Below are 144179 nucleotides of genomic sequence, written 5' to 3' on the forward strand. Positions count from 1 at the left end.
TATGACTGCCGTTACTCTTCTATTTACGAAGCTGTAGACACGAATATTTCGTCTCCACTTACCATTAACTAAAATTACTACAGCAGCACTAGCTCTTTTACTTTGAAGGCCACCACTACAAGCCACCCAGTAGTCTTCCAAATCGTAAGTTCCTTTCAGTTTCTTCTTAGTTTCTGTTACTATTGCAACTTCTACTTTACATTTTTTGAGTACTTTATTGAACTCTGTTTGTTGATCTGTCCTCGAATATTCCACTTTCCGACCACACAAAAGCGGAGAGATGCGAAACTGTTTTATCCTTTAAGACTTTCCGGTTGTTAACGGTTAAACCTGTCCCGCATCCGAGACTGTGGGTTTGCCAGTAATTTCACAGCAGCGTCATCAGTACTGTGCAGATTACGTCTCAGGATCTCTACGTATCGCGGACAGCCTGATTTTCCCGTCCAAGTTGTCTCCCTTAGGGAAGCTGCTTTTGCGCGCCTCTACAGCCCTCCCTGCCCTGTGTTGTGGGACACACATTGTCTGGCTCCTCCGTCGAGACCACGCCAACTTGAGTGAGTCTGCAGGTAGTTAAGCTGCCGCGGGCACACCGCTCGACTTCATCGAAGCACGCACACCACACCACCTAGCACTGAGCTACCATCGATAAGGCTGTTTCATTTGGGAGGGAATACACTACTGGCCATTACAATTGGTACACCAAGAAGAAATGCAGATGATAAACGGGTATATTGGACAAATATATTACACTAGAACTGACATGTGATTACATTCTCACGCAATTTGCGTGCATAGATCCTGAGAAATCAGTAGCCAGAACAACCACCTCTGGCCGTAATAACGGCCTTGATACGCCTGGGCAGTGAGTCAAGCAGAGAATGGATGGCGTGTACAGGTACAGCTGCCCATGCAGATTCAACACGATACCACAGTTCAAGAGTAGCGACTGGAGTATTGCGACGATCCAGTTGCTCGGCCACCACTGACCAGATGTTTTCAGTTGGTGAGAGATTTGGAGAATGTACTGGCCAGGGCAGCAGTCCAACATTTACTGTATCCAGAAAGACCCGTACAGGACCTGCAACATGCGATCGTGCATTATCCTGTTGAAATGTAGGGTTTCGCAGAGATCGAATGAAGGCTAGAGCCACGGGTCGTAACACATCTGAAATGTAACGTCCACCGTTGAAAGTGCCATCAGTGCGAACTAGGTGACCGAGACGTGTAACCAATGGCACCCCATACCATCACACCGGGTGATACGGCAGTATGGCGATGACGAATACACACTTCCAATGTGCGTTCACCGCGATGTCGCCAAACACGGATGCGACCATCGTGATGCTGTAAACAGAACTTGGATTCATACGAAAAAATAACGTTTTGCCATTCGTGCACCCAGGTTCGTCGTTGAGTACACCATAGCAGGCGCTCCTGTCTGTGATGCAGCGTCAAGTGTAACCGCAGCCATGGTCTCCGAGCTGATATTCCATGCTGCTGCAAACGTCGTAAAACTGTTCGTGCAGATGGTTGTTGTCTTGCAAACGTCCCCATCTCTTGACTCAGGGATCGAGACGTGGCTGCACGATCCGTTGCAGCCATGCGGATAAGATGCCTGTCATCTCGACTGCTAGTGATACGAGGCCGTTGGGATCCAGCACGGCGTTCCGTATTACCCTCCTGAACCCACCGATTCCATATTCTGCTACCATTGGATCTTGACCAACGCGAGCAGCAATGTAGCGATACGACAAACCGCAGTCGCGATAGGCTACAATCCGACCTTTATCAAAGTCGGAAACGTGATGGTACGCATTTCTCCTCCTTAGACGAGGCAACGTTTCACCAGGCAACGCCGGTCAACTGCTGTTTGTGTATGAGAAATCGGTTGGAAATTTTCCTCATGTCAGCACGTTGTAGGTGTCGCCACCGGCGCCAACCTTGTGTGAATGCATATCACAGCATCTTCTTCCTGTCGGTTAAATTTAGCGCCTGTAGCACGTCATCTTCGTGGTGTAGCATTTTAAATGGCTAGTAGTGTATCTGCATTTGTGACATCCCATGTTCAGTATTTCCAAACTGTTTTTTCCTGTTACCATTTCATGCTATAGCATCTTCGTTAATTTCTTTTTCAGCGATTGGCTCTCTTATTTCAATAAATGAATCCGAATTCCTTCATTTTTATGTTTTCGATACTTGCTTCATTTTACCACTTATTTAACGCGGCCTACAGTAGTAAACTCAGCATTAAAGGGTAAAGTAAGAGTGCACATTTATTTGACCATTGTATGGCAATCCATTCTGTAGGTTAGACTGATGGCAACAGTCGGAGGACATTATGTGACGCAGGGGAGGGGTGGGTAGCTTTGCTGCTTTGTGTTCAGCCACGCATGTGTGCTACATCCCCTTTGTGGAGTTGAGTGACGCATTTATCGCTCACGTCTCCGAAGAAGACACACACCGCTTAATTTCCTCTGAAGAATAACTCTGTAACATACGAGCGGCTCCCACTGTGGGGCTAAATGTTAAGAGCGACCTTTGCCACAAGAATAATCCGTTCTGCTCGGTGGGCACATCTAACACAGCGTAATTATTAAAGAGATACATAGCGTGACAAGAAACGTGAATGAACGAGAAGGCACGGTCAAGTGTCAATGTAACTTCCTACACGTACAGACCATCGGCAGGTACGTAAGTTAGTTACAATTATCTGCAACGCTTAGGACAGCCACCAGATTACGTTAGTCTTATTCGTATTTTGCGTTGTTACCACGTCTGGTAGAGTATACAGAGTGAGTCACCAACTATTACCACTTAGAATAACTGCGAAAGTATGATAGTAGCTGAAACGTTTGTGGGAAAATATTGCGTGGGACGGCAATATGGTCGAATCAAGCGAATGTGAATGATGTATTCCTTCGAAGAACAACTCGATATGCTTCTCGTTTACGGAGAATGCCAACGACATTCAGTGCGAGCAAGAGACTTATATCCTGAAAGATATCCTCAACGTGCTCGCACTACACGTCGTACATTGAAATATGTGTATGACAAATTGAGAGCAACTGGATTTTTAACTCATCGGAAACATATCAGTCAAAGGGAAGTTACTAACGAGGAAACGGGAATTGGTACTCTTGCCACAGTAGTTAGAGATCCTTGTGTTAGTTCGCGTCAGATCTCAAAGGAATTTGGAATCAGCCAGAGCAGTGTTCTTCGTGTACTGCATCGCCCTGAAGATCATCCTTACCACATCAGTCTCCACCAAGAATTAACGGGTACGGATTGCATGCGTCGCATTGAATTTTGCCGTTGGGCTCATCTTCAGATTCAGAGGGATACACATTTATTAATTTGATTTTATTTACTGACGAGGTTACATTCACGAGCCACAGAAAAATTAATTTGCATACCATGCATTACTGGGCAACTGAAAATCCAATGTTGGCTGCGGCAAGTTGCACACCACAAACCGTGGTCGGTGAATGTGTGGTGTGGGATTCTCGAAGACAGAATTATAGGCCCCTATTTCATCGAAGGAAATCTTAATGGTACGAAGTACACCACATTCCTGTAACAGACATTAGGTCTGTTATTGGAAGAAATCCTTTTGGAACAAGGAACGCCCGCATCTCGTGGTCGTGCGGTAGCGTTCTCGCTTCCCACGCCCGGGTTCCCGGGTTCGATTCCCGGCGGGGTCAGGGATTTTCTCTGCCTCGTGATGGCTGGGTGTTGTGTGCTGTCCTTAGGTTAGTTAGGTTTCAGTAGTTCTAAGTTCTAGGGGACTGATGACCATAGATGTTAAGTCCCATAGTGCTCAGAGCCATTTGAACCATTTTTTGAACAAGGAACGGAATGTGGTATCAACACGATAGGTGTCGGGCACATGTTGCGCTGATGGCTAGAAATGAGTTGCAGAGGCAGTTCCCAAATCGTTGGATTGGACGTGGAGAAGATGCGTCGTGGTCGGCTCGTTCACCAGACTTGACGCCTCTAGATTATTTCTCGTGAGGATTCGTAAAAGACAAAAAAAAAAAAAAGCATTCCAACTACACCTGAAGATACGCGAGAGAGAATTGTCAGAACATGTGCTTCGACAAGTACCGATGGAATAAGGAATATCACTCAGTCCGTGATAAGAAGATTGCAGCACTGCATTGATACCAATGGTCAGACATCGAACACCTTTTGTAAGTGGACTTCATGCCACATCCACATCACTGGATTTGTCTCGATAGCCGCTATCCGCAAATAAGTATCAAACTATATCATCCTATTTTTTTTAAAAAAAAGTTTACCTTCATATCTCCGACGCGACCCCACCTAGCAACAAAAAAACCAAGCCATATTATGGCCCCCGCTGTTCCATGCAACTTTTGTCCCACAAACTTTTCAGCTCAGCCTCCGACATATTTTGATATGGATCTCACTGTATTTTTCCACTTGACCGTCTGGTCGAATCGCACAGTATTCAGATTTTTGCGGCATTCAGATGTGACAGTGCCCCTACAGAGGACTACATGGGAACGCGAGGGTAGTTATATTCAAGTTTGTCGTCGACCACGACTGACCACCACATAGGAGGATCACTATACTCCGCACCAAACTCATCGTAACGCCTTCACACAGGGTGTTTCAAAAATGACCGGTATATTTGAAACGGCAATAAAAACTAAACGAGCAGCGATAGAAATACACCGTTTGTTGCAATATGCTTGGGACAACAGTACATAAAAATAGCTTCGGTGTCATAACATATTAACGATTTAAGAAAAGCAATAAAAATTATCATGGTGAAAATAATCACAAAAAACACAATAATTTGCCAAAAAGCAATAAAAACTGTCATAGTGAAAATAATCACAAAAAAACAATAATTTGCCAAAGAACTATTTAATTTGTGATTATATTATAAAGCTAAATTAAATATGAAAACGGAAATCATAAAGTATCTATAATTAACTAAAAACGGATGCGTATTTCAACCAATCGAGTTGAACAAAAAATAAAATGTGTGGAGTGTATGGATATGCGTAAAGTGAATTACGATCCGCACACTTTTCTGATCACTTCGTAAATGGTGCATGATAAGAGAGACTTTAATTTCGAACTTTCCTTCCATTTTTCAAACAAATTTAGTTTTTTCTGATTCTAGCGCTTTGACACCAATTTCCTTTTTAAAAGTGCAGAAAAATAAAATTCTCAGCACGTCCTCTGCATATCTGATTCTACAGCGTTTGTCTGCTCCTGATACCAAGGGTGCTGCAGTTCGTCAAAGAACATCATTTTTCCAAGTTTTCTGCAAAATACCAAAATACCTACTTCCTGAGCACTTTGCGATATTCGGTTCCTCCGTGTGCAGTTGGGTGATTCCTGGGCATCCGTCATCCGTCTGCTGTGATCCATTCATCAGTTCTCGAAGTTTAGCTCGAGGGTATTTCAACCTTGACTCGCGCACATTTATAAAACCACATCATTTATTAATATTTATTCATTACGTTACGCTACTCGATGTTATCAGTAATGCCTTGAGCAGTAGAATCAGGTTAAGTAGATCGACTGGGTCCCAGATAGCCCTGTTCTTCCGACAGCGTGTCAGCCTCTTCCAGTTCATTGATTTCAGCTAGTGTATATATATATATTACTAGCTGAAATAGTCAAACCGAAATAGGTAGCTAATTATACTCGTATAAAGGGACCATGTAATAGGCGGCAGGAAGGGCATCCGGCCACACCTTCAAATTAAAATGCCATATCCGGCTAACCAGCAGACCTCGCAAGTTGGGATTCATGCTTGAAAAGAGAGGAAGGTACCATGTAATACAAATGAAACATAAGTAAATTTATCGTAACTAAGAAGGCTTTAAAATTTACTGACGCTTATTATTATCACTTCGGGTTGCATAAATACAGTGTTTTTCGAACTTAATCGCACTTAACTTGGACAGCTGAGCCATTTCAGACGTTTTGATCGGCCAAGCTACTCGATGTTATCAGTAATGCCTTGAGCAGTAGAATCAGGTGAAGTAGATTGACTGGGTCCCAGATAGCCCTGTTCTTCCGACAGCGTGTCAGCCTCTTCCAGTTCGTTGATATGATCATCTGCTTCTCGGAATAATTCCAAAATCCTGCTTCTTGTTCACCTTCTTCGTGTAAAGATTCTAGCACGTTTCACAGTTGACACCACTGCTGTTCTTGAAAATGGAACATTTCAAGCCACCGCTTAACTTAACATGAATACGAAACAACGTCAAGAATTTATTCAGGTTTTGGATTAGGCTCGTTACAAATGGCATCCGATCGCCGTTACTATGTGTCCAGCACCATTTTTCAGGAGGTTTCCTGTTTTCCAATATAACTTTGGACTTACTGCCAACTCCGAACAAATGACGTTGCGCAGCATCTTTTCTGGATACCAGCCTTCCTGGACTGTTCTCCAGCTGTTATTATTTCCTGATTACTTGAGCATGGAAAGTGCTGCGTTTAGGTGCTACGCACATGTTTTATAGCTGAATGACTTTAATGATCATTTGCACCGGATGTTGCAAAACTTCCTTTTTCCTTGGTCTAAAAAGCAGATGTTGTATCGCATCCACTAACGGCGTGAGTGGAAGGAATACATGCACAGTCGAACTTAATGAAGCAGCACAAAACCACGTGTCTTCTGCACTTCCTGTACCTGGTTTAAGAAAAACAGAATAAGTTTTAGGTGCCTTCTCCTAAACCAGTCATGAGCAGAAAGTAGTGAACATCTTCTCTCACCATAACCTCACTTCCAAAATCGTCCGTTATTGAAATGGCAGATATTACAAACATGTCAGCATCTTCTTGTGCCTCGTTCACGTCAATAACACACTCCTGAAATTCTTCACAAAGAAGCGTGATCAAGCTAATTTTGTTTCGTCCATCGTATAAAAACATGTCTGAGTCAACTATAATTTCAATCGAAGACTGCCAATTGTCTAGGTATTCTCTTTGCTACATCGCTTTCCCTCTCATGAGTACCCATCGAATACAGTAGGAAATAGAGATCAAAAATCACGCCACAATTAAGAAACATAAACCGAAGGTGGTGGCGCAGTGGTAGCACACTGGACTCGCATTCGGGAGAACGGCGGATGAAACCCGCGTCCGGCCATCCTGATTTACGTTTTCCGTGATTTTCCTAAATCGCTTCAGGCAAATGTCGGGTTGGTTCCTTTGAAAGTTCCTTCCTCCATCCTTCCCTATTCCGATTGGACCGATAACCTTGTTGTTTGATCCCGAATCAGCCAACCAACTAAGACACACGACTTTGGGCTATTGATTTGAGTAAATCATTTCGATGTCAAATGTCTTTGTATATAAGGTACCCTCCACTAACGAAGTAAAAATCATCCGGTGCAAATGATCATTAAAGTCATTCAGCTATAAAACATGTGCGTAGCAACTGAACGCTATTATCTAGTCTTACATGCCACAAAAAATGTCACGCAGTGTGATCTGATTGTATTAGTAGATACTGAATGTAATGTCATCGATGCCTGTCATATCACAAAGTGAGGTGTCAGATTCCAATGTATAACATTGTATAATGTATAACATTGGAACTGTAGCATCATTGATATTGGATACAGAGGCAAAATCTTGTAACTACATTTGTGAAGGAAATAGACGTCAAAGTGCTAGGAACACAAGAAACTGAGTTTTTTAAAAAAAAAACGTTAAAAATTCCCAAATTTTCGATGTGTTTTGACCAAAGAAAGTGTGAAAAATATAAATTTTGTAGACAAAACTTGCTTTTTCCAAGCTTTCCAACCAAAACGAGTTAAAAAATAAATCTTCTATCACACCTTTTGTAAGGTACAGGCTTTCTCCGACAATTTGACTGGACTGTTGTGTTCCACTACAAAATTTAATGTTTTGCTGAAATTTTCTACGAACAGTCAACGTGATTAACGGAATATTCGGTGAAACTCTGCAAACGATTAGGGAAATGTAATGAAGTGATCAAATGGTATTGACGGCCGGTAATCTCCATCCAGGGAAATTCGGCGGCTGTGTTGCAAGTCCTTTTAGTTAAAACCGCAGTGGGTGACTTGCGTGTCGATGATGATGACAGGATGATGATGACAACACATTACCAACTGCCCGAGCGGAAGGAATCTCCAGGCCTGTCGGGTATTGAATCCGGGCCCACTCCACGGCAGTCGGACCCGCTGACTACTTAGCTAAGGAGGCGGAGAGACGATTAATGAAACTGTTCAAAGCAACTCCCAAGAGGAAGATCTGAATTTCTTTAGCTGAAGTCTTACTGAAACATCGATCATCAGAAACCCGGAGGAAAATAAACTGGAAGCATTTGAAAAGTAATAGTAATGAAAAGTTGTTAAAAATGTGGATACTAATTCAAGAATTATCAAAGAGAATTGGCCAAGATAAACGTCCCAGAAAGACTCAAAAAGAAGGGACATGTTAGCGTTAATAACATCTGGGAATAGTTGACGTGGCGCTGAAAATACGAGCAGTTGAGGGGGTGGTACCTCATATATTACGCAAATCAGATGTAGGAGATGTGGGGTGTGAAGGGTGAAAAGTAGCAGAAGAAGAAGAGAGGGGAGCGTAGCTAATACAATATGAAAAACAGATTGGGGACGTATTACTTACGTGGAGATTGAAAGTGTAGGACAGGAAAAAGAGCTATTGATGTTAGCATCGAAATAGGAGAGAAGCTGATGTAAAAATAAATAACTAAATAACAAAAAAATAACTAAACTGAATATGAACGTCAGAACAGTCCATCTGTTATTTAGGGAGCTCCAGAGACAAATGAGTTTGTGTGTGTGTGTGTGTGTGTGTGTGTGTGTGTGTGTGTGTGTGTGTGCGTGCGTGTGTGTGTGTGTATGTGTGGACTTCAAAAAATGGACGGCGCAACTTTGTGCTATGGTAAACTGGACTGGCTGCGAAAAGTGAGATTGTGTAGTCCTGGCAGGGTGACACTGCGAGTGAGACAGGTGGGGGAAGTGGGTTTTTCGATAGGAAGCACACAACTGTACGCTAGGGACCGCCGACGAAATGGTAGCAGCGCTACAGCAGGACTGTCCTAGAATATCGTACACAGTTGCGACTTCTGTAACCACTTTCCTAGCGCCCCGCTGTATCGGAGAGAAATTTTGCCGCTGAGACTAGCTACCAGTTTGCATATACAGGTTGTTAAAAAGAAGCATTCCATATTTTGAGAAGTGATAGGATGGACCGAACAAGAAAACAATGTCCAGTGGACGTGTGTTCTAAAATACACATTTTAAGAGCTGTGAGCACATGTACATCTTCGCTACTGTGAAACACATCTATCTCTTCTAATGCAAACTCTTTGCTGTTGCGAATGATCTACAGAATACAGTAAACAAATGGGGACACAATTGTGTTTTTTTTTCAATGGATATAGCATGCAGTAAATTATCCGTTACCGTTGTTACTGTAAACCATATTCACAGTTATGGTTAACTGCGCCGCAAAATTAGTTCTAAAGGAACCAGTTTGTGTTTTGATAAGTTTGTGAAATGCTTTCACTTTCTCGTTTCACCTTTGCAGATACCAGATGATATCCTACGCTCTGGATATTTTTTCACATGAGCTTGACAGTTGCTTCCATTCCCCAAACAATAACAAAATATCATGTCTGCCGTTTCTTCTGTGGAATAGTAGGCTTCCATTATGCTGGTAAGTGCAGGGATAAAACTACAATGTAAAGCCATTCAACAAACTTATCAGAACACATATTGGCTCCTTTAGAAACACTTGATGCCTTACACTTACACGTAACTCTGAGTGTAGTTTACAGTAACAACACTAACAGACATTTGCTACTTGTGTGATCCATGAGCAACAACAAAGGAATGTGTCCTCATTTATTTACTGCAGTCTGTTGGTCGTTCGTAATAACAAAGGGGTTTTTAGTAGAAGTGTGTTTCACAGAGGCATGGATGAAGATGTGGTTATTGCTCTTAAGCAGTGCAATTTGGAGTTCACGTCACCTGGACACTTCATTCTTGTTTTGACCCATCTTATCAGCACTGAATATATTGAATATTTTTTAAGGTCCTGTATGTCGGTTTTATAAACGATGCAGTACATAGACACAACAGGTACTAACGCCTCAGCTACAGAGGCCAGATGTTCTAATAAACCGTCATGATATATATATATATATATATATATATATATATATATATATATATATATATATATATATATTACAGAGATTAACAACACTGTAATTACACAATGACACGACGTAGGAAACTGAAATGCCAGAGTTAAAACACAGGTTTGCTACAAACCTATAATGCGCATTGATAATCATGTTGATGATAACGGTGACGGTGACGGTGATGATGATAACGTTGATGACAACGATGACAATAGGGTTCATGATGATCAACATTGGATTTTCAGTAGCTGGGTTGGTGGAGATGGTATGGGCTTCTCTTCCACCTATAATAATGGAACTAGCATTCTTTAGTCACCTAAGAGAAGTTCCACTTGAAGTGAAATCAGCCGTAGGACCAACGAATCGGGGTTTTCATAGTAACTAACATTAAGGCAGTTTCATCTCTGTGAAATACACTCCTGGAAATGGAAAAAAGAACACATTGACACCGGTGTGTCAGACCCACCATACTTGCTCCGGACACTGCGAGAGGGCTGTAAAAGCAATGATCACACGCACGGCACAGCGGACACACCAGGAACCGCGGTGTTGGCCGTCGAATGACGCTAGCTGCGCAGCATTTGTGCACCGCCGCCGTCAGTGTCAGCCAGTTTGCCGTGGCATACGGAGCTCCATCGCAGTCTTTAACAGTGGTAGCACGCCGCGACAGCGTGGACGTGAACCGTATGTGCAGTTGACGGACTTTGAGCGAGGGCGTATAGTGGGCATGCGGGAGGCCGGGTGGACGTACCGCCGAATTGCTCAACACGTGGGGCGTGAGGTCTCCACAGTACATCGATGTTGTCGCCAGTGGTCGGCGGAAGGTGCACGTGCCCGTCAATTTGGGACCGGACCGCAGCGACGCACGGATGCACGCCAAGACCGTAGGACCCTACGCAGTGCCGTAGGGGACCGCACCGCCACTTCCCAGCAAATTAGGGACACTGTTGCTCCTGGGGTATCGGCGAGGACCATTCGCAACCGTCTCCATGAAGCTGGGCTACGGTCCCGCACACCGTTAGGCCGTCTTCCGCTCACGCCCCAACATCGTGCAGCCCGCCTCCAGTGGTGTCGCGACAGGCGTGAATGGAGGGACGAATGGAGACGTGTCGTCTTCAGTGATGAGAGTCGCTTCTGCGTTGGTGCCAATGATGGTCGTATGCGTGTTTGGCGCCGTGCAGGTGAGCGCCACAATCAGGACAGCATACGACCGAGGCACACAGGGTCAACACCCGGCATCATGGTGTGGGGAGCGATCTCCTACACTGTTCGTACACCACTGGTGATCGTCGAGGGGACACTGAATAGTGCACGGTACATCCAAACCGTCATCGAACCCATCGTTCTACCATTCCTAGACCGGCAAGGGAACTTGCTGTTCCAACAGGACAATGCACGTCCGCATGTATCCCGTGCCACCCAACGTGCTCTAGAAGGTGTAAGTCAACTACCCTGGCCAGCAAGATCTCCGGATCTGTCCCCCATTGAGCATGTTTGGGACTGGATGAAGCGTCGTCTCACGCGGTCTGCACGTCCAGCACGAACGCTGGTCCAACTGAGGTGCCAGGTGGAAATGGCATGGCAAGCCGTTCCACAGGACTACATCCAGTATCTCGACGATCGTCTCCATGGGAGAATAGCAGCCTGCATTGCTGCGAAAGGTGGATATACACTGTACTAGTGCCGACATTGTGCATGCTCTGTTGCCTGTGTCTATGTGCCTGTGGTTCTGTCAGTGTGATCATGTGATGTATCTGACCCCAGGAATGTGTCAATAAAGTTACCCCTTCCTAGGGCAATGAATTCACGGTGTTCTTATTTCAATTTCCAGGAGTGTACATAGTTAGAAACTTAACGGTTTTGCACCTTACTTAAGAAACAATAGAACGTAGTATTATTTTATTCAGTTCATTTGCAGAGAAAAGCCTCATGAAAATCTTGGAGAAAAATTACAAGTTGCGTTGCCCAAGATAGAGTTATGAATTGATTATTGTGTGGTACTAATAGTCTACAAATATATCCCACAATGTTTATTGATGAAAGTTGTAAAGTATTCCTATTTCTCTATTTCCCAAAATTTATCGAAGTAAATTTATTTGTTAACCTTCATTACCGAGTAACAGGTGAAATGAGCAAATATGGATTCAGAAACAGTTACAGTTTCCTGCATTGGATTCAGCAGCTTTTCGCTACATTTAGAAAGAATATCGCTAACAATTCATGTAGCACATGTACAGTATCGGGAAAAGGATCGTAATGTGGCAAATTTTCGGGTATACACATGGAGGAGAGCATGAACCGGACGAATCATATAGCTGAACTGCTCAAAGAATTAATTTCTTGTCCAGTGTGTGGAACAGCTGTGAGAGATTCCGCAACTGTGGTAATGGTTTTGAGGAAACCGTCCGTACCCCCTTTGCCCTTTTCATTTAAAACCACGATGGCCCCCAGAGCCATTATCTAGTAGTATTTAAATAATATCTAGCGGAGAAGTACAACAGAATTAGTCTAATAATAATAATCATCATCAACAACAGTTAAAATACAGAAATATTCAAAACGATGCATTCAAACACTTCATAAGACCAGTAAACTAACGTAACGTAGTGTGAACTGTTCTCTAATTAAGTATATATATATATATATATATATATATATATATATATATATATATATATGTTATGCAAATTGAATAATTTTGAAACACCGCTTGTTTCACAAACATCATAAAACCTCTGTAATAACATAAATATCGTAATAAGTCGGTTGCCATCTGCTGTGTCTAGACAAGACAGCCTAGACACAAAGAGAGGAAGCCGAAAGGCACGCGCTTAAACTCACGCAGGCTGGCGTGAGGTCTGAAACAGGATACGTAATGAATGCTATAAAGAAAAGTACGTAGCTTCTGGAATACTTAGCTTTAATCCACATTTGTAGAACATCGCTCTTGATGATACATTAATAGAATATCAATATCAATTGAATACGGCGCCTTGCTAGGTCGTAGCAAATGTAGCTAAAGGCTATGCTAACTATCGTCTCGGCAAATGAGAGCGTAATTCTCAGTGAACCATGGCTAGCAACGTCGGCTGTACAACTGGGGCGAGTGCTAGAACGTCTCTCTAGACCTGCCGTGTGGTGGCGCTCGGTCTGCAATTACTGACAGTGGCGACACGCGGGTCCGTCGTATACTAGCGGACCGCGGTCGATTTAAAGCTACCACCTAGCAAGTGTGGTGTCTGGCGGTGACACCACACCATCTATGAAATTAACACATGTATTTTGAATTTACACGTCTGACGTCTTGAGAGGGCACAGAAAACATATCCAGGTAGATAACTTTTTCCATTTTATAGACAATTGTGAGGTTGTTGACAATATAAGTTACAGTGTACGTAACAGGCATTGCTATCAGTGCAACAAATTTTATAAATGCCTGTACTTGAAAATTTATAGTTTTTAGTTTTGATGTTCTGAACAGCACTACAATTACTTTTCCTTCAGTAATAAAATTTTTATGCAGAAAGAACGACTAGCTATGGCCTCTCTCCACTTGCTGGCATCATTCCCCACATACGTATCAATCATTTGCAAAACCATTTCTTCAAGAAGCAATCTGACGGGCTTTTGAGTTTCAAAGAAACCGCGACCATCCCTTGGGAATGTGAAATCGGTTGGCAACCTGTCCGCTGATTAACTGATCAAGTTCCGGTACGAGGCGCGCCATACCTGTGGCCTGGCGGCTGCGAGATTTGGGGGAAGTTTCGGTGATGCGGGGAGCTGGCGTCGAACCAGTGACTCTGGGCGACGGACTCCAAGCTGTCTATAATACGGCTGGGGGGGGGGGGGGGGGCGCCCTCGAGGCCGCCTAGACAGCCAGACGTCTTCGGCCACCGTCCTGATCTACTCCTTGGGGGGGGGGGGCGGGGAGGGCCGGGGAGGGGGGCGGGGGACTAGGACACCGCTTGTAACGCCGGAAATGCATATCCTTCTATTTCCATCTATTGTACTATAATTTTTTTTTCCTTATTTTTGTTACCTGAATATATGACGTTTCTGTGTCTTTACATATTGTAATTGTTTTATTATTTGTATATATATATATATATATATATATATATATATATATATATTTATGCATTTATGTCGATGTATAATTGGTTTGTTTCGTAAATATTATTTGTATTTTTACGCTGGGTCTTGCCTAGGGAAAACTGCTATCGAACGATTACATCGATAGGTCGTGTGAAGAATCAAAGTGTGTGGGATCTTTGGTAGTGTTACCTCTGTCGCGTGGAGCGCGGGCTGAGTCTGGCGGTAGTAGCGAGTGGAGCAGGTGTGTTGTGTGAAGCTCCCGCGAGTTGCCGCGCTTTCGGGGTTTGGCAGCATGTAATTGCGCTAGACTTCCAATGATAGTTTCTGACAATGTGTCGCGGACGGGAAGCAATAGCTGGCGCGCATCAAGAGCCCGTTTCGCCTGGTGACCGTGTCGAGAAGAAGGCGTGCCAACAGCTTCTGCAACAGCGACGGTCGACAATGAGTGACTGGTGCCACCTCCTCGATCGACGGCTTCAAACCTTCAATCAACCGACAAGGAAGACTGGAAGCACGTAAAGTTTTAGAACTGTATGGCAGACCTCAGCTTTTAAAATTGTTCCCTTTGCCTCGCAAAATTACAGCAACTTAGCATGAACCTTTGTTGCTCATTGTCCCAATTGCATTGCCAAGCAGGGTCCCTTCCTTTTCCGGAATGAACCCGAGTGTCGTTGAAATTCAATCGCCAGCATTAAAATAATAATATAGCATTTCACTGCTTTAATTTCAAAGTTCAGTTAAGTAATCATAGCTGGCCACAATATTTAGATTACACGAGCACAAATTAAGAGGGCGAGTTTTGTTACCGTATTTTAGCTTACCTGTGACTGAAGCTCACCTTAGTACGTACTAAATTTTACTATTGTTCAGAATCATTTAATTCAAGTTCAAAGTTAAATCCCTTATTTCTAAATTGCGTAGATTCAAGTAGCTTTTGAAATGATTGTTGAGGTAGTCCAAGACTAACCGTATTTTACTGAATTTCGATGTGCTTCAGAAAGAAAGCTCACTATTAACCTCAGTCACTAAATTAACTTTCGATTTTCCGGTTTTATTAATTCTTTTGCTAAAGTAAGTCAGAGTGTAGCGAAATTTATTACTTCTGACAAACTTTCAGTTTTCACACTACACGTGTCAACCTTCAGTTGCCACGCTTCTAGTGCTAATTATATGTGTAATAACCTTTCTTTTTAAGTTACTATAGATTTGTCCTTAGGACTGGCGACCGTAATTTTCCCCAAATCTCAAATATCTAATTAACGCTAGTTAATTGTTAACGTAACGGCCGCACATTTACTTTCTTTATTAACTCTACCCCTTTTCAAAATTAATTTCCACCAGTTTCATTAGCATTTTTCCTTTCATTCAGATGTAACCCTTTCCTCCCTCTTTACCGACAGGTTAACTTCGGTGACGATTGCTTTTCCAAAATTCCCATTAGGTACACGCGGTTTAATTTTTCACTGTCATTAAGGTCGATACGTGAGGGGGAGGTTACCGCTGCTCGGGATCAGGACATCTAGTACTGACTAAATCATTTCATGGGGACAACGCGGTGGTGGACAGTCGGCATGACTCCAGGCGGCCTGGGGCGCCCACGCTCACCTCTGCGGATGGCGGCCCACAGGCGCCGCGTCAGCAGCCACCACGACTCAGGACAATGGCCGTCACACAGCGCGATAGGGGCGCAGGCGCATTCTGCAGCTGACCGCGTTGGCACGCACACAGAGCGGCGCTGAGGTGGCCTGTAGTGCTGTATAAGGGGAGATTGTATAAAGATCTGTCAATAATACCACTGTTTCACTACACGCCCTAGTGCCAATCTAGACACTCCCTCAATGTTTGCAATGCGAATTTTGTCAGACATAGGGGATATAAAAATGAAAAAGCTGGCATACTATGCTTACTTTCATTCCATAATGTCATATGGGATTATTTTTTGGGGTAGTTCATCAAGCCAAGCTAAAGTTTTCTGGGCACAAAAACGAACAGTAAGAATTATATGTGGTGTGAACTCAAGAACATCCTGCAGAAGCCTGTTTAGGGAACTAGGAATACTAACTACGGCTTCCCAATATATTTATTCCTTAATGAAATTTGTCATTAAAAATATTACTTTTTCAAACCAACAGCTCAATTCATGGAATCAATACTAGAAATAAGAATAATCTTCACAAGGATTTAAAGTTACTTAGTCTTGTACAAAAAGGTGTGCATTATTCAGGAAGACACATTTTCAATAACTTGCCAGCAGCCATAAAAAGCTTAACAACCAATGAAATTCAGTTTAAGAGAAGCCTAAAGGATTTATTGGTGGCCAACTCCTTCTACTCCATTGATGAATTTCTTAGTAAAACCAACTGATTTGTATATAAGTACAGCATAAGTTCTGCACAATTTCAGTGCACTAATGTGTTCACTGAAAATTTGTGTGTATGTGTGTGTGTGTGTGTGTGTGTGTGTGTGTGTGTGTGTGTTTGTGTGTATAATCTAACTTCTGCACCATTTCAGTGCAGTAATGTGTTCATTGTAAATATGTGTGTGTGTGTGTGTGTGTGTGTGTGTGTGTGTGTGTGTGTAATCTAACTTCTGCACCATTTCAGTGCAGTAATGTGTTCATTGTAAATAAGTATTACAGTAGTTGTATTACATGTTTACTACGTTATAAATAAATAAAAAACTTTTTTATTTTAAATTCAGTGCATTAGTATTTGTAAAATGATTCTTAGTGTTCATTAAAAAATGACGATCATTCCACTTGGGACCTGTGGAATGGTACATTAGCTTATTTGTTTTAGTTGTAAATATTTGTCATGTATTGTTGTTTTTCTGACATGTTCCACATCCTGGAGGACCTCCTCACTACGGATCAATTGGAATGAAAGTAAATCTAATCTAATCTAATCTAATCAACATTTCTGTTACCCATTCTGACGCATAGCAACGCAGAATAGGCCGGGCCATTACAATGACTTAATGCAGTGATTCCACACACGTGACTGGCACAAACGTACAATTTCACTACCATGGCTTACATTCCAGGTGGATTATCACAAATCCACTAGTTATCAGCTGTATACCTCCCAAAGCGACCTCCTTGCTCTTTTTAGCAGGTGACTATTGTTTTGTGCATTGAGCATAACAGGATACATCAAATCTTTGGTAGAGAAGGTGTAGATTTGTGGTGAGAATTGTGGAAATGTGCAGAAGAAAACCAAACGGCTTTTATTGGGAAATATATGACTACGGTATATAAAACCAACTGAAATTGCTGAAAAGAGTGAAGGCTGAAGGACCTGATGATACCAATATGATCCTACCCAGAGTATGGGAGTACTTGGCTCCACTTCTAACAGCAGTATTTAAGTATTCTTATTGATGGGGAAAATGTAAAAGTCATTCTCGTTTCCAGTTTGAGTCGTCGAACATAAGCTCACAACTAAATGCAAATTTTCAGAACGAAATTTTCACATTGGAGCATAGTGTGGCCCGATATTAAACTTCTTGGCAGATTAAAACAGTGTGCCAAAACGAGACTCGAGACCTTTGCCTTTCGTGGGCAAATGTTTTACCAACTGAGGTATCCAAGCACGACTCATGACCTCTCCTCACAGACTTGTCTCCTACCTTCCAAATTTCCCTAGTTCTGGTCTCGGTTCGGCACACAGTTTTAATCTTCCAGAAAGTTTCAAATGCTAATTTTGCTGACGCAAGTACTTTAGAACGCATTTTCTGGTCGCATATTATATAAGACCTGTCTCATCTAACTTTTCCACCTAATATACACTGCTGACCACCGTAAATGCAACACCAAGAAAGACAAGAGGTAGCACAACAAAATTTATTTTGTAGATAACATGTTGACCAAGTATCAAATGATTACGTTTACAGACGTCTGTGACATGTGGTTCCTGCCAGAATCAGTTGCCAGAGTAGCCGCCATTGTTGGAGATCACCGCTGCCACACGTCTCGGCATTGAGTCAAAGAGACGTTGGATGTGTTCCTGGGGTACAGCAGCCCAAGCAGCTTCCACACGTTGCCAAAGATCATCTGGTGTGGCAGCTGGGGATGTAATCCGGGTCACTCTTGAGCAACCATGGACCACATGTTTTCTATCGGCGAAAGATCCGGAGAGCGAGCCGGCCAGGGAAGCAATTCAATCTGGTTATTGAGAAGAACTTTTGGACAATGCGTGCCACGTGTGGTCGCGCATTATCCTGTGGAAATATGGCTGTGGCCGAGCCCTGAAGGTAAGGAAGGACAACTGGCTCCAGCACCTCGGATATGTAGCGCCGGCTATTTAAAGTACCGACAATGCGTACTAGAGGCGTGCGAGAGTAATATCCAATACCGCCTCATACCATAATACCCGGTGCAAGACCGGTGTGGCGGTGCATAATGCAGCTGTCCAGCATCCTCTCTCCACGGTGTCTCCACACTCGAATCCGACCATCGTGGTGCTGCAGACAGAAGCGTGCCTCGTCAGTAAAGACAACGTCATTCCATTCTGCCGTCCACATCCGTCTGTCATCACACCATTGGCGACGGAGACGTCTGTGGTTCTGCATCAATGGTAGACGAAGCCATGGACGTCTTGCGGACAGACCACTCTGCTGTAAACGGCGTCGAATGGTACGCGCAGACACTGGATGATGCGTTACAGACGCAATGTGCTGTGTTATGGTTCGGGATGTCACTGAGCGATCCGTCACTGCCATGCGCACAATTTGCCTATCAGCACGTGCAGTGGTGCACCGAGGTGAATGCGATCGACCACGTCGGTCCGTCGTACCCTCCTGCATCCAACGGTCACATATCCGCATTACAGTTGTCTGGTTTCGTCCAACACGACTAGCGATTTCTCTGTATGATAATCAACAATCTCGGTAAGCCACTATCCTTCCTCTGTCGAACTCGGATACTTGATCAAAATAAGTTGGCTGCTTTCTACGAGGCATTACTGATCGTCTTGTGAAACAACCTCAAGGTAAACACACGTGCCGAACGTACACTCGTCGAAATCGCCAAGCCTTAAATGGCGCTGTGAGGTGGCGCCACAGGCGCGCGTGATGTGCGTCTGCGCTGAAATTCTAATCAGTTGCATATCTCATCGCTGCAAACTCATGGTGTAAATTTCACTTGATTCGGATGCTTCCTTCAGGGTGTTGCATTTACGGTGGCCAGCAGTGTATTTCAGAATGGATTTGGCCAGGGATGCATCTAGGTCATGGTCTCACACAATAGGCTGGATTGCGCAATCAAAACACACAATGTCATTCTCAGAAGATACGTCTTCGGGTGTAAAAGTAACTTCGCACATGTCCCATGGAAGTGTTATTGGACAACTACTTTTGTCAGTATACGAGTATAAACGGATGACCTTGTGCTTAATGTTGGAGGTTACCTGAGGTTGTTCACAGTTGGTGCTTTTGCTTACGGAGACGTCGCACCGCAAGAAAATTGTGGCGAAGTGACTTGCAGAGAATCGACTCTCGATACAACCATCAACATAAACAAATGTAACGTATTTCTCATAAAAGATGGAAATGTCCACTGTTGTATGAGTACACGAATGCAGAACAGTAGGAGAGCAAAGTACTTTCGGGGACAAATTCGACATTGAACCTTGACCTTGAATACATGACACTGTCAGTCTCCCATCTCCATCCTGAGCCACATCCAGCTTCCGCTACCCTCTCCCACCCCCGTCTCCACTGCCTATTCCCTCTCCTACAGTCACAGACCAACATTTTACCAGCCATAAAATGAAACAACCAATCACTTCCTAGTAATTTATCATGCATTAAAATGAAACAGTCATCACTATGTAGTTGTCATCATGGTCATATTCGAAAGTGTGTACAAGATCTCTGTTACTTACAAAAATACAAAAGATGTTGAGAACACTGGTGCTATCTAGAGTATTTAGTCTTTTTATATGTTAAAACCTATTCTTAAAAACAAAACAGTCCATCAGAGAGCTTCTTATAGATTCTATTTGTGGTACTGATTGTCAGTTGAAATGATAATTACCATTACCCCAATCGTAAAGTACACTCCTGGAAATTGAAATAAGAACACCGTGAATTCATTGTCCCAGGAAGGGGAAACTTTATTGACACATTCCTGGGGTCAGATACATCACATGATCACACTGACAGAACCACAGGCACATAGACACAAGCAACAGAGCATGCACAATGTCGGCACTAGTACAGTGTATATCCACCTTTCGCAGCAATGCAGGCTGCTATTCTCCCATGGAGACGATCGTAGAGATACTGGATGTAGTCCTGTGGAACGGCTTGCCATGCCATTTCCACCTGGCACCTCAGTTGGACCAGCGTTCGTGCTGGACGTGCAGACCGCGTGAGACGACGCTTCATCCAGTCCCAAACATGCTCAATGGGGGACAGATCCGGAGATCTTGCTGGCCAGGGTAGTTGACTTACACCTTCTAGAGCACGTTGGGTGGCACGGGATACATGCAGACGTGCATTGTCCTGTTGGAACAGCAAGTTCCCTTGCCGGTCTAGGAATGGTAGAACGATGGGTTCGATGACGGTTTGGATGTACCGTGCACTATTTAGTGTCCCCTCGACGATCACCAGTGGAATAGGGCCAGTGTAGGAGATCGCTCCCCATACCATGATGCCGGGTGTTGGCCCTGTGTGCCTCGGTCGTATGCAGTCCTGATTGTGGCGCTCACCTGCACGGCGCCGAACACGCATACGACCATCATTGGCACCAAGGCAGAAGCGACTCTCATCGCTGAAGACGACACGTCTCCATTCGTCCCTCCATTCATGCCTGTCGCGACACCACTGGAGGCGGGCTGCACGATGTTGAGGCGTGAGCGGAAGACGGCCTAACGGTGTGCGGGACCGTAGCCCAGCTTCATGGAGACGGTTGCGAATGGTCCTCGCCGATACCCCAGGAGCAACAGTGTCCCTAATTTGCTGGGAAGTGGCGGTGCGGTCCCCTACGGCACTGCGTAGGATCCTACGGTCTTGGCGTGCATCCGTGCGTCGCTGCGGTCCGGTCCCAGGTCGACGGGCACGTGCACCTTCCGCCGACCACTGGCGACAACATCGATGTACTGTGGAGACCTCACGCCCCACTTGTTGAGCAATTCGGCGGTACGTCCACCCGGCCTCCCGCATGCCCACTATACGCCCTCGCTCAAAGTCCGTCAACTGCACATACGGTTCACGTCCACGCTGTCGCGGCATGCTACCAGTGTTAAAGACTGCGATGGAGCTGCGTATGCCACGGCAAACTGGCTGACACTGACGGCGGCGGTGCACAAATGCTGCGCAGCTAGCGCAATTCGACGGCCAACACCGCGGTTCCTGGTGTGTCCGCTGTGCCGTGCGTGTGATCATTGCTTGTACAGCCCTCTCGCAGTGTCCGGAGCAAGTATGGTGGGTCTGACACACCGGTGTCAATGTGTTCTTTTTTCCATTTCCAGGAGTGTATATAAAGACCTTGAAACTCTGGTGTAGCTTACAGAATTTCACATCTCTGTTTTATACTTAACTAAATACTGTGTTTGTCACATCCACACTTCTATTATATTCCTTCGAAATATCCTAATCAGGGAGCACCCTAAACCAGCGACGATAAAGAGTCATGATATCATTCACGTACAGTGGAGATGGTAGTTGCTTAAAGCATTGCATATGCTTTGATTCTGTGCTTGTAGCCCGGTCCTTACTGTGAAAGCTATAAAATGGTAAGATCCATACAATGCAAGAAGGAGGTATAATGTTCTGTCTGATGTAGAAATTGAAGGAGGCACATAGGTTTCATGATAACTAACCTAGTTGTTGTGTAGCCTCTGCATTTCACTACCTGTTTGTGGTAGCAGCTAACCTCTGTAAAAAGTGATTGGCATTGTTAGCTTTGTCCTAGTCCTAATCCTGTATGTGAATCTGAATGCATGATAAATTGAATTGAACATGTGTTCTTGTGGATAGTGGAATTCGTATTCTGCTATCTACGATTTACCAATCTTTGGATTACCAGCACATCTACAGAGAGATTAACTGTACCACCGCGTGTCTTGGTCATGGTGGTCTCGCCGAGGTGGCGAGGGTGCAGTGATCCTCTTTGAGGTACTACTCCCCCCACCCACCCCACCCAATCCATCACAGCTTTAACGAGGCTATCCAATGGTAGACGTTTTTGAGCGGCACTCTTCCGGTCAACGTTAGATAAGGCAGATTTACAATAAGCTCTGCAATGGGTATGAAGATGGTAATAGAATGTTACAAACCTGAGTTAACATTCAGATTAATACTCTCTCTTCCAGCGATAGGTCCTAGTAGTAGATATGAGTATCATATTGCGTTTACACAAATTCTTGTGATTTTTGTGGGAATTCTTTGTGTTCTGGCCAAGTGGCCTTTTTTTTTCTATCACACAAAGGAATTGTGCTTTTGTTGAACGTTTTTAAAAGGAAATTTACTGCCATTGTCCAGAGGAATGTTATAAAAAGTGAATGCTTAATGTGGGATGGAAATTCATAATGTTTTCATGATTTAGCGAGCGTAGAACGTTGTGCTTCTGTGTCGATCTCATGTCAACACGGGTAGTGATAGAGACCATATTGAGTAAGTTTAAATCGTTAGTAAGTAGTTCAGTTATTTAATGTTAGCGTAAAATTCGATTCTTATTTGTGACCTTGATCTAAAATGATTAGCTTTTTCTTGTTTTTCGTTTCATGCATGTTTAGTCATGTCAATCAGACACTGCATAGTATCATGTAATGTTGATAAATGAAATGAACTCAGTTTTGTGAGTCTATCTAATACTTACAGATAAAGCCAATTTGCGTTCATTTATGAAATCTGTTGATCAGTCAGATGCAGTCAGATAAGACAGTGGGAAGGCCCCTGTAGTGTTGTTAACTGAAAGGAACACAATATTATCAGTGTGTCCACTACCAACACATACCTCTAATTCTGGTTACTTTCTTGGCTCCAAAATTAATCAATTCCTTTGCCACCACTCCTGGCAACACATTTCTGCTTCTCCGTTATGTATTTTATGATGATGATTAACCGCAGAAGAAAAACATATTATGTGGAGTCTGTCAAATCTGTACATATCTGAGTGTTATCATTTTATGTTACACCACTGTGTGGTACCATCCTCAATCCCTTGATGCTTATGGCACTCTTAATGATCATGTGCACATAGGAGAGTGCAAACCCTGTACATAAATTCTAAATCGATTATTATCCCAACTGTGTGAACCAGTTTCATTTATAAATTTGTGTTTAGCTTATGTTTAAGGGGATCTGCTCATTTATCGTTCAATAAATCCCATGTGGAAATTCTTATCTACCCACAATTACTATTTTACGAAGCCCTAACAAATCTCCACTCAAAACTATTAATTCCCATCATTATTTGTTATCTGAATTAGACATTCTCTCAGTAAATGCCAGTTGATCATGATCATATTTAAAGAGGATATTATTGTTAGGCTATTGGCTGCTATGAGATGTTAATGAAGTCATTATTTGTTGCCAGCCAACAATGTAATTCAGTAAAAATTTATTACTGAGCTAAGTGTGTCCTCTGCATATTCCTCTTTTTGTATCTTTGATTTTGTACTCATACCACAAAATAGCAATACTAAATAGTTATGTTATTTTTATATAGCTTCTCATTTCCAGGATTTGATTCTTATTAGTGGAGGGTAACTCTTATATCAGCTCACTTGCCAGCATTCTATAGTAACGTTAATAGGTACCTTTTAAGGTAGAGATTACAAGAAAGACTGTGTGATGTGTTGGTCAATATATTATAGAACATTACATTGTCATAATACATATACAACCAGTAAGTTACAGTCACAGTTTCATTGTATGTCTACAATATTGAAATAAGAATTAAAGCTCGCTATACATAATTACTAGGTAGGTTTGCAACAGGGTAGTCAAGGTGGAGGATCCTTACATCAGATTGGCTGATGTAATTGGCCGACTATTCTACCTCTCTGACCTGGTACGAGCTTCATTCACATGTTTGTGAGTGTTAGAGCACCATGGTTGCGTACACGTTTGCAGAATACACTGACACGACTATTCTGTATGACTAAGCTGATGATAATGGAGGAGCTGCTTGTCGCCACCATCAAGATTGTTATGCACAACATCCAACTACATCGCATACCCTTTTTGCCACAAATGTGCAATGGCTGCGAGAAATGGGTACCTCCACTGTAAGGAAGTGTGACTGTGATGTTCCACTGCACGCCAGAAATGGAAGAGACTACTGCACCATGTTGAAGAGGACCTTTCAAAGAGTACACGACCAATTGCGCGCGAAATGGATGTCGCTCCCAGCACCGTCTGGCATGTTGTGGGTGACCAAGAACTACATCCATACCACTTCCAACACCCCATACCATCTATAACACTCATAGACACGTGAATGAGGCTCGAAACAGGTGAGACAGGTTGAATATATGTCAAATGATATCAGCTAGTCCGATTAATCATCCCACATCGTGACAAAACTGTTGAAAAGTTACTTAGAAAACATGTTTTCAAACAGCTGTAGCACAGGAATGGTATATTTCTAGACGTGTGTTCCTCTCCAAAATGTTATGTACTTTCTCCCCTCTACAAGCCCAAGAATGTGCTGAGAGAGGAAGAAAGAGAGTGAGAAAGATTATAGTCACAATTCCTTGCGGCTTACCTTGTGTTATACACTACACAGTCGATTTACCTACGTCCTTTAATACACATTCCGACAATCATCATTGCTTAGTTCCTTTGCTGATGAGTGCAACACACCTTTCGCTCTACCCATTACACATTGTGCCTCAGATCCGAGTGTTCAATTTTGTTCTCAGTCCTGTTGTTGTTGTGGTCTTCAGTCCTGAAACTGGTTTGATGCAGCTCTCCATGCTACTCTATCCTGTGCAAGCTTCTTCATCTCCCAGTATCTACTGCAACCTACATCCTTCTGAATCTGCTTAGTGTATTCATCTCTTGGTCTCCCTCTACGATTTTTACCCTCCACACTGCCCTCCAATGCTAAATTTGTGATCCCTTGATGCCTCAAAACATGTCCTACCAACCGATCCCTTCTTCTAGTCAAGTTGTGCCACAAACTTCTCTTCTCCCCAATCCTATTCAATACCTCCTCATTAGTTACGTGATCTACCCACCTTATCTTCAGCATTCTTCTGTAGCACCACATTTCGAAAGCTTCTATTCTCTTCTTGTCCAAACTAGTTATCGTCCATGTTTCACTTCCATACATGGCTACACTCCATACAAATACTTTCAGAAACGACTTCCTGACACTTAAATCTATACTCGATGTTAACAAATTCCTCTTCTTGAGAAACGCTTTCCTTGCCATTGCCAGTCTACATTTTATATCCTCTCTACTTCGACCATCATCGGTTATTTTACTCCCTAAATAGCAAAACTCCTTTACTACTTTAAGTGTCTCATTTCCTAATCTAATTCCCTCAGCATCACCTGACTTAATTTGACTACATTCCATTATCCTCGTTTTGCTTTTGTTGATGTTCATCTTATATCCTCCTTTCAAGACACTGTCCATTCCGTTCAACTGCTCTTCCAAGTCCTTTGCTGTCTCTGACAGAATTACAATGTCATCGGCGAACCTCAAAGTTTTTACTTCTTCTCCATGAATTTTAATACCTACTCCGAACTTTTCTTTTGTTTCCTTTACTGCTTGCTCAATATACAGATTGAATAACATCGGGGAGAGGCTACAACCCTGTCTTACTCCTTTCCCAACCACTGCTTCCCTTTCATGCCCCTCGACTCTTATAACTGCCATCTGGTTTCTGTACAAACTGTAAATAGCCTTTCGCTCCCTGTATTTTAACCCTGCCACCTTCAGAATTTGAAAGAGAGTATTCCAGTTAACATTGTCAAAAGCTTTCTCTAAGTCTACAAATGCTAGAAACGTAGGTTTGCCTTTTCTTAATCTTTCTTCCAAGATAAGTCGTAAGGTCAGTATTGCCTCACGTGTTCCATCATTTCTACGGAATCCAAACTGATCTTCCCCGAGGTCGGCTTCTACCAGTTTTTCCATTCGTCTGTAAAGAATTCGCGTTAGTATTTTGCAGCTGTGACTTATTAAACTGATAGTTCGGTAATTTTCACATCTGTCAACACCTGCTTTCTTTGGGATTGGAATTATTATATTCTTCTTGAAGTCTGAGGGTATTTCGCCTGTCTCATACATCGTGCTCACCAGATGGTAGAGTTTTGTCATGACTGGCTCTCCCGAGGCCATCAGTAATTCAAATGGAATGTTGTCTACTCCCGGGGCCTTGTTTCGACTCAGGTCTTTCAGTGCTCTGTCAAACTCTTCACGCAGTATCTTATCTCCCATTTCGTCTTCATCTACATCCTCTTCCATTTCCATAATATTGTCCTCAAGTACATCGCCCTTGTATAAACCCTCTATATACTCCTTCCACCTTTCTGCCTTCCCTTCTTTGCTTAGAACTGGGTTGCCATCTGAGCTCTTGATATTCATACAAGTGGTTCTCTTCTCTCCAAAGGTCTCTTTAATTTTCCTGTACGCAGTATCTATCTTACCCCTAGTGAGACAAGCCTCTACATCCTTACATTTGTCCTCTAGCCATCCCTGCTTAGCCATTTTGCACTTCCTGTCGATATCATTTTTGAGACGTCTGTATTCCTTTTTGCCTGCTTCATTTACTGCATTTTTATATTTTCTCCTTTCATCAATTAAATTCAATATTTCTTCTGTTACCCAAGGATTTCTATTAGCCCTCGTCTTTTTACCTACTTGATCCTCTGCTGCCTTCACTACTTCATCCCTCAGAGCTACCCATTCTTCTTCTACTGTATTCCTTTCCCCCATTCCTGTCAATTGTTCCCTTATGCTCTCTCTGAAACTCTGTACAACCTCTGGTTCTTTCAGTTTATCCAGGTCCCATCTCCTTAAATTCCCACCTTTTTGCAGTTTCTTCAGTTTCAATCTGCTGTTCATAACCAATAAATTGTGGTCAGAATCCACATCTGCCCCAGGAAATGTCTTACAATTTAAAACCTGGTTCCTAAATCTCTGTCTTACCATTATATAATCTATCTGATACCTACTAGTATCTCCAGGATTCTTCCAGGTATACAACCTTCTTTTATGATTCTTGAACCAAGTGTTGGCTATGATTAAGTTATGCTCTGTGCAAAATTCTACAAGGCGGCTTCCTCTTTCATTCCTTCCCCCCAATCCATATTCACCTACTATGTTTCCTTCTCTCCCTTTTCCTACTGACGAATTCCAGTCACCCATGACTATGAAATTTTCGTCTCCTTTCACTACCTGAATAATTTCTTTTATCTCGTCATACATTTCATCTATTTCTTCATCATCTGCAGAGGTAGTTGGCATATAAACTTGTACTACTGTAGTAGGCATGGGCTTTGTGTCTATCTTGGCCACAATAATGCGTTCACTATGCTGTTTGTAGTAGCTAACCCGCACTCCTATTTTTTTATTCATTATTAAACCTACTCCTGCATTACCCCTATTTGATTTTGTATTTATAACCCTGTAATCACCTGACCAAAAGTCTTGTTCCTCCTGCCACCGAACTTCACTAATTCCCACTATATCTAATTTTAACCTATCCATTTCCCTTTTTAAATTTTCTAACCTACCTGCCCGATTAAGGGATCTGACATTCCACGCTCCGATCCGTAGGACGCCAGTTTTCTTTCTCCTGATAACGACGTCCTCCTGAGTAGTCCCCGCCCGGAGATCCGAATGGGGGACTATTTTACCTCCGGAATATTTTACCCAAGAGGACGTCATCATCATTTAATCATACAGTAGAGCTGCATGTCCTCGGGAAAAATTACGGCTGTAGTTTCCCCTTGCTTTCAGCCGTTCGCAGTACCAGCACAGCAAGGCCGTTTTGGGTAATGTTACAAGGCCAGATCAGTCAATCATCCAGACTGTTGTCCTTGCAACTACTGAAAAGGCTGCTGCCCCTCTTCAGGAACCACATGTTTGTCTGGCCTCTCAACAGATACCCCTCCGTTGTGGTTGCACCTACTGTACGGCCATCTGTATCGCTGAGGCACTCAAGCCTCCCCACCAGCGGCAAGGTCCATGGTTCATGGGGGGTTCTCAGTCCTATGAATTCTGAAATACTCTGTCATGACAATACAGTTTACACTAAACCCACTTTCTTTTTATTGATGCATGGGATATTATAACCGTTCGGAATAAGCTGAAATATCATACCTCCAACGCACATCACTTGTAACCTCCTCCTCACTTATCGACCTAAATGACAGTGAAAATTAAACCGCGTGTACCTAATGGAAATTTGGGAAAAGGAATCGTCACCGAAGTTAATCTGTCGCTAAAGAGGGAGGAAAGGGTTACATCTAAATGAAAGGAAAAATGCAAATGAAATTGGTGGAAATTAATTTTTAGAAAAGGGTGAAATTAATAAAGAAAGTAAATGTGCGGTCGTTAGGTTCACAATTATTTGGCGTTAATTTGATATTTGAGATTTGGTGAAAATTATGGTCGCCAGTCCTATGGACAACTACTATAATAACTGAAAAAGAAAGGTTATTCCACATATAATTAGCACTAAAAGCGTGGCAACTGAAGGTTGACATGTGTTGTGTGAAAACTGAAAGTTTGTCAGACGTAATAAATTTCGCTACACTCTGACTTAACTTAGCAAAAGAATTAATAAAACTGCAAAATTGAAAGTTAATTTAGTGACTGAAATTAATAGTGAGATTTGCTTCTGGAGCACTGCAAAATTCAGTAAAATAAGGTTAGTCTTGGGCTACCTCAACAATCATTTCAAAAGCTACTTGAATCTACGCAATTTAGAAATAAGAGATTTAACTTTGAACTTCAATTAAATGATTCTGGAGAATTAACAATAGCAACATTTAGTACATACCAAGCTGAGCTGCAGTCACAGGTAAGCTAAAATATGCTAACAAAACTTGCACTCTTAATTTGTGCTTGTGAAATCTAAATATTGTAGCCAGCTATGAATACCTTAACTGAACTTTGAAATTAAAGCAGTGAAATGGAATAATATTATTTTAATGCTGGCATCTGAATTTCAACGACACTCGGGTTCATTTCGGAAAAGGAAGGGACCCTGCTTGGTAATGCAATTAGGACAACGAGCAACAAAGGTTCATGCTAAGTTGATGTAATTTTGTGATGCAACAATTTTAAAAGCTGAGGTCTGCCATACAGTTCTAAAACTTTACATGCTTGTTTGATTGAAGGTTTGAAGTCGTCGGTCGAGGAGGTGGCGACCGTCACCCATTGTCGGCCGTCGCTGTTGCAGAAGCTGGATGTTGGCGCGCCTTCTTCTCGACACTGTCACCAGGCGAAAGAGGCTCTTGATGTGCGCCAGCTAATGCTTCCCGTCCGCGACACCGTGTCAGAAACTATCATTGCAAACCGAGCGCAATTACATGCTGCCAAACCTCGAAAGCGCGGCAACTCGCGGGAGCGTCACACAACACACCTGCTCCACTGCAGCACCCCAGCCAGACTCTCCTCTGCCCGCACTCCATGCGACGGAGTTAACACTACCAAAGATCCTAAACACTTTGGTTTTCCACACGACCTATCGAAGTAGTCGTTCGATAGCATAGTTTTCCCTAGGCCAGACCCAGCGTAAAAATACAAATAATATTTACAAAACAAACCAATTATACATCGACATAAATGCATATTTATACAAATAGTAAAACAATTACAATATACAAAGACACAGAAACGTCATATCTTCAGGTAACAAAATAAGAAAAAAAAATTATTGTACAATAGATGGAAATAGGAGGATATGCATTTCCGGCGTTACACACTTTTAGTAATATCCAATATATTTGAGGCAGTTAAATGATACATCAAACTGTCTTTATCTGTGTTACATGTTTAAACATTTTTTGGCTCAAATTTCTTGAACATTGAGCCATAATAGAAGCCACACTTGTGGTTTCGTATGGATGACTAGCATTTAAGATCATTAATGGCATGCTAAAGATATTTTCAACTTAATTAATAAGGAATTCCTCAATTTGTCACCGTTTCTTTACATTAACCCCTGCAATACCAACGGAGAGCGGCACTTTATGTCCATATTTTGAAAATATTGTAATCTAAGCAGTTACTTTAATTTTAAAATTTTTAAAGAATTTATTGTTTTTAATAAATTCTTCCAGATGATTCCACAAATGTTTTAAATTTTGCAGTTATACTTAACTCAAAAATTTATATCTTAGTAGATGATGTTACTCTCCCAATGAGTGTCATTATCAATATTTCCAGGTTCAGGACCTGACTCACACATCAATATATATATTTAAAAAGTGTGCTCTCAGTAAAAGTAAACAACAACTACCGAAATAGGCCTCTCCCCCTTAGTAATAACACGTTATTGAAGGCGCACTGTTGTTATTAAGATTGTGTCAAAAGATATTTCCATGTTATGTACCCTGTTAACACATCAGCACGTCTTTAAAAATCATGTTGTTCACATAAGTCAACCACAATAAACGAATTTTCTTTTTACCTTTTTTTGGGATGGACAAAAAGTACCTCCCTCCATTCCTGGTAATACGCGTTATGTATGACAGAGTTGATTCGTTACAATGTGACAAACCGGAAAAGTCTGAAGATGGTCATAAACTAATATAACTGGTAATCTTGCACATTAAGTCTGCCCTTAAAATTTGTGATTTAAAATATTCTTTTCTACCTGCCAGACACCGTGTTCTATAGACATATGATCAAACATTTTTGTGAGTGCACACTGAAATCATTTCTGATCTACTGAGATTTTTAGCTATGTCTAAGGCCTTCCATTTTTCTCTAGCACCGTAGTGGTTGGCATTTTTCTTTCCTTCAGTTGCTATATATCATTTTTGACAAATTTCCTTAGGGAATGTATGTACGACATGAGGGTGAAGTAAGACTGCTCAGCACATATTAAAGAGATTCCCACAAAATGAATTCAGATGTACACTACGTATTAATATCTCTTCTCGCATTTGCGAAATCAGACGTTCCTACACCCCTAAAATTGAGTCTTTAAACGAATGAAAAATAATTTCATATGCATTAGATATGTAATTTCTGTAGGATAATCAGCTGTAATATGAGATCGTTTATTCTGGTTATGACCTTTTATTCTACAGACATTTATCAAAAATGCAAAACTTAGGAGCATGTCTAGTACAGAAGATAAATTTGCATGTTATGAAATAATTGTCACTTTGTAATATGACGAGTCTAAGAAATAAAATTCGCACAGTTTCTGATAAATTTGAAGCCACTGAGCAATTTCGTAGTCTGAAAGCGAAAATGCAAATCGTTTAGTCTTACACATAGATAAGACAACAAATATAGCAGCTGAAAGAATGGACCTGGACGAGGTGGCATTCCCTTGGAATAATTGATAAATTTGTTAGAATATACCATTGCAAGAGTAATCCACCTTGTTATGGAAGACAGGTGGGATTAACAATCCAGGCTCTAAGCCTTGTAATTTCTTGGAATACAGTTTGGCAGCTGGAACGGACTACACCCCAGAGAGGGAGAAAAGGGTTGCCCACGTACTTGTACACAGAGTGTGGGCCAGTGGGAGACCGGCAGAAACTGAGGGAGTTGCGTATGCCAGATAAACAGCGGGTTGCCGCGCTTAAGGCAAAATATTTTTAGCATGATTCACTATCACACTGGGACAAGAGAGTCGTTATTCTGTAGCTGGCTGCAGGTGATTCAGCATGTTGAGCCACATTCGAACAAGTGATATATTAAAACTCATTTTGGAGTCATCCACTTGTCTACGTCATTTGGTATCTGTGAGAAACTGTATTTGTTTGACCAATATTCTATTACAGACAGTAGGATATAGGTAATGAAGTTACGGGACTTCGTGCAGCGCATTTGTGGCCTGAATGGCGGAACTCCACCTGGACTGAAAAGCTTAAACAGTGGAAGTCCAACGGAAAAGTGTCTGTTCAGAAATTGTTCTTGAACATGGGAATCTACTTCAGGTAACCCTTACGTGTTTCGATGTTGGCCAACAACATCATAACAGGCAGGTAAGCGTGTCTGGATGAGACTGTAACCGAACACACCAATTCCAAGTGTGACCAACTCGCCTTTTATTTTTAAAGTGTATGATTCGTGTACAGTCGAACTTTTTAATGTTTTCGTAACAGAGAAAGTATTTCTTTTTAACTACTATCTATCTATCTATCTATATCCGAATCCCGCTCCAGCTACTGCCGGGTATGGGTGCTGACGAGTCCTCTCCATTTGGCTCGGTCCTCCCACCACTTTTCTTCCTCCACTTGCTGCCAGGTCACACCTCTCCTTTCAACAGATATTCTCACTCCCATTTTCCACCGTGTTCTTGGGCGCACTCTAGGTCTTTTCCCATCCATATTCAGTTCTTCCATAATTTTGGGGAGTCTCTGCCCATGCATCCTCTTAACATGCCCATACCATCTTAATCTCTTTCTTTCAATTTCCTCTCTCATACTTTCTTGTTTGAGGTCCTTTTTAATCTCTACATTCCTTACTCTGTCCATTCTTGTTTCTCCCTTAACTGCTCTGAGAAATTTCATTTCCCCTGCTTGCAGTCTGCTCCAGTCCCTTTCTGTCATTGTCCATGTTTCTCCACCATAGGTGACAATAGGGATGTAATAATTCTTATACATAAGGAGTTTTGCTCTTTCTGAAACTTCATTGTTCCAAATCAGATGTTTTATTGTTTGGTAGAAATTGCCTCCCTTCTGTAACCTCCTATTAATTTCATTAGTTATTCTTCCATCCCTAGATATTTCACTCCCTAAATAAGGAAACTTTCTACCACTTTGAGGGGTTCTCCATTCGAGTTAATATTTCCGATGATTCCTTTCTCCCTCCCAAATGCCATTATTTATTTTTAATCCATACCTTTTCATTATTTCCTTCCTCGCATCAAGCTGTAACTGTACATCTACCTCTTTATCACCCCATATTACCATATCATCTGCAAAAATCACCTTTTTTGTCTTTTTATTTTACTATATCTTTAACTGCCCTATTCATTCCCTCCATCACAACATTAAAAAGCGCAGGAGATAGAATACTTCCTTGCTTAAGTCCTTGTCTTATTTCGAAGTATTCAGAGTTCCCCAATGGTGTTCTAATTCTACAATTGTGGCCTCTGTACATTGTCTTTATAACATTAATGTATCCATCTTCTATATTATTTTAAACATAGCTGTGCAACAGCAACGGTTCCACGGAATTAGATTAAAACCAGCCGACCAGTTGCAAAGGATAAAGCAATCTTTACCTAGGTTTCTATAGATATAAATCTATCTTCTTCAGAAGGCGGCAGTATTACATTAACACGGAGTGATATGTCATTGCCATTTTTACAAACATCTCCATATGTCCATTATAATTATCCGGGCTGTTATGCCGTGGTCGGTTGATGAATGCTGTGGTGATTCCCAACGTTTCGTCTCCGACTGCGGGAGACATCTTCAAGGGGGTCCGTAGCTTGATGGAAGGTCCAACACACACACTGGCTCGCTACTGGGAATCACCACAGCATTCATCAACCGACCACGGCATAACAGCCCGGATAATTATAATGGACATGATATTTCCGGCCGTGAAAGTTTACATTTTAGTATCAAACATCTCCATAGCTCCATTAGTCCAAATAAAATATAGCCCTGAGAATAGGGTTTGTCAGATAAATAAAATTAAGTACATGGAAGTTGGAGTACTTAATTTTATTTATCTGACAAACCCTATTCTCGGGGCTATATTTTATTTGGACTAATGGAGCTATGGAGATGTTTGTAAAAATGGCAATGACATATCACTCCATGTTAATGTAATACTGCCGCCTTCTGAAGAAGATAGATTTATATCCATCGAAACCTAGGTAAAGATTACTTCATCTTCTATATCTATCTTCTTCAGTTCTTCCCAAAGTCTTTCCTTGTCAACTGAGTCATATGCCTTTTCTATTTCTATAAAAACCAATATCACCCTTTTGTTATACTCCCAACTTTTTTCCATCAGTTGACGGATAGAAAATATCAGGTCGATCGTGCTCCTTCCTTTCCTAAACCCATGCTGTTCTTCACTCAGCTACTTTTCTATCTTTTCACTTATTCGATTTAATAAAATTTTTTAACTACTAAACTATCAGTTTGTAACTATTGTAATAGCTGTGTTTTCAATCTATGACGTTTTATATGGTACATACCAATGTGTTTTTAATTTACTGAAAAAAAAACTCCGATGTCTACAGAGCTACAAGAAAACAGGCTGCTGTATCGTTCTGTTTCAGGGGCGGGCACTGCGAGACCCAACCGCCGACTCGCATATCTTTACAATGAAACCGTCTTATTCGCCACCCTCTCTTCCCAGAGAACGAAAGCCGTATGTTCGCTCAGCTCTGCATTGGCAATTAACTGTTGCTATTTTGTTGACCCTGACACTATTCAATTACTGAACTGACTATATGTAACATAAAGGAATATTGTTAATTTTAGTTTCTCTTGGACTTCTCTCCAAAGCATTATGAGGGTAACGAACTCGGTTCGCAATAATTTCGGCACACAAAAAAGAATATTACACTGAATAAGCATTTCACTGCCTACCTCGAAGTTTTACACTCATCACAGTAAGAAAAGGACTGTGGAATGGTATAATCTCGCCGTAAGGCAGGCCCTCTGAGAAAACATATTAAATCTGCGAAGATTTGCAGTCGCCAGCTCTCAAGTAGCAATTTACCTTTATTCTGTCAAAAGTTATTTAACTGTTGGGATGAAATGAATTCACGTTTCTACAATTAATTTTCAACATTGCACTTGGAGTCAAAATGGAAGCGAGCTGTGACATTGACGTATATCAATGGGTACGATCATTTAAGTTTCAGCTACATCTTAATGAAAACTGAATAACTGAAGGTTACTGAAAGTAATCTCATAATCTGGAGTATTAAGTGAATTATCAATGCAACCAGAGAGTTGTATACGTACACAAATGAATTTAAAGTTGCCTTTTCCGACTTTATACACTTGTGACACTCTTTCATTGTCATGATTCTGAAATGTTTTGTATAATCTTTTGACTGTTTAGATTTACTCAAAATTATTTAAACACACAGTGATAAGGAATTTAGGGTACAGTTGATAATTTAGGGATATAGACTTTCACAAACACTTTTAACTAACAGAATCTACTTAATAATGAGGCATGACGTTTGTGACTGTAATATTCAATACAATTTTGATTACTTAATTTAATAAAAATTCTAGTCTTGTCAGCTATTAAGCTGTTATACTTGAAGATAGCAGAATGATAACTGGGTAGGCTTTTCAAGTCTTCAGTAAGGTGGAATTCATTTATTACTACCAAACTGTTTGCGGTGACCATTTTCCTTGAAGTTTCTTCGGCTTCTAAACCCATCTTAGATTAATGTTGGACATTTTTGCTTTCCATAAACTATAGTTTCTGGAGAGGACTTTACGATAAAAATATAGCTGCCACACCAACTTTCACTTCATTATGCACACTTCACGTGGCCACAGACACGTGTGCAAACATGGGACTGCTTTGTACACACACCAGGCTATCCTCCCTGTGACTGCTGTCTTTCCATTTCATCCGTCCTTTCTGCGCCACTTAGCGCCAACATTATCCCTAGAACAGCAGGCTGAAAGCGCAGGGTAGATTCCTGACTTTCTTATTTGCTTCGTCAAAAGTAATATTCATTTTCAAGTAATCAATTAATGTAACAGTAGCTATAATTACTGAAAATATTCGTGATTATGCTTTTACTTTCTTCAAACAATATCTGTACTCCAATTTGTTTTAACAGATTGTCAACGATATTTAACATCTTTAGAAAAGGTCAATTCATTTAACGAGATTCGAGAACTTGGACACTTTTATGTATCGATTTTTACTGTCAAAGTTTAATCGAAATTGTGTTTATAAATCTGTGGTCTAATATAAGCTGTTATGTTAAAAACTTTCAACCAGGCATTTGGCTGCACGAAACGTTCACTGCGTCACAGTCGCGGTCTGATGTGAGCTCTATTATGCTTTGGGAGTTATTCACATGGGCTTCAATGAGACCCGTGAAGTAACTGAAGTATCAATAACAGCTGTGGACTATGGGAACATTATTGTGGACCACCTACTTCATAGGGAAACAGACTATTTAAGTCTGCAATCATCAGAGACACAACATCGCTGTTACAATTGTCTGTGGAAACCACCTCATAGCTGTTAGCCACTGATGAGATAGGGTATACAATTGTAGCCCACGCCCTCAGTGTCAGTTAAGGCTTGAAGATGGTGTACTGCATCAATGAAACTGGTAGCTACGTAATATATGACATCGAAAGGACAGCTTCAGCTGTTCCATTTTATTACATAGACCATTTAGGCCACTGCAAGTATATTTTTCAACCATGGTCTTAGGGAGTTGCTACCATTACCTCCAAGTTCTCAGGAAGACCGACCACAAACTGCATTTTCTTGGCCTTGGGGACATTATCAATTCATTTGGATGGTTTCTGGACTGAAGAATGCACCTGAGCCGCTTCAGAGGCTGTTGGATGGAATTCTGAAACAAATGAAACTACATCGATGCATGGTGTATCTCGATGACATAATAGTGTTTGCCAGTGATACGGAGCCTGAGACAAGTATTCCTGAGACTGTGAGCTGCAAATGAAGTATGGAGTACAGAGAAGTGTAAATGTTTGTTGGATGAGGTGGCATAACTTGAGCACGTAATTAGTAAGGATGGAGTTACGACATACTTGATATTGATTGAAGATGGAAGTGAACGTTCTGCACCTGAATTGGTGAAGGAACAACAGTCAACTTTTTGTGTCGTGAACTATACTCATGCTCATAAATTAAGGATAATGCTGACACATGATAAAACAACGCTCTGGTGGGCGGTTTGCGGGTTTAAATCGCCTCGGGGTATGACCATGTAGTGCATTTAACCTGCGGTTGTCGCAGAGTGGCGCTGGCAGCAGTCCACATACGCAGAGGTGTGTTGTCAGAGTACGGCGCAGAGAGTAAGTGTGCAGACGTTATCAGACGTGCTAATGGTGACTGTGTGTTGAAAATGGCTCAAAAAACACATATTGATGACGTTATGTGGGGGTAGAATACTAGGGCGACTGGAGGATGGTCAAACACAGCAGGTCGTAGCACGGGCCCTCCGTGTGCCACAAAGTGTGATCTCAATATTTTGGCAACGATTCCAGCAGACAGGAAATGTGTCCAGGCGCTACAGTACGGGACGTCCACAGTGTACAACACCACAAGAAGACCGATATCTCACCATCAGTGCCCACAGACTGCTACGGAATACTGCAGGTAGCCGTGCTCAGGACCTTACCGCAGCCACTGGAACAGTTCTCTCCAGACACAGAGTGTACAGACGACTTAACAGACATGGTGTATTCGCCCAGAGACCTGCAAGGTGCATTCCACTGACCACTGGTCACAGGAGAGCCCGTAAAGCTTGGTGTCAAGAACACAGTATATGATCATTGGAACAGTGGTCCCAGGTGATGTTCGCAGACGAAAAAACAAATGGTTCAAATGGCTCTAAGGACTATGAGACTTAACATCTGAGATCATCAGTCCCCTAGACGTAGAACTACGCAAAACTAACGAACCTAAGGACATCACACACAACCATGCCCGAGGCAGGATTCGAACCTGCGAACGTAGCAGCCGCGTGCTTCTGGACTGAAGCGCCCAGAAACGCTTGGTCACAGCGGTCGGCTGTTCACGGACGAGTCCAGGTGTAGTCCGAACAGTAATTCTCGCCGTGTTTTCATCTGGCGTGAACCAGGAACCAGATACCAATCCCTTAATGTCCTTGAAAGGGACCTGTATGAAGGTCGTGGTTTGATGGTGTGGGGTGGGATTATGACTGATGCACGTACACCGATGCATGTCTTTGACAAAGAAACTGTAACAGGTCAGGTGTATCGGGATGTCATTTTGCACCAGTATGTCCGCCTTTTCAGGGGTGCAGTGGGTCCCACCTTCCTCCTGATGGATGATAACGCACGGCCCCACCGAGCTGCCGTCGTGGAGGAGTACCTTGAAACAGAATGTATCAGGCGAATGGAGTGGCCTACCTGTTCTCCAGACCTAAACCCCATCGAGCACGTCTGGGATGCTCTCGGTCGACGTATCACTGCACGTCTTCAAACCCCTAGGACACTTCAGGAGCTCCGACAGGCACTGGTACAAGAATGGTAGGCTATACCCCAGCAGCTGCTCGGCCACCTCATCCAGAGAATGCCAACCCGTTGTGCAGCCTGTGTACGTGTGCATGGTGATCATATCCCATGTCGGATTACATGCGCAGGAAACAGTGGCGTTTTGTAGCACATGTGTTCCGGGACGGTTTTCTCAGCTTATCACCAATACCGTCGACTTACACATTTGTTTCGAGTGTGTGCCCCATGTGCCTATGCTATTAGCTCCAGTTTTGTGTAGAGGCACGTTGTGTGGCACCGTATCCTGCAATTATCCTTACTTTATGAGCATTAGTGTATTATAGAACATTCATATATTTGCAGTTGTTGTCAGATCATTGATGCAATTACTAAAGAAAGTTTCAAAACTTGTTTGGTCTGAGCATTGTCAATGGGTTTATGAGGAACAGAAAGAAGTTTTTATATCATGCCCGATCATGTGATGTATCCAGTCATGCACTTGATTCTGTGTTGCCTCAAGAAATAGTGGCCTGTGTATCAAGGAAATATAAGCAGAGAGGAATCATTACTTCATGACAGAAATAGAAATGTTGAGCCTTTTCTGTAGGATCATCTACTTCAAGTGCTACGTCTATGGGAAAAAATTTCGAGTGTTGATGGCTCATGCACCGTTGAAATGGTTGCTTGGTTTCAAGGATCCATCTAGTAGATGACAAGATGAGCAGCTATATTAAGTGAGTTTGAACTTAAATCTGTGCATAAACCTGGAAAAAGTGAGAAGTCAGGGAGATTAAGTAGGAAAGTACCAGTGTTACAAATAGGAGGTAATGAGCTTAATGAATCGCAGACAGCACAGAAGATGAATGGCGAATGTAAGCAGTGTAGCCCGCATCTCGTGGTCGTGCGGTAGCGTTCTCGCTTCCCACGCCCGGGTTCCCGGGTTCGATTCCCGGCGGGGTCAGGGATTTTCTCTGCCTCGTGATGGCTGGGTGTTGTGTGCTGTCCTTAGGTTAGTTAGGTTTAAGTAGTTCTAAGTTCTAGGAGACTGATGACCATAGATGTTAAGTCCCATAGTGCTCAGAGCCATTTGAACCATTTTTTTAAGCAGTGTAGTAAACAGTCGCAATTTTGTATTCAAGATGGGCTGCTGTGCAGAATTTTGGACCAATAGATGTGGTGGGTAGTGGACTGCAACCGCGTGGTGAATCCGCGTGAAATCTCTTGTCTATGTCACTCGCTATGCATGCACACATGAAGCACGTGGCTGGCCGTTGACTTACTCAGTATCACGCATAGCTTACTCATGGAGTGATGAGCACCAGCCGTAAGGCCTTAATGCGCAGGTAAGGAAATACAGACTCTACTTAAAGAGCTTCGACAAAATGTAACGGCAGTAATGGGAGCTGCAAGAGTTCAGATACATTTACAACTATAATTTCTTTTTAGTTGTTGATTTTCCATGTTTTCTATGGACAATGTGTGCTTTGTGTACCGAGTTTCACCAACTCTTGGCGCAGTATAACGAAAATTAAAGTGACCCTTACTGAAGGTCTTTGTTTCAGTTGTGGAACTATACACTTCTGTCAAATAATAGCCGATGAGTCAATACTCACATTCAGTTAGCCGCTAAAATCACGCTCACATTTAGACTTATTTAGAGCGGAACAAATTAATAAGATTTCCATTCAGAGTGTGACAACAGACTATAATTTTCAACTTTGTTCATAATTAACTAAGAAACTGCATTCCAGGTGCATCGTAACCTTCCGTGAGTAAATCGAGGCAAGTAAATGAATATAACACGTTACACTTAGTAACATCAGCAGAAAGAGAAAGGAAGCATTAGGTGATGTGGTGAAAAGAGATGGGTATTATTGGAATAGATTTTTAACTGGTTAATTATTCGAATAAGGAAATCATTCAAAGTAATATTTTCACTAACAAATTATCTGTCAATTAAATAACGAATAACAAATAATGCCGCTGTATTTTCTTTGCTTGAATTAGTATTTGTTCCCTTGGCTCAGTCCAGTTTCTGATTCATAAATACCTTATTAGTGGAGACTCCAGAGATGTGTGTTTGCGAGTCAGTGGCTTAAGATCCAGACTACAAAACTTCGACTTAGGATTCTGTCCCCACGATTTTCTCTATTCTTGTCGCTTCTTTCACCTACAACAATGACAATAATGTCAAGTTGCACCGTATTTCGGAGTATGTATTAAAAAGCTGATACCCCTCTAACTAGCTGTATCTGTTTAGAGGTGGAAGGAAGTGAAGGGCACAGCACCGTGCGTAGTAAAGCACTACAGCACTGAAACCATACCTCAGTTTGAGCACAGCTTTACTTGATATACAGCGTAATAGCGAAACATAAAAATACTTGTAGGTGGATGGCACCGTCAGTGTGGGATATAACGCACTAGGCTGCCGCAATGTTAAGCAGCCAATTTAGTCAGCCAACTGACGGTCAGTCTTGACCTCTCAGCTGGGCGAGAAGGACGTGGAATATGTAATACCGTTTACCTCATAACAAACGTACTTCATGTTTCACTTGCTTTATGTGCTGTGCATTACAAGTTCACTTACATAGATGTGGATTTTATGTTAAATATAGTGAGCCATCTATTTTTATGCAGTCAGCTTTGCATGAAAATATCGTTGGTAAATTTTGGAGAAAACCCCTATAGCAAAGGAAGAGGCACCGTTGACGTGTGTCATTGTCGAAGACGAGCTATTCGGTAAATCTGAAATTTTTTCCGTCCTTATGAAGGAAGGAGTTTAACATACAGTAAAAGGGCCTTTAAAAACAGATTGTTTCGGTCTAAGCAGTTTATGGAATACACTCTGGCAAATAAATGGATAACGGAGAAGTTTTCATCGCCCAAACGATGTTCGAGATGAATTTGCCATTGCCGTAATGAATACTTGCTGTGTTTTACAAAATAACGAGCCAGAAGGAGATGAATATGAATTTGAAGACATATTGTACGTCCGTCCAAAACTGGAAAGTCTATTAAGTTCTACAAGCTGACAAAAGTCAATATGACATTTACTTCAGGATGTAAGGGGGGTCTGGCTGCTTCGGCAAGTGCACAGCCACCGAAAACAGCCATGTGAGTTCTCCGCAAGACAGCCTGCTCACAACTGGCAGCGTGGAGTCAGCTGGCTATCGCAGCGACCCTGTAAGCGGACTACAGTGCACGTCGCTTGTCACTTGTTTATTGGCCGCAGCAGGCGGCCTGCCTAAAGCGTTACAGCCCTGCCACTACTACTACTGACTCAGCCCTCTTCATCTGTCTCCGCGCCTGCAATGCGTCTCCCCCTCCCACTGCTAACATGCATTTCTCACAACTTTCATATTTCATTGCATAAGGAACATTTTCTGATGAACTATTGCAGATGCAAAAGGTGAAATGTGCTACACACTTTGCTGGCCGTTGTTGCCGAGTGGTTCTAGGTGCTTCAGTCGGGAGCCGCGGGACTGCTACGGTCGCAGGTTCGAATCCTGCCTCGGGCATGGATGTGTGTGCTGTCCTTAGGTTAGTTAGGTTTAAGTAGTTCTAAGTTCTAGGGGACTGATGACCTCAGATGTTAAGTCCCATAGTGCTCAGAGCCATTTTTTTTTTTTTGCTATACACTTTGTAAATACTATAATACAGCTTCCTGTGGAACAAAATTTCTCCAAGTGCGTTACTGTCATCTTTATTCAAATTTATATGAAATAAAAATTTGTCTATCATACGCATAAATGTACAGAATTGTTGGTATAGTTTGTAACGTGCGCGTGTGGGGCACACGATACTCTTTAAAGCCTGTAATATGGTAAATGAGTGGGGTTTACCTTACGAGACAGGATTTTTGTATAGATATTGACCGCGTGTACCTGAATGGTGGCAAATCAGACTTACACCCACTCTGTAATAACAATGATACGTCAAATAAGTCCGAGATACAACTACACGTCAGGACGGACAAAAAGCAACACAGCAGATGCTACCAACTTGTTAATAATACGGTCGCCAGCCTAATTAGGCATTAACTGAGTTTCTTCTCTGTACAAGTTGATGTACATTCATGCAAAACAACACGTAGTAACACTGCATAATATAGTAAATTTTAGAACTAGAAAATCTATTGAACTGATAGTTTCACTTTCTGTACTGATATGGAAAAACCATGAATACATAACACTACTACCAGAAGAAGGGATCGGTTGGTAGGACATGTTCTGAGGCATCAAGGGATCACCAATTTAGTATTGGAAGGCAGCGTGGAGGGTAAAAATCGTAGGGGGAGACCAAGAGATGAATACACGAAAGGTGGCAGGGGAAAAATACAGGGAGCGAAAGGCTATTTACAATTTGTACAGAAACCAGATGACAGTTATAAGAGTCGAGGGGCATGAGAGGGAAGCAGCGGTTGGGAAGGGAGTGAGACAGGGTTGTAGCCGCTCCCCAATGTTATTCATTCTGTATATTGAGCAAGCAGTAAAGGAAACAAAAGAAAAATTTGGAGTAGGTATTAAGATCCATGGAGAAGAAATAAAAACTTTCAGGTAAAAATCGTAGGGGGAGACCAAGAAATGAATACACTAAGCAGATTCAGAAGGATGTAGGTTGCAGTAGGTACTGGGAGATGAAGAAGCTTGCACAGGATAGAGTAGCATGGAGAGCTGCATCAAACCAGTCTCAGGACTGAAAACAACAACAACAACAACAACAACACTATAATGTATACTACCAAACTTCGTACTGTCTATGGATCCGATTAAAATCGGGCATAGGTTACCCTAGAAATAGTAATTTCGGGCCAAAAACCAATTGTCAATTTTCATAAAGATAAAATACTGATTAATTTTGACTTTTGTATTGACTTTAACTTTTGCTGGTCAAATCAATTTAGAACACTTCAGAATTCAAATGAATAAACAAAAAGGGGGGGGGAACCCTGAAACTGTTATGATTACTGTATTAAAAAAATTAATTACTGACACCATTATGCGATCAAGATTTACAATATATGAGTTACTACTCTCTTTATCTTATTTCCTACTCATTTAAATACCTTTAGATCTGTCTCGAAATAATTAAACTTCATTACTAAATCAATATTAAAGTTATCTTCCAACTTTGTCAGACCTTCATTATTCATTTACTGGTTCATTAACAAAACAGTTCTTTAAACACCATTCTTACATAGTTAGGTCTGCAAGTAATTATTATTAACACAAAATTTAATTTTTCATTTCGGGACACTCGGATTGCACAACATTTGAAAAGGACCCTGTATAGGTTAGTTATGAGGATAATATGATAGGAAAGTTCTGGTAAAATTTAATTTGTTATTAAGTTGTTATTGAACAGTATGGAACAAAAGTAACACTGGTCCATACGAATACAGTACTAAAAGTTTCAACCTGTTTGTATCCATGCGGCGGTTGGCAAGCGGCGAGATGGCGAGGTACAGAGCACACATACAACCACAGCTATGGCTCTTGACGTATCGGCACTTTAATTCTTCTTAGCGTCGCCATACTTTTCCATTTAGTGCTTATGGAATTTTGCCATGCTGTATGGGCGTTGGAACGGCATACCCGAGGCTCAATGAAACTACGTCTTCCAGCAGAGCCTCCTCGTTCCAGAAGGTGTTGCTGAGACCAGTGCCAAACTCCAACTACTACTGCTGAGCCCGTTATGCCGTGCAGTGCCCGTGCGCATTTTCCCTCGCTCGCCTGCCATCCACCTTTTACCTCTCCCTGACAGACAGGGTATTCACCCGAGATTTTGCATTCTACATATCCTAACACATTGCCTACGTATGGACCAGACGCACAGTTACAATTTTAAACATGTTGCAACAGTTTCAACATTTGTTACCTTTCAATTCTATTACAATATTGCTTGACATTTGACATAAACATTAATATTCACATTGAAATTTGTTCACAGTTTTTTAGCACAGTGACATGAAACAAAAGAAGAAATGAAATCAGAACATCGATTACACTAATTTATCGAAAAATCAGAAGAAAAAAAATATTATTTATATGTACAATAGTGCAGCGTTGTTGTTGTTACAAGTTCTTGTTTCTCTGGCCCTGTACTGTTCTTAGGAACATGTAGGTATTTGTCACATAAAAAATTTATGGCCCGTCTTTCATTCCGTGTATGACGAGTGATGTTTGCATTTGGTCCACATTTCTTCCCATGAGTGGGGCTCATCAGTGTACAGCAAGGGGTTAATTCTGTGCTTTTATTTATAAATTTTCTAATCAGCATTCTGTAAATCACTAACTGACTCGTTACATGTCCAAGTAGCTTCGGCGAGCATGGAACCACGGAGATTGACAAATAAAATTAATGAAATTGCTGTTAGAAGAATAATAGTACAAAAAATAAAAAATAAACTATACTCTAAGACAAATCTTACAAGTATGCCCAGATGCAATGAACAAGTTGTAGGGAAGCAGCCTACTCACGCCATATAAAATTCATATGCTTTCTACTGTGTGCCAGCCTGGTCCGCTGTAACTAGCTCTGACATCACGAATGTTGCACAATACCTTAAAAATAAAGGAAATAATCCGAAAAGTTAATAGCATGTCAGGACTGATGCTAAAATAATAATGTGTTAAGTTTCAGTTTGGTAACTTAAACAGTTTTTGAAATTTGGAAATTTTACGTAAAAATCATCCGTGCAGCAGGTAGGAACTAGAAACTCCAAAATTTATATTCGGATTCCTTTTTCATTGTAATTTAATGGAAACAGTATGCTGGCTCTCACAAAGTAAAATTTTGGTTGAAATTCATGATTTTCTGTTTTATGTCCTAAGAATGCGGAAGCAAGACAGATTAAGTAAGTGATTAGATAAAGCTAGGATGTTTAGATTTAGGTAGAATGGAGATACGCTATAGTAACAAAGATGTCAGAAATTTCAAAAAGGTAGCTATAGAACTATAGCTGTAGCGTATCTCGAAAGGGCAAGTTCGGAGCTCATCTATTGCCTACTGTACAACTAAAATAATTCTCTCGCCAAAAGTATTTAACCTACCCACACTGGAATTTTATTATAGATACTTTACCTGTGTGCTGATTGCACAAATAAATCGAGAGCTTCATTGGCCTCCAGCGAATGAAGCAATTAATTATTTAGGAACTTGAAGTGGTGTTCTGCTAGGCCTGGCGGCTAGCCAGGAAGGCAAATGTAGTCGGCTGCGCCTTCGGCGGTCCGGACCGCGGCTATATAAATAAGTGCATGCGAGCTACAGTAAGGTCAGGCAATCATCATAGGCCGCACCACTCGCTCCTTTCGCCTCCATGATTTCTACCTCACCCTTTATGGTCGTCCCATCCAGCTCACCCCCACCCTGAAATACCTCGGCCTCACCCTCGACCGACACCTCACCTGGACCCCTCATCTCCAGACAGAAAGCCCATTCCCGCCTCCACCTTCTGAAACTCCTGTCTGGCCGGACATGGGGATTGCATCCTTCTACCATCCTCCACACCTACAAATCCCTCATCCGTCCTATCCTCTGTTATGCCAGCACTGCCTGGATCTCCGCCCCCACCCGCTTTTACAAGGCCCTCCATGTCCTTGAACGCCATGCGCTCCGCCTTGCCTTCCGTATCCACCTTCCTTCCCCCACATGGCTCCTGTATGAACTGATCCCCTTCCCCCACCTTCTCCTGTTCCTCCAACATCTCTGCATCATTTATATTGTCCGCAGGGTTGATCCCCCCCACCCTCTGGTTTCCTCCTTCCTCTCCACCCCCCGCCCGTTGCCGCGCCACTATCGCTGTATCCCTCCCTCTCTCCACCTCCACACCCTCCATCTCCTTCATCAGGGCAATTTCCAACGCCTCCCCCTCCCGGATGACGAACTTCGCCGTGACATGTACCCTTCTTTCCAGCTGTAACCTGGCCTTGTCCCCCCCCCCCCCCAGGGCCCCATTTTTTCCTCTTCCCTCCTTCTCCCAGAGCGGATTTTCCTCCTTCCCCCCCCCTCCCCTGAGACCCTGAACCCTATACTTGCCTCTTTCCTTCCCACGTCCCTCCCTACCTGGCGCTCTTCAGCGCGCCCCCCGCTCATCTCCCCCATCTCTTCCCCTCCCTCCCTTCTTCCAGTCTCCCTCATCTCCTTCAGCCTGGCAGATCCACTGCCATGATCATCGTCAGTGTGCCACGTCAGTCTTATGTTTAGTGCTGTTTCTCCTGCGCGTCAAGAGGAGTGATTTTAATTGTGTGCTGCCTTGAGGCTCACCGTCAGTGCTCGTTATGTGCTACACCATACGTCGATACCTTTTATGCTCCAGTCATACTGTGCCTTGTGTTCTTTTAATTGTCGCAGTGTGTGGCTTTTTGTGGGTGCTACTTTTAAACAGTTTTCACAGTTTTTTATCTCCATTTTACGGTCACCCCGTTTTTTGTCTATTGCCTTCCATGATGTTCCCTCTTTTTTATATCTATGTTCACCATATTCTCTCCTTTGTTATTTTTAAATGTCTTCTAATGTTTGTTCTATGTCTTTCGACTGAAGAGCAGCGCATATGCTGCTACCAGCCCGCCCCGATGGGGAATTGAAATACAATAAAGAAAAAAAAAACTAGAGTAAGGTTCCAGTTCTCTCCTAGATTCATATCAGTGCGCACTCCGTGTTGGAAGCAACGTCGCGTTTGTGCAGTTGCAGGAACAGCCTTGGATGCCATATTACGTAACTCGATATGCACTTAACAATGAGTTTGAAATGGGGTAAAGTGTTAATTACGGAACGACTCGAATGATGTAGTCTCAGTTTGCGTATGTCGTATTTTGTATTTTCACGTGTCGCCGCAGGACAGACTTTCTACCATTACTAGCGTGGTGTTTGATAAGTATTTACATGAAATTTTTTGCGAGCATTCACTTTGAGCATTTACTTCGATAACGATTATTGAATAGTTTCGTTATCTAGGGATAGTAGGACCCATGCAATAGACTCTGAAGAGCTCTGATAGTACAATGGCTGATATGGATAATCATTCGTATGCAATTTTAGGCTTTATCGTTTTCAGAATATGCTGAAAATTATTATAGTAAACTGCATTTTCAATGAATCCCAGATATCATCCTAAATCCTAAGAGTAATGAACTTCAATAATCAGTAACTTTTATTCTCCATCAGAGTGGGCACAGTGAACTTTAATTGCAGGCATCACATTTTTGCTAATCACTTTCTGGTTTAAATAGAGATGGGGCCCCTCCACGCCCGCACCAACGTGGTGACCAAACCAAAAGTTCTACTGTCACCTCCGTAAACATGTTAGTTATCTAGTGGGTGGATCACAGGATGCTGGGCTGTGATGTTGTCCGTGCGTCTGGGTAAGGCTACGCATTAACACGGTCCATCAGGTGATAGATAGTGGACGAAACGCGAGTGAGGGTAGCAATTTGAAGAGCAGAGGGAAAAAAGTGCCATGGCTCGTGCCGTGGGAAAAAAACCTCTGCGACAGTGGGATGGGTAGTAAGAGCAGTAGTGGCTTACTAGCTGCGATAGTTCATGCAAGGTTGGATTTGTTAGTATAGGTATCATGCATCATTACCGTGACAGGCGATGGCGATGTGTCCCAGTTGCTGCGGCTGCTACTTTCCTGGAACAATCAATATCGTTATACAGTAGTGGGAGATCGGCCATAGATCATCTCACTGTGTGGGGGATGTGTGGAGCTTGTTTGCATGCAGTGTACGGTACGGCTTCCCTGTATGGTGCCAGTTATTCGGCAGTGTATTTCAGCTGGATATCCAGTAAATGCGTCTGATTAACAGGGGCTCGCCTGTGCCGTTATGTTTGCGTAAGCTTGGCCATAGATGTTATGTCCTTGCAAGTATGTCTTTTGGTCTTTTATGTTTCCATCTATGGTTGTGGTCGTAGTTCCCCAGATTCAGAATAAACGGGTTCTGCGAATGTCTGGAGTTTCTGTATAGTCTTGTGGTGAGTTTGTGGATTACCTCCGTGAGAGTCTCAAGTCGGTATTCCCGGTGAAGGTCCGCGATGCGTGTGTATCGTGGAGCATTGCTTATGATTTTGAGTACCTTGTTTTGTATGAGCTGCAGACGGCGCAGGCGTGTAGGCGCAGCGTATCCCCAGACGGGAGCTGCGTACGTCATCAGGGGTCGGATAAGTGTCATGTACATGGACCTCGACACCCTTCTGTTCAGTGTGCTACGCCTGTTGAGCATAGGATAAAGCTGTTTGAGCCTCGCGCTAGCTCGGTTGGTCATGTGTTGTATGTGGTCCCCCCAGAGTAATTTCCGGTCCAGCCAGACACCGAGGTATTTTACTTTCTCGCGGAAACGTATTGGGCGTGCATGTAGAGTTATTGGTCTGCAGTAGCGGTGTTTGCACAGTTGCTTCGGTCTTCTCGTGAACAGAACGGCTTCGCACTTGTCGACGTTTACTCTAACACGCCATTTCTCCAACCAAGGCTCAGCCACTCTGAGTGCAGTCTGTAGGCGTGACGTAATATTTGATGGTTTCCAATCTTGCGCAAGGATGGCTGTGTCATCCGCGTAGATTGCCATCATTGTGTTGTGTGTGGTTGGGAGATCGTTTATGTAGAGGTTAAACAGTAGGGGCCCTAGGATGCTTCCCTGGGGTACTCCCGCGTGTATACCATGTCGTGTTGACTGTTTTCCCTGCACGTCAGTGTTGAAACTCCTGTCTGTGAGGTATGAGTGTATTAGACGCAGCAGCCCGTCGGGGAATCCCGCGTCGCTGAGTTTGCGGATGAGGCCGTTGTGCCATAGACGGTCGAAAGCCTTTTCGATGTCCAGGAACACTGCCCCTGTAGCTTTGTTTATGTTGAAGCCATGTGTTATATGTTCAACGACCCGTAGGAGTTGTTGTGTTGTGGAGAGGTGATTTCTGAAGCCGAATTGCTCCGGTCTCAGGATGTCATTTGTTATGCAGTGCCTAGTGATGCGTTTGAGAATCACCTTCTCAACAATCTTACTGAGCGAGCTCAGAAGGCTGATGGGTCGGTAATTTTGTGGGAGGCTGTGGTCTTTCCCCGGCTTCCTGAACATCAGGACCTTGGCCGTCTTCCAAAAGGCGGGGAAGTGTTGGTGTTTTAGTATGGCATTCGTTATGTGTGTTAGGTATTCAGTTGCTTTATCCGTGAACTCCTGGAGGACACGGTTTTGAATGCCATCATGACCAGGAGCTTTCCTAGCAGCGGAATGCATTATGGCCCAGGAGACTTCGGCTGTGCTAGCATGTCGAATGTCGTCGCGCGATGGTTGGGCTAGAATGCGTGTAACCTCTTGGTCAGTAGCAAGTGTGAACGCTGGATCTGATGGTACCAGGTTCGGTGTGAATGACGCTGCGAGTGTTCAGGCCGTTAGTTCTGCTTTCTCTTCCGCTGAGTATGCAGGTCCGTCAGGCCCTTGAAGTGTTGGCGTGTATATTTTCTCCCTGGTGAAGTGTCGGGCTAGTTGCCACACGCCAGGTCGTGTGGTGTCCAGCCCTTCGAGTGTGTGGTTCCACTGTTGTGTTATATGTGTTTGTATTTTATCGTGTATGATGCCCTGTAGTCTGTTAATGTGCCGTTTGAAGTACGGACGCCTGGTGCGCTGCCATTGTCTCCTGAGGCGATTCCTCATCGAGATTAGGCCCAGGATTTCCTGGGGCAGGGCCGCACTATGTTGTTGTGAGGTGCGATCAGGTATGGTGCCTGCAATTGCGTCCTGGACGGCGTTAGTGAGGGTTTCTACTGCCTCGTCGATTTGTGCTGTTTCATTAATTTCGTGTATAGGTGGGATGTGGCTATCGAGCGTTTGCTTGAATCTTGTCCAATCCGCACGCCCGTAGTCCAACATCTTACGTTGTTCCATGTGCTGCAGTGTTTCCTCAATGTATAGTATTACAGGTTGGTGGTTTGAGGGCAGATCGTTTTCAACGGAAACGTTGAGTGTCGATGTAATGCCCTTGATGAGGGCCATGTCTATCACGTCTGGCCTGTGTCCCCTCTGATAGGGAATGTGCGTCGGTTCAGTCGGCGCTAGTATGATGTAGTTTCTGCCAAGTGAATGTTCGTACAGTTTTTTGTCGTTGGGATTTCGTATGCGTGAATTCCATTCTGGGTGTTTTGCGTTCAGATCTCCAGCGACTATTACTCGCGGTGAAATGTTGAGTAGGGTGCTGATATCGCGTGTTGAAATGCCTACAGGGCTGTTGTATACCGATATCAGTGTGGTGTAGGCTCCGTTGAACTTGACTCTGACGGCCGTAGCCTCGATTTTTTCCAGTTCAGGGAGCTCTATGTTTGTGTGCTCAATGTCTTTGTGTATGACGATTGCAGTTCCACCTGCCACGGCGCCGCCCGGTCGGTCGGTACGATAGACACAGTAGCCAGGAAAGTTTAATTGTTTGTGCGGTTTGAGTTTAGTCTCGCTCAGTAGCGCGACAAGGATTCCCTTGCGCTCCATGAACGCGGCAAATTCTGCCCTTTTGTTGTGGATCGAGTCTGCATTCCAGAACAGGATCCGTGATAGTGTGTGCGGGTCTGCGTTATGGGCCGGGTGTGGCGTATTATTCATGTAAGAGTGTGGAAGAGTGTTGTGATGGCAGTGTGTATGACAGCCCAGTATTGCCCGGGTTCGGCGCTCATGAGCTGGGTGATAAGTGTAGTGACGGCCATCAGCACCTTGGTAAGGATTTCAATGGTCGTGTGTCGGGGGAATAGTGTTTCCAGTATTCCCCCAGATGATGTGTTGGTGTTAGGTGTGGCAGCCTGAGGTGCTGTTGTGGTGTTAGCGGCCGCTTGTGCGGGTATTGGTGTGTTGTTTGGGGCGGCATTTGTGTTTCGTGGTAGAGGTTGTGGCGCCTGAGTTACTTCTGTGGTGAGGGGGATGGTAGTGTGAGTTACAGTCTCGGTGTCTTGTTGACTGTTTTCCTGTGTGTTGCTGTTCTGTTGTTGCTGCGTGGCCTGTTGTGGTGGTTTCGTGTTCCCCGCCCTGTGTTTGCGTGTGCGTCTATTCCTCCTCTGGGCTTGGGGTTCGGGGGGTTCTTGTGTGGATGTGTTTTCTTGTATATGGTGCGTTTCTTCGCAGCTCGTGATTTCCGGGAGTGGGGTCGTGTTGTTTGGGGGCATAGGTGTTGCTACCGATGCTTGTTGGGTTTCGGGTGTTGTCTGTGGCTGTTGTGTGGCTGTTGCAGCGGTTGTTAGCCGACACGGCTGATTCCCGCGCCATCCTGCAGATAAAGAGCTTTCTGCGGATGGACGTGCGTGTAGAACTCTACGAACCACCCAACGTCCCCCAACAATGCAACAACTGCCAGCGGTTCGGCCACTCGGCCCTCCGCTGCGGCCTGGCAACTCGCTGCCGCGGATGCGCTGGCAACCACAGATCCAACACTTGCACACAAACACAGCCAAACCAGCGACGTTGCGCCAACTGCGGTGGGCCCCATGCGGCAAACTTCAGACAGTGCAACTCATACAAACACTTTCTGGTTGCCAACATTGTAGCTAACCTGCGTAGAGAATACAAAACAATTATAAATAATAATAAAATTTTCCACCCGCCGACCCACAAAGTGATCCCTCACGAGTTCAAAAATTAATTCTAAACTAAAATTCCACTGGCGTCTAATTCTCGGTAAACTTGGAAAAGCAAGTGTACTTCTTTTTTCTATTTCTTTGTCCTTAATCAAGCCGAAATGTTTTAGAGAACTTCTTAGAACTAGAGTTGCCATGCCCCACAAGGCTCAGTTGTTTACTTTTACGAAACACAGTAACGCAAAGTGATGAACCGCCTCAACACCTTTGGAAATGTAATAGCGCAGCTTCCTGTGGCGCTTTTTGAATCGGCTCACATGAGGATCTGGGGTATTTTGTGTCACAGATATAGGGCAGTAGTCGATGAGGGGGCTGGCGGAGGGCGGGGAGCGATCGCAGCAAACGGCGGGACTCTGGGGACAGCAGCTCTTCCGCTGTCGCCTTTGCGAGCGGCGCAGCTGCCTTCGCAGAATCCCAAATAAGCGACGCCCACAGCTGGCGCCTATGCATGCAAATAGCGGACGGACGCCGGGCGGCAATACTGGGTAGGCAGCCGCGGAGAGTGTACAAGCCGGGGCGCCTGCGACGCCACTCCCGTTGCCAACGGCCGAGACTTTACTGTGGCCTTCAGTAGGCGATACGCTGTGGGTGCCTGCGACCGCGGCGTGCCTCTGCTCTACAGGCCGACTGGGTGACGCAACAGAAATACTAGGGGTAGCCACAAAGCAGTAATCATCACTCAGATAAAGTTACTTAAGGGGCTCCGGAACGCCCTATACTATCTTTCCTCACAAAGTATTTGAGGTAGGAAGTTGAACTTTTTACAGATTATTTATTGGAATATGGGCAACAACTTAGCACAGGGATTTTACAAAATTTTAGGTAAGTTATTAAAGATGATTTTTTTTTCAATTGTAATGAAAATTCACAACATTTTTTTGCAATTTTTTATTTATATATTCAAAAATATACAGTTTTTTGGAAAAAGGCTGTGTTAAATTATGCAGAAGGTACTGTGTAACATTTACTGAAAGTTTGAAACAAATATGTTTGGAAGATCCTTAGAAAACATGTAATTAGTATGAGAAAATAAAAGTTTTGGGAATCGAGCGACAAAGATTGGATTAACTTTTTAGTGCATTCCAGGTCCATAGGATGGATTATCTTGATCCTCTGCAAACTCCTCCTATAGCTTCCTCTTGTTCCTCCTCCTGCTTACTCTTGCTTGTATTTCTAGACTCTTTACAGCCCTGTCTGCAGCCCGAAGGCGTTCCTTGTCTAAAGCAAGCATCGCTCGTACCATGTTAGAACCTATCTTCATTCCCATATTTCTAAATACCTTGCACCTTACAATGTTGCCATCATTGAAAGTCGCAACAGCAACTTTACTTTTACTGATTATTATACTTCAACAAAACAGAGACCCAAGAAACAGAATTAATTACGAATATTTTCGAGATAACGACAGAGTAAATAAACATGAAACAATCGACAATCACACCAGCGATATATATTGAACCATCACAGGTTAGCCACAACACATACTTTATCTCACATCACTAAAATGTACCTGATGAACACGGACGTTAATAATAACACCATTTGACAGCAGTTTAACGGCGCCACAGTGGGTCACGCCCATGTAGAACACATTTCAAAAAAAATTTAAAAATAGTTGTAGTCTTCGGAACTGAATAAATTATATATCTATTAAAAGGTAATAGTCTGCAGATTCAGAAAACGCAAAAAAGTAAAAATTGAACTTTTCATGATTTTGAGCCTTTCCGGAGCCCCTTAATTCATTTTAGAATTCAGGACCTCGAATGGAAAAAGGGAACCACTGTTCGTTTTCTCGCCCGTCCGTCTGTCTGTCTGTCCCATTGTTAAAAACCCTATACCTCAGTAACAAATAGGTGTATCAAGTTGACATGTATCTCACATACTAAGATCAACTGTCCCTAGGCGGCGTAAAAGTCTGAAGCTTCTAAATCAATGCAGTCAAAAGATGCGGCTGTTTATGTCATATATTTTGGTACAAGCAAACTCATCCATCATAACCTATAGGTGCAGCGTACTTTCCGTTGGCCTAGAATCTTGGTCTGCAAGAAGCATCGTTTGACAGTACAATCGAATGGAAAAAAATCCGAAAACTGTAAGTTTATATTTATTTCGCACGAAAAGCATATTTCTTTTGTAATATGTTATCCGACCCCGAAATTGAAATCAAAACAGTTGACAATTCCCCAGCCGTGGTGTCCGAGCGGTTCTAGCCGCTCAGTCCGCAGCTGCTACGGTCGCAGGTTCGAATCCCGCCTCGGGCATGGATGTGTGTGATGTCCTTATGTTAGTGAGGTTTAAGTAGTTCTAAGTTATAGGGGACTGATGACCTCAGAAGTTAAGTTCCATAGTGCTCAGAGCCATTTGAAGTCGGCAATTCTGGCATTCATGTTTACTAGATGAGAAACGTAAAAGTAAACATCAGGTACGGACTTCAGTGCTTACACGACACTTTTCGGAATTTATCCTGCATCAGATATACCCAGGAGCGACTACTGCAGTAGATATGGCTTTTCACATTATATGTGAAACATGCGTTCGCTGATTAGTATGTTTGTTTCACATCCAATTTGAAACGCCATATCTACGTCCAGCAGTCGGTCCTGGATCTCTGAGGATGGATAAATTCCGAAATGCGTCATTTGAGCAATGAAGTAATTCTTTGCCTGCTGTTTGACTTTTACCGATGCCACCCAGCCAGTCTGAATCCTGAAGTACTGATATTATAATAACGATTGCTTCCCCCTTGCATGACTTTGTGTCACACCAGACTATTGTCCGCCTGCTTAGCTGAGTGGTAACGTGCTTGCCTCCCACGTAGGGGGCCCGGGTTGGATTGCCGGCAGGGTTGGAGATTTTCTCCACACGTGGATTGAGTGTTGTGTTGTCATCCTCGTCACCGGCACGCAAGTCGTCCAGTGTGGCGTCGACTGGAGTAAGGCTTGCACTTGGCAGCCGAACCCGAATGGGGCCTAGCAGCCAACAATACCATACGATCATTTCATTTTCACCTATATTTGTTGTTGTTGTGGTCTTCAGTCCTGAGACTGGTTTCATGCAGCTCTCCATGCTACTCTATCCTGTGCAAGCTTCTTCATCTCCCAGCACCTACTGCAACCTACATCCTTCAGAATCTGCTTAGTGTATTCATCTCTAGGTCTCCCCCTACGATTTTTAACGCTGCCCCCCAATACTAAATTGGTGATCCCTTGATGCCTCAGAACATGTCCTACGAACCGATCCCTTCTTCTGGTCAAGTTGTGCCACAAACTTCTCTTCTCCCCAATCCTATTCAATACTTCCTCATTAGTTATGTGATCTACCCATCTACTCTTCAGCATTCTTCTGTAGCACCACATTTCAAAAGCTTCTATTCCCTTCTTGTCTAAACTATTTACCGTCCATGTTTCACTTCCATACATGACTACACTCCATACAAATACTTTCAGAAATGACTTCCTGACACTTAAATCTATAGTCGATGTTAACAAATTTCTCTTCTTCAGAAACGCTTTCCTTGCCATTGCCAGTCTATATTTTATATCCTCTCTACTTCGACCATCATCAGTTATTTTGCTCCCCAAATAGCAAAACTCCTTTACTACTTTAAGTGTCTCATTTCCTAATCTAATTCCCTCAGCATCACCCGACTTAATTCGAGTACATTCCATTATCCTCGTTTTGCTTTTGTTGATGTTCATCTTATATCCTCCCTTCAAGATACCATCCATTCCGTTCAACTGCTCTTCCAAGTCCTTTGCTGTGTCTGACAGAATTACAATGTCATCGGCGAACCTCAAAGTTTTTATTTCTTCTCCATGGATTTTAATATCTACTCCGAATTTTTCTTTTGTTTCCTTTACTGCTTGCTCAATATACAGATTGAATAACAACGGGGAGAGGCTACAACCCTGTCTTACTCCCTTCCCAACCGGTGCTTCCCTTTCATGTCCCTCGACTCTTAGAACTGCCATCAGGTTTCTGTACAAATTGTAAATAGCCTTTCGCTCCCTGTATTTTACCCCTGCCACCTTTAGAATTTGAAAGAGAGTATTCCAGTCAACATTGTCAAAAGCTTTCTCTAAGTCTACAAATGCTAGAAATGTAGGTTTGCCTTTCCTTAATCTTTCTTCTAAGATAAGTCGTAAGGTCAGTATTGCCTCACGTGTTCCTTTATTTCTACGGAATCCAAACTGATCTTCCCCGAGGTTGGCTTCTACTAGTTTTTCCATTCGTCTGTAAAGAATTCGTGTTAGTATTTTGCAGCTGCGGCTTATTAAACTGATTGTTCGGTAATTTTCACATCTGTCAACACCTGCTTTCTTTGGGATTGGAATTATTATATTCTTCTTGAAGTCTGGGGGTATTTCACCTGTTTCATACATCTTGCTCACCAGATGGTAGAGTTTTGTCAGGACTGGCTCTCCCAAGGCCGTCAGTAGTTCCAATGGAATATTCTCTACTCCGGGGGCCTTGTTTCGACTCAGGTGCCCTGTCAAACTCTTCACGCAGTATCGTATCTCCCATTTCATCTTCATCTACATCGTCTTCCATTTCCATAATACTGTCCTCAAGTACATCGCCCTTGTATAGACCCTCTATATACTCCCTATACCTTTCTGCTTTCCCTTCTTTGCTTAGAACTGCGTTTCCATCTGAGCTCTTGATGTTCATACAAGTGGTTCTCTTATCTCCAAAGGTCTCTTTAATTTTCCTGTAGGCAGTATCTATCTTACCCCTAGTGAGATAAGCCTCTACATCCTTACATTTGTCCTCTAGCCATCCCTGCTTAGCCATTTTGCACTTCCTGTCGATCTCATTTTTGACACGTTTGTATTCCTTTTTGCCTGCTTCATTTACTGCATTTTTATATTTTTTCCTTCATAAATTAAATTCAATATTTCTTCTGTTACCCAAGGATTTCTACTAGCCCTCGTCTTTTTACCTACTTGATCCTCTGCTGCCTTCACTACTTCATCCCTCAAAGCTACCCATTCCTCTTCTACTGTATTTCTTTCCCCCATTCCTGTCAATTGTTCCCTTATGCTCTCCCTGAAACTCTGTACAACCTCTGGTTCTTTCATTTTATCCAGGTCCCATCTTCTTAACTTCCCACCTTTTTGCAGTTTCTTCAGTTTTAGTCTACAGGTCATAACCAATAGATTGTGGTCAGAGTCCACATCTGCCCCTGTAAATGTCTTACAATTTAAAACCTGGTTCCTAAATCTCTGTCTTACCATTATATAATCTATCTGATACCTTTTAGTATCTCCTATATTATATTTATTATCACCTATATTATTGAAGTTAAAACTTTTTCGAAAATCTGTGAATCTCTGGTACCGATATCTTCGCAGTATCGATGTCGATAACAGACCAAACTTATCGAGTTCCTCGATTCCCAGGACGGCTGCACTGTCTGAATACATAATTATGTTTGTACGGATATTGGAGAATGAAAGCATGGCCCAAGCAGGCTTTATTCTTTTTATTGTCAGTGCGATTGGCCAGTTTCAACCTTGGGTCATTTTCAAGCACGTATGTACGTATACCAGTCATGTATTACACTGTTAAATGAAGCTCTAAGCTTAACAATATGTGCTTGAAAATGACTCAAGGTTGAAATTGGCTGACCGCATAGATAATAAAAAGAGTACAGCCTGCTTGGCCATGTTTTCGTTCTCAAAACACATTGAGGCTACGAACCCCCTCAAAAACAATAAAAAAATATAACTTTTACGAAACCCTAAGCGCGCGAGTCCTACTCGCCAATGGTTTTTCTTTCTTTCTTTTTGTTTCCAGGTGACCTTAGAGACACATATTGAATGGCTGGCGAAGAGTTCTCGGGCTTCCAGCCTGGTGGCGGTGTCTTCAAACTGCGACGTTTCCACGAGTGACATACTCGTTATCTTCTGGCGAAGTGCCGAGACTTTCACTCACTATAGCGACGGGCCTGCCTTGGCCCGAGGTAGCGGAGTTTAAGCTGTTTTGAGCTGTTCCTCCTGAAGTCCTCTCGGTTTGGAATGGTTTTTCTTCGCGTGTTGGTCTGTCCTCTGGTTTCTGTGGATGCAGCAGCTTATCTGCCGGCTGATTCCGGCGGCTTCTTGTTCTTCTTCTTCTTCTTACTGCTTCCTGGCTGCCCGAATTCAATTTTCGTCAGGCGGGACCAGTCCACTCGCGGCGTCTGTGTCCGGATATACAGGGCTACTACAAATGATTGAAGCGATTTCATAAATTCACTGTAGCTCCATTCATTGACATATGGTCACGACACACTACGGATACGTAGAAAAACTCATAAGGTTTTGTTAGGCTGAAGCCGCACTTCAGGTTTCTGCCGTCAGAGCGCTCGAGAGCGCAGTGAGACAAAATGGCGACATTAGCCGAGAAAGCGTATGTCGTGCTTGAAATTCACTCACATCAGTCAGTCATAACAGTGCAACGACACTTCAGGACGAAGTTCAACATAGATCCACCAACTGCTAACTCCATTCGGCGATGGTATGCGCAGTCTAAGGCTTCTGGATGCCTCTGTAAGGGGAAATCAACAGGTCTGCCTGCAGTGAGCGAAGAAACGGTTGAAAGCGTGCGGGCAAGTTTCACGCGTAGCCCGCGGAAAATTGGCTCATGCCACAACTGGATACCGACAGCGGCGACTTCATCTTTCAACAGGCTGGTGCTCCATCGCACTTCCATCATGATGTTCGGCATTTCTTAAACAGGAGATTGGAAAACCGATGGATCGGTCGTGGTGGATATCATGATCAGCAATTCATGTCATGGCCTCCACGCTCTCCCGACTTAACCCTATGCGATTTCTTTCTGTGGGGTTATGTGAAAGATTCAGTGTTTAAACCTCCTCTACCAGGAAATGTGCCAGAACTGCGAGCTCGCATCAACGATGCTTTCGAACTCATTGATGGGGACATGCTGCGCCGAGTGTGGGAGGAACTTGATTATCGGCTTGATGTCTGCCGAATCACTAAAGGGGCACATATCGAACATTTGTGAATGCCTAAAAAAACATTTTGAGTTTTTGTATGTGTGTGCAAAGCATTGTGAAAATATCTCAAATAATAAAGTTATTGTAGAGTTAAGAAATCGCTTCAATCATTTGTAATAACCCTGTACTTGACTGCTTCCTCAGTCATCTATTTCCAGTCCTCGTCTGTGAAGATCGGGTGCTTGTTTATGAGCTCCAGATCTTCACGGCTGACGATTGCCCTCCCACGCAGCTTCTGGTTTAAGGGTTCGCACCCCCAGTGGAAATCGTAAGGTTTGTGAGGAAGGGGAGGGATGTTGTCTACCGTGAAAGGGTAAGGATGGTCATGATGGTGGTAGCTTCCGTCACGCAGGGAATCTGCGATCTCGGTGAGCACCTCCCTCACACAGTTCTTGTTTTGGAGGGGAGGCACTCGAACGGCTCTTCTTCTTCTTCTCCCTCGGTCTCCATCGGCACTTCCTGTGTCGTCTGCGTTTCCGCAGAGACAGGAGTGACGACTGCTCCCGAGGGGACCGTCTCCTTGTTGTCGGTGGTCTTCCCCGACTGTATGACCACCCCCCCTAGCAAACTGCGTTGCCGCGTCGGCCAGGGAGGCGGTCGTTTGTGTTGCCGCGTCTACCCCCGTACAGGTGGGGGTCGGTGCCATGCCCGTCTTCGTGCAGGACGCGAGGTGCACGGTGGACCTTAGTTGAGACAGCTCCTCGCGAATCTCTTCGAGTTCCGCTCTCAGGGCCGCTCTCTCCTCCGCCGTGGCGGATTTGAGCGCGGTGATTGCGTCCTCGTTGGCTTCCCGCAGTGCTTGGCGGAAGGCGTCCACGTCGTCATGGTGAGCAAACGTTAAAACCTGCGAAGATCCCAGCGGGGATCCCCCCCCCCCCCCACTCTACCTCCCTGCGACACTCACGCCGCACTCAGCTCGCCCGCGACGGGTCCTCACCCCACCCCCATATCCTCGCTCACGAACGGGACCTCACCCCACCCCCTATAGTTCCCTCACAACGGAAGACCGGAAACAGTACCTGCATTTGGGTATGGAAAATACGACTTTCTTCATAACGTGTTTGTTATCAGTATGATTTTTATATTCTTCAATTCTTTAGGTCTAATGAGTCAAACTACATTCTATAAACATAAAAATATTGAGTCAAGTGAGGATATTGTAAACAAGTAGGCCTGTCTATTCTTATTAGATTATTGCTTCTATTCCGTAGGAGAATATTTTGGATGTTTGAGATACAGAGACTAGAAACAACATAGTGAAGCTAATGCAAATAGTGCAAGCTGTTTGGTGGATAAAGCTTACGTTTATGTCTCTACTGACATAACACAGCATTTTTACTGTGAAGTTTTGGTTTGTGTTTGTTCTGTGTCTTATAATCTGGAAAGATTTTTTTTGGATGAATGAAAGAAATAAACTCTGTTGCCATCTGCGGCATTATAAGCTTTTATTACCAACATACGTAACATTTCCAACCACATTATTTGCGAAGTGTAGTTTTCCCGAAAGATCACGTTATATTAAGCGATTAATTTGATGATAATTGGCTCACATTATAATTAACAGACAGCACGTTTATACTTCGCTTTCATTTATTATTTTAAATCATTCGTGATTTTTTGTTACGCTTGTTGTAAATACCATTAGGTACCGGAAATCCATTTTAAGTTATAGACACTTCTACTTCATCAATAACACACAGTTATAATCGTAGTCGTGTCTGTAAACGTTTACATTAGTACCTGAAACTTAAAGTCTTTGCATTATACGTTGGAAATTGTTCATTTTCTAGTTCTCGTTCTAGGAGTAACATATCTGCGACGATGTGTATCGTTTTGCTCCGGTTGGGCGGAGTGGGGTGGGCGGGGACTACGTGTTGGGATCTTCGCAGGTTTTAAGCTCATGTGTCTTGGTGGCGCAGCCCACTTCCCCTACTAAGGCTCTGAGCACTATGGGACTTAACATCTATGGTCATCAGTCCCCTAGAACTTAGAACTATTTAAACCTAACTAACCTAAGGATAGCACACAACACCCAGCCATCACGAGGCAGAGAAAATCCCTGACCCCGCCGGGAATCGAACCCGGGATCCCCTACTAAGGCAGGGGGGCGGGGTGACCACCATTTCTTCCTCTTGGGCCACCTCTCCGTGCGTGGTGGCCGACTTCCGCTGCTTCCACGTCTTCAGGTAACTGCAGCTGCGCCTGTTTGCGGCGTGCGAGTCGCCGCAGTTTACGCACAGCGCTGCAGTACCTCTCGGTTTTGTGCAGTTCCGTGTGTCGTGCGGTTTCCCGCACTTGACACACGCAACCACACCGTCGCATTCTTTGGCTATGTGTCCAAGCTTTTGACACTTGTTGCACTGTAATTGTGCCACAGGCTTCCGCTTCTTCTTCTTGTTGCCGCAACCGTTACTCCCGACTGCGTTTAGCAGGAGCTCCGCAGCAGCAGCAATCTTGCCTCTTCCTCCATTCCTACTTCTCGGCACGGCGATGGGCTAGTGGCGAGCGAGCGACGGTGTCAACGGTGCGGGCCGCAGCGAGTCCAGCAGCGGAGTGCCGCGGCGCGTGCGTGTGCCGAGACTTTGCTGCTGCTGCTTTGCACTTGAATTCCTCTTCTTGAGGATGTTAAGGGGGACTTTGTTGTCGTTAACCATTTACTCCACTTAGATGGGTTGAAGTTTACTGGGACGTTTGGGAATAACAGGGACGGTTGTGCGTGTTTGGGTACATATGATTGCCGGTCAGAGACAGGCGGTAGGTCACGTGAATTGACAGGTATGCATCGGCTAGGGGCCTTTACTTGACTGGCCCTGTCGACGCCTGGGACTGTCAGTCAGCGACTGACAGAGCGGATATTTGATGATGATGATGATGGGTGTCGGGCGCAGTGAGCAGGAGAGTCTTCTAAGTCCTCCTGGCGTCAGGGTACCTCTTCTTGTCCTTCTTCTTCTTGTTGTTGAAGTATGTGTCTGCTTGTGACACTTCAGGATGTGTCGCATCCTCCCAGTTGGCAGCTACGGCGTCTTCGGCGGCCCTCGCCCCTTGTTGTTGGCTTGCGTTCTCTTCTTCTTGTTCTGGTTGTTCTATTGAGACGAGGAGAGCTTCCCACTGGACAGGCGTGAGAGGAGGGCGGGCGTTGTAGGACCTGAGAGTATCCAAGTGGATGGACACTACCTTCTGCAACTGCGTCTTGGAGAGGGGGCAAGGAGCCTCCTCCATGACGACTTGGGTTGCCGTGTTCTTCGCCGCGATGATTGTCTGTGCGGCTGCGTCTTGTGTTTCCATCCTCGTGGCTTCCTTTATCACTACAGGTTCCACGGGGGCGACAGTCTGCGTGTCGGCATCCTTCTTCTGTGCTGTGTGGGGCTGGCTGGCCAATGAATCACGGAGACTGTGCACCAGCAGCCGAGCGTCGGGTAGTTCGGCTTGGAGCGTTGCCCTCTCTTCCGCCATTGCGGCTTTGAGGGTACCAATTTCTTCATCTGGCGCACGCCTCGCTGACTGCGTCCGGTGGTACAGCCACGTCATCGGCCACCACGGATCCGCCAGAGGCGGGGGGAGGCGAGGACGCAACGGCCTCGGCTGTATCCAAGTTCTCGGTGGACTTGTGTCTCCGTCTAGCTTTGTCGCCGCGACTCCAGTTCTTGATGTAGCTGCACCCGCGGTAATTCGCCGCATGAGGGCCGCCACAATTGGCGCAGCAGCGTGTGGCGTCTTTCTTGGCGCAGTGGCGCGAATCGTGTGCTTGCGCACAGCGAAGGCACGCCACTGCATTACGGCAGTACTTGGCAACATGGCCAAGTTTTTGGCAGCGATAGCACTGCTCCTTCCGCTCCGCCGTCTTCTTGCGTTCCCCGTCTTCTGATGCGCCGAGCACGAGGCTCAGCAATTGCAGCAGGGTAGCAGCTTTGCCTTCCTTTCCGCGTCGTCCATACATGCTGGGGAGCTAGCGCTAACATACAGCGATCAGCTCACCTCCGCAGCCTGAGCGGGAATGCCGAGACTTTCGCAAAGGGTGGGGCCCCTCCACGCCCACACCAACGTGGTGACCAAACCAAAAGTTCTACTGTCACCTCCGTAAACATGTTAGTTTTTGTATCAGGCGTCACAGGATGCGGGCTGTGATGTTATCCATGCGTCTGAGTAAGATTACTCATTAACATGGTCCATCAGGAGATAGAAGTGGTCGAAAACGATTGTAAGGGCAGAGGAAAAGAAAAGTGCCAAGGCAAGAGCCAAGGGAAAAAAAACCTCTGCGACAGTAGGACGGGTAGTAAGGGCAGTAGCGGCTTGCTAGCTGCGACAGAGCATGCAAGGTGCGCTTATGTTAGTTCGAGGTATCGTGCATCGTTACCTTTGTCGTTGCTGGAGCTTGTTGCGGCGCTTGCTGCAGTTGCTGCGTCCCTGCAACAGTTCGAGGTCGTTGTAGATTAGTGGGCGATCGGTCATAGATCAGCTCACGGACGGTGTAGGGGGTGTGTGTGGCTGGTTTGCGTGCTGTGTACAGTACGGCTTCCCTGCGGTTGCCTGTTTTTCGGCTGGTCGCACATCTGGGTTTCCAGTAGTAACTGTGTTGCAGGGGCTCGCCAGTACTGTCGTGTTAGCGTTCTATGGACCACAGATGTTTAGTTCCTAGCCAGTAATGTCTTTGGTCTGTTATGCTTCCATCTATGGTTGTGGTCGTAGTTACCCAGAGAAAGGATAAACGGGTTGCGCGAGTGTGTCGTGTTATTGTACAGTCGTGTGGAGAGTTTTTGGAATACCTGCAAGATAGTATCTAGCCGGTATTCCCGGTGAAGGTCCGCGATGCGTGTGTAACGCGGAGCGTTGCTTATGATTTTGAGTACTTTGTTGTGTATGAGCTGCAGACGGCGCAGGCGAGTTGGCGCAGCGTATCCCCAGACAGGGGCTGCGTACGTCATCAGGGGTCTAATAAGTGTCATGTACATGGACCTAGACACCCTCCTGTTCAGTGTGCTACGCCTGTTAAGCATAGGGTAGAGTTGTTTGAGCCTCGCGTTAGCTTTGTTGGTCACGTTTCGGATGTGGTCCCCCCCAGAGTAGTTTCCTGTCCAGCCAGACACCGAGGTATTTGACCTTCTCGCGGAAACGTATTGGGCGTGTGTGTAGTGTTATTGGGTTGCAGTGCTGATGTTTGCGCAGTTGCTTCGGTCGTCTAGTGAACAGAACGGCCTCGCACTTGTCGACGTTTACTCTAACACGCCATTTCACCAGCCAAGGCTCCGCCGTTCTGAGTGCAGTCTGTAGTCGTGAGTTAATGTTAGACGGCTTCCAATCTTGCTCAAGGATGGCGGTGTCATCCGCGTAGATTGCCACCGTCGTGTTGTGTGTAGCTCGGAGGTCGTTAATGTAGAGGTTAAACAGTAAGGGCGCCAGGATACTTCCTTGGGGGACTCCTGCCTGTATACCATGTCGTGTCGATTGTTTGCCCTGCACGTCGGTGTTGAAACTCCTGTCCGTGAGGTATGAGTGTATGAGACGTACGAGCCCGTCGGGGAACCCTGCGTCGCTAAGTTTGCGTATTAGGCCGTTGTGCCATAGACGATCGAAAGCCTTTTCGATGTCCAGGAACACCGCCCCAGTTGCCTTGCTTGTGTTGTATCCGTGTGTTATGTATTCAACTACGCGGAGGAGTTGTTGTGTTGTTGAGTGGTGATTCCTGAAACCGAATTGCTCCGGCCTCAGGGTGTCGTTTGTGATGCAGTGCCTGGTGAGTCGTTTTAATATTACCTTCTCAACGATCTTGCTGAGCGCGCTCAGCAGACTGATGGGTCGGTGCCGAGTCTTTGAGGATGCCGGTCCCTTTATACCTGCGGCTTGCCCCCCACCACCTGGCCGCGGGAGGCTGGATCCAGAGGAGCCTGCGGCCGGGGTGGAGAGGGTAGCGGGTGCGCCGTTCGTGTCTCCGTCAGAGCATTCCGGTCGCGTCTCGTGAGCTGGACGGTTCTTGTTGCGTTCCTGCCGTATTGCGGCTAATGCTGGATTCCAGGCCGCGCTCAGTTGATAACCTTCGTCCGTGTTCACAAGATTCTCGTGGACCCGTATTTCTATCGATCCTTTAATGACGCTGTCCCAATATCTCCCGGCTCGGTACAGCACCCTGGTGTTCTCATTTAAAGAAATTTATCAGATTTCCTTAGTAGCAATAATATTCCAACTACCTTTCTAATATGAGAATAATATAGTGGAGACCCATAAACTGATATTGTATCACTAGTCAAACCCTATGATTATTTTAGTAACCTAAATTCAACTAAATTTAATTCTTAGCTTCACTTGGAATAATTTATGTTTTTACTTTTCAAGGCAAATTATTCAACACTGAGTTCAATAACTTAAGAAAATCGTTCATGATAGTAATAAAGGCTAAATTGTGTTTCAAATAAGTTTAACTTACGTGCCCTTTTCATCACCTGTGAGCAGGTATTTTAGGCAGTAACATTTACAAAGCCATGCACTGAATTTGTTTGCAAAACGATACTTTGCAATAAACTGAGATCCCTTTAGCAACATTTTAACTAACTTCAACTCTTGCTAATCCTTCCACATTTAAGAAACACAAATGAATCACTAGTTCGTATGAAACAGGATACTCGGCTTTCTGAACGCTTAGAAGGGGAACTGCATAGGTTCATGGTTAGGATAAAGGAAATGGTTCTAAACACAGGTTTATAGCACTTGGGTTATTATTAAATCACTCGCACAAATTAACTGGTCCATGCTCTGATACATATCTGTATGCGTGAAGTTGGTGGAGCAGTGGCGAAGTAGTGGTGGCAAGCGTCGTGGCGGCTAACTGTACTCACGGCTCTTGATGTTTGAATGCTCTATAAAATTTCTTCTAGGTGACGGTTATTCGACTTGCTAGAGCCATTCCTTATTGCTGAGAGTACGAAGCAACGTCCAAACCCACATCCGAGGCAGAATTCCTTGCAAAGCGGCTACTAATTGCCTCCCTCGGCACCGTCGATGTGTTCTGCGCAAGGTCTAGTCACTGACCGCGTAGCATGCCCACCAAGTAGCCGTCCAGTTCGACCACCGAAACAACCTTTTACATCGCGCCGAACCACTTCCGTTGCAGAGGGACTTCCCTACATCTTTTACATTTTACAATTGCCCTATTTTTCTTCTAAAGAGACACATAGTATGAAATTTCGTAATTTTAAATATCATTTAGCTTTTTCCATATATACAGGGTTATTACAAATGATTGAAGCGATTTCACAGCTCTACAATAACTTTATTATTTGGGATAATTTTCACAATGCTTTGCACACACATACAAAAACTCAAAATGTTTTTTTAGACATTCACAAATGTTCGATATGTGACCCTTTAGTGATTCGGCAGACATCAAGCCGACAATCAAGTTCCTCCCACACTCGGCGCAGCATGTCCCCATCAATGAGTTCGAAAGCATCGTTGATGCGAGCTCGCAGTTCTGACACGTTTCTTGGTAGAGGAGGTTTAAACATTGAATCTTTCACATAACCCCACAGAAAGAAATCGCATGGGGTTAAGTCGGGAGAGCGTGGAGGCCATGACATGAATTGCTGATCATGATCGCCACCACGACCGATCCATCGGTTTTCCAATCTCCTGTTTAAGAAATGCCGAACATCATGATGGAAGTGTGGTGGAGCACCATCCTGTCGAAAGATGAAGTCGGCGCTGTCGGTCTCCAGTTGTGGTATGAGCCAATTTTCCAGCATGTCCAGATACACGTGTCCTGAAACGTTTTTTTAGCAGAAGAAAAAGGGGCCGTAAACTTTAAACCGTGAGATTGCACAAAGCACGTTAACTTTTGGTGAATTGCGGATTTGCTGCACGAATGCGTGAGGGTTCTCTACCGCCCAGATTCCCACATTGTGTCTGTTCACTTCACCATTAAGAAAAAATGTTGCTTCATCACTGAAAACAAGTTTCGCACTGAACGCATCCTCTTCCGTGAGCTGTTGCAACCGCGCCGAAAATTCAAAGCGTTTGACTTTGTCATCGGGTGTCAGGGCTTGTAGCAATTGTAAACGGTAAGGCTTCTGCTTCAGCCTTTTCCGTAACATTTTCCAAACCGTCGGCTGTGGTACGTTTAGCTGCCTGCTTGCTTTATTCGTCGACTTCCGCGGGCTACGCGTGAAACTTGCCCGCACGCGTTCAACCGTTTCTTCGCTTACTTCAGGCCGACCCGTTGATTTCCCCTTTACAGAGGCATCCAGAAGCTTTAAACTGCGCATACCATCGCCGAATGGAGTTAGCAGTTGGTGGATCTTTGTTGGACTTCGTCCTGAAGTGTCGTTGCACTGTTATGACTGACTGATGTGAGTGCATTTCAAGCACGACATACGCTTTCTCGGCTCCTGTCGCCATTTTGTCTCACTGCGCACTCGAGCGCTCTGGCGGCAGAAACCTGAAGTTCGGCTTCAGCCGAACAAAACTTTGTGAGTTTTTCTACGTATGTGTAGTGTGTCGTGACCATATGTCAATGAATGGAGCTACAGTGGATTTATGAAATCGCTTCAATCATGTGTAATAGCCCTGTACATTACAATACTTTAAATTTCCTGTCACAAATCAATGACCTTAATCAACAAAGAATAGACACTTCGTAATTACAGATACACAGTTACATAATATAAACGTACTTCTAATAGATATAAGTGTTACACGACGACCTTAGCAGTTTGGTCCCTTAGGAATTCACACACATTTGAACACTATTGTCGATTTGGGGTACGATTTTGGTACAGATGGTGCCTTTGAATATTATCAGTTACCTAGAAGAAAACGATTTAATGAGAAATAGCCAACATGGATTCAGAAAACATTGTTCTTGTGGAACACAACCAGCTCTTTACTTTCACAAAGTAATGAGAGCTGTCAGCAGGGGATGTCAAATTAATTCCATTGTTTTAGATTTCTAGGAGTCACTTGTCACTGTTCATCATGAGCGCCTTCTAATCAAATTGAGTGACTGTAGAGTATCGTCTCATTTAAGCTACTGTATTCGTAATTTACTGTCAGACCGTAATGTGGATTACACTGGTCATGACAAGCACGGTACGGCCACCCTAGTGAAGAATTAACTAGTAGCAAATTTAGATGCAAAAGTGAGACTAGCAGAACAGGCGATAGGTATAGAACCACCCAGCAAGTTACGCAGGTGATAATTCTCAACACACTAGATGGTATTACCCGACATCCACAGCTGAAGGCATCGCATTAAATGACTGGGACTTACATCTCCTGTTCGACCAGTTCAATTTTAACAGTTCAATTTTACACAGAGTACACGAAGGAACTCGCCCCCCTTCTTGCAGCGGTGTACCGTAGGTCTCTAGAAGAGCGTAGCGTTCCAAAAGATTGGAAAAGGGCACAGGTCATCCCCGTTTTCAAGAAGGGACGTCGAACAGATGTGCAGAACTATAGACCTATATCTCTAACGTCGAACAGTTGTAGAATTTTGGAACACGTATTGTGTTCGAGTATAATGACTTTTCTGGAGACTAGAAATCTACTCTGTAGGAATCAGCATGGGTTTCGAAAAAGACGGTCATGCGAAACTCAGCTCGCGCTATTCGTCCACGAGACTCAGAGGGCCATAGACACGGGTTCACAGGTAGATGCCGTGTTTCTTCACTTCCGCAAGGCGTTCGATACAGTTCCGCACAGTCGTTTAATGAACAAAGTAAGAGCATATGGACTATCAGACCAATTGTGTGATTGCATTGAGGAGTTCCTAGATAACAGGACGCAGCATGTCATTCTCAATGGAGAGAAGTCTTCCGAAGTAAGAGTGATTTCAGGTGTGCCGCAGGGGAGTGTCATAGGACCGTTGCTATTCACAATATACATAAATGACCTGATGGATGACATCGGAAGTTCACTGAGGCTTTTTGCAGATGATGCTGTGGTGTATCGAGAGGTTGTAACAATGGAAAATTGTACTGAAATGCAGGAGGATCTGCAGCGAATTGACGCATGGTGCAGGGAATGGCAATTGAATCTCAATGTAGACATGTGTAATGTGCTGCGAATACACAGAAAGATAGATCCTTTATCATTTAGCTACAAAATAGCAGGTCAGCTACTGGAAGCAGTTAATACCATAAATAATCTGGGAGTACGCATTAGGAGTGATTTAAAATGGAATGATCGTCGGTAAAGCAGATGCCAGACTGAAATTCATTGGAAGAATCCTAAGGAAATGCAATCCGAAAACAGAGGAAGTAGGTTACAGTACGCTTGTTCGCCCACTGCTTGAATACTGCTCAGCAGTGTGGGATCCGTACCAGACAGGGTTGATAGAATATATATAGAGAAGATCCAACGGAGAGCAGCGCGCTTCGTTACAGGGTCATTTAGTAATCGCGAAAGCGTTACGGAGATGATAGATAAACTCCAGTGGAAGACTCTGCAGGAGAGACGGTCAGTAGCTCGGTACGGGCTTTTGTCAAAGTTTCGAGAACATACCTTCACCGAAGAGTCAAGCAGTATATTGCTCCCTACTACGTATATCTCGCGAAGAGACCATGAGGATAAAATGAGAGAGATTAGAGCCCACACAGAGGCATACCGACAAACCTTCTTTCCACGAACCATACGAGACTGGAATAGAAGGGAGAACCGATAGAGGCACTCAAGGTACCCTCCGCCACACACCGTCAGGTGGCTTGCGGAGTATGGATGTAGATGTAGATGTAGATGTAGACCCCAAGGATAAAGCGACTTTCAAATCAAAAGGCGTGGGGCACAACATTGAAGCCTGGTCTAACCTTCGTCGCACGCGGGGCAACAGGCATACCCGTGAATGCTACAAGTAGGCTTTCCCACGCAGTCACAGCTGCCGGTAATGGTAGAGATTTGACTATCAATCGCAATTATAAAAAGTCCCCAAATCCCACGGTGCTATCTGAGGAAAACTGCCTGGAATAAATATCAGTCCTACATCGATAACACAATGAATCGGACACCGCTGAATCTTGAAAACTCGTACAAAAGATTCACAGACCCGACGCGCAAAGAAGCGATAAATGCTATTCCTCGTGGGGTTTAGATGCAATCCACCCCTGATGGATAAAAGAATGTGAAATGCTAATGCAAAAATTTCGGAAGAGCAGGGACAAGGAGACCGCGGAACAATGTTCAATATTGAAAACAAGGAGCGCTGGGGCAAGGAAGCAATAGATAGTCTAGATTTTACCCATTTACCGCAGAAAAAGCTGGGGTCTACTGCAGAAATTAGCTGGTGCCACGACGCCCCACTAGCCGTCCTTGGCTGTAGCCCGTCTGGGGTAGCGACTGCCCTGAAACAGACTTCCAAAATCCAACTGAAGACTACTGAAAGGAAAGCGATCTCGAGAAACCTGAAAAACATATTACTTAATAATCCAATCAACGTGGACATTGTGAAAGAAGTAGAAACAGAAAAGATTACTAGCAATTTTAGGAAGAAGATGGTTGGACAAAGTTTACACAGAATGCATTAGAACGGACGCTGACCCTAACATTTGGAAAGAAACAAAAGTCGTCGCCGTGCTCGAACCCGGGAAGTCTGGAGATAACCCACAGAATTTCAGACCGATTTTCCTGCTATATACCTTCTATGTTCGAGAGAATATTACTGACTAGATAAACTCCATACATCGAAACCAAACTTCCTACGTACTGGTCAGGTTTTCGAGCAGATAGAAATTGTTACGATGAAGTGCAGTCCCTCACAACCTATACTGAGAGAGACTTCGAAAACAAGATGGAAAACCGGCGTCATTCTCATTGATCTTAAATCAGCTACCCAGATTGTCAACAAGGCACTGTGGAAGCTGGTAGTGGCTGCATGATAGTGTAGCCCGTGTTTACATGGAGTGGACTGGGTCTTCTGATACAGCTAAACGATCATTGACTGGAAATGGTGATGTTCGGCTATCTGGTGACCATCTGCAGCCATTGATGCACTCCATGTTCCCAAACAACGATGGAATTTTTATGGCTGACAATACGCTACATCAGTGGGCCACAACAGTTAGCGATTGGTTTGAAGAATTCAAGCGAACGATTTAGCTTCACAGATCCCTCGACATGAATCCCGCCTAACATGTATGGAGCATAGTCGAGAGGTCAATTCATGCACGAAGTCCTGTAGCGACAACACATTCGCAGTTATGGCCGGCTGTAGAGGCAGAATGGTTCAATATTTTTGCAGGGGCTTGTAACACGTCCGTATTTTATGTATCCCGCTCGATCGGGATCTAGTAGCAGCCCAAATGAATAATTAAATAATGTGACCGTGTACCTAATGGGGCTGGCAATCGGAATGGACTGCTACGGAATTGTTACATTCCATTTTGTCCTTCTCAAATGCTGTAATAATGAAATGTCTGGTGACAAGAATAACGCCAACACAGCTTCACGAATCAAGACCTATATTCGTCTCAAGAACACAAGAAAAAGGAGACAGCCACTGCCTTCGTCATACACTTTTAATAACGGCTAATCTCAGCACAGGCTTCTTCGTTATTTATATTCGTCACACGCTGATACAATCACTGCAATCCAACACTGCAATCCAACACTGCAAATCCAAAACAATGCCGGCGCGGTAGACGCGAAATCAAAATAACGGCACAGAAATATCACTGATCACTCTCGTAATTATACTTTATCACTTTCCCGTATTATTCTAACACAAAGCGGTTAAACCGCGGCGATGGCCACTCCCTTTGTCGGTAAACCTTGAATTACCACAACCGTTGGCTTCTGCACAGCTCGGCCTGCCACACGGGAATCAACTGACTCAACTCTACACTCGCTCTCGCAACACGACACACTATCGATAGTTTGCCCTGTCGACCTGTGCCGAGTGCAAACCTACAGTAAGGGCCTACGGACCCCTTACATCCCCGCCCTAGAAAACGTCTTTGGAGCCTCCGGTGTAAGAGAATCGGCAAGGGAATTTGACATTACTACATCTGAACTAAACACATAGTGTAAATAACTAATGAAATTACAATTTACTAAATAATCCCTCGACTCCGGTAGTGGGCTGCCTCCACAATAATTTCTACAAAAGGTTGTTACATCTCATGAAACATGGCATGTCCAAATTACAATTTTCCTCTATAGTCCAATATTGAATGAAACACACAACATACAATCAAAAATTATTACTTCAACACATGACATATGTATTATTATACTACAAATTAGTTGTTACAGGTTTTATACCCATTCTCAGGTAATCGTCGATGTGAAATATGCAATTCTAATTATAATACATCAGAAAACACAATGCAAATAAACATTTTCCTTTTTCAAATGTCCGTTTAACAACTAAATGTTCTAAACATGTCCTACCCAATTACATCTAGGAGCTTGAACACTCTCATTTCAGACATTTGCCCTAATCGAGTTCCACTTCCTCATCTGGGTTATCCCTGTTCTCGTGTGAGTAGTACCTTTTTATGTTTTCCACATGTTCCTTACCATGCACTCTCTTTGTCCGTGCATATTCCAACTCCACAGTGTTAGGATGACCAATTTTTATAATCCTGTATGGTCTCTTATAAACGTGGTTGAATTTATGTATTTCAGAGTTTATTTTCTTTGATTTTGCATGAACCTTTACTAGTACCAAGTCTCCCACTCGGTAAGTTATCGGTTTCACTAGCTTGTCGTGTCTTTCCTGTCTTTTCCTAGCCTTCTCTTTCATACTTAATTCCACTAGCTCCAATTTTCTTTCCCAGGTCAATGAACTTCCTGGTGGATAGACTAGCAATTCACGAAAAATACTGTCGGGTTCTTGATTGAGCAATACTTCACATGGTGCAAACCCTGTAGAATCATGTGGGAGGTGATTCCTGACCCGCTCAAATTCTTCCAGATATTCTTTCCATGAACCATGCTTCCTATGACAGTATGTTCGACATAAACGGTTCAATTCCTTCATTGTTCGTTCTGCCGGGTTAGACGCTGGCCTATACCTAGAAATGGCAATTTGCTCTATTCTGTGCTCATTTAGCATCTCTGTCCACTCCTTTGACCTAAATTGTGATCCATTATCACTCAAAATTCGCTTAGGGATACCCACCTTTTGAAAATAGTCTTTCTCAAAATGGTTAATGATGGCTCTACTAGTGGCTTTCTTCAATGGGTAAAATTTTATGTACTTGGAAACCAGTTCTTCCACTACTAAGATCTGTGTGTAATTCCCTCATGAGGCAGGAAGTGGCCCAAAGAGGTCCACTGCAACTATGTCCTTAATTGCTGTTGGTACAATCGGATGCATATATCCTTTATGCTGTACTGTAGTCGTTTTAGATTTTTGACAGGTGTCACATGTACTCAGTATCTTACGTATACGCCTTCCCATGTTGTTGTATGCACAATCTAACTTCAACTTTTCCAGACACTTCTTCGGTCCATAATGCGCATTACTATAGTGCATATACCAAATTAACTTTTCTACCACATGCTCAGGCACACAGAGTTTCCAGCTCTCCTCACTCTCCTTGTTTCTTTTATAAAGTATCCCATTATGAATATAATAAAATGTGCGAATTCTTTCCTCTCCTGCACACCTGTATTTGTTTTTAATTGTCTTTAATTTCTCATCCTCGTTCTGTTCCCTGCGCACATTCTTTAGGAACTTCCTTATGAATTCTTCATACTGTACCCCCTTCATCAGGTTAATTCTAACTCCTTCTGGCCTGTCCACCAACATTCCTCTCGAGTCAGCTGGTAATCTTGACAGAGCATCAGGTATTATATGTGTTGCTACTGGTTCATAAATTATCTCGAAGTCATAGTCTTGTAATGCCAGGGCCCATCGCGTTAGTCTGCTATGCCTCAGCTTGCTTGTAGTCAGAAATGTAAGGGCCTTATGGTCAGTCACTACTTTCACATGCCTCCAGGCCAAATAATACCGGAAACGCTTAAACCCCCACACAATTGCCAATGCCTCCCTTTCAGTAATCGAATATTTCCTCTCCCAAGCATTTAAACTTCTGCTACCGAACGCTATCGTTCTTACACTCTCACCATTTCCACTCCTCTCCATTTGGTACAAATGTATTCCTAGTCCATAGTCAGAGCTGTCTGCTCCTAAATATAAATCCTTGGAAAAATCCGGATGGTACAATATGTCTGCACTATATAGTGCTTCCTTGATATTCTCAAACTCGGTTTGGCACTCTGCACTCCAATGCCACGGCATCCTCGCCTTGGTCAATTCCCTCATACTCGGGGCATTAAGTACAGATTCTTTGACAAATTTTCTATAAAACTCACAAACCCCAAAGAATGCTCGCAACTGCTTTTTACTATGGGGGGTCGGAAAATTTCTAATAGCCTCCATTTTACTAGGATCAGGGTAGATACCCTCCTCGGATATTATATGGCCCAGGAATTTTATCATTGATTTGCCAAATTCCGACTCGTCCAGGTTTACAGTTACCCCTGCGGTTTCAAAAGCTGCCAAGATTGCATCCAATCTATTCAAATGTTCTTCCCATGATTCGCTTGCTATCAAGAGGTCATCCACGTAGACGGTGACCTTTTTAAGTAACTCCTCGCCTAGTATCTTATCCATCGCTCTTAAGAATTCAGACACTGATACGTTAAGCCCAAATGGCAACACTCTAAATTGATAGCACCTCCCTCCATAAGTAAATGCTGTATACTGGCGGGACTCTGTGGCCAATGGTATTTGCCAGTAACCAGCAGTTAAGTCGATACTACTAAGCACCTTTGCTCCTCGGAATCTTTGAATCAGTTCTTCTATAGTCTCAGGTTTGTACCGCTCCGGCTCGATGATTTTGTTCACTGTTCGTGCATCCAAAACTATCCTCACCTTTCCATCCTTCTTATCAACAACAAATAGGGGGTTGTTATATTGACTGTTGGCCCTTTCTATAACACCAAGGTCCATCATCCTCTGTATCTCTTCATCTACTGCTCTTCGTTTCGCCTGGGGTATGGAGTACTGTTTTATATTGAACCGTTTATGGTTCTTTATCTTTAGCTTACACTCCACCCCTTTCATGATACCTGGCCGTTGAGAAAATACCTTACAACGCCTGTATAATACTGTGGCTAATTTCTTCTTAGTCCCCTCATCTAGGTGTGTTATCTCCCCCAACTTTTTACTGATCTTATCCTCTTTATGTCTATCCTCTCGTGCTAACCCCTCAAGGTATATCAACACTTCTTCTCCTAGTTCCTCTTCCCCGTATCCCATGGTGGGTTCCTCTTCATGACGCAAATTTATTCTTCTGAATTCCTCCTCTTCTTCGATTGCACTCCCTTCAGCAAACTTTAACCTCTTCTCTTCTCCCTTTCTTCCTTTGACCTTGATAGTACCTTCATCAAAACTCACTACTGCATCAACTTCATTCAACCAATCTATCCCTAAAATAATTGAAGTGTTCAATCTGGCCACCACCAAAAATGTTGCTTCGTATTCTTCTCCCTCGATCTCGAAGGTAATCAACACTTGTTCTTTAATAGGTTTACTCCTTGCACCCAACGCATTCACAATTCTCACTCCACTCACCGGGAAACTAGGCAAGCTATTATTTGCTTTTAATACCTGTTCATATAACCTCTTGGATATTGCACATGCTTCACTTCCTGTATCGACTAATGCCTCGATATTCAGTCCACATAGCTTGATCCCTATCATGGGTAACATGGGTTCTTTGGGAATCCCACTTCTTTCCTCCAGTAGATCTTCTCTCAAATCTCCACCATTGTCGTGTTTTAGTATGTTTACTCTGGTCCTTGTAGCTCTCAGTCCTGACCGGACCTCATCTGGAGTGTCATTCAGTTTTCCGGTCTCTCCGCCTCTTCTATATGCACTGTGTCATTCATTCGCCTATCCCATCCTCTTTCATGATCTCTTGGTTCTTCACTCCTTCTCCAATCATTTCCCCATTGCCGTTCACCACCACGGTTCCTGTACCTATGGCCACCACCTCTTCCTCTATAATTAGACGAATTACCAAAATGATTCCTTGGGTCATTACTTCCCCCTCGGTTTTGATCATTAGCTTGATTGTGTTCCTGTGATCGAACAGATTCCATCTGTTCCAGTATCTCCATCAAGGCCTCCCTATCTTTAATTAGGCTCCCAGATACAGTTTCTTGCATTCTCCGGCTCATTCTTCTTTTTATCGCTGATATCATTACGTCATCACTCAGGGGTTGTTCCAAAGTCTCGTTCAATTCCCACAAATGTTCGGCAAACTCTCTCAATGTTCCTCTCCATGTACTAAGTGACTTGCGGTGGAGTAGGTCCTCAATTGCTGCACACTGAGGACTTTTGGACCAGTATTTCTTCAAGAATTCCTCTTCAAACTGATCATAACTAGCAGTCCCTTCCTTTTTCCTGACTCCCCAAGTGAAAGCCTCACCTTCCATTCTATCTATTGCAAATTGAATCTTGTCTGAGTCTTTAAGATCTGCTGGGAAAACTCCTTTTAACCATTTCATAAATATCATTGGGTGCAACCCTCCTTTCGGTCTAAATTTCTGCCCAGTATTATTTTGGATGTACCGATTATCACTGCTCATCAAGGTAACGACTTTACCTTCCCCAACGGTTAAAGTGGCATTGCCAATTCGTTTATCAATTTCTTCTGTCTTGCTCTCCAATTGTTGCATTCCCTGTTGTAATTGCCTGACCTCCATTGCAACCCTCTTGTTATCCTCTTCTCGTTGCACGGCTATAGCATTTCTCAGATTGACAGCCAGTTGGGTTTGCCTATCTCCTATCCCCTTAACTGCATCATTGCATTGTTTCTGCATCTGCGTCACCTCGGTGAACCTTTCTCCCAATTCGGCTTTAGCTTCTTCAACATCGTCTTCTACCTTTTTTGTCAACTTTCCTACCATCTTCTCCACATCTCCCTGGACTTGGTCTATATTCTTCTGTAGCTTACTCTCTCTCTCGTCGATGTCCATCCTCAATCGTTCTTGTAACTCCTGCATTTCTTTCTTCAGATTACATTCCATCTTCATCTGCGATGTTTTGATCTCTTGTGCTATAGTTTCTTGTAAATCTTCCTTTAATGATTTTCGGAATATATCTTCCCTTTCTCTAGCTTCTTGTAAATTTTTCTCTACTGATTCTCGGGATATTCTTACCTCTTCTCTAGTTTCTTGTAAACCTTTCTCTAATGATGCGGTAGTTTCTTGTAAACCCTTTAGTGATTCTCTTGTTTCTTGTGAACCCTTCTCTAATGATGCGTTAGTCTTCTTTATCAAGTCTACCAACATCGACCATCTATCTGCATCTTCTGAAACTGACTTATTTCTCGTCGTTTGTCTCGGTGTCTCGGGATAACTAGTTGAATGTGCTAATGGGCTATCTAATGACAATCCACAACCACTGATTCCTGAATCATCTCTGTCTTCCTGTCCTATCCCTTTCCTTTCAACTACTGCCTTACAAACCTGCTTATCTTCAGTAGACATGTTTGGTTTATTTTTAATGCACAGGCAAGTAATATAGAATAACCTCTAGTAACCCAAAAACACTCCTAATTACCATGAAACTAATCAAACAGTACCTACAGTATATTCAATTAATCCCAAAATTGATACACTACGTATGAATACTGAACATAACAACTGTCAAAAACTAATAATTTCAAATATCAATTCTCACATAGACAGTTTATGTAAAATGTTTTAAATAAGACAAATCGCATCATTCATTAAATCTATAAATGTAAAATTCCCAAAAATAGTGAGCATATCTGTATAATTACCATTTAGACAACGCAGTATGCATCAATAGGTATGCTATATTTCAGAGTATGTTTCGCAAGCTTTTCGGAAATTACTATAATTGGGCACTTTTCCTAATGTAAATATCAGTTAAAAATTGTTTATTTACCGCGAAGACTGCACACTGCAATTTAATGTCATGCCAACCAGCCATCTTCACTCACCAACTGACGTTACCACGAGTCGCGATGTTTTGACATTTGAAGTGGACGTGGCGCTGTACTGCTGCTGGAGCCGTGTGAAGTCGCACTGAAGATCTGCGGCAAGACGTCGTAGTTCTCAGCCGGCCGCTCCGTGGCGCTGCAGGTGGGCGTAGTTTGTAGTTTGGCCACTAGATGCCGGGTTGGCACTCGGTGTCTCGAAGTCGAACTGCTCGCTGTGGCAGGACGTCGTAGTTCTCAGCCGGCCGCTCCGTGGCGCTGCAGGCAGGCATAGTTTGTAGTTCGGCCACTAGATGCCGGGTCGGCGCTCGGTGTTTTGAAGTCGCGCAGAAGATCCGTCGGTGTAGTGCGTCTGTGCTCGACCTGCTCCTTGCACAGGTAGTTGGGATGACGTGCGAAATCACCTCACGGATCGAAACTCTTTGGCGCGGCTGCTGCACAGGTCTGCGTGATGTCACTCAACAATTGCGTCGCCACAATAAATTGTCGTCTGCATAACAGTTTATGGGTCCACATGAAGCTGTCCGATTTTCACTATTCAAAATGCAATTTCAGTCATAATATTACCACTAAACACTTCTTTAAAGCTTTCGTGACTAATTCATGGCTCTTTTTGCCGTGATAATGCTCACACGTGTCTTTCTTTAGTGTTCACTTTTCACAGTATTTCGCGCGGCTTTACGCATTTGCACATTATAACACAGCTTATTGACACTATTATTCTTATCTAATATGGCAAGAAAAAGGTTTATGCACAATCGCAAGATGCTATTACATCGTATTGTTCAATAATACACTGTTCCTTGTCACGATTTCAAAGTTTATACTCTGTCTCGATCCAACATTGAAAAATATTTTCTTGCGTTAAGCAAGGTAAAATTATCTATTGTTCATTACTACTCGTCCGAAAATTGCACTAGTCCTTTCACGGTAAGCCAAGGGTGTAACACGTCCGTATTTTATGTATCCCGCTCGATCGGGATCTAATAGCAGCCCAAATGAATAATTAAATAATGAGACTGGGTACCTAATGGGGCTGGCAATCGGAATGGACTGCTACGGAGTTGTTACATTCCATTTTGTCCTTCTCAAATGCTGTAATAATGAAATGTCTGGTGACAAGAATAACGCCAACACAGCTTCACGAATCAAGACCTATATTCGTCTCAAGAACACAAGAAAAAGGAGACAGCCACTGCCTTCGTCATACACTTTTAATAACGGCTAATCTCAGCACAGGCTTCTTCGTTATTTATATTCGTCACACGCTGATACAATCACTGCAATCCAACACTGCAATGCAACACTGCAATCCAACACTGCAAATCCAAAATAATGCCGGCGCGGTAGACGCGAAATCAAAATAACGGCACAGAAATATCACTGATCACTCTCATAATTATACTTTATCACTTTCCCGTATTATTCTAACACAAAGCGGTTAAACCGCGGCGATGGCCACTCCCTTTGTCGGTAAATCTCGCATTACAACAATTGCTGGCTTCCGCACAGCTCGGCCCGCCACACGGGAACTACTGACTCAACTCTACACTCGCTCTCGCCACTCGACACACTAATCGATAGTTTGCCCTGTCGACCAATGCCGAGTGCAAACCTACAGTAAGGGCCTACGGACCCCTTACAGGCTCCCAACGACTTTCTGATTCCAAGAAACATCAAGTCGCTGCACTACGCTTGGCAGAATGAGGTCCGACACGATATTATGAGGTAACCCATGACTTTGGCACATCATTGTATACTCAACGCGTATCGAGGCTGATGACTATGAAAAAGAAAGTTTCGGAAACCAAAAGGAGTTATATATTCTACTTCTTTAAAGGAGAAACACGAAGAATACGAAAACAGTTAAACTGCACTCCCAAATCTGTTATGACTGACGATATACAGCAGTGCTCTGCAATTTACCATTAAATGCCTGGCAGAGGATTCATCGAACCTCTCTCAAGTTATCGAGTATGGATTGAGGTGCTACATCTTGAAGTAATCAGACTTACACCTTATATCAAAATCAGACTTACACCTTAGTCTAAAACATGTAAGCAGACAGGAAAATCAAGGCATGAACAGCGTGAGCATGGTTCTGAATAATGTCCTACCACAAAATTTGGCACTAGCACCCATTTTTTCAATCTCTATATTGTCGACATGGCAGACAAGAAATCATGTAAACTTCTCCATCAAATACCAAAGTAAAAATTTTTACGACCTCGATGAAACATTGAATCCACACCCGGGAGTTCTGATCACCCATTACTCCAAGTGGCACCTACTGCCAAACCCTAACGACACTACAGCACATTAACAATAGCGACTCAGGTAGAAAATTACAAATCTCTGTGAAACGCTCAAAGCAGCAGGCATGGGGATAAGCCCTAACACAAGGGACTGACGTGATATCGCACTATAACGTATAACTCAAATCAAGGAGATAGAAAGTAAAATCTCGTAACGCTATCCTGTCGAATCTATCTGGAACGACATGGTAGCGAGCACACTGAGGACTTCAAACTAGCCCTTGTCTACAGCTTGACTGAGCAGTGTTCGCCGTCTGGACAAGAAGAGTGACCGAGCAGGGTGGCGCAGTGGTTAGCACACTGGATTCGCTTGCGGGAGGAGACGGTTCAAACCCACGTGCGACCATCACGATTTAGGCTTTCCGTGATTTTCCTAAATGGCTCCAGGCAAATGCAGGGATGTGGTTCAGATGGCTCAAATGGCTCTGAGCACTATGGGACTTAACTTCTGAGGTCATCAGTCCCTTAGAACTTAGAACTACTTAAACCTAACTAACTTAAACCTAACTAACCTTAGGACATCACACACATCCATGCCCGAGGCAGGATTCGAACCTACGACCGTAGCGGTCTCGTGGTTCCAGACAAATGCAGAGATGTTCCCTTTCAAAGGGAGCCGCCGATTTCCTTCCTCACCCTTGACACAATCCGAGCTTGTGCTCCATCTCTAACGACAGCGATTCTGGACGTTAAACCCAATGTTCCGTCCTTACTTCTTCCCTTGGATGAGAGGTGCACACTTATACAAAGTGGACGTCAAACTGAAGGAGACAACGAGGATAATCTGACAACGAGGATAATTTCTGGAAGACTCAGGGTTCCCCTTTGAGACTGACACCCCGTCCTAGCAAAAATGAAGCCTTCTGGAACCAGACGATCACAGTCAGCCACAAGATCACAGAGAAAAATCGTAAACAAGCCAAAACTCCCTATACACGTAGCTCTAGCACCTCTAAACAGGTCACCCTTAAGGAAACTTGGTGGTCGGCGCCAAAAAGAAGATCGAGGGATTCAATCATCCGAGGAAATTATGGACAACTCTGAACCGTGTCAGGACGGGTGCTGGTGGACGTAAGCAACTAATGAACAAACGGGGCATAATGGACACTCCTGAATGTGAATGCAGGGAAATCAAGTCAACCATTTACTTGTGTGTGAAGTTCATGGCTACAAGGTCAATTGAAGGTCGTACACAGACTCTCCGACATAGAGCGGCTCAAGAACAATTGTAATGCTTTATAGTATTATAGTAACTTACGTAAAGAACAATGTTTCTTAGTACAGAGCTATCACAATAATTAAGTGAATACATTATGTGAGAGTGCCATTGTAAATGCTTAACGAATATATAAATAACGTCATAATTCATAGTAATTGACAGAAAGTCATCGAGTACAACAGAAGTAGTTATCTGGCGTTCCACAAGGAAGTGTTATGCCCCTTCTGCTTTTCCTGATGTACATAAACGATTTAGGCGAGAAATGACACAAATAATTTTATTCATTTTCGGAATCAAGACATATAAATTACTATAAAAATACCTCAAAATCTAAAATACCAATATCACTGTTGACCTGCTTCATGGCTGGCGCCTTTATCTGGGAGACCATATAATATCCTGACGAAGATTGCCTGGTATTATGATGCACTCACACACCCAGAAGAATTTTAGATTTAGAATCTGTTATTGGACGGATATTCTGGTTCGAGGTTCATATTTCCAGCTGTAGGTGGTCTATCTAACGGCTTCCAAGGGCTACAGAAGTTTGTATCCCATTATTTTACACAGTTACTTGCCGAATTTAAAAATTTAAATCCCTGTCATAACGTACTCATTAAGAGATATAATCTAATGTTAACGCTCTGCCCACAAGGCGGATTCGAAGGACGTTAACGACAATGTCGAGTGGAATTCCACTCAGGCAGTACGTGGCATGGATCAGGCGACCCCTCCCTCCAGTACTGTAAGCCTGACAGGCCAGAAGGCTGCACTAACTTGAAGAATGACTTGGAATGACTTGAACTACATTGTGTATGCGGACTAAGGCAAAAAAGGTGGGTGGATGGTTTTCCACCCAACCTTGTGGTAGGAGGGTTAAAGCTGTACTACAATGATACTGTTACTATAATTAGAACTTGTGTATATGTCCTGAGGCAGGATCTGACAAAACGCAAATAACTAGATTAAGGGTCAAAAGAGAGGGCTCTGATCACTATACGAGGGTTGTCCAGAAAACTCCGATCGGTCGTGAAATGGGCACCACAGTGAAAACCTGATGAAGCTGTGCATAGATGGGTAGTGTCTCTAGTATGGCTGTCGATCGCATCAAGACGCTCTTTTCAGTTGCGGGCGCACTGTGAGCGAGTAAAGGTGCCTAGAACAACGATGTCTCCCGCCAAGTAGGAGGGCTCTCTGAGAGGCTTCGCCTTAATGAATGCAACCCGCCTAACACAACTGCCACGCATAGCAATTCTCAGCCGCACTCTGCAGGGGCAGTGAAGACGCTCCTGCAGCCTTTTCGATGGGAAGTCTTCGATCACCGACAACACAGCCCATATTGGCTCGTGCTGAGTATCGTCTCTGTTCACATGAAACGCTTGATACAAAGACAATACCTGGGCGCAGCTATAGACCAGTGTAGAGAATTATTGGAAAGCACAGGCGGCTGCCTTCTCTGACGATGGTGTTGGAAATTTGGTATAACGCTCCGACAAATGGTGTCGGAGCGGCGACTATGTAGAGAAGTGTCTGGAAAGTGTACCTAACATTTGGAAATAAAATGTTTCTGATTTTAATTGTGGTTTCTATTTAGCGCCCAGTCGGTACTTAATGGACAACCCTCGTACACACTGTGTAGTCACATTAACGTGACCACCTGTCAAAAGCCTGAAAAACGACCTTCTGTGGCGCGCTCAGCTGTGGGACGTGCGGGAATGATGTTCAGGAAGGCACCTGACAGGGAAGTGGAGCCACATCGACGCCAGTGTCGTGGCAAGCTGTGCTATGTTTTTCGGTTGAGGATCCATGGCGCGAACAGCCCGATCGACGTGGTCTCAAAAATTCTCGACTGGGCTTAAATCCGGGGAGTGATGGCCAGGGGAGCACGGTAAACTAATCGCGGTGCTCTTCGAACCGTGCTAGCCAGCTGTGTGACACGTTTCATCGTTCTGCTCGAACATGCCATCGGGCCACGGAGAAGGAAACTGCATGTAGGGGCGGACATGTTCCCAAAGAAAAGATGCATACGTGTGGTGATCCACTGTGCCATCAACAATGACGTGATCACCCAGGGAACGCCACGAAACCATTACCCAGATCAGACGTTCCCTCCTTATTTGTTTTCAGATTTTTCAAGTCGTACATCCGATGGAGCACAAAAGGTGTTTCATTTCAAAAGTGGACGTCAGTTACGGAATTGCTGTACAAATTCCAGCTTTCCTCACCGATGAATGGTAGTCAGCTTCGATGTATGAACAAGGCACCTGTTGTGCAGGCCCTTAGTCAGCAACGTTCACTAAACGGCCGTTGAGGAGACACTTCTGGTAGCCCTTGATTCATCTGACCGGTCAGCCGCACAACAGTTGCACTCTGTTCGCCCTTATACATCTCCACAGCCGTTGTTCACACCTGTCATTTATTTCTCGAGATGTACCACAGTTGACGCCGGCTTCGGGTACCGCCATTTTGCCATGTACGGTATACTTTATCCAGGACGGCATGCGAACAGTTTCCAGACTTATCCGCTTCAGAAATGCTTTTCCACCCTTGACCCGAAAGCTAATGATCAAGCCCTTTTGGACGTCAGATTTTCGCATTGCGACGTTGAGGTCGAATAGAGGTCACGGTCACGTTAATGTGTCTGACAGTGTGTCCTTAGAGAATTTCAGAATGGGAGCACTTACCTACATCCAGAAAACTTAAACATAATTTCAAACCTTGATGAAACTTTTCATCATGTCTATCACAGATTTACAAAAGGATAAGGTAATCAGTTACTACATTTCCACTATTCTTGCAGTAAAACTATATCATCAGGTATGAGGTTTTAATTTTTCTCATTCACTACAAAAATTATTCGAAACACATGTTTCAGATGTTATTCGCATACACCACTGTATGTACCTGTAAAATTATGTCATTGTAAGACACATATTATAGGAGATGTAGTAAACATTGAAATGCGTGAAAAACTAGCTTTTCCTTAAAATAGCGCGCAATTTACCCAGACTACCTTCGTCCTATGTTTTATAATGAGAACAGTTAGCGACTTCCAATAAACTTTAAACAAAATTTCAGATCGTTTCTAAACTTTTTTCGCTTACAATGTTAATTCAAATATTTAACATATTCTTAAACCAAACGGACATTTCAAGGCATGTCATACATGTGGTTCGACTCTTTATGCAATCGCAGCTTTACTTTATTCATTTAAACTAAAGTACCTCGAAGTTCGCAAGTTTCATTTTGTTACGGCCGATATACTATCACAACTTTTTAAAAACACATATCACAACATATTACAATGATAAATTCCTGTAATAATGACCGTATGGCATTGGTGGCCGGGAGACCCCTCGCTGGGCGGATCGGCCGCCGCTCCACAAGTTCTTTAACGCCACTACGGCGACTTGCCTACCGTGGTGTGAATGAGGATGAAATGATGATCAAAGACACACAACACCCAGTCATCTCGAGGCAGAGAAAATCCCTGACCCCGCCGGGAATCTAACCCCACGAGCCGCGGACATAAATTCGTGCAATATGTTCCGAAACGTAGTGAATATCCTCTCGGTTCTATGCGAATATCAGTTTATACTGTCACCATCACAGGTAATTGCTGAGTGGTGGTGCGCTGCACATTTTACGGCAGCAAATTGCTGCTGAGGGAACCCACAGTCTAAGAGTCAACGTCCTCACTCACTGAATGAAACAGCACGCTGCGTACACTAATGGAGACAGACGTCCCACCTACTGTGCACCCGCCATTCCAGCGGCAACTCAATTCCGTACCTCCAGAGGAGGCACTGGCCTCCGACGTAAATTAAACGGAATTCAATCTTGAGAGACGAGATTGCTTGCCAAGAAGTTCCTCATCGGACGACCTCCTGCTTCAGCTTGCTCTGCCACCTGGGCCCACTAACCAAAGAACCCTCGCCACTCTTCTACTGGTTCGCTTCTGCAAGACGATACACTGTCCTTCAAGGTTGTACAATTATACAAAGCTTCCACAAACTCACACGCTAACCACTTCTAGGATTAAGGGGCTCCGGAACGCCCTATACTTGCAATGTTAAAATAACGCTTATAAATTACATCTTTTCTCACAAAGTATTTGAGGTAGGAAGTTCAACTTTTTACAGATTATTTATTGGAATATGGGCTACAACTTAACACAGGGATTTTACAAAATTTTAGTTCAGTTATTAAAGATGATTTTTTTTCAATTGTAATGAAAATTCACAACATTTTTTTTTGCAATTTTTTATTTATATATTCAAAAATATACAGTTTTTTGAAAAAGGCTGTGTTACATTATGCAGAAGGTACTGAGTAACATTTACTGAAAGTTTGAAACAAATATGTTTGGAAGATCCTTAGAAAACATGTAATTAGTATGAGAAAATAAAAGTTTTGGGAATCGAGCGACAGAGATTGGATTAACTTTTTAGTGCATTCCAGGTCCATAGGATGGATTATCTTCATCCTCTGCAAACTCCTCCTCCAGCTTCCTCTTGTTCCTCCTCCTGTTTACTCTTGCTTGTATTTCTAGACTCTTTACAGCCCTGTCTGCAGCCCGAAGGCGTTCCTTGTCTAAAGCAAGCATCGCTCGTACCATGTTAGAACCTATCTTCATTCCCATATTTCTAAATACCTTGCACCTTACAATGTTGCTATCATTGAAAGTCGTAACAACATCATACACACCAAAGCGAAGTGTTTCTATTAGAACAATACAGTCTTGGGGATTCTCGACCATATAACACTATTTACACTTTCATTGGGGTTTTGAGTTTTTCCGTGAATACACTTTTTCAACAGTTCTGGTAATCCTCTGAAGGCTTTTAAGAAAAGGAGAAATGTTGGAAAGCCAAAGGTATGTGTTATTACTGTAAACAATAAAGACGATAACCAAGTGAGTGAACCTAACCTCTGCAAACCCAAGGGGGAGGGCGAGGGGAGGCGCGACAGCAGTCTACACATCGCGAATGTCCATCAATAGCGCAAAAAACCTGGTTGGTGGCTAAAATATAATGGTGCTGAAATAACTTTACTTTTACTCATTATTATACTCCAACAAAACAGAGACTCAAGAAACAGAATTAATTACGAATATTTTCGAGATAACGACAGAGTTAATAAACATGAAACAATCGACAATCACACCAGCGATATATATTGAACCATCACAGGTTAGCTACAACACATACTTTATCTCACATCACTAAAATGTACCTGATGAACACGGACGTTAATAATAACACCATTTGACAGCAGTTTAACAGCGCCACAGTGGGTCACGTCCATGTAGAACACATTTCAAAAAAAATTTAAAAATAGTTGTAGTCTTCGGAATTGAATAAATTATATATCTATTAAAAGGTAATAGTCTGCAGATTCAGAAAACGCAAAAAAGTAAAAATTGAACTTTTCATGATTTTGAGCCTTTCCGGAGCCCCTTAAAAGCTTGAATATTACAAGATATGTTGCTATAGGTATCGTAAAGACTCGCTATGAAAACGTTATGCAAGTAACAATTCTGTACACTGCAAGACACCTTACAGTGTATAGCGGAAAGTACGACCAGATTTATAACCCTTTTCCCTCCCCCTCTCGCCCCCCAATATCTAATGTCCCTGTTCTGTTCGATTCATGGATGGTACGCATGATGAAAAATTGTCGATAACTCCTTTTATGACTCCTAATTTTAATTGCAGTGTCGTGATCATTACGCGAGATATATGATGGAGGACGCTATACGTCTCTTGAATAGACGCTTCCAGAAACGACTGCTTGAGTGCTCTTGCTAAGTGAGGAAGGATCTACATGATGAGCAGGATCTTTCTTGTAATGTCTCCCTCTGCAAACTGTTGAGCACTTCTGTAGTACCTTCATTAAAGAAATCGATGAAGTGTCGTGGAAGCTCTTCTTTGAATCTATTTGGTCTCTGCCGTTAATGCAACTTGATAATGCTTCCGAATAGATGAACAATACATTAGGTCATATAAAGATATAACTGAAAAGATGGCATTGTGCCATCATCACTGAGAAACATATATAAATTGTTCACAGTAACAGAGGTACACCAATTCTGACTGGAGAGGAGTGCCGTGCAGTTTTGTATGTGTGTGTGACAGACTTTCGAACAAATGCGATGAACGGCACGCTCCGAAAATAAGATTGTTTTTCTTTTATTCATTGATGCTCTTGCATTTTTGTAGTTATACTATGTGTGCGTCTTTTCTGTCAGCTTATACACCTTTTCAGAATGTTTACGTTCTCTACATTATTGGCTAAAGGCTAAAGGGATATGTGTTATTATTTCTCATATTATTATAATATTCAATTAAAAAAAAACAGAAAATGCCAGAAATTAGAAACTGTCAATTTTAGAGGACGGAAAAGGAATATTAGTTGTGATACAGGGGGAGGGGTCACGGGTACATTGTTCAGGAATTTCTGCCGCTAAACTCTAACGCAAAGTCGCTAAAAACATTTGAAAAATTGTGATTGTATGTATTAATATGCAGGAGACAACAACTGCTAATCGTAGTCACGTGTACCAGTAATGAAACAAAGTGGTCAAGGAGGCGACGTCATGTAGAACTGTTTTTCCGATGTCTGAAGACAGACGAATGACCTGAAATTTCCCGTAGAATACGGAAGAGGTTTTTTTTTATTGGATATACTACGAGGAGAGGTGGAGTCCGTATGTCATCGCTTCATCAAGGCACTTCCTTTGTAGAAGCCAAACTATAACTTTAACATACATCTGCTGGTTTTATCTCTAACTAGTTGCTCCCCGCTGTATTAGCCGCGGTTAAATGGTCATTTATAAAGAAATGTCAATGCCGAAACTTACTCTCCGCACGCATGCGCCAGCATAAAAGTTATCTCTTGGAGATGCTGAGTGGGAGCCACCCGCAGTACAGCAAACGGCGCGACATCCGAAAAAAATAAAATTTGCTCACAACGTCGTTTATCTACGGAAAAAGTAAATACGCGAGCTAGTATCAGGGAGAGGAGTAAATAATGTCACGACTGTTTACGACATGCTCAGAAGCAGAAATGTTCCGTAATACGTCTCAGTAAACAACGTTCTAGGACTTCCTGCCCCCTGCGTGTAGACGCCGCGAGAGGTCAACGTAGAGCTACCCGTACGAAAATCGTGGTGTGTCCCGATGAATACCTGTAACTTTTAACGTTTGTCTTTGACTCTTATTTATAGGGACCCCGCTAATATCACAATCCAGCGCAGTACCAAAACACTCTTCTTTACGTTGTTACGGAGTTAATCCTACACGAAAATTTCTGCTGTCGCAGATTTGTGTACGTGCTTACTTCATTTGCCAAAAGACTTAAAAACTCTCTAACTCAAACGTATTTCATTCATTTAGTTAACTTTCATGAATGATTTTTTTATTAATCACGCTATAAATTCCCCGAGAACAGTGATTTTTTCGGTATAAAAAGAAGCCTACGTGTTAAATCACCGTATAGGTAAATCTCTAGTTCCGAGCAGCCCAAATTTGTAATATTTGTAGTTGTAACAACTTCGTTGCCCTCGCGTATGTGCCTGTTACTAGCGGATATGCTTGCATATCATACTCAGGTCTAGTCTCAGTAAAAGACCACCACGTTCTATATGTACACACAAACATTCGCATTTATGACATACATGGGAATGTATTGATACGTGCAGCATCAAATGATATTTGTTTCAAAACAAATAAGTTGTCAATACACATTTGTTCAAATGACTCTAAGCACTATGGGACTCAACATCTGAGGTCATCAGTGCCTTAGACTTAGAACTACTTAAACTTAACTAACCTAAGGACATCACACACATCCAATTCCGAGGTAGGATTCGAACGTCTGACAATAGGCATTTGTGAGACGTCGAAGAGCTATGGCAAAAACAAGAAAAGTCCCATTTTTATGGACTTCAAATTGGAAGTTTTTCATCTAATGGTAATAATTCGAATTTATTTAAGGTTATATTGGCACCCCTACGGATACGTCTAAATTATGTTTGACGATGAAAACACGTGCTGTAAATATTTTACAATATTTCATAACGTTTCGATGTAATTTCTGGTCTCTGCGCCATTGTCGGGCGGTCACTAAATCTTTTCGTCGAAGACGATAAAATGATGATGAACAGATTTGTCAAGACACGGCGCACTTATTTTATTTATATATTTATTGGTTATTCGAAAGTGAGCGTGATACGGCTGAAAAAATTAAAATTATAATTGAATAATTGCAGGAAAAATCATTTTAATTTCAAAAAGAGGGGAAAGAGGGAGGGGGTTGGTGTTCCACAGGACTTACTAGGGCGTCTATGAAATTTCAGGCACACACAGACAATTCACTCTACTATTTATACGCACAAGGAGATCCATTGTTCAGTGGAGTGATTGGAAACATGCGCCAGGCTCCTATGAATAAGCAAGAATGTAATCGTCTTTCACTACACATGTAGTGAAACTCGCCCACCCTCAGTCATGCCAGCCGGCCGGGATGGCCGAGCGGCTCTAGGCGCTACAGTCTGGTCGCAGGTTCGAATCCTGTCTCGGGCATGGATGTGTGTGATGTCCTTAGGTTAGTTAGGTTTAAGTAGTTCTAAGTTCTAGGGGACTGATGATCTCAGAAGTCACATAGTGCTCAGAACCATTTGAACCATTTTCAGTCATGCCAAAAAAATATTTATTTATTACTTACTTAGCATGACTAGATTATGGTCTTAAGGCCCTGTCTTACATCTGACCAGGGGCAACTCATACAAAAGATACTACAAAATTACCCAACATTAATAATATTAATAATAATAGTAATAATGATAATATTAATAACTGGTAGTAATACGAATATTAGTAGTAATAATTATTATTATTGTAATTAGAAAAGACATTTACAGTGATATACGAGGACAGTTCAATAAGTAATGCAACAGATTTTTTTCTCGGCCAATTTTGGTTGAAAAAACCGGAAATTTCTTGTGGAATATTTTCAAACATTCCCGCTTCGTCTCGTATAGTTTCATTGACTTCCGACAGATGGCAGCGCTGTACGGAGCTGTTAAAATGGCGTCTGTAACGGATGTACGCTGCAAACGACGGGCGGTGATCGAGTTTCTTTTGGCGGAAAACCAGGGCCGGCCGTGCACAGCTGTGACTCCTGCAATGGCGGAGCGTGCGAACACACTCGTTCGAGATGATCGACGGATCACCATCAAACAACTCAGAGCTCAACTTGACATCTCTGTTGGTAGTGCTGTCACAATTGTTCACCAGTTGAGATATTCAAAGATTTGTTCCCGCTGGGTCCCTCGTTGTCTGCTAGGCCTCGTTGTCTGTGCGGAATTGCTTGCTCGTCATGTGGCTGAGGGTGACAATTTCTTGTCAAAGATTGTTACAGGCGATGAAACATGGGTTCATCACTTCGAACCTGAAAGAAAACGGCAATCAATGGAGTGGCGCCACACCCACTCCCCTACCAAGAAAAAGTTTAAAGCCATACCCTCAGCTAGTAAAGTCATGGTTACAGTCTTCTGGAACGCTGAAGGGGTTATTCTGTTCGATGTCCTTCCCCATGGTCAAACGATCAACTCTGAAGTGTATTGTGCTACTCTTCAGAAATTGAAGAAACTACTTCAGCGTGTTCGTAGGCACAAAAATCTGAACGAACTTCTCCTTCTTGATGACAACGCAACACCTCACACAAGTCTTCGCACCTGAGAGGAGCTCACAAAACTTCAGTGGACTGTTCTTCCTCATGCACCCTACAGCCCCGATCTCGCACCGTCGGATTTCCATATGTTTGGCCCAATGAAGGACGCATTCCGTGGGAGGCACTACGCGGATGATGAAGAAGTTATTGATGCAGTACGACGTTGGCTCCGACATCGACCAGTGGAATGGTACCGTGCAGGCATACAGGCCCTCATTTCAAGGTGGTGGAAGGCCGTAGCATTGAATGAAGATTGCGTTGAAAAATAGTGTTGTGTAGCTAAAAGATTGGGGAATAACCTGGTGTATTTCAATGCTGAATGAAACAACCCATGTTTCAGAAAAAAAATGTGTTGCATTACTTATCGAACTGCCCTCGTACATTACCTTAGCATATCTGACTCATGCTTAGCATAATCAGAAGCGAAATAGATAAAGGAAGAAAAGAGTGCCAGTGACAGTGGCTGTTACGAAAGACCAGGATATAACTCAGCCGACAAGTGCTAGGGACGAATTCTTGGGGAGGGGGACTGACGAGCATGAGCTGCGGGAGAATGTGTGAGAGGTGGCTTTTGTGACTGGATATTGGAACTCTAGCTGTCTTTCGAAGTTTGGAACGAACTTAGTTTCTGATATTTTGAATAAGAATATCCCAAAGTCGGGTTCCTGACAAAGAAAATGATTTAATGAATATGGCAGTGCTATATGATGGTACAGAGAGATTATTACGAGGTGCATTCAAGTTCTAAGGCCTCCGATTTTTTTTCTAATTAACTACTCACTGGCGTTACTTCTCGACGTAATCGCCTTGCAGACGTACACATTTTCCACAACGCTGACGCCATGATTCCATGGCAGCGGCGAAGGCTTCTTTAGGAGTCTGTTTGGACCACTGGAAAATCGCTGAGGCAATAGCAGCGCGGCTCGTGAATGTGCGGCCACGGAGAGTGTCTTTCATTGTTGGAAAAAGCCAAAAGTCACTAGTAGCCAGGTCAGGTGAGTAGGGAGCATGAGGAATCACTCCAAAGTTATCACGAAGAAACTGTTGCGTAACGTTAGCTCGATGTGCGGGTGCGTTGTCTTGGTGAAACAGCACACGTGCTGCCCTTCCCGGCCGTTGTTGTTGCAGTCCAGGAAGGAATTTGTTCTTCAAAACATTTTCGTAGGATTCACCTGTTACCGTAGTGCCCTTTGGAACGCAATGGGTAAGGATTACGCCCTCGCTGTCCCAGAACATGGACACCATCATTTTTTCAGCACTGGCGGTTACCCGAAATTTTTTTGGTGGCGGTGAATCTGTGTGCTTCCATTGAGCTGACTGGCGCTTTGTTTCTGGATTGAAAAATGGCATCCACGTCTCATCCATTGTCACAACCGACGAAAAGAAAGTCCCATTCCTGCTGTCATTGCACGTCAACATTGCTTGGCAACGTGCCACACGGGCAGCCGTGTGGTCGTTCGTCAGCATTTGTGGCACCCACCTGGATGACACTTTTCGCATTTTCAGGTCGTCATGCAGGATTGTGTGCACAGAACCCGACAGAAATGCCAACTCTGGAGGCGATCTATTCAACAGTCATTCGGCGATCCCCCAAAACAATTCTCTCCACTTTCTCGAACATGTCGTCAGACCGGCTTGTGCGAGCCCGAGGTTGTTTCAGTTTGTTGTCACATGATGATCTGCCTTCATTAAACTGCCGCACTCACGAACGCACTTTAGACACATCCATAACTCCATCACCACCTGTCTCCTTCAACTGTCGATGAATTTCAGTTGGTTTCACACCACGAAAATTCAGAAAACGAATGATTGCACGCTGTTCAAGTAAGGAAAACGTCGCCATTTTAAGTATTTAAAACAGTTCTCATTCTCGCCGCTGGCGGTAAGATTCCATCTGCCGTACGGTGCTGCCATCTCTGGGACGTATTGACACTGAACGCGGCCTCATTTTAAAACAATGCGCTAATTTCTATCTCTTTCCAGTCTGGAGAAAAAAAATCGGAGGCCTTAGAACTTGAATGCACCTCGTATTGTTATTATTATTATTATTATTATTATTATTACTGAGAACGAGTATTTCTGCTGTGCTGTTAAAGTTGAAGTTCTCTCCTTGTGGCTGCTTATTGCCTGCTCACTCTCTGCTACTGCTCTCTGTGGCGCCACAGCTTTACAAAATTCGGGATCTTATTCCGTTGTACCGTTGCCCTACAGAAGGAAACAGGTGTCTCCCCTCCTGCCAATCTAAAATCAATGTAGATGAAAGCAGCCTCCTTTCAGGCTATCAAACCAAACCGCCACCATATGCTCCCGTCTCTCTGCCGCTGACTGTCGTAGCCTCAATGACAACTTCCCATTTTCAGCTGAGACAGCTGCTTTATGAAGGTGCTCGGTGACTCCATTCTTACCGAGTGATGTGGTTAGCACACAGGACTCGCATTCGGTAGGACGATGGTTCGAACCAGCGTTCGGCGATCCTGATTTAGGTTTTCCGCGATTTCCCTAAATCGCTTCACGCAAATGCTGCGATGCTTCCTTTGAAAGGGCACGGCCGACTTCCTTCCCCTTTCCTCCCTAACCCGATGGTGCCAATGACCTCGATGTTTGGTCCCTTCCTCTCCAAATGAACGAACGATCTAACCAACCAACTTATCTGACCGAATGACTATTGCCTTATCTGCCCGTCTCCATTCTTACGGTTCCAACCAAGCCTTACGTCAAATGTGTCTTCCTTATGAACAGAATTATCATTTCCACAATTTCAAATGACACTGATGGTCTACTTTCAGAATGGTGCACTCAATTCAGCTTCCGGTTCAGTTGTTCTGCTGTTCATGCTTATAATTACACTGATTGAGCGATGTTGACACGAGGATACGCAGGCTAAAAACAACCACAAAACCTCTGGAAAAATGTCGAAATATGAACTAGAAAGAACGTGGTCAAGGAACATTTTGTAGCGTTCTGTTTCGGCTCCTTTTGCCAAGAAATCAATGTATTACATTCTGTACGACTGGCCAGTTTCGTTCTTACAGCCCATTTATGAACGCAGTAGGTATCAATGTGTTGTCCAGATATCCTGTTATTAAACGTCGGATGCATCCGATCAGAGAAACAACACGTAGCGTGCTGGCGTCAGAATTAAAGCCAGAAAGTTTACTGCGTGCAGTAATAGTCATCATAACTAATTCCACGCTGTAGGATACTGTATGTGTTTGCTTTCGTTGATGGTATTCAACAAGTGAAGTCTACGTCAAGAGCTACGATTCGCCATACGCAATTCACCTTCAGGCATGATAATGTTTAGTTATGAATTTTATTTCATGGAACCCTGTTTGCTAAAGTTTTTACATGCTTAATCACAACTGTATGTCACGAATCTTGATTTATCCTGCAATCACTAATCTTTCAGGACCTATTTCGATTGCGCAAATAGTTCGAGCTTCAATACAAAGCGAAAGTGTTGAAGTGAATAATTGAAATAATTGAAAGAAGTGGTACGTATGATGAATGAATGTAGGGTTTTGCCAAATTTCTCCACGTGATATTTAAAGGTCATAATTTCCGTTGACGTTAAAAGAATATTTATTTAAAGTACCATATAAAGAGATAACTTTAAAGAGTATTTAAATCATTTTACAGAATTTTAAAGTCGCGCAGGTTAGCCGCGTGGTCTAGGGCGACTTGTCACGGCTCGCGTGGCTATCCCCGTCGGAGGATCTAGTCCTCCCTCGGACATGGCTATGGGTGTTGTCCTTAGAGTAAGTTAGTTTAAGTTAGGTTAAGTAGTGTGTAAGCTTAGGGACCGATGGCCTCAGCAGTTTGGTCCCATAGAACTTACCACAAATTTCCAAATTTACCGAATTTAAAGAGTTGATCGTATACAGTAATTACAAAATCAGTACTAGGCCCGATTAGTTTAAGGGGCTACAACATGTCTACTCTTATAACAGGCTTTTAACCATTTCTTTTGCTTATTTTTATTTATGTGTATCTTCTACCATTGTTTAAATGAATCAAAATCCAAGACGGAATGGAACAATATTATGACAATGAAAGTTGTTACTCACCATATAGCGGAGATGCTGGGTCGCAGATAGGCACAACAAAAAGACTCTCACAATTATAACTTTTGGCCGCTAGGGCCTTCGTCAACAATACACACACACACACACACACACACACACACACACACACACACAAGTGCAACTCACACAGACGACTGCAGTCTCAGGCAACCGAAACCACACTGCGAGCAGCAGTACCAGTGCATGATGGGGGATAGTATGGTAGGGGTGGCGGATAGTGAAGTGCTGCAGGTGAGGTTGAGGGTTGGGGTGAGGTGGGGAGGGGGGTGGGAGAAGTGGAAAAGGAAAGAAATGAAGAGACTGGGTGTGGTGGTGGAATGACAGTTGGGTAGTGCTGAAATGGGAATAGGGAAGGGGCTGGATGGGTGAGGACAGTGACTAACGAAGGTTGAGGTCAGGAGGGTTATGGGAACGTAGGATGTATTGCAGGGAAGTTACCACCTGTGCATTTCAGAATAGCTGGTGTTGGTGGGAAGGACCTACAGGCTATGAAGCAGTCATTGACGTGAAGGATATCATGTTTGGCAGCATGTTCAGCAACAGAGTGGTGCACTTGTTTCTTGGCCACAGTTTGTCAGTGGCCGTTCATGTGGACAGACAGCTTGTTGGTTGTCACGCCTACACAGAATGCAGCATAGTTGTTGCAGCTTAGTTTGTAGACCTCATGACTGGTTTCACAGGTAGCCCTGCCTCTAATGGGATAGGTGGTGTTAGTGACTGGACTGGAGTAGGTGGGGGTGGAAGGATGTGAGGGACAGGTCTTGCATCTAGGTCTATTTCAGGGGTATGAGCCGTGGAGTAGGGGATTGGGAGCAGGGGCTGTGTAAGGATGGACGAGTATGTTGTGTAGGTTCGGTGGGCAGCTGATTACCACTGTGACTAGGGTGGGAAGGATGTCCTGCCCACTGTCCTTTCCAACCTACCCACGCTGATATTCAGCTGTCCACCGAACCTCAGTTCTGAGCACACAGTGAGCACTTAAAGATGTTTGGGACAGTAGTGCCTCCCGCCAAGTATGAGGGCCTGGTGTAAGATTTCACGTGATGTCATGCAGGTCACATAATATAGCAGTCATGCGTTTCCTTCTGCATGACAATTCTTGGCCGCACTGTGCAGGGGCAACGAGGGTGCTCCTGTAGTGTTTTCGATGGGAAGTGTTTGATCGCCCACAATGGAGCCCCTATTGACTCTTCCTGAGTTTCATCTCTGCTCACGTGAACCGCTGGCTATGAAGACAATGTTCTGGCACACATAACGATCTATAGATCAGCGTAGAGAATTGGAAGGAAGGACAGGCAGCTGCCTTCTATGACGAGGGTGATGGAAAGCTGGTACAACGCTACGAGAAAAGTCTAAATCGGAGCGGCGACTATGTAGAGAAGTAGTTGGAAGGTGCAGCTAATTGTTGCAAATAAAACATTTTTGCTTTTACAGAGGTTTCCATTTTGCGACCGATCGGACCTTACTTTCAGGCAATGTGAGAACACGTACGAGTCGTCTTCTGTGAATTACCATGTTCAACAATATGTACTAAATCGTGTGATACTATGCTCTACACAAAATTGTACCCTTTCGACAGATCTGCGATAATAGCCACCTAACCTGGTTTACAGAGCAAGCGAGCCTACACGTTTTGTGATGAAGCGTTGCTGTCCAACATCTAGTCGTCTACTCGTGGTTTCATCTTCCTGCAATCACATTCAGTAGGTACTTACAACGGAAGCACACCAACAGACGACCAACTTTGTTGTTTCCGATGTGCTCCTTTCCAGCCGTTGGGCAATAACAATATGGCATATATCGAAGTCGTTTACATCAGTGGGTTTTCCTGGTGTGGCCCGTATCGTCGCTATGGTGATCCCTCATTTATCTCTGATGGCTCCAGCGCTACCAGGTTGCTTAATTCTAACGGTGGTTAGTGATTGTTCATCAATGTGTGTCACAGGGCTAGCTAATTATAATTATTAACTTTTCTAAATTCAGTTACGCACAAAAATTAGTCATACCAACAACTGATATAACTCATGAGCACAAGTAAGTGAATACGTGCAGAACGATCCAAATTTTTGGATGTACATATTGGTGAAAACTTGAACTGGAAGATGCACATACTGAGCTTATCAAGCAGCTAACGTCGACTACTTTTTCTCTTCGTATAATTGAAAAAAAACTAACCACACTCCTGACATATTCTGTATATTTCGTCTTAATAACGTCTTATGAAATAATTTTCTGTGGTATCTCATCACTTAGAAAGAAAGTATTGAATGCACAAAAGGGAGCAATAAGAGTAATATGTGGTGTTCAGCCACGGACATCATGTAGGCACCGCTCCAAGTGGCTAGGCACTTTAACTGCACTGCCAAAATATGTCTCTTCACTAGTGAAATTCTCATAAATCATCCTTCACAATTAGAGAACAGTGATGCTATACCTACAACACTAGAGGGACAAAGGACTCTTATTATCCATTGTTAAAACTGTCACTATCTCAGAAAGGAGTTCAGTATGCAGCAACAAAAATTTTTGATCATTTACCCAGAATCATAAAAATATCTGACAGATAGCAAAGTGAGTTTTAAATCCTATTGAAAGTCACTTCTGCTGGATAACTCCTTCCACTCTATTGAGGAATTTCTACTTAAAAGCTGGTAGGCAGAAAAAAAGGCTAGTTTTGTAGCATGAATATAGGACTAGAGATAATGATGTGTAAACTGGCTTATTCCACATTTCGATTAAAGAATCGCTCAAATGGTCTATGGGACATGTAACTAATTAACAAACTAACCAACTGAGAGTCATCACTGCAATGACACTTAATGTCACAATCATGGGCGTGCATTATACAGGTCATACATTTTTAGCTCTGTAGTTAACCATGGAAATACATGTATGGAAATCTCAAGGAACATAGAAGTTGATTTTGTTGAGCATCTAACAGTAAAGTAGGGGACAACATGACTTTCTGCAAACAAAGTAATTTTTTTTTCTGAGAATCATTGACGGCCAGTGCCTCAGGCAGTCAGTTTGTTTTCTGAGAATGCCCGCCTCATATTTAAATTTCTGCTGAATGGAGCACCAGGTTATACTCCATTTCTGAGAGGAACTCTGAGAGCTTGAAATGTGGCCTCTCTACATCTACATCTACATTGATACTCCGCAAGCCACCCAACGGTGTGTGGCGGAGGGCACTTTACGTGCCACTGTCATTACCTCCCTTTCCTGTTCCAGTCGCGTATGGTTCGCGGGAAGAACGACTGTCTGAAAGCCTCCGTGCGCACTCTAATCTCTCTAATTTTACATTCGTGATCTCCTCGGGAGATATAAGTAGGGGGAAGCAATATATTCGATACCTCATCCAAAAACGCACCCTCTCGAAACCTGGACAGCAAGCTACACCGCGATGCAGAGCGCCTCTCTTGCAGAGTCTGCCACTTGAGTTTGTTAAATATCTCCGTAACGCTATCACGGTTACCAAATAACCCTGTGACGAAACGCGCCGCTCTTCTTTGGATCTTCTCTATCTCCTCCGTCAACCCGATCTGGTACGGATCCCACACTGATGAGCAATACTCAAGTATAGGTCGAACGAGTGTTTTGTAAGCCACCTCCTTTGTTGATGGACTACATTTTCTGAGGACTCTCCCAATGAATCTCAACCTGGTACCCGCCTTACCAACAATTAATTTTATATGATCATTCCACTTCAAATCGTTCCGCAAGCATACTCCCAGATATTTTACAGAAGTAACTGCTACCAGTGTTTGTTCCGCTATCATATAATCATACAATAAAGGATCCTTCTTTCTATATATGCGCAATACATTACATTTGTCTATGTTAAGGGTCAGTTGCCACTCCCTGCACCAAGTGCCTATCCGCTGCAGATCTTCCTGCATTTCGCTACAATTTACTAATGGTGCAACTTCTCTGTATACTACAGCATCATCCGCGAAAAGCCGCATGGAACTTCCGACACTATCTACTAGGTCATTTATATATATTGTGAAAAGCAATGGTCCCATAACACTCCCCTGTGGCACGCCAGAGGCTACTTTAACGTCTGTAGACGTCTCTCCATTGAGAACAACATGCTGTGTTCTGTTTGCTAAAAACTCTTCAATCCAGCCACACAGCCGTAGGCTCTTACTCTGTTTATCAGGCGACAGTGCGGAACTGTATCGAACGCCTTCCGGAAGTCAAGAAAAATAGCATCTACCTGGGAGCCTGTATCTAATATTTTCTGGGTCTCATGAACAAATAAAGCGAGTTGGGTCTCACACGATCGCTGTTTCCGGAATCCATGTTGATTCCTACATAGTATATTCTGGGTTTCCAAAAACGACATGATACTCGAGCAAAAAACATGTTCTAAAATTCTACAACAGATCGACGTCAGAGATATAGGTCTCATAACTCTAAAACACTTGAGTTCTCCATTGAATGAATACAAAGCAAATGCTTGCAGCTTAGTACAATCTTACTACCATGATGAAAGTTGCTGGTCGTCCTGTCCCATATGAAATATACAAGAGTGTTAATAGTTTCTGATCAGTGTGCTGCCGAGGAAGAGAATGCTCCTCGTCTAGCGCTCTGATTGGCCTCCACCGGTAAAAGCTTTTGCGTCCCACAAGAGATACCTGCACTTTCCTGGTTGCAAAGACGTACCTCTCCTGCGGACAAATGTAGTCAGTAACCGATTGTCTTTGAGTTGGCAAGTGACTTAACACGTGGCGTGCGGGTTCGCCACGTATTAAATGCGCCCGCAACAGAGAATACTAGAAATACTAAACACCTTTTTCCATAGCTGTTTCACAGAGGAGGACCGCACTGCAGTTCCTTCTCTAAATCCTCGCACAAACGAAAAAATGGCTGACATCGAAATAAGTCTCCAAGGAATAGAAAAGCAACTGGAATCACTCAACAGAGGAAAGTCCACTGGCCCTGACGGGATACCAATTCGATTCTACACAGAGTACGCGAAAGAACTTGCCCCCCTTCTAACAGCCGTGTACCGCAAGTCTCTAGACGAACGGAAGGTTCCAAATAATTGGAAAAGAGCACAGGTAGTCCCAGTCTTCAAGAAGGGTCGTCGAGCAGATGCGCAAAACTATAGACCTATATCTATGACGTCGATCTGTTGTAGAATTTTAGAACATGTTTTTTGCTCGAGTATCATGTCGTTTTTGGAAACCCAGAATCTACTATGTAGGAATCAACATTGATTCCGGAAACAGTGATCGTGTGAGACCCAACTCGCTTTATTTGTTCATGAGACCCAGAAAATATTAGATACAGCCTCCCAGGTAGATGCTATTTTTCTTGACTTCCGGAAGGCGTTCGATACAGTTCCGCACTGTCGCCTGATAAACAGAGTAAGAGCCTACGGAATATCAGACCAGCTGTGTGGCTGGATTGAAGAGTTTTTAGCAAACAGAACACAGCATGTTGTTCTCAATGGAGAGACGTCTACAGACGTTAAAGTAGCCTCTGGCGTGCCACAGGGAAGTGTTATGGGACCATTGCTTTTCACAATATATATAAATGACCTAGTAGATAGTGTCGGAAGTTCCATGCGGCTTTTTGCGGATGATGCTGTAGTATACAGAGAAGTTGCACCATTAGAAAATTGTAGGGAAATGCAGGAAGATCTGCAGCGGATAGGCACTTGGTGCAGGGAGTGGCAACTGACCCTTAACATAGACAAATGTAATGTATTGCGAATATATAGAAAGAAGGATCCTTTATTGTATGATTATATGATAGCGGAACAAACACTGGTAGCAGTTACTTCTGTAAAATATCTGGGAGTATGCGTACGGAACGATTTGAAGTGGAATGATCATATAAAATTAATTGTTGGTAAGGCGGGTACCAGGTTGAGATTCATTGGGAGAGTCCTTAGAAAATGTAGTCCATCAACAAAGGAGGTGGCTTACAAAACACTCGTTCGACCTATACTTGAGTATTGCTCATCAGTGTGGGATCCGTACCAGATCGGGTTGACGGAGGAGATAGAGAAGATCCAAAGAAGAGCGGCGCGTTTCGTCACAGGGTTATTTGGTAACCGTGATAGCGTTACGGAGATATTTAACAAACTCAAGTGGCAGACTCTGCAAGAGAGGCGCTCTGCATCGCGGTGTAGCTTGCTGTCCAGGTTTCGAGAGGGTGCGTTTCTGGATGAGGTATCGAATATATTGCTTCCCCCTACTTATATCTCCCGAGGAGATCACGAATGTAAAATTAGAGAGATTAGAGTGCGCACGGAGGCTTTCAGACAGTCGTTCTTCCCGCGAACCATACGCGACTGGAACAGGAAAGGGAGGTAATGACAGTGGCTCGTAAAGTGCCCTCCGCCACACACCGTTGGGTGGCTTGCGGAGTAATAATGTAGATGTAGATGTAGAAAATTGTATTCTTTCCGTACTGAATCTGGTATTTGCACTTGTCGTGGAAAATGTTATGCGTTTTTTTCTCGTTTATGATCTCATCAGATCATGTGGTGACCGGTATCGTTTCTGACTTAACCATCTGTAAACTCAAGTGATTTATAACCAGGTCCTCACACTTGGGAGGTTATTTTCCATAAGAGTGTTAATTTGTTTTTACATATTCTTGTGCTTTGATGTTTGGATGGGATGTTAAATTCTCTAATCCAGTGCCTGTGTTTGTGAGTGAGGGGTAAATTTGTAAGTGGGGTATCAACGAGAGCGCGAGATAAGCTTCAAATTACCTTTGATATCGTATTGTAGCTGACACAACAGCACATGTCATGTTCAAGGTCACTGGGGGTATGTGTCTAGATCAACCCCCAGGAACAGAGGTGGAGGCAAGCTGAGTGGGAGGCCAATCAGTAGGTATCACTCTACACCCAAATGCAGTTGTCTGCTAATGGGAATCAAGCTCCAACCGCCACTTTGCTCTCGTCCAGTAGCGATCATTCGATGTCTGTGCTCTTCAGTGACCAGTCTAAAACGCTGTCAGCAGGGAACAATCATTGTCTCAGGGAAGCAGAAGAATATCTGATGCAAGTATTAATCATAACTGATCGACCTGTATACTGGAGAGAGAGATAGGTTAGTCACTGCATCTGATTTTGCATTCATTAGACAGTGGCGGTTTGTCCGTAAAAATGTATGTTCTACATACAACTTATATTCTTTCCATACCTACATGTGCTGACTCTACGATAATAAACTAAACACCAATAAATTCAATAGAAAAATAAAACTGAACTAGTGCGTTGAATATCGGGAGGACGTATCAGGTATCAGAGGGTTATGATGGGGAGAGTATTAGGGAGTATAATAGAGTTGTATTAAGGGACTAAGGTTGTATGTTGTTAAGTGCCTGAGATTAAGTAGGTACGTCTGTGGTGTTTCAGAGGCCATGAAACACAGTACTCTGAGAGGTGAAGTTTAGGGTGGCAATCATTAAAACGAAGACGTTTTTCTCTGCAACGCGACCTTCTCATGAGATTTCAGTCATGTTTTCTGCTCAGAGTGTGAAAGTATTTTGTTGGCACCTATCGGCATAGAGAGAAATGCCCATCATAATGAAATAAGAGAAATCACAGCTCGCACAGAGAGGTTTAACTGTTCGTTTCTCGCAGGCACTGTTCGAGAGTGAAACATCTACATTTACATTTATACACCGCAAGCCACCCAACGGTGTGTGGCGGAGGGCACTTTACGTGCCACTGTCATTATCTCCCTTTCCTGTTCCAGTCGCGTATGGTCCGCGGGAAGAATGACTGTCTGAAAGCCTCCGTGTGTGCTCTAATATCTCTAATTTTACATTTGTGATCTCCTCGGGAGGTGTAAGTAGGGGGAAGCAATATATTCGATACCTCATCCAGAAACGCACCCTCTCGAAACCTGGCGAGCAAGCTACACCGCGATGCAGAGCGTCTCACTTGCAGAGTCTGCCACTTGAGTTTGTTAAACATCTCCGTAACGCTATCACGGTTACCAAATAACCCTGTGACGAAACGCGCCGCTCTTCTTTGGATCTTCTCTATCTCCTCCGTCAACCCGATCTGGTACGGATCCCACACTGATGAGCAATACTCAAGTATAGGTCGAACGAGTGTTTTGTAAGCCACCTCCTTTGTTGACGGACTACATTTTCTAAGGACTCTCCCAATGAATCTCAACCTGGTACCCGCCTTACCAACAATTAATTTTATATGATCATTTCACTTCAAATCGTTCCGCACGCATACTCCCAGATATTTTACAGAAGTAACTGCTACCAGTGTTTGTTCCGCTATCATATAATCATACAATAAAGGATCCTTCTTTCTATGTATTCGCAATACATTACATTTGTCTATATTAAGGGTCAGTTGCCACTCCCTGCACCAAGTGCCTATCCGCTGCAGATCTTCCTGCATTTCGCTACAATTTTCTAATGCTGCAACTTCTCTGTATACTACAGCATCATCCGCGAAAAGCCGCATGGAACTTCCGACACTATCTACTAGGTCATTTATATATATTGTGAAAAGCAATGGTCCCATAACACTCCCCTGTGGCACGCCAGAGGTTACTTTAATGTCTGTAGACGTCTCTCCGGTAGAGAAGTAGCTTGGAAGTCGGTAATTGAACCTTCTGCCAGGCACTTAATTGTGAACTGCAGAGTAATCATGTTATGGTGTCAAGTCAATCGCCGGCACGCTAGTCGGGACCGACACAGAAGAGATGGTGTGAGAAGAGGTCAGTCAACAGCACGCAGACCGAGTCCTCTCTAGGACGACAACGCGACAGCAGCAGCCCCTAGGTGAAGAGGACATAAGGCGCCGCCCCCGACTGGTCCCGGTCAGTTGAAGAGTAGCTTCAAGATTAGACGTGTAGCACCGACTTAGTATAGCTTATACTGAAGAACATTGCTTAATTTGCATGTCACCCTTTCTTTGCGACACTGCTGTGTAACAGTCAAAGTTAAATGTTGTAATCTTATCATTTTGTATTAAAACTCATTAATACAATGTTTTTGAATTGTTTGTCTAGGAAACCGATAAGGGAGGCTTCCTACACCCCAAATATTTCACGACTGTGCTGGATGTAACAAATCACTTAGATCTAGATGTAAGGTGTAAGTCATAGTCCTCAGATCATTGTGATCAGATTTCCGACTACAGTGAAGTATCACGGATTTCTTCCGTGAACAATATATATACTAAGCTCTTCTTCTCGAACTTGTTCTTATTTTTTGTGACATAGTAATAAGGTGTAATCGGTCATTGGGATAGTGTATCATGTGAAGGATTGGATAAGTATGTACAAGATACGTTGTTGGGGTTAAGCATTTAGTTGAAAAAGATTGATATGTATAACACTTTATGAAAATACTAGAACAGTTTATGAAAAACATTCTATTACTTTAGTGCACTCTACTGGGCACAATCGAAACTACATCAGTCCCCTATACAATACTGTCCTCTATCGTCTGATACACAAAGTACGTGCGCGTCCAGTCTCGCGTCACCATCTGTCACTCTCCAGCTCTGAGAAACATCTCCCACTTAACCGCCTCCAAGGCAGGATCGTTATACGGCGCTACACCTCAGCAACATTCAGGGCCAACATTTAAGGCAAAGTCATTTTCTCACAGAGTCAGATAGGGTAAGAAAATTTTATTGAGAACAGATTTCTGTCTCGCACTCGTATTGTGTAATCGAACGGTTACTCTGGATTTCGTATCGTGTAGGGTGCACTTCATAAATTTCGTCCTCAAATAAGCTTAAGATTTTTCTGTCAACATTTATCAATTCGCTTTACACACTTTTCCGTCTGACTTCACAACTGTACGAGAGTCAAAACATTTTATAAAGTGCTTTCAAACTAATGGCATAGAAAACTTTTATCAAAACTAGACATAGTTGTCTCACTGGGAATTCCGCGTTCGTTCAATAAGTAAATTATGGAGTTTCAGTCTTCGATCGCTATTCTTTATTTTCAATTACCGGTTTCGGGCTAGCTGCCCATCTTCAGATCTGTTAGACAATGTTAAAATTGTAATTAATAAGAGAGATACAGTTAGTGAAAAAATATCTTAGTTTACAAAAAGAAATTTTGGAACGTATAAAATGCCAACATACCATATGTTGTAGTTACAGAGTAACTTGTCCGTACAGAACACACTGTTCACTGTCATAAGTAAAGTAAATTTCAATCTGTTAAAACATTATATCGCAGTATTTAAGAGTAACCTGATTGGTAACAGTAAAAAGTGCCCTCTACCTATAACAATTGTGCATCTGTTATTATTTCGCCGTATATATTATTGGCGAATATTCTTTTTAATAAAACAATTTTTAAGGTAATAACAAATGAATAATCTTTTTGAGTGGACCATGAAACGAAAAATTTTTACATTAATTTAAAATTTCTTTATAAAGAAACATAAAATATAATTAAAATGTAGATACCCTTCCGAAAATGTGCGTTTACTCTTCTTTGTTTTTGATTGGTGGTTGAGTGGATTTCCCTACGTCAGAACGTATACAACGCCACGCCGAGTCGTCTTGCGCCGCGCCCAATTCACCTCGCCGCCAGTACGCTGAGGGCCGTTCCGCTGTAGCTGTTTCTTACTGGGGCGTGCTGTTGCATTCAAGAGTAAGCCTAAAACAGGTCTTTAAAAATCTCATAATAATTCCTGTGCATAAAATCATTTTGCTCATTAAGTAGTAGGCCTGGGGTTTTTCTTTGATGTGCGTATATTTCAAGCTCTTCGAGCACGTTGAGATAGAGACTTTTTGGAGCTTTAGGTAGCACCTCCATTTGTTCATTTATATTACTAACTTCATGTCTACTCTCTTTTACATGTGTTCCAAATGCTGTTCGATTGCTATGACTACAATGTTCCCTGTATCGAATTTCATACATACAAAGGGCGTGTGTCGGAAAGAATTGCTAAATGCTTTCCAAAAAACATCGCAGTGGCATTTGAGAACGAAGGGCAAATGGCACATAGATTAAGACATAAACCAGCAACGACGAAACAAATGAAATACAATAATTCCGGAGTATATAAGATTAAATGTGCTGAATGTGACAGTTATTATATAGGACAAACAGGGCGGAACTTTGAAATTCGATACAGGGAACATTGCAGTCATAGCAATCGAACAGCATTTGGAACACATGTAAAAGAGAGTAGACATGAAGTGAGTAATATAAATGAACAAATGGAGGTGCTACCTAAAGCTCCAAAAAGTCTCTATCTCAACGTGCTCGAAGAGCTTGAAATATACGCACATCAAAGAAAAACCCCAGGCCTACTACTTAATGAGCAAAATGATTTTATGCACAGGAATTATTATGAGATTTTTAAAGACCTGTTTTAGGCTTACTCTTGAATGCAACAGCACGCCCCAGTAAGAAACAGCTACAGCGGAACGGCCCTCAGCGTACTGGCGGCGAGGTGAATTGGGCGCGGCGCAAGACGACTCGGCGTGGCGTTGTATACGTTCTGACGTAGGGAAATCCACTCAACCACCAATCAAAAACAAAGAAGAGTAAACGCACATTTTCGGAAGGATATCTACATTTTAATTATATTTTATGTTTCTTTATAAAGAAATTTTAAATTAATGTAAAAATTTTTCGTTTCATGGTCCACTCAAAAAGGTTATTCATTTGTTATTACCTTAAAAATTGTTTTATTAAAAAGAATATTCGCCAATAATATATACGGCGAAATAATAACAGATGCACAATTGTTATAGGTAGAGGGCACTTTTTACTGTTACCAATCAGGTTACTCTTAAATACTGCGATATAATGTTTTAACAGATTGAAATTTACTTTACTTATGACAGTGAACAGTGTGTTCTGTACGGACAAGTTACTCTGTAACTACAACATATGGTATGTTGGCATTTTATACGTTCCAAAATTCCTTTTGTAAACTAAGATATTTTTTCACTAACTGTATTTCTCTTATTAATTACATTTTTAACATTGTCTAACAGATCTGAAGATGGGCAGCTAGCCCGAAACCGGTAATTGAAAATAAAGAATAGCGATCGAAGACTGAAACTCCATAATTTACTTATAGAAAACTTATTTGGGTGTTTGACTAGTATTCAGTAGTAACAGTGGAAAAGAAGGAAGACTGGTTGGAGAAGATGGTATGGGGGAAAGTAAGAAAGAGGAAACTGCTGGGTAGAATTTTGCACCGAGCATAATTTGATCATTGTTAAAACTTAGTTTAAGAAACATGAAAGACAGCTGAGAAAGAGACCTGGGGACACTAGTAAGTTTGATTATATAATGACAGGACAGAGACTTCAAAAACAAGTTTTGAATTATACGACATTTCGGGGAAATGTGGACTCTGACCATAATTTAATGGTGTAGGCTAAACCATAAGAAGCTACAAAAATTTAGGAATCTATGAAGCTGGTAACCGGATAAGTAGAGGGGATCAAAGTTCAAATGGCTCTAAGCACTATGGGACTTAACATCTGAGGTCATCAGTCCCCTAGAACTTAGAACTACTTAAACCTAACTAACCTAAGGACAGCACACACATACATGCCCGAGGCAGGATTCGAACCTGCGACCGTAGCAGCGGCGCGGTTCCGGACTGAAGCGTCTAGAACCGCTCGGCCACAACGGCCGGCGATCAAAGTTCTTCCGCGGTTTCGAGGGAGCATTAAGCAATTTCGTACTGAAACAGTGGAGAGGAATACGGCAGAAGAAGTTCTACAGCTTTGAGAGATGAAACAGGGAACACAGAAGAAAGGGTTCAAATGGCTCTGAGCACTAATGGACTTAACTTCTGAGGTCATAAGTCCACTAGAACTTAAAACTACTTAAACCTAACTAACTTGAGGACATCACACACATCCATGCCCGAGGCAGGATTCGAACCTACGACCGTAGCGGTCGCGCGGTTCCAGACTGTAGCGCCTAGAACCGCTCGGCCACCCCGGCCGGCTGAACACAGAAGAGAATGTATGGTTAAACACAAGGTCTAATGGAAATCGCTGGGTAACTTATGAGATATTGAATTTAATTTACTAAAGGAGAAAATATAAAATGCAGCTGACGACGCAACCGGAAAGGAATACAGAAGTCTAAAAAAATAAGATTGATAGAAACTGTAAAATAGCTAAGTAGAAATAACTAAAGGACAAACGCAAGACTCTAGAAGCATGGATAACTAGGAACAAGATGCCGCCTATAAGCAAATTAAGGAGACCTTTGAAGAAAAGAGAAGCAATTGTATATTAGATGGTAGCCATTTGACAATGAAGGAATGAATGTATACAGGGTCTACATAAAGAGGAGCAAACATGAGGACAATGTTAACAGAAAAAGATGGGATGCAGGTGAGATAGGAGAGATGATACTTCGGGAAGAATGTAACTGAATAGTGAAAGATCTAAATGGCAAAAAGGTCCGTGGAGTGCATGACATTCCCTTATCATTACTGAGATCCTTTGGAGAGCTAATCGCAACAAAATTGTTCTACGTGGCGTGAAATGCACATTAGACAGCGAAATATCTACAAACCGAAGGGAGATTGTAATAATTCAAACGCCAATGAAGGGAGCTGCTGAAAAATGTGAATACTACCGAACTATCAGTTTAACAAGTCACAGTTTGAAAATATTGGCATAAATTATTTACAAAAGAATGGAGTAACTGGTAGAGACCGACCTTGGGAAACTGTTTAACTTTATCACTTTATTCAGTGATATGTACTATTACCAGGGTACTTCCCTTGTCAGCTTTCCCAATTAAAGCTTGTTGCTCTCTCAGTTCAGACTTGACAGTGCTAATTAACTTTACATCAAGATTTGTCTGACCCTTACTCGTCGGTTAACTGACACTGAAACTTTGCTGGTAATGAAGTCATGCTGCGCCTAATTTTAGAGAACGCTTTGATAATATGGATTAGAGTATAATATTTAAAGTCTGAAGGTAAAGATGGATAAAGATAAATAACGAGAAATTAAGAAAAGGAGTTTTCTTTCAGTGACAGGATATAAAACCGTTAATATCTGCCTATGGTTTCGTCAGAGACTACAAAGGGCTTCGTAGTAAGCTTAACAGCAAGAATACGTGTTATAAAATGTGTGTAAACAAATTTAAAATAAGGGTAACAGAATGTAGTCGAACTAAATCAAGCGATGCTGATGGTGTTAGATGATTAAATGAGAAGCTAAAAGTCTTAGAAGCGTTTTACCATTTATGCAGAAGAATAAATGACTATGACCAAATCCGAGAGGATAAGTCAGACAGTTATAGCGTTAACACCTTGGATATTCGGGAATCCAGCCGGATGTTCGCGTCGTTCTCGCACGATATTTCAACAGCGAGCCTCGCTGTCTTCTTCAGGTGCTACCTGAGACTGGTCCCTGGGTCGATCGAGTCCAGTATTTATGCCTGGGAGGAGCTGGGCGTTCCCTAATCGGTCCGCGCCGGGTCGAGTGTTCCATCTGTGGTCCGCGCCCGCCAGATTCGGCTTCAACGGACCCCTCCAGTCGCAGATGTTCCGACTGCCGTCGGCGCCCGTTCTGGCTGTCCTCAACGGATGTGGTTATCATCTGAGGTGTGTCAGACCCGGTCTGAGATGCTGGGTACTCTATCTCCTGACTGTTACTATGATTTCCACTTCTGTTTCGTGCTGGGCGCTCCCTAATCGGTCCGCGGCGCGACGTGTGTTCCGTCTGAGGTCCGCGCCCGCCAGACGCGGCTACATTGTCCCTCTCTGGTCGCTGGTGTTCCCTCCGCCGTCCGCGCCCGGCCTGGCCGTCTTCTGAAGTCGAGTTCATGATCTGGGGTGTGTCAGATCTGGTCTCCAATGTCAGACTCCTTGTCTCACGGCTGTTCTCTCGGCCTCCACTTCTATTTCTTGTAGAATCCCGGAGTGTCCTGCGTTGAGTTTTCACAAGCTCAAGCGCTGGATTCCAGGCAGTGCTGATTTGGTATCCCGAGTCACGGTTGATTAGATTGTCTGTGACCTTAATCTCAATGGCTTCTTTAATGACACTGTCCCAAAATCTTGAGGTCTGTGTCACAATATTGGTGTCATTGTAATCCATTGAATGACCAAGTTCCAGACAATGCTCTGCTATGGCTGATTTAGTTGCCTGCCTGAGTCTGGTATGTCTCTGGTGTTCTTTACACCTGATGTTCACAGTTCTGGTAGTCTGGCCAATGTATGACATCCCACACTGGCATGGTATGTTGTAAATACCAGGTCATCTTTTACACTCCCCACCATAGCCCCAATTTTGTTGGGTGGGCAAAATATGCTCTTGATGTCATATTTCTGGAGAATCCTGCTGATCTTGGCAGAGATAGGATCGTCATATAGCCGTCTATTACTACAAAACATTTATAGTTTCGATGGTCGAGCAATTAAATAAAATATAAGTTGAATAACAGGGAAACAATAGATTCCCACTTCACGTAATTAGTTATGAATAACAACATAGCTCGCCAGCTATTCACTTCTAAACGCATACTACGTCTTCACTGCAGAAGCCACGGAAATCTCCCGCTACCACGCGCAAAACTGCTCCATTCCCTAAGTCTTTCCCGCGACTGTACGTCCGTTGCGCCATACTGTCCAGAACTCTCCGTGTCCAGTGCGGCCATCCCCCAGCTCTGCACTGTTCAGAACTCCCCCGTGTCCTCTCCTGCACTGCCCTCACGCTGCACTCTCATTAACGAGCGCTGTGATTGGCTAGAGCTCTCCCGCCCCATCTCCAGGCCAACGCACACTCTCAAACATAATGAAACACATTTTGTAAGGTGTCAGGCAAATCCAACACCTACCATGAAAACCCTGACATAATAAGCAAATCCAGTAGTATGTCACATAGCTCCGAATAAATTGTGACATTAAATTAAACAAAGTAATACCAGTAATGAGTCAGCAAATGGAATATCACAGACTAACACAAGAATGCCTAAATGCATGTCATACCTTCCCACCGTGAGACAGACGCAGTTCCGAGGGGAGAAACGAGAAAAGAAGCCGAGAGCAGAACTGTGTTAAGCTGGAAGGCCCTACGATAAGGGACGGACACCCACGTTGCCAGTTAACCGCTAGGACCACCCCAGCCGCAAGTTTTAGCATGAGTCTTTTTCGCGTCTCTGTTACGTCAGGACCACCCCCCAGCCCATGTTAAAAGCTAGAGCCCTCCAGAGGAACAGTATAGATCTTACGATAACACTAAAAGGGCCACACCCCAGCTGCAAGTTCTAGCATGAGACTTTTTCGCGTCTCTGTTACGTCAGGACCACCCCGCAGCCCATGTTAAAAATAAAATCCTCCAGAAGAATCTCGAGAAGTGATAGCAATACTAATAACAGGTCACAATCAATTGAAAACAGACATTGACAAGGTACAAGCGGATGTACAAACATTGCGTAATGACATTCAGGACGAGATCAAAACATTACGTAACAACATCCACGGAGAAGTCAAGAAACTAGAGAAACAGATAAACGAAATTACTAGACAAGCAGCAGGTACAGCGCGTGAAGTTCTTGAAAACAGTGTGTTACACAAACGTATCACAAAAGCAGCGCTGAAAAGATATGATAACCGTATAGTCAAAATAGAAGCGCAAACGAAGCGACAATTTCAGAAATTGCGAACAGAGTTGTGGCAAACCATCGACGAGCGTAGTGAACAGGATCGAACGAGCAGAGAGTCTGCACCACATACGTATCTGTAACAGCACCGGAAAAACAAGCAATTAACGAAGATATTACGCATTTGCGATTCCAATGACAGGTGGAAAATAACATACGTGAAATCAGACAGCCTGCACAGCAACAAACACGTTTCGAAATTCTTGATAAACAAACGTCATCACAAACACATGTGGAACTACAAATTGTATGTTTCAAGACAGTTTGGATCGTGCAATGAAGCGGCAAGGTTAGCCAGACAAGATATCGAACCAATACCTGACAATGGAAAGCCAGGTCGCGAAGAGTACAGTGCAATGCATTCAGCTACACGTTCACAACCGATGGAAGAAAATTATTGCGTACCACTCCAACGATACTACGCAAGGGTAGGCGAAAGTTACAGTGGACAATATCCAATGGATCTACCACAACCGGAAAGAACGACGGGAGAAATGATAAGAAACAAAAGTGGTGAAGAATCGCGAATTTCATATGGAACTATGACGAAGTACGACAACGATCATTTCCTCACAGTCAGAAAATTTCAACACTTTCGAGAAGGAAACTCATTACACCCACGAACTTTTATTGATCAATTCCGAGTAGGATTACCAGAACACTGGACGCTAGCACACCAATTAGACTTTATATGTGCACACATGTCAGGAACAGTCGCAGAAACCACGCAGAATGTTCCAGCGACATGCCGATCGTACGAAGATTTCTGAGAGAAGTTTCTCTCACGATACTGGTCCAGCGAAGCACAGAACAGAGTGAAGTACGAATTATTACAGAACCCATATTTTGAAAATTCAGGAGAGAAGAGTCCCATGAAATTTTTCGAATTAATGGCAAAGAAAAATCAATGCTTAGATGTACCACAGAGTGACGGAGAGTTGATTAAATTATGCGCGATGAAGCTACCATTGAAATACCAGCAATCATTAGTAGGTCGCGGAGGCAATGACGTCGAAGCATTTAAAGGTATTCTAAGGGAACTAGAGTTCATATTTTCGCTATATGACGCAAGAAAAAGACGAAGCGCGCGTGAAAACGAAAGCAAAAAGCAGTGGAATCCACAAGACACAGTACGAAGAAACAATAATTACGAACCATGTGATAACTTCGCACCAAGAAACGACAATAGATTTCAACAAAGAACCGGATATGGATTTAGAAGAGAATATGGCAATAACTATAATTCACCCAGGAACGGCAACAACTGTTACCGAGGGAATAACGACAACCGGAATGGGTACTGGAGAACCAATAGACCGACAAATTGTCAACAAAGAAACCACTATCAAAAGGCTGAACAAGAAAAGAGAATACAGATAGAAGAGGTGGAGGTAAGACCACCAAACCCCGAAAAACGTTCGAATTGACAGCTAAGCGCCCATGCCATAGGGAATGACGCACCGACCCAGGACAATTGCAGCACCTTGAACAGAGAAGTAAATACCTTATCACGAGAAGAGAAAAAGGAAGAAACAAACCCTCAGGGACCAGATGAAAACGAAGACAAGAAAATAACAATATCGTTTTGGGACGAAATTGGGAGAATACTGACGAGGAAGATGAATTACCAGAGGCATGCACAACAATATCGTTTTGGGACGAAATTGGGAGAATACTAACGAGGAAGATGAATTACCAGAGGCATTCACAACGAATGTAGGAGGAAAGGACGAAGCAATGAGTATTGCAGAGCTATTTGAGACGGAAACCAGGGGATAATGCGCAGTCGACAGAAGTTGAAAAGAAGTTACGAGTGGGCACACAACCCAACGTATATAATGAAGGAAGTTATGAAGCGATAATGAGAGCATTTAGATGCGATTATGTGGAAGTAGCGGCGAAGAAGAAGAAAGACGAGGATGAGGGAAAAGTAGAGGATGTTGAAGAAAGCGTAAATGAAGGAAGAAATAGAGAAGAGGAAATAAAAGAGAGAGAAGTAGCAGTCGAAGCTTACCCTACAGAAAGTTCGAATTCACAAGGGAAATTCCTAAAAGGACTCATTTATGATTCAGTGGAAGATTCGTTGATGCAAGAAGAAGAAAAGAACCAACCCTTTCAAATTAAACCAATGGTGAAGGCCATGGTAACGCATATTCCAGTCAATATTGTAATTGATAGCGGAAGTGAACTGACTGCGATTTCAGAAAATTTATTCATGCAGTGTAATGCCAATGAGGAATTGCCAGTTCTGAAAACACGTAAGATTAAACTAAGAGGTCCTATTAGAAACAATGCTGCGGAAGTTACGAGACAAACAAGGTTAACTCTTTTGTGCCAAGGTCAAAAGATCGAAGACAACTTCGTGATTATACCTAAGCTAACTGTAGATTTGATTATAGGTGCAGATTTTTTAAATGAGAGACGATCGATAATAGATATGGGGAAAGGTAGCCTAACATTCAGGCATGTCACACTTCTGTTTGAGCAAAAGCTAAAATTAGAAGAAATATGTTATAAACAAACAATTAAGAATGACACGAGATAAAGAGGATGAAGAATTAGAATGGTATGCTGAAAAGGGGGAATCGCCTCAACTCATGTTAGACGTTCATAAAAAATCGACGAAAAATTGCAAGAAGTTCAAGGTATTTCGGAACATAGTAAAAGAGAATTAGAGGATATTTTACCTAAGACTGGCAGTATTAAACACTTTCAGTACAAGTTTGAAGATTAATTTTATTACTTTTAAATAATCAGCACAATATTTCAAGATTATGTTGCAGATAAGATCGTCAGGAGAAAGAAGAATGAAGAGAGGGGAAGGTGGGAAAAAGAAAGTAGTTTCAATAAAAACAAAAACGAAAATAACACCAATAGTACCATAGATTAAGGTGAAGGGATAAAGCGTAGATAGTCTAACAGCATGAAATACTAAAATGCTATACACCACGACACTACACAAAAATAAAAAAAAACGAATTTGAGGATATTTGTAGAAGTTAAGACTCAAAATAATTTATAATTGTAGCATGGAAAGGGCGCCGAAATTTGTAAAGCTTTTTAAGAAGGCGTAAAACAATGTAGATACTAGACATATGTCTACTCCAACAAAGACCAGATGCAACGACCTACAAGTTGCAACGCAAGAAGTATCAAGAAACAAAAGGACGTAATTAACAAGACACGATTCCTACAAGGCAGAAGCGTCGAGAGAAGGGAAAGGACAGCTAGACCAACAGAAGGCCATTGTAGCCAAAGTGGGCAGTAAATCTGTCCACTAAGCGGAACCCTGCAGAGACACGACAGGTCACAGAACGCCAGAAGGGTCCGGAACGCCAGAAGGGTCCCCGGGGCACCCCGAATGAATGGAGCGAGCAAAAAACGGTCCGACGAGAAGACCGCTTGGGCAAGCCACCACTGGCAAAAAAATATGTATAAAAGTCACACTACCGCTATTAAACAGCACACTGATGCACGAAACTGTAGAAAAATTCCACAAAGTAAAAATAACACGCCCAAACAATTTATCAAACTGTTAATAAGAGGAGAACTTCAAAGTGACTAGTTATCAATAAATATTTCCATATCCTGCCCAGAGAAGAACCATGAAGCAAGTAAGAAGCAGAGAAAAAGCAGGAAGAACAGAAGTTGAAGATTCGCAAGATTGAGACCAAGAAAGAAGATGAGTGAGGAATAGACGACATACCTTCCCTAATCCCTATCCTATTGTAAACTAGTCGTCTGCGAAGTATTACAACGAAAAACGACTGCTTTCAACGACAAATAACGATGACTTTCACGCATACAAAGCCAGTAAACCACGAGATTCTGCACTCACAGCTCCATTCCATTATGGGACCTCCACAACAGCAACACACACCTGCAAAGCCAACAAGGAACGACGAATGAAGCTGTATGTCAAATACTTGCCCACATTCATCTCGCTCAAGTCCATCACCTTCGTGGAAAAACATTCGCCAGCCTCATGCATGAACATTCATAGGATTGTGTGAATGTGTGAAATCAAATTATGTATGTAGGAATTGTGCCAAAGAAACGTGTGAAAAACTAAGTTAAGCACACCAGACAGCTAATAAACTACAAAATAAGTAAAAAAATAGACTATCGATAAAAATAAGTCATTAGTTCTGAAATGGACAGTATATAAAGAACAAAAGTAAGGCATAATAAACACTAAAACTATGTGCCACTTATTTGCTCCTCATAAAAAATAAAAGAATAACTATATTTTACTTATTTTCTCCTTATAAAAACCAAGAATAAAAAATTATCTTGTTGGATGTTGTCCCTTTTTTTTAACGTTTGTAACATTTGTTAGGATAATATCTCAATACTTGTGTATGTATATTTCTTTGTCAAAGTAATTCTTGGAAATAATTCTTATTTGTTAGTGTAACAATGTTGAAATGAGTGTCTAGAAACAAAAACATTTTACTTGTACATGATATTCAGAAAATGTGTTAGGAATAGATTTTACTTAATTACTACATTTATAAAAACAATATTTCTAAGAAAATCGATGTGAAAGAATCCTCACTCTCGATAACAAACTTCTTAAAAAAAATTCACAATTCAATAAAGAAAGAAAGTAATTAAAAAAGAATAATTATAATAGAATAAAAATATTCTTCCCTTATCAATATAACCATATTTTTGATAATAATATGAAAGAATATAAAAATATAAATTACTAATACAAACTAGCATAGAACAGAATAACGTGGCTGAACAGTAGGCAACAAAATTTAGGTAACGGAATAATTTTTGACTGGCTTAGACAACGATTCAATCATTGCCTAACTTCAGTACGAAAATTAAGTTCAAAGGGTGGTGATATGTAAGGTGTCAGGCAAATCCAACTCCTTCCATGAAAACCCTGACATAATAAGCAAATCCAGTAGTATGTCACATAGCTCCGAATAAATTGTGACATTAAATTAACCAAAGTAATACCAGTAATGAGTGAGCAAATGGAATATCACAGACTAACACAAGAATGCCTAAATGCATGTCATACCTTCCCACCATGAGACAGATGCAGTTCCGAGGGGAGAAACGAGAACAGAAGCCGAGAGCAGAACTGTGTTAAGCTGGAAGGCCCTACGATAAGGGACGGACACCCACGTCGCCAGTTAACCGCTAGGACCACCCCAGCCGCAAGTTTTAGCATGAGTCTTTTTCGCGTCTCTGTTACGTCAGGACCACCCCCCAGCCCATGTTAAAAGCTAGAGCCCTCCAGGGGAACAGTATAGATCTTACGATAACACTAAAAAGGCCACACCCCAGCCGCAAGTTCTAGCGTGAGACTTTTTTGCGTCTCTGTTACGTCAGGACCACCCCGTAGCCCATGTTAAAAGATAGAGCCCTCCAGAAGAACTGTATAGATCTTACGATAACACTAAAAGGGCCACACCAGCTGCAAGTTTTAGCATGAGGCTTTTTTGTTTCTCTGTTACGTTGCAAACTTTAAAAACATTGCCCCACCACGAAAAGTATAACGTTTCTCATTGGATAGACAGAATTTTTGTAGGCGGAGCTTAAGGTTAACATTGAGACCCTGATTGGTCACATGAAAACACAGCCAGATAGTTTTTTTAAACCAACTTCGGTAAATTGTAGTAAGGAGAAATTAGAAAAGAGAGTTGCTTCCGAGACGGCGAGGTGAGCAGAGCTGAGCTGTCCGCCGCCCCCTGACGAACACAGACATGGTAATGAACGCACGCGATGCCGCATAACAGCGCATAAAGCTTCACTCAGAATGGCAGAAGTCTCATCTGTTACACCCCATTTTTGCGTAATACAAGTGTCGATCGTCAATTAAAGCTCATGGTGTTCACATTTGCCACTTGAAGTAAAAATCTGAAACGCGATGATTTTTCTGTTATATAGTTATTGAGAAGCAACATCAGCCACTGTAATTTACGACAAGTTAGATAAGTAATTAAAGATAATTGAGGGTCACTGTAGACCATTTTGATAGTTTTCTCTTTTGTGAAACTTAATTTAAACCTAGATTATAGATGTGATATGGCATAGGTCATCCTTCGATCCATTGTAGAACTTGGAAACCCATTCAGGGAATATTCTTTCACATTTTCGTTGAACGCAGTTTGTTTTTACCATCCTGTATTAAAACATTTCCTTTTATGAATAGTGCAATTTATAAACAATGTTCTATGAGTAGAATAAAATTTCCAATGGTAAACTTAACTGCTTTTTCGACGTTATTTTACCAGCTAATTAAAAACAGGAAAGCCTTGAACCCCTTCCACTAAATTTAGTTAGTATTAAGATTCTTTTACAGGGAGTGCAGTAGAGCTGATGCTGAAATCATTAAGTATTTGTTTATATCATCGCTAGTCTCACTGAACTCTTCTGAACTCTACATGTCATGTGGGGTCTGGCGTCTTCTTACCAGCAACAGGTCCCAGGTTCAAACTAGTCAATTCCGTGAAAAACACGCTCAGAGCGTTGTTGCACGAAAGTGGTAGGGAGACACGACTTAGTACAACAGACACCACGGAGAAAGAGAATGGCGACCCTGCCAGGATGGTAAAATACCATGATTAAAGGTCGATCACATGCCTAACTAGGTCAGAAAAAAATCCTGTTGAAAAATTTTCGTAATAAAAAAAAATTTTTTTGGACGATATAAATAGTCGAAAACAGTAGCTGCAGGGATAGATAGTAAGAAAGTATTCAATAAAATGTGAGACATTCTAGCAGAGACAATAGCATAATTAAGTTATGAATTTTAATATTGTTAGAATTAAGTTTTCTCCTCAATGCAAGCGCACAGGATGCGTATACATCGTTGACAAGTTGGTTCTGACCCAACAAGTAAGTGAATGGATTGTCAAGTCGTGTGTGCAAATAGTTTATGAAACGCGTGAGATCGTATGAGCGCATGTTGACTCTCAGTAGGGCGCGTGAATTGCTTATAAAACAGAAAATAAGGGATTCGGAAAGATTAGCAATGGCAGATCGAGACACTGACCGAATTGAGGTAGAGACCCAGCATGAAAATGGACAGAGAATAGAGGACAGTACAACAGACGATGCAATATCGCGAGAATTAGGACATATAACGCACCATAACGAGGATAATGTACGTCAAGGCATAGAAAACGTAAGTCAGCATACGACAGAGGAGCAGGAAAGTAGAGAGACAGTCGATGAGGATTCTAACTTGCGTCTTGAATACGTAGAACCCATAGTACAAGTAATCAGAGCTCCCTCACCACAGAGTACAAGGAATGCGAGCAGAAACGTGTCACCGCACAGTTCAATGCAATCGGTTGCGAACCAACACTTGCGCGAAAACACAGAGCGTAGGACGTCGGAAGAAAACGCAATAGGACCCACCAATCTGGCAGAATTACTACAACAAATTACGGAAACCATGACAAGGCAAAATAAAGACATAGTGAACCAAATTCAAATTCAGAATGTAGAAACCACGAGACAAATGCGTGAGATTAAAGAACAAAACAAAAAAATTCAGTTACACCTAAGTCATATTGAAATAGTGGATTCACATGTAAATAACTTGGAATTAAATAAATATTCCTATGGCTGAGTCATAAATACGGTCAAACACACACTATTAAATACACAAACAAATTAAATTGTTGTTGTTGTTGTGGTCTTCAGTCCTGAGACTGGTTTGATGGAGCTCTCCATGTTACTCAATCCTATGAAAGCTTCTTCATCTCCCAGTACCTACTGCAACCTACATCCTTCTGAATCTGTTTAGTGTATTCATCTCTGGTCTCCCTCGACGCTGCCCTCCAATACTAAATTCGTGATCCCTTGATGCCTCGGAACATGTCCGACCAACCGATCCGTTCTTCTAGTCAAGCTGTGCCACAAACTTCTCTTCTCCCCAATCCTATTCAATACCTCCTCATTAGTTACATGATCTACCCTTCTAATCTTGAGCATTCTTCTGTAGCACCACATTTCGGAAGCTTCTATTCTCTTCTTGTCCAAACTAGTTATCGTCCATGTTTCACTTCCACACATGACTACGCTCCATACAAATACTTTCAGAAATGACTTCCTGACACTTAAATCTGTTCTCGATGTTAACAAAATTCTCTTCTTCAGAAACGCGTTCCTTGCCATTGCCAGTCTACATTTGATATCCCCTCTAATTCGACCATCATCAGTTATATTGCTCCCCAAATAGCAAAACTCCTTTAGTACTTTAACTGTCTCATTTCCTAATCTAATTCCTTCAGTATCACCCGACTTAATTCGACTACATTCCATTATCTTCGTTTTGCTTTTGTTGATGTTTATCTTATACCCTCCTTTCATGACACTGTCCATTCCGTTCAACTACTCTTCCAACTCTTTTGCTGTCTCTGACAGAATTACAATGTCATCGGTGAACCTCAATGTTTTTTTCTTCTCCATGGATTTTAATACCTGCTGCGAATTTTTCTTTTGTTTCCTTCACTGCTTGCTCAATATACAGATTGAATAACATCGGGGATAGGTTACAACCCTGTCTCACTCCCTTCCCAACCACTGCTTCCCTTTCATGCCCCTCGACTCTTATAACTGCCATCTGCTTTCTGTACAAATTGTAAATAGCCTTTCCTCCCTGTCTTTTACCCCTGCCACCTTCAGAAATTGAAAGAGTGTATTCCAAGCAACATTGTCAAAAGCTTTCTCTAAGTCTACAAATCCTAGAAACGTAGGTTTGTCTTTCCTTAATCTAGCTTCTAAGATAAGTCTTAAGGTAATTATTGCCTCCCGTGTTCCAATATTTCTACGGAATCCAAACTGATCTTCCCCGAGGTCTACTTCTACCAGTCTTTCCATCCGTCTGTAAAGAATTCGCGTTAGCTTTTTGCATCCGTGACTTATTAAACTGATTGTTCGGTAATTTTCACATCTGTCAGCACCTGCTTTCTTTGGAATTGGAATTATTATATTCTTCTTGAAGTCTGAGGGTATTTCGCCTATTTCATACATCTTGCTCACCAGATGGTAGAGTTTTGTCAGGACTGGCTCTCCCAAGGCCGTCAGTAGTTCCAATGGAATGTTGTCTACTCCTGGGGCCTTGTTTCGAATCAGGTCTTTCAGTGCTCTGTCAAACTCTTCACGCAGTATCGTACTCCCAGTTCATCTTCATCTACATCCTCGAGCACATCGCCCTTGTATAGACCCTCTATATACTCCTTCCACCTTTTTGCTTTCCCTTCTTTGCTTAGAACTGGGTTTCCATCAAAGCTCTTGATATTCATACAAGTGGTTCTCTTCTCTCCAAAGGTCTCTTTAATTTTCCTGTAGGCAGAGTCTATCTTACCCCTAGTGAGATAAGCATTTGTCCTCTAGCCATCCCTGCTTAGCTATTTTGCACTTCCTGTCGATCTCAAATTAAATAAAGATAAATTAAAGGAATAGAACAGAAGTAAACCAGTAGCCTAATGTCTCTGTGCTTTCTAAGACACAGTAAATAATTGACAAATTTCTTCATGAATAGTATATATCGGATATAAACAAAGACATAGACGAATAAATATGTTTTTAAGCATGCTGCTACCGTTTTTTCGTGTAACTGTGGAGTGCTTATTTCCTGACGCGATCGATAATAATCGGCCATTTTGACCTCCAATAACTCATGTACTACTGAAGTTACATGCCTGTAATTTATACCAATTTAGTTTTACAGTAATAGATTTCTAAAGACATGTCGTTCGACAAAATCAGATGAACCTTTCAGATTTTGGAAATTCGTTGCTGGGTGTTAATAGTATAATTTATAGTCAAATACTAACCTTTAAACTAATAAAGATATTGAAAATCTGATTACACCATCAGAATCGTCGTGCAAATAATGGTAGTGTACATGTTTCTTTTTGAGGCATCATGATTCATCTGGCTACTATTAATTTCTATACGAACTGTGAAACGTCTGCCATTAAGTTTTCACAAAGTCCACCATCTTTGGCACTCCTAGGGTGTCTCCTTCATCGACACAGAATCACCAAGGAATTCCCACCCACGTGATCGGTCTGGACCATGGCTAGCGTTCAGCACTGTGGTTGCTAAGGAGCCGCGGCTTGCCGAGCAACCCCAGCTGTGGCCCCCAACTCTGAACTTAGAATATTTTCAGAGCACCACAACTCACCCGTTAGGCTCACAGGCGGATGGTATGCATCGTGATCATCAAGGAATCGTCAGTTTGATCATGGAGGGAAGTGGAAAAGGAGTACTAATCCTTGATTAGAGTAAGCAGGATAGACTAGATGCAATCTGTAGTAGTTATGGCGAGATCGAATATTGAAAGGAAAATCTAGCAATGAGAGCTACATGAAAACCAGTTTTCAAGCTGGAGACCACAGCAGCAACAACAGAGGTAAGTTTTATGTGGCGAACTTTGGCGTTTATGGTCTATTGCAGCAGACGACATCGCCTGACGCTCCTCTTCTGGGCTGGTGACCCTATCGGTTGGACCCTAGACGACTGAAAACCGTCGCCTGATCAGATGAGTTTCGATTTCAGTTGGTAAGAGCTGATAATAGGGTTCGAGTGAGGTGCAGACCCCACGAAGCCATGGACCCAAGTTGTCCAGAAGGTACTGTGCAAGCTGATGTTGGCTCCACAATCGTGTGGGCTGTATTTACGTGGGTGATGATGGCGTGTGACGAGGGCCTCCCGTTGGGTAGACCGCTCGTCTGGTGCAAGTCTTTCGATTTGACGCCACTTCGGCGACTTGCGCTTCGATGGGGATGAAACGATTATGATTAGGACAACACAACACCCAGTCTCTGAGAGGAGAAAACCTCCGACCCAGCCGGGAATCGAAACCGGGCCCTTAGGATTGACAGTCCATCGCGCTGACCACTTTTTTTTTTTTTTTTTTTTTTACAAACGGAGAGTACATATATATATACACACACAAAGCAACAGTTCTTCAAGGTACCAGTTAAACATATACAAATGAGTGTTAGGTAAACAAATTGTTAGAATAACATTAAATACAAAAAAATATAACATATCCTGTTTTCTTTGTTTTTTTTAATAATTTGTATTGAACAAACTAAAAGTACATATATATTCACTATGCAAGAGTTCTTCAAGTTTCCATTTAAACATATACAAATGACTGTTAGTTAAACAAAAAAAATATTAAAAAGAAAATAATTAAATACAACAAAATATAACATATTCTGTCTTCTTCCCTTTTTTTTGTTTTGTTTGGTCGATGCATGAGAACGTGGATAAGGGTGTTGCATCACGTGACAGGTAGGCATGGTACACCCCAACTTTGAGGGGGGTCAAGGAAGACGCTGCAGAGATAACCGGCAAAAGTTTGTCGGTAAGATGGTTTTCGGGTGAGGGTGCTATGCGCGATCACAAAATTGTGCCAGAAGTCAAGGAGTGTATGTGGACCACTCTGAAAGAGGTATTCTAAAGCCTGTCCTCGAAACCAGATGAGGGCATGGTGCTTAGCAAGAGGGTAGTGAAATGTCTGGGGCAACAACAGGAAATCTGGGGTTACCGTCGTTGGCAGGGCACGGAGGTACAAGCCCACGATTCGTTGGATGAGGAGCCATACGTTTTGTTTCAGGGGGCACGTAAGACGGTGTTCGTCGGTGTCTTCGAGCTGACAGTCAGGGCAGAGTGGGGAGGTGGCCAGTCCTATGCGATAAAGTCGACTATTAGTCGGGAATTTTCCATAGACTAAAATATACCAGAGTGCAGACACAGACGACGGTAAAAAGGGTGCATGCACACACCCCAAAACCGTGCGCCAGTGAATGTCAGGATGCTGTAGCACCATGGGGTCGCAAGGGTTGGACAGAATAAACAAACAATAATAATCTTTTGTACGGGGAGGACGGGTGACTGGAAGATCGGTCCGAACGTAGCTGAGTTCTATGAAACAATTGGCGACGTGGTACAATAATGGAGAAATAGGTGCCACATTGATCGGTGGATCGAGAGAAGCTGGTAGGAGGATATTTAAGAGACTGCGTGTTAAGGACGGGACCCTCCACTCAGCTACCGGAGGTATTTACGTGGAATGGACTGAGGCCTTTGTCCAGCTGAACCGATCATCGACCAGAAATGCTTATGTTCGGCTACCTCAAGATCATTTTCAGCCAAATTCTTATGGATGATAACGCGCATGTCAGTGAACAACAACATAATCGAGATATCAATTCGTACAACACTTTCGCAATAACGGATGCCTGTAGAGGCAGAGTGGTTCAGCATTTGTGCAGAGGGCTTCCAACGAACTGTTGAGTCCATGCCACGTCGAGTTTCTGCACTACGTTGGGCAAAAAGAGGTCCAACAGGCTATAAGGAGGGATCCATTGAGTTTGTTGTCTCGTGTGTATGAGCTTTGTGGATGACTAGTTGTTGTTTCCTACACCACCCGAAAACCACAGCTGTTATACCAATACGATGCTATACGAATTGTGTGAAAGGTTTTCCTTCCCTTCTAGTAGCAGTTTATCGTGAGTCGCTAGAGCAACGGATGGTTACATGCGAGTGGAAATAGGCGCGGGTCGATTCCGCAGTCACGAAGGGTTCTCAAAAGTTTGTACGTAACTACAGGTATATATTGCTAATGACAATATTTCGTATAATTATGGACAAAAATTTAAGTATTTCTACAGCGCTGAACATGGAGTGCTCAAATACACTCCTGGAAATTGAAATAAGAACACCGTGAATTCATTGTCCCAGGAAGGGGAAACTTTATTGACACATTCCTGGGGTCAGATACATCACATGATCACACTGACAGAACCACAGGCACATAGACACAGGCAACAGAGCATGCACAATGTCGGCACTAGTACAGTGTATATCCACCTTTCGCAGCAATGCAGGCTGCTATTCTCCCATGGAGACGATCGTAGAGATGCTGGATGTAGTCCTGTGGAACGGCTTGCCATGCCATTTCCACCTGGCGCCTCAGTTGGACCAGCGTTCGTGCTGGACGTGCAGACCGCGTGAGACGACGCTTCATCCAGTCCCAAACATGCTCAATGGGGGACAGATCCGGAGATCTTGCTGGCCAGGGTAGTTGACTTACACCTTCTAGAGCACGTTGGGTGGCACGGGATACATGCGGACGTGCATTGTCCTGTTGGAACAGCAAGTTTCCTTGCCGGTCTAGGAATGGTAGAACGATGGGTTCGATGACGGTTTGGATGTACCGTGCACTATTCAGTGTCCCCTCGACGATTACCAGTGGTGTAAGGCCAGTGTAGGAGATCGCTCCCCACACCAAGATGCCGGGTGTTGGCCCTGTGTGCCTCGGTCGTATGCAGTCCTGATTGTGGCTCTCACCTGCACGGCGCCAAACACGCATACGACCATCATTGGCACCAAGGCAGAAGCGACTCTCATCGCTGAAGACGACACGTCTCCATTCGTCCCTCCATTCACGCCTGTCGCGACACCACTGGAGGCGGGCTGCACGATGTTGGGGCGTGAGCGGAAGACGGCCTAACGGTGTGCGGGACCGTAGCCCAGCTTCATGGAGACGGTTGCGAATGGTCCTCGCCGATACCCCAGGAGCAACAGTGTCCCTAATTTGCTGGGAAGTGGCGGTGCGGTCCCCTACGGCACTGCGTAGGATCCTACGGTCTTGGCGTGCATCCGTGCGTCGCTGCGGTCCGGTCCCAGGTCGACGGGCACGTGCACCTTCCGCCGACCACTGGCGACAACATCGATGTACTGTGGAGACCTCACGCCCCACGTGTTGAGCAATTCGGCGGTACGTCCACCCGGCCTTCCGCATGCCCACTATACGCCCTCGCTCAAAGTCCGTCAACTGCACATACGGTTCACGTCCACGCTGTCGCGGCATGCTACCAGTGTTAAAGACTGCGATGGAGCTGCGTATGCCACGGCAAACTGGCTGACACTGACGGCGGCGGTGCACAAATGCTGCGCAGCTAGCGCCATTCGACGGCCAACACCGAGGTTCCTGGTGTGTCCGCTGTGCCGTGCGTGTGATCATTGCTTGTACAGCCCTCTCGCAGTGTCCGGAGCAAGTATGGTGGGTCTGACACACCGGTGTCAATGTGTTCTTTTTTCCATTTCCAGGTGTGTAGAAGTCTTGTGAAATTCACATTGCTGTGTTCGTCTATGAGATACGGAGGGAGATAAAAGAGCGCCAGCCAGCTAGGTGTAATGTTTCATAGCTTGCAGAAGGCATTGAGTATAGCACCTCACTGCCATAAAAGATCAAATTACGAGCCTCGTGACTTCATTTCAGAGATCCTAGCACACAAAGTTCAGCACTAAAGTTAAAATCTTCTGGGTTATTAGATCGCGTCGTATTTACTCTAAAATATATGACGTTTCGACCCCTCTCCTGGGATCTTCCTCAGGATCATCCGGAGTCCACTACTGCTAGAACTACTGATATAAAAGTGTTCTAGCACTACTGGACACCGGAAGATCCTGAGGAAGATCCCAGCAGGGAGGTCGAAACGTCGATTATCTTAGAGGAAATCTAACGTTACCTAATAACCCAGAAGATTTTAACTTCAGCGACAACGGGCACTAAAGCCTGCAGACTTACATAAAATTCAGCACGTCCACCTTTATCGAACGAATCTGTAATACGTAACTTTTGGAGTACCCCAGCAAAGTTTCATAAGGCTGTACCATTCGACTACATATATGATATTTGGTTTGTTAGGTTGGAAGCTAAGCAACACTGTTCGCTGAAGTCGGAGCTCTGGCAAATTGTAGCAATGTGCAAGACCGACGTTGGACACAGAGACTAGCTGTTGAAAACCACATGGATAAAGTATGTACTTCTATCTCTGCACGGAAATCCCCACTTAAGTGTTTGGTAGACTGTTCATAGAGCCACTCTGAGACTAATGGGAAAATGGGAGACCTAAATCTTACCATACCAAATCTAATGTCTGTTGTTTTATCATGATGGTCATTTCTCAACTTGTAGGTGGGGAACAATCAAGTATATTCGTATTCGGAGAAGAAAGTTGCTGATTGAAGCTCTGTGAATATTTCTCGCCACAACTAAAAACTACTTTGATTTAATGACAGCCACACCAAATCGCGTATCAAACCCATGATACGCTGTATACCCTATTTCGCAATAGTAAAAACTAAGAGCAGCCCTTCTTTGAACTATATCGATGTCCTCCCACAGTTCTATTTGATAAGGATTCTATGCCATGCGGCAACACTCCAGAAGTGCCAGAATGAGATTTTCACTCTCCAGCGGAGTGTGCGCTGATATGAAACTTCCTGGAAGATTAAAACTGTTTGCCCGACCGAGACTCGAACTCGGGACCTTTGCCTTTCGTGGGCAAGTGCTCTACCACTTGCCCGCGAAAGGCAAAGGTCCCGAGTTCGAGTCTAGGTCGGGCACACAGTTTTAATCTGCCAGGAAGTTTCACTGCAGAAGTGACTGACAAGGGTGTTGTTGGAAGCTGACATAGTACCTCTGTTCCATAACTTGAGTGTTCTGCCAAGAACACAGTCTTTCATTTGCCTACGCCACAGCATTTTCTATGTGATGGTTTCAATTGAAGTTGCTCGTAATTGTAATCTTTTGGCATTTAGTTGAATCGAGAACCTTTAAATTTCTATGATCTGTAGTGTAACCAAATCTTAACATATTTCTTATAGTACACATTGCTTTATTTAGAGCAATTGCCTATTTTCATATCATATAGAAGTATTGTCCAAGTCCTGTAGCAAGTTGGCGTGAATAGGTGGAAAGTATGATTGTTTCTAGATTACACCATATCCGATATCAAGGGAAATAGTAACAACCGTAATATATCTGGGATCTACTGTCAGGATCGATCTAAAAGGAAACGACCACGTAAAAGTAGTCGTCGGGAAAGCAGATGGTAGGCGAAATTCATTGGAGGAATCCTGAGGAAGTGTAGTTACGCCACGAGAGAAAAAGCTTTAATAACTGACCGTTGGGTGTTGCTCGTCTGTCTTGACCATGACGAGGTGCGATTAATTCGGAGGACAAAGTAGAGCGGTGCCTTACGTCATCGCTTAGTTCAGTAACTGTGAGAAACGATTTGTGGCCATTAAAACAAATGGCAGGTCAAAATCGGGGAGTGTTGCTCTTAGAAGATTACATCTACATGACTACTCTGCAAAGGACACATAAGTGTCTGGCGGAGGGTTCTTCGAACCATCTTCAGACTATTTCTCTGCTGCTCCATTCTGTAACAGCATGTGAGAAAAATGAACACTTAAATTACTCTGCACGAGCTCTGATTTCTCTTATTTTATTAAGATGATCATTATTTCCTCTGTAGGCTGACGACTATAAAATATTTTCGCATCCATAGAAGAAATACACGTTTTACTGATTGCCATTCCAGCTTGATTATCATATCCGTACATTCTCTCCTGCTCTCTCTTGCGTTTGATTTAGGAAGAAGAACGTTATTCCACACTCTGCCACCCTTCTGACCAGAAAGAACGTCAGTACTAGGAGGAATTAGACTGTTTCTCATAAATATTTCGTAACTGAAAATTCTGAAAGTATGTAAAGCTTTATTTATCTTGCAGAGTGATGTTTAGATAATCGATGTGAGAACATCATGTAAACCATGCAATGTTCCAGAAAACGGTTAAGTTGAGTTTCAGTAAACCGTTCTTAGTTTTCCATTATTCCTAATCATTCAAATGTTATTGACGGTCCATAAACCATTTATCGAGACGTGATGCGTGTAATGGCTAGTTCAAAAGTAAATACTACCTATATGTATTCGTTACAAGTGCCCCACATGCACCGCCTGTTTGCCAAAGATGCAGAGGACAAAAGGGTTACAGCTAGTCACGTCACCGGTTGCCACAGGATTGTAATGTGTTATCTTCCTTTTCTAATGAACATTCGCCGTCCAGAAGGCCGCGTGGAAAATACGCACTATTAATTCTCATGTGTCTTCTTGATGTATGACGGTACAAAGTGTCTTTGGTATGCGCAGTACTTACTTCGTGGCCTAGATTGTCTTGCATTTATCGTTTAAAGGATGCCAGGATTTTATATGGGTTTGTTGTCTTTTTGAAGACTTTTCCACCCACGGGGAGATACCAAATTTCAGAGGGTGGTTTATGTGACTCCTACTACGAGTGTTCGTGGATACATACTACACAACGTAAGTGCGCAGCTTTTATGTTTTATTTTGACTGACATAACAATGTACCCCTGAACTGACTCAAACAGCTATTTGTCAACAGAAAAAAAGAAAGGAAACTTTAATTTACTTTTGTAGACATGTCGATGGAAGAGAAGTCGCCGTTGTAATTTAACAGTTTAATAGAATAATTTGTCTGAGCTACACATATAAGTTTATATTCCCTTGAAACTCGACCACATTAAAACTGACTTGGGCTGAACAAGCGTCCACCATCTCAGACCGTCACAAGAAGTGGAATACCTCAAGGAATAAAAACAGTAATCAGTACATAAGAGCTTTAAATTTTCAGACCAAGTTGTCTTTCTTATTTGTTAAGTTTTTCTGATTCTTGAGATGGTATGTGTCTGAGGACGGAAACCATTTTTTCGAAATGAATCAGTTTTAATGCGATCAGATTTGAGGGTGGTTAACATCATAAGTGTGGTGCACCAGAATTGCTTTTATATTTTTTTTTATTTTTTACCATTTACTATTCCGACTGGAAAGCATTTACTCAATTTCCTGTAAATTTATGTTTATTTATTTGATTAACCTGGAAATATTAGTGCCACAGGCCTATTCTTACATTTAATATACTTTCTAAATATTTTGCACTGTCTGCACATAATGACACATGTGCTATAAAGAAACTTATCCACAATATGTGAAACAAAGTTCAGAAGTAACTATGATATAAAGAGGGGAAAGCAATAGTAGATCTAGTAGTCTAGTAATAAAAAGAAAAAGGGAAAGAGTTTATGTTAGTCATGAAAAATAGAACAACAAAAGCAGATTACATTCAGGTGGACTTATGCTGAAGGCACTAGCAGCACTGGACGTGAGAGGATATGGGAGCTCGAGACGGACGTAATGAGAACACAAAAAATGAAGAGAGGAAATAAACTGATGCGAGAGTCAGAAACGAGAAGAGAAAGAGGCCAGTCTGGGAGAGATGGACCCAAGTTCATTGCTGTTAACAGAGAGAAGGCTGGCCATACGCCTTTCTTTAAATTTTTTTAAGGTTTTTGTTTTATGGATGAGCACACCTAGGATCCTAGATAAATGAGACCTAGTGTTGCAATTATGATGAGATGAAAGGTGCTTCTAATATGATGTGAAGCGTTGGGTGCTTGAATACTGACAAGGGAATGGTCAGACTTGTCATGTCGAAACCTGTGTTGCTTTTTTTACCACTGTGAGTTAACATTGCAAGAAGTCTGTATGCAGAATTTTAGCTGCTGACATGACCTGGAAGTCTGTAAACAATTTCAGGAAGTAAGACATTATTGTCGCATGGTTTCCACGCTTATAACTGCCTCTTGTACAACCCTGACCTCTCTCGCTACGTTATACCAACGCCATCTAGGGACAAGGCGGCGTTAGCTACGCGCCGCTCTCTCGCCACAGCAGTGAGAGAGCTGATTCCCCCAGTGAAAGCGATCGTATGATAATTAAACATTCGTTGACAAATATGGCTGATATGTTATCTACGACATTCTTTCCAAATAGCTATGAAATAGACACAAATAAATATACGGTTTAGAACACGTCCAAATTTTATTTCTTGTAATTACCGCAAAAATGCGAAACATTGATACAATGTTCAAAACATAGGTTTTTTGTGCACCAAGAACATACAAGCAAAGACGACATATGACATCCCTGCGAATCACAGACGTTGTTAGATGTCCGTAGACAAAACTGGGCTGGTGTTAGGAATGAATCAGGCCTAATATCAGCATATTTCGAGGAGTGCCACGCATATTTAATCAAATTCTGAAATCGTGGGGAGGAAAATTGATAATGTACTACTGATTGCAGCTTGAGAATATTGTCACGGTGATGGACAGGAAATTGCAGTGATCAGCACACAATAATTTTCTCTGTTAGTTTTCTGTAAAATGCCTTCCACTGGCGGAAAAATTCTCTGTCTAAAGGTTGAGTTACGTTGGTCGTGCCTGGTGGAATCTGAACCATCTCTACTTCTTTGTCAGGGTGGGCTCGAAATACAGCTTTTAATGAATCAGACCTTTTATGACCTGACCACGAATGTAGAAGGAGAAGAGATTTGTTCCGGCAGAACGGAAGAAAAGCATGACGCATGAAAAGTGTAACGTTTTCGTTTCCCATTTTTCAAGACTTCGATGCGTCTACTACAAGACTGTTTGCGTAGACCATTGTTCTTTTGACACGTGGTCCAAAACGGCCAGTTGGTTCTTGAAGACACACATATATTTTAGGCAGCAATGAACCATCCAGACTAATTATGGGCATCGTGTATGAATGGGTGAGTGCAGTCGTGGACTGTGCAATCGCCTCAATATGTTTTTCTCCTTTGAATGGCAGTGTGCTCTTCACACGCATTTCTTTTTAAAACCTGACTGATCTCCATTGTACACGTATGATTCACTAAAACTAGCGATCTTATTTTTTGCACTCGTAAGAAAAGTTTCTATCATTTCGATTTGTGTCACTTCATTTTCCGACCTGTTTCTCGATACAAATTTCGTTATTTTTCTTGCCACAACTTTATGTGATCTTTTGAAGCGACTAATCCAACTTTGAGAAGCTCTAAATTCTTTAGCGCCTATCGCGTTGGCAATCTCTAACGCCCAATCACGCAAAGTTGTATTGCTCACACCAAATGACTGTTGTCTGGCATCGGTAAATAACTCAAAAAGTCGCGCATTTATCTCCCTCGCAATCTCCAGTCGACTATTACGTCGTCGAGCGACTAGCTTTTTCCATCTATACAATTCACGTTCAGAACGGACAAAGCGATACTTATTTTGAACAGTGCTGACACGTAGGCGTTTCTTACCACTTTCGTTCAACCACTACGTCACCGCTCTTTCTTTGTCTGATAAGGTAATTGTAGTTGCTGGTGTTACTGTCGGAGATAATTGATGATGGTACGTGGCACTGTCACTCGAAGAGTCTTCATGAGTGCAACTTTCGTCGGTGTCTTCGCCGTCTGTAGAGTCACAGTCTGCAATATCGAGTGTTCCAGTTGATTCTAGCCACATGTCTGCGCCATTTACATGCTCGTCTAGAAGTTTAACAACCATGTCGCACAACACATAGTCTTCACACGTGTTTTCTGTTGATTGCTTCATTTGGCGTCTGTGGTATATCTCGATGGCAAGCAGCAAAACATTTACAGGGTTCGCCATCACCTGTGAGGGGAGATTGAATGTTCACCGTAAAGCAGCTTGCGAAGTGTAGATGAACATGTACAGAACATCTTTCATATCTCTAACCAGTTTCAGGGCGGTATGTTTCGAAATACGTACCAGAAATTAAAAGGACGTGCATGCCACAGAAACGAATATTCGTTTCCCCTTTCCACCAAAACCGTGCAGCGATATTCCTCTTTAGTGAACGCCGCGATAAGACGGCCGCACTTCCCGACCATGCGCACAACGCTCGCGACTCGCCATTTCCAGGGGTGGCCAGCCGTCACTGCAAGCGCCAAGCAGGAAACACAGCCATGTTCGTGATTTTTTTTAGGGGACTTCCAGTTCATATCAGCAGCTACAATTTTGCATACCGACCTTTTGCACAGTTAAATAACAGTGCTAAAAAAAGCGATACATGTTTCGGCATGACAAGTCTGACCATTCCCTTGTGAGTCGATTAAGTTCACATACCTATGAGATGATGATGATGTTTGGTTTGTGGGGCGCTCAACTGCGTGGTTATCAGCGCCCGTACAATTACCCAATCTTTGCTCAGTCCAATTTCGCCACTTTCCTGGACGATGATGAAATGAGGAGGACAACACAAACACCCAGTCATCTCGAGGCAGGTGAAAATCCCTGACCCCGCCGGGAATCGAACCCGGGACCCCGTGCTCGGGAAGCGAGAACGCTACCGCGAGACCACGAGCGGCGGACCACATACCTATGGTAGTCATACCGTATCTGGCTGCAACTGTCACAAATGGGCGTATGAGGCACTACCGTGGTCAAATAGACGAGGGATGCAAGCGTAGCGCACAAAAGCATTTACCGTTACTTCTAAGCGCCTGCAGTTTTCACTGCTCGTACCGAAATGCATTTCATCGTAAATGTGAAACGCTTTGGTTCCAACGGAAATGACATTTCTACCTGCCGGTGGAAGTGAGACGTATCTGCGTTATGGTACTACATGCGTTTTGTTTTTGTAACGTTATATGTCGACAACCGTACGAGTTAATTTAAAGTTTTTTTCATTACGTTTAAAGCGGAAATGCGGCCTCCAGCATTTCTCTGCATTCTGCGCTGTGCCACGCAGTTGATAATGTCATCGCATTGTGTAACAACATTAAATCCAATATAATGTAAAAATATAAAGACTTCAAAAGGTAATGTGTTTAGCCTCTCTGTTTTCCAGTTGTAGCACAATCAAATAACTAAGCCGTAATCAGCCGCGCATGCAATTAAATACGAAATACAAACGTTTTTCGTTGATTTGTAGTCGCATGACCGAAATAACCTCTGGAAATGCAGGGACGCATCAGCAAAATTAACAAGTTTATCCAATAAAGATACGTAATTCAAACAGAGATGAACATTTTTAAGAATCATTCCAAGAATTTTCCAGCAACTAAGTGACGACGGAAAGCGAAAGAATGACTATTTTCAAAACTAATTTTGAATGTGATTTAACACATGACTAATTATCCCAGATTTGAAATGTTTCCTGATACACTGACATGGCAATACTAGGTTATAACTCAATTAGTAGTTTCTTACATACTGACGGAAAAAATGACAAATCGAAAGGTAATCAATGTACAGTAATGAAATTTCGGGAATACACTTGTTCTGATAACATATTTAAATGATTAACGTTGCAAGATCACAGGTTTATGTAAACGTGACATAAGCCATCGAAAAGGTGAAGCTCTGGTTCATTAATAACCACTGTGACCGCCAGAACGTTGAATGCAAGTATGCAAACGTTCAGGCATTGTGTTGTTTAGGTGCCGGATGTCAGTTTCAAACCTCTCGCACCTAGTCGGTCAGTACAGGGACGGCTGATGCTGTTTGTGGGTGACGCTGATGTCGTTGTCTCAGGAAGCCCCATATGTGCTGCTTTAGAGACAGATCTGGTGATCGAACAGGTCAAGCTGACATGTCGGCACTGTGCAGAGCATATTGGATTACAACGGCGATATGCGGGCGAGTGTCATTCTCTTGGAAAACGATCACTGGAATGCTGTTCGTGACTGTCGGCACGATAGGTCAAATCACAAGAACGACGTACAAACTTGGGGTCAGGGTGCGTGGGATAACGACAAAAGTGCGTCTGCTGTCATACGAAATCGCATTACCAGAAGATAACTCCAGGTACAGGGTGTTTCAAAAATGACCGGTATATTTGAAACGGCAATAAAAACTAAACGAGCAGCGATAGAAATACACCGTTTGTTGCAATATGCTTGGTACAACAGTACATTTTCAGGCGGACAAACTTTCGAAATTACAGTAGTTACCATTTTCAACAACAGATGGCGCTGCGGTCTGGGAAACTCTATAGTACGATATCTTCCACATATCCACCATGCGTAGCAATAATATGGCGTAGTCTCTGAATGAAATTACCCGAAACCATTGAAAACGTGTCTGGCGGAATGGCTTCACATGCAGATGAGATGTACTGCTTCAGCTGTTCAATTGTTTCTGGATTCTGGCGGTACACCTGGTCTTTCAAGTGTCCCCACAGAAAGAAGTCACTGGGGTTCATGTCTGGCGAAAAGGGAGGCCAATCCACGCCGCCTCCTGTATGTTTCGGATAGCCCAAAGCAATCACACGATCATCGAAATATTCGTTCAGGAAATTAAAGACGTCGGCAGTGCGATGTGGCCGGGCACCATCTTGCATAAACCACGAGGTGTTCGCAGTGTCGTCTAAGGCAGTTTGTACCGCCACAAATTCACGAAGAATGTCCAGATACCGTGATGCAGTAATCGTTTCGGATCTGAAAAATGGGCCAATGATTCCTTTGGAAGAAATGGCGGCCCAGACCAGTACTTTTTGAGGATGCAAGGACGATGGGACTGCAACATGGGGCTTTTCGGTTCCCCATATGCGCCAGTTCTGTTTATTGACGAAGCCGTCCAGGTAAAAATAAGCTTCGTCAGTAAACCAAATGCTGCCCACAAGCATATCGCCGTCATCAATCCTGTGCACTATATCGTTAGCGAATGTCTCTCATGCAGCAATGGTAGCGGCGCTGAGGATTTGCCGCATTTGAATTTTGTACGGATAGAGGTGTAAACTCTGGCGCACGAGACGATACGTGAACGTTGGCGTCATTTGGACCGCAGCTGCAACACGGCGAATGGAAACCCGAGGCTGCTGTCGGATCACCTGCTGCACTAGCTGCGCGTTGCCCTCTGTGGTTGCCGTACGCGGTCACCCTACCTTTGCAGCACGTTCATCCGTCACGTTCCCAGTCCGTTGAAATTTTTCAAACAGATCCTTTATTGTATCGCTTTTCGGTCCTTTGGTTACATTAAACCTCCGTTGAAAACTTCGTCTTGTTGCAACAACACTGTGTTCTAGGCGGTGGAATTCCAACACCAGAAAAATCCTCTGTTCTAAGGAACAAACCATGTTGTCTACAGAACACTTGCACGTTGTGAACAGCACATGCTTACAGCAGAAAGACGACGTACAGAATGGCGCACCCACAGACTGCGTTGTCTTCTACAGAGTGTTTCAAAAATGACCAGTATATTTGAAACGGCAATAAAAACTAAACGAACAGCGATAGAGATACACCGTTTGTTGCAATATGCTTGGGACAACAGTACATTTTCAGGCAACTTTCGAAATTACAGTAGTTACAATTTTCAACAACAGATGGCGCTGCAAGTGATGTGAAAGATATAGAAGACAACGCAGTCTGTTGGTGCGCCATTCTGTACGTCGTCTTTCTGCTGTAAGTGTGTGCTATTCACAAGGTGCAAGTGTGCTGTGGACAACATGGTTTATTCCTTAGAACAGAGGATTTTTCTGGTGTTGGAATTCCACCGCCTAGAACACAGTGTTGTTGCAACAAGACGAAGTTTTCAACGGAGGTTTAATGTAACCAAAGGACCGAAAAGCGATACAATAAAGGATCTGTTTGAAAAATTTCAACGGACTGGGAACGTGACGGATGAACGTGCTGGAAAGGTAGGGCGACCGCATATGGCAACCACAGAGGGCAACGCGCAGCTAGTGCAGCAGGTGATCCGACAGCGGCCTCGGGTTTCCGTTCGCCGTGTTGCAGCTGCGGTCCAAATGACGCCAACGTCCACATATCGTCTCATGCGCCTGAGTTTACACCTCTATCCATACAAAATTCAAATGCGGCAACCCCTCAGCGCCGCTACCATTGCTGCACGAGAGACATTCGCTAACGATATAGTGCACAGGATTGATGACAGCGATATGCATGTGGGCAGCATTTGGTTTACTGACGAAGCTTATTTTTACCTGGACGGCTTTGTCAATAAACAGAACTGACGCATATGGGGAACCGAAAAACCACATGTTGCAGTCCCATCGTCCCTGCATCCTCAAAAAGTACTGGTCTGGGCCGCCATTTCTTCCAAAGGAGTCATTGGCCCATTTTTCACACCTTAGCGATTACTGCATCACGCTATCTGGACATTCTTTGTGAATTTGTGGCGGTACACACTGCCTTAGACGACACTGCGAACACCTCGTGGTTTATGCTAGATGTTGCCCGGCCACATCGCACTGCCTACGTCTTTAATTTCCTGAACGAATATTTCGATGATCGTGTGATTGCTTTGGGCTATCCAAAACATACAGGAGGCGGCGTGGATTGGCCTCCCTATTCGCCAGACATGATCCCCTGTGACCGCTTTCTGTGGGGACACTTGAAAGACCAGGTGTACCGCCAGAATCCAGAAACAATTGAACAGCTGAAGCAGTACATCTCATCTGCATGTGAAGCCATTCCGCCAGACACGTTGTCAAAGGTTTCGGGTAATTTCATTCAGATACTACGCCATATTATTGCTACGCATGGTGGATATGTGGAAAACATCGTACTATAGAGTTTCCCAGACTGCAGCGCCATCTGTTGTTGAAAATTGTAACTACTGTAATTTGGAAAGTTTATCTGCCTGAAAATGTACAGTTGTCCCAAGCATATTGCAACAAACGGTGTATTTCTATCGCTGCTCGTTTAGTTTTTATTGCCGTTTCAAATATACCGGTCATTTTTGAAACACCCTGTATTTCCGTTTTGAAGTCGTCCTTACACAGCTAACAAAAGCAAATACTTGCAACTGAAGATCTCTTCAAGTCGTTTCAAACCCTCGAAGTCGCCATGGGGATTGTACTCCACTTGATACTGCCGTCATCCAAGTCTCAAGGCGTCGCAGTCTACAACTAGTATTGAACAACTTTACTGAAAACAATGATACAGTTTCGGGAAGTGGGTAAAAAAGAAGAAGAAAACTGCCAACAAAGCAGGAAATGAAACAGTCAGTTCCCAAGGAATCAGTACGGCTTAATATTAGTAAAACAGTCCTAAATACATCATACACTTAAGAGCCAAAGAAACTGGTTCTCCATCCTAATACCGTGTAAGGCCTCCGCGAGCACGCAGAAGTGCCGTAACACGATTGTGGCGTGAACTCAACTAATGTCTGAAGTAGTAGTGCTGAAAGGAACTGACACCATGAATCGTACAGAACTGTCCGTAGATCTGTAAGAGTACGAGGGGATGGGGATCTCTTCTGATCAGCACGTTGCAAGGCATCCCAGATGTGCTCACTAAGCTTCATGTCTGGGGAGTTTTGTGGCCAGCGGATGAGTTTAAAACTCGGAAAGTGTTTCCGGAACCAATGTGCAGCAATTCTGGAAATGTGGGGCGTCGCATTGTCCTGCTGGAATTTCCAAAGTCCGTCGGAATACACAATGAACATGCAGGTGATCACACAGGATACTTACGTACGTGTCATCTGTCAGGAGTCTTATCTAGGCATACCAGACGTCCCATATCACTGCAACTGTACACGCCCCTTACTGTTACAGCCCGCATCTGGTGGTCGTGCGGTAGCGTTCTCGCTTCCCACGCCCGGGTTCCCGGGTTCGATTCCCGGCGGGGTCAGGGATTTTCTCTGCCTCGTGATGGCTGGGTGTTGTGTGCTGTCCTTAGCTTAGTTAGGTTTAAGTAGTTCTAAGTTCTAGGGGACTGATGACCATAGATGTTAAGTCCCATAGTGCTCAGAGCCATTTGAACCTTACTGTTACAGAGCCTCCACCAGCTTTACACGCCACTGCTGATATGCAGGATCCATCGATTCGAGAAGTTGTCTCCATATGCACAGACGTCCATCCGCTCGATACAATTTGAAACGAGACTCATCCGACCAGACAACATGTTTCCAGTCATAAAGAGTCCAATGCCTGTGCTGACGGGTCAAGGCGAGCCGTAAAATCTTTGTGTCGTGCAGTCATCAAGAGTACACGAGTGGGCCTTCGGCTCCGAAAGCCCATATCTATGATGTTCCGTTGGTTCTCACGCTAACACTTGTTGGTGGCCCAGCACTGAAATCTCCAGCAGTTGGGAGAAAGGTTTCACTTCTGCCACGTTGAACTATTCTCTTCAATCGTCGTTGGTCCGTTCTTGAAGCAGTTTTTTTTCCGGCCGCAGAGATTTGACGTTTTACGTATTCCTGATACTCACGGTAGATTCGTAAGATGGTCGTACGGAAAATCTTCACTTCATCGCTACCTCGAAGATGCTGTGTCCCTTCGCTCGTGCGGGGACTGAAACACCACGTTCAAACTCACTTAAATCTTGATATCCTGCCACTGTGGCAGTTGTAACCAATCTAACAACTGCGCCAGACACTTACTGTCTAAGACAGGCGTTGCCGACAGCAGCGTCATATTCCGCTTGTTTACATATCTCTGTATTTGAATACGCATGCCTGTACCAGTTTCTTTGGGGATTCAGAGTAGTAGTTCAGAGGGATCAAGATTAATTTCGATAGTGTATTAGTTTCTCCAGCCCAGCATTTGGGGTCCACAAGGATTGGCCGACCCACGTTTCTGTTGCGGAAATACTGCAAGAAATGAATGTTCCATGTGCGCTCATGAGAAGTTACACCGGCAATTTCCTGAAACTGTATCTTCCAAGCCCGCCGGTGTGGCCGTGCGGTTGTAGGCGCTTTAGTCTGGAACAGCGTGACTGCTACGGTCGCAGGTTCGAATCCTGCCTCGGGAATGGGTGTGTGTGATGTCCTTAGGTTAGTTAGTTTTAAGTAGTTCTAAGTTGTAAGGGACTGATGACCACAGATGTTAAGTGACATAGTGCTCAGAGCCATTTGAACCATTTTTTTATATCTTCCAAGAAGGAACCACAATAGGTCGCCCTCTCACACAGTCGAAAGTTGGCTTGCTGAAAGAAGGGCGAAAATAAATGGACAATTATTTTGTATTGGGTGCCAACAACTAATAGTCTCTGAGAAAGTAACACTCAAAGTTCTGACACTACAGCCTGGTTTTATAGCTAGTGAGTCGGCTGACAGCACAGGCTTCCATTTTTGCACTCTGTGATCAAATACAATCTTATTATCTTATTTTTTCCTTTTTTATGTCGCAGAAGTATATGAAGCTGAAGACATCAATATTTTCGTGATAACGAAAAATAAAATTGAATAATTTACAAAATAAATGTTTCATAAATTATTAAACTTAGGTTTATGGTCACAAATATTAAATAACCTTACGCAAATAACAGTAACAGTAACTGAAAATGATAAAAAACAAATTCTAACATCAATCTTAGCTTTGATTTTTACGTTAATACTGCAAGAGAACCAATGTATTCCCCAAGGGTGATATCTACCATCAAAAGGTAAAAGTATAAAAACTCGAAGTCCTGTCAGCAGCGTACGAAGGAAAATATGGCAGTGTTACATTCTTTAATGTCAATATCGTTAGGAAGGGCAACTTCGTTGACGTTATAGATACCTCGCGGTATGGTGATAATTTCGCAGAAAACTAAGGATTTCGAAGTTTGAAAGCTGGAGCTTACAACTATAATAAAATGGTTCAAGTGGCTCTGAGCACTATGGGACTTAACATCTGAGGTCATCAGTCCCCTAGACCTTAGAGCTACTTAAACCTAACCAACCTAAGGACATCACACACATTCATGCCCGAGGCAGGATTCGAACCTGCGACCGTAGCGGTCGTGCTGTTGCAGACAGAAGTGCCTAGAACCGCTCGGCCACAGTGGCCGGCACAACTATAATAACTCAGGGTGAACTTCGGAAATTATGGAGGAGGTTTGAAGTTGAAAGAGTGTTGCTGTTTCCTATAATTGATTAAACGTAACCTTGTCATTGGAGCTTATGTATTTCGCTAGACGACGCTGCCCAGGTATGTGTTTCCCAATTAATGATTTCAGAACTTTCTGACAGCAGAGAGGCTGCTGCAACCATTTACCACTGCAGCAATGCTCGTGTAATAGACACACATTTTTTCATGTTATTCCACAGTGACGTAAAAGGTGAGGTGTCTTGTCTCCATGCCTATTTGTCTTTGCTTTACTCTATTTACACACATAAAAAAAAGTTTTCCATCACCTTTGTTCCGAGAGTTCTGGAACCTGTGCAGAAAATTGGAATAGAGATCAACATAAACATCATTTCCGCTCTTTTTATTGCTCATGAAAACCACACATTGCATGTTGTACCACCATAAAGCGAGATTTTCCGAGGTGGTGGTCTAGATTGCTGTAAACACCGGTACCTCTAATATCCAGTAGCACGTCCTCTTGCATTGATGCATGCTTGTATTCGTCGTGGCATACTATCCAAAAGTTCATCAAGGCAATGTTGGCACAGATTGTCCCTCTCCTCAACGGCGAATCGTCGTAAATCCCTCAGAGATTTTGGTGGCTCATGTTGTTCATAAACAGCCCTTTTCTATCTTTTCCAGGCATATGCGATAGGGTTCATGTCTGGAGAACATGCTGGCCACTCTAGTCGAGCGATGTCATTATCATGAAGGGTAGCCATCCTCAAAATGTGCACGATGGGGGCACGAATTGTCGTTCATGAAGACAAATGCCTCGCCAATATGCTGCCGCTACGATTCCACTATCGGTCGGAGGATGGCATTCATGCATCGCACAGCCGTTACAGCGCCTTCCATGACAACCAACGGCGTACGTCGGCCCCTCATAATGCCATCCCGAAACATCAGGTAACCTCCACCTTGCTGCACTCACTGGACAGTGTATCTAAGGAGTTCAGCCTGACCGCGTAGCCTCAAAATACGTCTCGACGATTGTCTGTTTGGAGGCATATGCGACACTCATCGGTGAAGAGAACGTGATGCCATTTCTGAGCGGCCCATTCGGCATGTTGTTGGGCCCATCTGTACCGCACTGCATGGTGTCGTGGTTAGAAAGGTGAACCTCGCTATGGACGTCAGGAGTGAAGTTGCGCATCATGCAGGATATTGCCCACGTTTTGAGTCGTAACACGACGTCCTATTGAAACGTCCCCTTTGAAGAATTATACATGACTGTTCTTTAAACTGACACACAATATTTTTTAGCGCAACGCAATCTGACTTTCAATAATCCCTACCAAAGAATGGCCCTGACTAATATTAACCTATACCTTTCACAAATCACTTACCTCACCAAAAATCTTCGTTACTCGAACTACTGCAATACAGCAAGCGCCACTATTGCCAGCTAAATAAAAGATTCAAACTACTGAAGGCACTAACTACTGATAGGCATAGTTAGCAAATGGAAGATTTTGATAGAGAACAAACAATGTATTTACCTCAATAATGTTCAAAAGTCATAATGTATATAGCAGTCCATGACATCCAGTCTTACAAATTTCAAAACTCCGCCATCTCTCTCCCCACATCCACCACTGCTGGCGGCTCACCTCCAACTGCGCAACGCTACGCGCTGTTAACATCCAGCTGCCCAACACTACAATGGCAGACAACAATGGAAACTACCCACAGACTGCGCACAGCACAGCCAGTGATTTTTCATACAGAGCGCTACGTGGCGTTACCAATAAGAAAACCTAAACAGCCTACTTACACTATGGCTGCACGAAAAGCATTATTAAACATGGTGACGTTGCTCTCAGGGTTTCTCCGAGCCATAATCTGTAGGTAGCGGTCTTCCACTGCAGTAGTAGCCCTTGGGCTGCCTGAGCGAGGCATGTCATCGACAGTCCATCTCTCTCTCTCTCTCTCTCTCTCTCTCTCTCTCTCTCTCTCTCTCTCCCCACCCCCTCCATGTCCGAATAACATCGCTTTGGTTCACTCCGAGAGGCCTGGACACTTTCCTTGTTGAGGGCCCTTCCTGGCACAAAGTTACAACGCGGACGCGATCGAACCGCGGTACTGACCGTGTAGGCGTGGTTGAACTAGAGACAGCAGGAGCCGTATAGCTCCTTCCTGGTGGAATGACTGGAACTGATCGGCTGTCGAACCCCGTCCATCTAATGGGCGCTGCTCATGCATGGTTGTTTACATCTCTGGACGGGTTTAGTGACGTCTCTGCACAGTCAAACGGACTGTGTCTGTGGTACAGTATCCACAGTCAACGTCTATCTTCAGGAGCGGTGATGCAAAACTTTTTTTGCTGTGTGTATATGACATAAGAAATGTTATTTACTCGCAATGTTAACAGCATCTCAATACTACAAAGTGATCGCTTGCCATGAATATGCACATTAGTATGCGAACGATAATGTAATGAAAAAAGAGCTACAGAAGAGCAGAACCACCGATATTATTTTCCCTGCCCTTTGCTTACGTTCGAGATGTGGTCACTGCATCTGAATACTATTCATAACTTCGGTTTAGACCAAAATCTAAGAGCGCACATTTTGACTCAGTTGAATTGTTCCGTTCTAATCGCGTTGGAGACAAGACTTTTCCTCGTGTGTGAAAGAACCACTAGCATGCACATCGCCAATCGGTAAAGAAATCCTTAGACTACTTCTACCCAATACGTTTGTCGCTGACTCGGTTCTGAATCCTTTGGATGTAACTTCCCCTTCACTTATCGACCTTAATGACAGTGAAAAATTAAACCGCGTGTGCCTAATGGAAACTTGGGAAAAGCAATTGTCACTGAAGGTAATTTGTCGGTAAAGAGGGAGGAAAGGGTTACATCTAAATGAAAGGAAAAATGCAAATGAAACTGGTAGAAATTAATTTTGAAAAGGGGTAAAGTTAATAAAGAAAGTAATTGTGCGGCCGTTACGTTAACAATTAACTAGCGGTAATTAGATATTTGAGATTTGGGGGAAATTACGGTCGCCAGTCCTAAGGACAATTACTATGGTAACTGAAAAAGAAAGGTTATTACACATATAATTAGCACTAGAAGCGTGGCAACTGAAGGTCGACACGTGTAGTGTGAAAACTGAAAGTTTGTCAGAAGTAATAAATTTCGCTACACTCTGACTTAATTTAGCAAAGGAATTAATAAAACCGGAAAATCGAAAGTTAATTTAGTGATTGAAGTTAATAGTGATCTTTCTTTCTGAAGCACATCGAAATTCAGTAAAATACGGTTAGTCGTGGAGTACCTCAACAATCATTTCAAAAGCTACTTGAATCTACGCAATTTAGAAATAAGAGATTTAACTTTGAACTTGAATTAAATGATTCTGAACAATTAACAATAGTAAAATTTAGTACGTACCAAGCTGAGCTGCAGTCACAGGTAAGCTGAAATACGGTAACAAAACTCGCACTCTTAATTTGTGCTTGTGTAATCTAAATATTGTATGAATACCTTAACTGAACTTTGAAATTAAAGCGTTTGCATTTTAA

This window comes from Schistocerca cancellata, chromosome 3, assembly GCF_023864275.1.
Source record: "Schistocerca cancellata isolate TAMUIC-IGC-003103 chromosome 3, iqSchCanc2.1, whole genome shotgun sequence".
NCBI classification, from domain to species: domain Eukaryota; kingdom Metazoa; phylum Arthropoda; class Insecta; order Orthoptera; family Acrididae; genus Schistocerca; species Schistocerca cancellata.